Source organism: Molossus molossus, unplaced genomic scaffold (genome assembly GCF_014108415.1).
Source record: "Molossus molossus isolate mMolMol1 unplaced genomic scaffold, mMolMol1.p scaffold_m16_p_4, whole genome shotgun sequence".
Taxonomy (NCBI): domain Eukaryota; kingdom Metazoa; phylum Chordata; class Mammalia; order Chiroptera; family Molossidae; genus Molossus; species Molossus molossus.
In genome coordinates this window covers 40,335,381-40,479,559 of record NW_023425377.1, presented here as the reverse complement: position 1 = coordinate 40,479,559, position 144,179 = coordinate 40,335,381, and the positions used below count along the sequence as shown (strand labels likewise).

At 45.4% G+C, this 144,179-nt stretch overlaps 2 protein-coding genes and 2 pseudogenes across 3 annotated transcripts; 2 read left to right on the top strand and 2 right to left on the bottom strand.

Moving 5' to 3' along the window:
• Nucleotides 1-9,168: 9,168 nt before the first annotated feature.
• LOC118643744 lies at nucleotides 9,169-10,111 on the top strand (annotated as a pseudogene).
• A 14,849-nt stretch (nucleotides 10,112-24,960) lies between these two features.
• CUNH5orf15 (chromosome unknown C5orf15 homolog) lies at nucleotides 24,961-39,930 on the bottom strand. The gene is made up of 3 exons (XM_036241419.1): nucleotides 39,780-39,930; nucleotides 27,290-27,819; nucleotides 24,961-26,583 (listed from the first exon to the last, which is right to left on the bottom strand). The coding sequence occupies exons 1-3, from the start codon at nucleotides 39,904-39,906 to the stop codon at nucleotides 26,452-26,454; spliced, it is 789 nt and encodes a 262-aa protein (XP_036097312.1). The 5' UTR covers nucleotides 39,907-39,930; the 3' UTR covers nucleotides 24,961-26,451.
• A 3,035-nt stretch (nucleotides 39,931-42,965) lies between these two features.
• VDAC1 (voltage dependent anion channel 1) lies at nucleotides 42,966-130,775 on the bottom strand. Of its 2 annotated transcripts, none has more exons than XM_036240281.1 (9): nucleotides 130,380-130,775; nucleotides 57,688-57,760; nucleotides 57,142-57,191; nucleotides 56,320-56,472; nucleotides 56,174-56,226; nucleotides 49,760-49,987; nucleotides 46,909-47,059; nucleotides 44,831-44,888; nucleotides 42,966-43,936 (listed from the first exon to the last, which is right to left on the bottom strand). In XM_036240281.1, exons 2-9 carry the CDS (start codon nucleotides 57,752-57,754, stop codon nucleotides 43,845-43,847), a joined length of 852 nt encoding a protein of 283 aa, XP_036096174.1. In that variant the 5' UTR covers nucleotides 57,755-57,760; nucleotides 130,380-130,775; the 3' UTR covers nucleotides 42,966-43,844. The 2 variants fall into 2 exon arrangements, with proteins under 2 accessions (XP_036096174.1, XP_036096175.1); XM_036240282.1 differs by lacking the exon at nucleotides 130,380-130,775 and adding an exon at nucleotides 68,782-68,865.
• Nucleotides 119,361-119,457, top strand: LOC118615376 (annotated as a pseudogene).
• Nucleotides 130,776-144,179: the final 13,404 nt, after the last annotated feature.

Here is a 144,179-nt window from a genome sequence, read left to right as displayed (position 1 = left end):
TTTAGAGAGGGGGGGAGAGCAAGAGAGAGAGTGAGAGGGGTAGAGAGAGAGAAAAACACTGATTTGTTGTTCCCCTTCTCATGCAAGCATGGGTTGATTCTTGTATGTACCCTGACCAGGGATTGAACCTGCAACCTTGGCATATCGGGACAATGCTCTAACAAACTGAGTTACCCGACCAGGACATGTTAATATTTCTTTTCATGTTTTAAATGACAACCAAAATGGATTTGGGGCAGTTGTAGATTTCTTCCTTAAGAGGGCTAAGAACTCTCTTCACTCGCATGGTTTCAACTGCCTACCAGACTGTGACTCTCCACTATGGGGACTAAAGGTGGCCACTGTATCTAGTTCTTCCTGTTATGTACCAAGTGTTATATCAGTCTGCTGTCCGTCTACTGCATCCCTCAGGCAGCTATGATGAAGTAGTGATCATCCAAATACTCTGATTACCGCACCGAATACATGGGCAGGAGGAGAGAGAAGGAAGAGGACAGGAAAACAGTATTTGACCGTCACCGGTGGCATCTGACTTGGCATGCTCTGCTCATAAGTGGTTTTCTCTAGACTTAACCTTCCTCTCATGAGTACCTTTTGGATTCTTTAGAGACCCCAACTTTGGAGCATGTGGTTGCATTTTCCTCTGGATGGTTAGTGATTTCCTATCTTCCACACTCTCTGGGAATTTGGGGGATCTGTCTTTAGGGTTGCCTCCCTCTTCTGGGCTAGACTAGTCCTCTGACCTTTGTGGTCCATATCTTGTCTACAAGAACATTTATGTGTCAGTGGCCTTGCTTTTGGCAAAAGCACAGTTGGTTCCAAATGCCTATCTTCTCTCCCCTCCCCTCCTCTCCCCTCCCCTCCCCTCCACTCCCCTCCCCTCCCCTCCCCTCCCCTCCCCTCCCCTCCCCTCCCCTCCCCTCTCCTCTCCTCTCCTCTCCTCTTCCATCCACCCCACTGTATCTCATACTTAGACTCTTCAGGTATATATCTGGCACCATGCCCCCAACTCCAGAGGCCACAAAGAACCTATCCAAGCCATCTTCCTGACACTCCTCTTGCTAGACTTGCATTTAGGGACCTCAGATGAAACTTAGGTAGAGAGCCCTGTTTCAACAATGTGTCACATTTGCACATACAATTTTCTATGCATGAACTGTCTCTGGAAGGATACACAGAACAGTGATTGTATCGGGGAGAGAAAGTGGCATGGAGACTTGGTTTTTACCTTTACCATTTTGTACTATTTGAATTAATTTCTCATGCATATGCTTTAGCAATTCAAAAAGTACCAATTAGCCTAGCTGCTGTGGTCAGTGGTTGAGCAGCAACCTATGCACCAAGAGGTCCTGGTTGGATTCCCAGTCAGGGCACATGCCCAGGTTGTGGGCTAGATCCCCAGTAGGGGGCCTGCAGGAGGCAGCTGATTGATGTTGATGTTTCTCTCTCATTCATGTTTCTCTCTCTCTTCCTTCCTCTCTCTCTAAAAACATTTTTTAAGTACAAACTAATTCACATTTTAAGTTAGATATTTTTTGTAAAGTGACCTCCTTGCTTCTGACATCACTGAACTGTTTCCTCAGATATGTTCAGAGTCCCAGCTCAGAGGCTGTGTGGTCTTACAGAAGGTGCTAGTGAGCCAGACTAGACACTATTGACTAGTTGTGAGACCCTGAGCAGATCCCTACACTTCCTGCCCTCAGTTTCCCCATCTGCTACACATATGCCCTGCCTTCCTCCTGGAATTCCAAGGAGTCAGTCTATCTGTCAGATCATGGCATGGGAGAAGTTTGCTCAAGCCCGAAGGAGAAAGCTGTTCCTTCTTGTTCCTAAGACTGTGTGGGGTGGGTCATGCTGTAATTACCAAGCCCCACGCCCCTCCAAATCAGGTGGGTGTCAGAGCTGGGCAGCAGGGATCAGAAACTGTCTCCGGCTTTTCAACTAGCCTCCTCTGTGCTCCTTCCCCAAGTTTCTGGCTCAACATCTTCCTCCCTAAAGACCTTCAATTTAACCTCTCCACACTTCAGGTTCCCCTTTACATAATGGGGCATTATATATAGTACATATAGTATATAATATTATATTATATACAGCAGTTACATCATAGGGTTCTTGTGGAAATTAAATGGGACAATCCATGTGGAGAAACTAGCTAGTGTTAAAGTACTCAAAACTGCCAGTTTTTTGTTGATGGTGTTTTGTCTTGTTTTAATGTTTTTATTGCTTTCTGGAGAAAAAGGAAGGATGAGGGATAGATAGTAAAATATCAATGAGAGAGAAACATTGATGGGCTGCCTTCTGGGTGATCCCCTACTAGGGATCGAGCCTGCAACCCAGGCATGTGCCCTGCCCAGAAATCGAACCGGCGACCTCTTGGTGCATGGGCTGATGCTCAACCACTGAGCCACACCGGGCAGGCTACTGTTGTTTTTAGTTGATTTTTTTTTTTTTATCCTCACCCAAGGCCATTTTTTGCATTTATCTTCAGATAGAGCGGGAGGGAGATAAGGGGGGAAGAGAGAGAGAGAAACATTGACATGAGAGAAACACATCGACTGGTTGCCACCCACACGACCCCAACGGGGGCCGGGAACAAACTGCAACTGAGGTACATGCCCTTAGCAGGAACCAAACCCGGGACTCTCTGGTCCGCGGGCCGACGCTCTAACCGCTGAGCCAAACCGGCCAGGACTGTTGTTGTTTTTTAACCAGAGAACAAAATGGCCCCAAATGACCATTGGTGTCTGGCCCCATCCCTGATACCAGGTCAGACTCGGGGAACATGGCCTCCTCGGCTGCAGCTCAGGCACTGAAAGGCAGGCAAATCTGTCTAAATGGGTTGGGGGTGAGCATGCACACACGCGCACAGCTTCCTTGAACTTAAGAACTTTGTACAGCAGTGAGGATTCAGGGTGAGGTGTGGTGGGGAGCAAGAGGCCTTGAACGTGGACATTGCCTGAACGTGCAGACTTGTACAGTGTGCGCTCTTCCTGATGGCCCCCGTCCCGCTGGCTGCAGTGGGGGTGGGTGGGGGTGGCGAATTAGCAGTCGGCAATAGATCAGCAATTTCTTTTCACAGGGGCCTAAAGAAGGGGGAGGACTTTGAAGAAACTCCAAAGATAACTCGGGACTGCTTTGAACATCCAAACTGAAAGCACTTCTGAAGCCGAGGGATTGGGCAGCACCATCGACCTTTCAGTTCATCGGAACTTGAGCCTCCCATGTAGGCTGAGCTGAGGACCCAGGCGCTGAGCTCCTCACGGGAGTTAGTGTGATCTCTCAGCCTCTCCTTCTGGGGCCCAGTCACCAAAAGTCCCTCCTAAAGGAAAAAATCTGCCTTCAGGGTCCTGAGCAGGCCCTGGTTTGGGAATCATCTGTGTATCTCAAAGGAAACAAGGTGCCAAGTTTCTGCCGTGGAATCAGCATTGTCATCTGCTGCCAAAGCTGTTGCTGCAAATCGTTCCATGGGTCAGTGGAGCTGGGGACTGAACACGGAGTGACGTGAGGTTGGGACTGATGGACCCCAAGTGCCCAAGGCTGTGAAGAGGAGGGTGACAGTTGCGCCTCCTTTCACCCTCACTGTCTGTGGGAGCCTTGAACCCACTGTCCAAGCCAGAAGCATTCTACTAGGATCGGCAGAAACTCCAAAGCTTCACTTTTCCTGAGAACTCTGCTGAAGGAGGGTGCCCTTTGTGGTGTAGTCACACTACCCCCTGCTGGCCAGAAGGCAGCATGACTGTGAGGCTGGCTGCGGCCAGCATTGGTGAACATTTGCCCAGAGCCTGATATGGGCAAGGCACCAGGTATACAGTAAGCACCCAATACACGCTAGTTTTTGTTAGTGTTTAGGTGGTGGTGTTGTTGCCAGTGTTGTCATGCATGAGCACCACAGGAGGTCAGGGTAGGTGGAGAGGGGTCAGGGAAGAAGGGAATCAGAAAAAGCACAAGGGGGATGATGAGCCGGAGCAGAGCTGGGACATGAGAGGTAGAGGGACACACTCCACGTCCTGACTCTGCCTGGGGCTGTCTCTTCCCCAGGAAAAATAGCTTCTCAGAGTGTGAGCCCTGAGCACAGGGCCCTTCTTCAAGGTCAGGGGGAAGAAGCCACACGCAGCCCACCTCCCTCTTCCTCAGAGGCCTGGCCCCATCTGCCCCAGAAAAAGCCTCTGTGGGTGCCAAGGTCTCTCAAACCCAGATCCACTAACAGACGCTCTGCCAATCTGCCCCTTCCCCATACTGCACACATTTGCTGAGCTGATCCAGCTTAGTCTAAGCCGTGGCCGACCAAAACCTGAAGTGAGCTAACGTGACCTTGCTGTTTTCATTTTCATCAGGATAAGAAAATACCAAGATAAGTAACTGTCAGAGTTAATAATTTAAAAGTGCAATAGGCCTTGTAATTAAAAATAAGCTGTAATGCCTGGCCGGTGTGGCTCACTGGATTGGATGTTGTCCCATGGACTGAGAGGTCCCGGTTCGATTCTTAGACAGGGCACATGCCTGCGTTGCGGGCATAATCCCCAGTGGGGGACGTGCAGGAGGCAGCCGATCAATGTCTCTCTCACATCGATGTTTCTATCTCTCTCTTTCTTCCTCTCTCTCTGAAAAATCAATAAAAACTTAAAAAAAAAAAAAAAGCCTGTAAGATGGCCACAAAGTGATTGAAATAATGTTTCAGGGGCCAATTATAGAAAAGCTCCTCTCGCTGTGCCAGGAGAACGGGAAGGAAGGAATCAAACTCATTAGGGCTTAGAGAAGTTCATGCATCAGGAGAAGCTTTCTTCAAAGTCTGGTCTATCAGAAAGCTTTGGATACATTTGGCCTACATGGTTCACATCTTTATATATTTTCCCTCTTTATCTGTTTGGGGGAGTTTGTTTTCCTTGATTCAGAAGAAACTGCAAAACCCCCTCCCCCTCCTCTATTCCTCTGCTACCTCCCTGGAGAGTGCAAAGCACCATTTCCAAGCCTTGGTCCCCTTACCCCCTGGTGAGCCTTGGTTAGCACTAACACATGGTTTTCTGGTTTTGTACCACAGAGCAGTTCCCAGAAGTTTCCCCTTCCTTGACCAGCATTCGCACCTATCCTCCTGAGGAGAGAGAAGGCAGGCGTTCCTTCAGCTGGGACTGTCCGGCCGACTTCTGCCGACCACCAGCGGTGGTGGAGACTAGGCCTCCCTCTGCCGACGGGGCCGGCTGCAGCCTCCTGATGCCACAATCCCATTCCCGCCACAGAACGCAGCACACCATGTAGTCCACACACTTCCGTTTAGAGAATTTCTTCCACCATCTTTCCCAGACCTAACTGGGTGTTTTCTTTTTCTTTTAAATTTAAATAAATGTTCTTTGATGTTTAAATCAACAAATTCGGATAATCTAATCATATAGACTTTGCCTCCCTTAAACTAAAAATCTTTTCCCACAAAAATCTAGGTCTATCCATGGAAGGACGCTGTCATGTGAACATGGTCCCAGCAAGCCAGGGACCAAGGATAAAAGGTAGAAAGTGCTATGCGACCTGGTGGCGGGGCATAGAGTGGGGATGGGGAAACCAGGACAGGAATGTGTTCACATCCATGGGCCTAGGCAGCACCTGACCCCAAACTGGAGGCTTTATCCACCAATGCGACAGAGACAAAGAGGACCCCAACACTACACCCAAAAGGAAACAGCCCAGCCTGCCTGCCTTATTCTATGACTCCAGGGCCCTAAGCCAGAGGGCTCACAAGACCATGACTGAGAAAAGAAGTCAGAGGCGTATTTGTAAAACTAACAAAAAGGAAACCAGACATCATCTTTGGAAACCTAGAAAGTCTCTGAAGTCTTAGGACCATTAGGCCCTGCAGAGACCTCCCTTCAACAGAAACTGAATTTTAAGAGAAAAGCCCAAGATTTTGAAGGTGGTAGATTCACTTATCCAAAGAATACACAGACCCTCAAACGTCCACTCAGCCATCAGTCTCCCTGCTCCAGAGTCCACTGCACCCCAAACAGAAACATTCCCCTTTGTACCGACCAGCCTACAGGTGCCAGGAGGACAAGAAGGAGTATCCAGTCCTGGGGTAACTCGAGCCTGGAGTCCAAAGGCCCACACTAATCCTGCAGTGTGGGGCAGGCCACCTCGAGCTCAGACATCCATGTCTTGGAGAAGGGAGGAGAAAGAAACCCAGGAACCTCACCCCTGCAGAGAGGCCAGAGCCCATTCACATCTTCAGCTCTGGAGACACAACTAGGTAAGGGCTCTCAGAGCGCCTATTCCAAGCGTGTGTGGGTGGGTTAGACAAGGCCCACGGCTCCTCTTAAAACAGTGCCCCAGCCTCCAAAATGAAATCTGGGTCCCTTTCCAGAAATAAATCAGTTTTTAGGTTTTTATATTCTAATAAAAGTATGGGAAAGATGAGCTCATTGAAATTTTTGTCCTCAGTTTTCTTTGGAACCAAGATCTGACCCTAAGATCCAACTCAAACATCATGTCCTTGATGAATCTCCCCTCACCCTGTATCCCCAGAACCCAACACAGGGCCTGGTTCAGTATAGGTAATCATTAAATACCTACTGAATGAATGAGTTGCTGTGGACCTCTGAAACAGGGCGAGAATGCCAAGCTTCATATTCCTTTATAGGCAGCGTAGCATGTCTCAGAGTAACTTCTCTGTTTTAGTGTTTGGCTTAGTTGTGCTTTCTTCCTAATGGGGTGAAAGATAAAGACATCCATTGTGTGTCCTCCTCTGTAGAACATGGTTTACTAGATGGCTTTTTGCCTGCAGGCCCAACGCCAGGAGTCTGGTCCATGTGCTAATGACTTACATCAGCAAAGAACCCAGATAGACCTTTGAAAGTGTTATGTTCCCATCACCATGAACCAGGTAACAGGGCAACTTCTTTTTTTTTAATCCTCACCTGAGGATATTTTTCCATTTATTTTCAGATAGAGGGGGAGGGGGAGGGAGAAGAGGGGAGAGAGAGAGATAGAAATACCAATGTGAGAGAGACACATCGATTGGTAGCCTCCTGCATGACCCTGACCAGGGCCGGTGACCAAACCACAACCAAGGTCCATGCCCTTGACCGGAATCAAACCCGAGACTCTTTGGTCTGTGGGCCAACACTCCAACCGCTGAGCCAAACCGGCCAGGAAAACAGGGTACCTTTTTAACTTCCTTGATGAAAAGGGCAGGCTAAAACAGACAAAACTCTGTTTTTAATGGGAAATGAACATACTCTTTATTTGTTGGCAATAATAAGGTGAATGACTTCCATGATTCAAGAGAATGTTGCCATCGGTGCTCAGGGGAGGAGGATGGAGCTGCATAAGCACAGAGTTTTAAAATAAACTGTTATAAATTTAGGGCGTTAAATGTAACCACCGTGGCAATCACAAAGAAAATATCTACAGAAAAATACAGAAGGACATGAGAATGGATTAAAGATGGTTCACTACCAAAAAAAAATCAACTGAACACAAAAGATGGCAGTAATGGAGGAATGAGGGACAAAGAAAGTTTAAGACATACGGAAAACAAACAATAAAACGGTAGAAGTCCTTACTTTAAATGTAAATGGATTAAACTCTCCAAGTAAGTGAAAAGGCAGAAACTAGCAGAATTAATTTTAAAAAGCATGATCTAACTACAGTTGACCCTTGAGTAACATGGGTTTGAACTTTATAGGTCCACTTATACACAGATTTTTTTCAATAAATTCTGTAAATGTGTTTTGTCTTCCTTATGATTTTCTTAATTCACATTTTCTTTTTCTAGCTTACTTTATTTTAAGAATACAGTATGTAATAATATGACAAACAAGTACAGAGATTGAATCAGTAATCATAACTTCCCAACAAAAAAAAAAGTTCAGAACCAGATGACTTTACTGGTGAATTCTACCAAACAATTAAAGACTAATTAACATCAGTCCTTCTCAAACTCTTCCAAAAATAGAAGAGGTGATTCAGAAGTACATGAGAAATTAGTCATTAGGGAAATGCAAATAGAAAACACAGTCAAGATACCATTCACAGCTATTAGGATATAAATGAATGAAAATAAGTGTTAGCAAAGATGTGGAATTAGAACCCTCTTACATTGTTGGTGGGAATGTAAAAATGATGCAGCTACTTTGGTAGTTTGACGATTCCTCAAAAGGTTAAACAGCATTACCATGACAACAATTTCATTCAATTGAAAATAAAAACCGGAGCAGATATTTGTATGCCAATGTTAATTGCAGCAATATTTACAATAGCCAAAAAGGAAACAACCTAAGTGACCATAATGAATGGATAAACAAAATGTAGTATATACATACAATGGAATATTACTCATCCATAAAAATGGAGTTCTGATATATGCTTCAATATGAAAATAGTATGCTAAATGAAATAAACAAGACACAAAACAACAAATATTAGCTGATTCTATTTATGAGAAAAATTTAAAGTAGGCAAATTCATAGAGACAAAAAGATTAGAGGTTACACAGTGTGGCAGAGGAGGTCATTGCTTAATGATTGCAGTTTCTGTGTGAATGATGAAAAGTTTTGGAAACAGTTAGTGGTGATAGTTGCACAACAGTGTGAATGTAATTAATGCCCCTGAAGCATACACTTAAAATGGCTAAAATGATCATTTTTATGTTATACTTTACCACAATAAAAAGATCTTTTTAAAAACAACAGTAGAAAAGCAAACATGCCAATTACAACATAGGCAAAAGACATGAAAAGACAATTCACCAAAGAGGATATACAGAAGACAAGCTTATGAAAAAGATGGTTGTCATAATTATGTATCAGGGAAATACAATTTAAAACCATAATAAGCCATCACGATACACCTAACAGAATGGTTAAAGTAAAAAAATAATGACACCAAATGTTAGCTAGGATGCAGAGAAAGTGGACTACTCATATGTTGCTGGTAGGAATGTAAAATAGTACAGTCATTCTAGAAAACACGTTAGCACTTTCTTAAAAACTAAATATCCAACTACCGTATAATCCAGCAACTGCACTCCTGGACATTTGTCCCACAGAAAGGAAGATGTTCATATAAAAATCTGTACACAAATGTTTATAGTCGCATTGTTCATAATAGTTAAAAACTGGAAACAACCAGACATCCTTGAAGAGGTGGGTGGTTAAAGAAAACGGGGTGTGTCGAGGCCGCGGAATGGCGGCGGCCGGGGGAGCCGGGGCGGCCGTTGCGGGGCGCACTCTCGAGCGGCCCAGGGCCCAGGGTGTCGGGTCGGTGTCCGTATGGATACAGGACAGAAGCGGCGGTCGCGGTGGCGGCGAGGGAGCCTGTGTGAGCTGGGGCCGGGCCGAGGCGCTCTCCGCCCACAGAAATGACCTCCGGACGGCAACAGCATGACCCACGGGCACCGCCAAGTGCACGCCGTCCCGGAGGGTGCCCGGGCACCACCGCGTCCAACAATGACTTGGCCAGTCTCTCTGAGTGTCCCGTCTGCTTTGACTACGTGCTACTACCCATTCTTCAGGGTCAGAGTGGCCATCTCATCTGCAGCAACTGTCGCCCGAAGCTCACATGCTGCCCAACCTGCCGCGACCCCTTGGGGTCCATCCGCAACTTGGCGACGGAGAAAGTGGCCAGTGCAGTGCTTTTCCCGGGTGAATATGCCTCTTCCGGGGGGAAATAACCCCACAGAAACGGCAGACCACGGAGAGCTCCAGTTTCGGCCTTACTCCTCCGTGCCCCGGTGTCCCTGCCAAGTGGCAGGCTCCTGGACGCGCCCTGCCTCGCCTGGTGCATCAGCACAAGTCCATCACCACCCTGCGGGGAGAGGACACGGCTGCCTTGCCACAGACATCCACCTCCCCGGGCTGCGGACTGGGCGAGGATGCAGTCCTGCTTCGGCCTCGCTTCTCGCTGGCCTTGGGGAAGCAGCCTTGCGGCCAGCCGGCAGGAACGCGCGAGCAGGCTGGAGCCAGAGGGTCGCAGTGGCGATTGACGCGGGAAGCCACTCCTCGTTCTGTTCGCGAGGGAACCCAGCAGCCATTACGAATGGCGACTGTCTAGTCTTCCGCACCAGCATTGCACAGCTTTTTGCAGAAATGGCAATTTAGGCATCAATGTGACTATTTCCATGTGTTGAAACGGCAATCAAACCTTTTCTGGCCAGTGTTTGAAATCATTGCGTTCGATTTCACAGAGAACAGGCACCCTTTTGCCTGCCAACCTGAAACTTTTGGTAGGTGGAGCCAATCACATGAAGGTAGATACAAGGAAAGGCTGTTAAATACAGGAAACAGTTGCATGTAGTAACACTAATACATTTAAAATAAGTCAACAGTGCCCTGGCTGGTTTGGCTCAGCGGTTAGAGCGCCGGCCTGCGGTCCCGAGAGACCCGGGGTCGTTCCCGCTAAGGGCGCGTACCTCGGTTGCGGTTTGTCCCCGGCCCAGGTTGGGTCGTTCGGGTGGCAGAAGCTTGATGTGTCCCTTTCACGTGGATATTTCTCTCTCTCTTCCTCTCTCTCCCTTCCACTCTATCCGAACAAAATATCGAAAAATGTCCTCGAGTGAGGATAAAAAGAAAAAATAAATAAATAAGTCAGTAAACCACTGGAAAAAAATGTATATATACATCCAAAAATATATATATATCCATCCAAGATGGGCATCCTTTGTATTAAGGAAGCATTGTAAAATAATTCTGAATTTGTGTTTGTTGCAGATTGAGTGTACTGTTGAAAAATACTGGGTTGTTTTTGCGTGTGTATATGTATGTGTGCGTGCGTGCATGCATGTTTGGGTTTTTTTCCTTTAACTGACAAGCCATGTTGAGTGGTCTTGGGCCACAGCTTTCCCCTTTGAGTCAATACATAGTGCTGTTGTGTGTGTACATTGTTGTGTGTGTATTTGCTAATTTTTATTAATTCTAGATTTTCATTAAATAAATTTGACTTTCTTTTCTGTAATTCAGGCTTTTCCCATCTTTTTTTGTACCTTTTTAAAGTTAGTGTTTTTTTGATATGCTTAATTGTTTTATGGTAAAGTTTATACATGTGTGTTCCATACATATTTTTTCCTCCCCATTAATCGGTTCATTAGAAATACTTTAAATTCAGCTATTTTGTGAAGATAAGAATTCCAGAAAGTAAAGGTAACATCAGAAAAATTATCAGAAGCTATATCGTGGTCGGTTAGTTGGTCTGTCTCTCTGTTTCTGTGTCTCTCTCTCTCTCTTTTTTTTTTTTTTTTTTTGTGCAGCTGTGTCATACCTTCAAACTTATTCTTTGAAAGGTTAGAATATACTGATTTTTCAAAATACCTAAAAAATGAAAGATCAGGCTTTTTTCCCCCTACAGATATCTTGGACAAATCACATATGTTTAAAATTTGTTCTCATATTTATTGTTTTTGCAAAAGAAGGCACTGTCTTGCACAGTATTTGTAATTAAAAGCAAATCATTTGTTTTAAAAAAAGGCAATTTGCAAAAAAATGTTTTTGGTCTTTTATAATTCTCATTAAAAGGATATCTGGTAAATTTTTTTAAAAAGGATATGTGGTATGTCCATACCTTGGAATACTACTCAGCAACAAAAAGGAAGAAACTACTGATACTTGCAACGACCTGTATGAAAAACTGATTGAACTCCAGAGGAATATGCTAAATGAAAAAAAAAAAAAAACTCAAAAGGTTATATGCTATATGATTTCATTCATATAAGATTCTTGAAATGACCAAATAATACAAATGGAGAACAAATTAATGGTTACCAAGGATTTAAGGAGGGACTGAGGGTGGGAGGGAAGTGAGATCCTTGTGGTGATGGAAATGCTCTCCTGGTTATTATATTGTACTATAGTTTTGTAAAATGTTATCAAGAGAAATTAGGTAAAAGATACACAAGATCTTTATATTATTTCTTATAGCTGCATATTAATCTATAATTATCTTAAAATTAGAAGTTTAATATAGACTTAATATATTACTTATAAAATAGTATTGCATAATTATAATGTATAATTACTATATTTAATATGTGTAATAGACATTAAATTCATATATATATGCATATATCAAGAAACAATATAAATGTCCATCAATAGAATGAAGAAATTGTGGTCTATTAGTTCAATGACTATTACTAAGCAATAAAAAGTAACAAACTGCTGATAATGCAACAATATAAATTAATCTAAAAACAAAAATAAAACCATGTGTTGATCAAAAGAAGTCAGGCACAAGAGAATGCATACTTTTTTTTTTAATTTCTCACCCGAGTATATCTTTCCACTTATTATCAGATAGAGTGGGAGGGAGGGAGAGAGAGACAGAGAGAAACATCGATGTGATAGAGCCACATTGATTGGTTGCCTCTCACATGACCCAACTAGGGCCGGGGATGAACTGCAACCAAGGTACATGCCCTTGACCGGAATCAAACCTGTGACTCATTGGTCCACAGGCCAATGCTCTAACCACTGAGTAAAACCAGCCAGGGCAAGAATGCATACTTTTAATTCCATCGATATGAATTTCTAGAACAGGCAAACTAATCTATGGTGATGGAAATCAGAAAGTGGTTACCTCTGGAAGGTGGGTAAAGAAGTGCCTGGAAAGAGGCACTAGGAAACTTTCTGGGGTGATGGAAATATTGTATATGTTGTTCAGGATGGTGGTTACACAGATATATACAATTGTCGAAACTGATTGAACTGAACACTTAAAACCTGTGAATTTGTCTGTATAAAGTATACCTCAATAAAGAGAGCTCTAATTACCTCAAAAAAAATTAAGAACTTTTGTTCATCAAAAGACACCATTAAGAGTGCCAAGGCAAGCCAGACAGAGTAAGACAAGTGATTTGTCACATATATAACCAACCAAGGGCTTATATCCAGAATAGAGAACTCCTACAAAACAGTAAGAAAAGGACAGACATTCCAATAGAAAAATAAGCAAGAGACTTGAACAAGCACTTCACAAAAATGGCTATTTAAATGTTCAATAAGGAGATTCCAAAATGGCAGCAGAGTAAATGGAAGCTACACAGACCATCTCCCAGGACCAAACTGGAATTAAAACAAAAATAAAGACAAATCATCAGGAAAAAGACAACAGAAAAGCAGCTTGGAGGATCACATAGCCAGGGACACTGACTCAATCCTGGTAGGCTTGCAGAGACGCGAGAGGGGGACTGGGAGCCCATGGTCAGCAGCGGCCTTAGCTGGGAGCAGGATAAACTCCCAAGCAACTCCGCAGCGCAGAGCCGGGACAGACGCTAAAATAGCCACAGCCACTCACCTTGGGCTCCGGCAGAGGGAGGGCAAACTGGACTAGAACTGTGTGGGGACACTCAGGATTTGGAGGGCACACAGAGCTTTTGCTGAGTTGCGGCCACGTAGGACGGTGGTCATTTTACTCCTTCCCACGGCTCTGGGGAGAGGCAGTGGCCCCCTCCCTCGGAGATTCAACCCCACTCAGTGGCCACTGAAATGCAAATTGAGGCCCATTAACAACCAGTATATGCCCCACCCTCAGGAAATCCCCTTACTCTGAGCACCTGAGGGAGTTTTTGTTTGTTTGTTTTTGTTTTTTTGTGTTTTTTTTTTATCCTCACCCGAGGACATTTTTTCCATTTTTTGTTCAGGTAGAGTGGGAGGGAGAGAGAGGAACAGATCGAGAGAGAGAAACATCAATATGAAAGGGACACATCGAGTGGCTGCCACCCACACAGCCAACCAGAGCCGGGGACAAACTGCAACCGAGGTATGTGCCCTTAGCGGGAACCGAACCCGGGTCTCTCTGGACCGCAGGCCGACGCTCTAACCGCTGAGCCAAACTGGCCAGGGCAGGGAGTTTTTTATTTAATTGAGAAGCCAAGGTTCGGGTAACCATGACTGATGGCCTCCAGGCAAAAAGCTAGAGGATAACTGTACCATTCCCTGGGCTAGTGACTTTAACCAGGAAAGTAAGACTTGACAGTGGTGTTGAACATGGGTCCTCCCTGGCTCATCCAAACCCAGGAGAGGGAGCCACAAACAGCAGAACACCAACACCCACAGGGAAAATTTGGCAGTCTCCAAAGCCCATTGTGATAGCCAACATGGTGAAACACAGAAAGAAAAAAAAAAAGCCAAATGAAAGAACAAGAGAACTCTACTGAAGATTAGATAAATGAGGTGCAGTTAAGCAAGTTAACAGAACTAGAGTTCAGAGCCATGATATTGAGGAAGCTCAGCAGCATGTGTAAGGACATGAGCACCATGAGTAAAGACATAGAAACGTTTAAAATCAACCAGTTGGAAATTAAAAACCACCAAGAAGAAATGAAGAATGACATATCAGAAATAAAGAACACATTGGAAGGTCGAAATAGCAGAGTAGAGGAAGCTGAGGACCAGATCAGTAAATTAGAAGACAGGGTAGAAAAAAATCAACCAATCAGAAAACCAAAAGGAAAAAACGATTTAAAAAACAGGAAGACAGCTTAAGAGAACTGTGGGACAACTGGAAACATAATAACATTCGCATCATAGGAGTCCCCAAAAAAGAAGAAAATGAGCAAGGGTTAGAGAATATATTTGAAGAAATAGTGACAGAAAACTCCCCTAATTTGGTGAAGAAAAAAAGCATTCAAGTTCAAGAAGCACAGAGAGCCCCAAGTAAGAAGAACCCAAACAGGCCCACAACAAGACACACATTTTGAGTAATCAAAATCCCAAAAATTAAAGACAAAGAATCCTAAAAGCAGCAAGAGACAAGCAACAGGTTACCTACAAAGAAAACCCCATAAGGCTCTCAGCTGACTTCTCAACAGAAACACTTCAGGCCAGAAAAGAATGGCATGAGGTAATCAAGGTCATGAAAAACAAGGATCTGAATCCAAGACTACTCTACCCAGCAAGGCTATCATTCAAAATAGAAGATCAAATAAAAAGCTTCGCCCTGGCCGGTCTGGCTCAGCGGTTAGAGCGTCGGCCTGCGGTCTGGAGAGACCCGGGTTCGGTTCCCGCTAAGGGCACGTACCTTGGTTGCAGTTTGTCCCCGGCCCTGGTTGGTCGTGCGGGTGGCAGCCACTCGATGTGTCCCTTTCACGTCGATGTTTCTCTCTCTCTCTCCCTCCCACTCTATCTGTACAAAAATTGGAAAAATGTCCTCGGATGAGGATAAAAAAAAATAAAAATTAAAAAAAAAAAAGCTTCACAGAAAAAAAAAAAAAAAAAGCTAAAGGAATACATTAGCACTAAACCAGCACTGCAAGTAATGTTAAAAGGACTGCTGTAATTAGCAGGAGAAATAGGAAGAAAAATATAACCACATTAAACAAAAATGGCAATAAATAAATACATATCAATAATCACCTTAAATGTAAATGCATGGAATGCTCTAATGAAAAGACACAGAGTAGCTGATTGGATAAGAAAGCATGACTCATCTATATGTTGTTAACAAGAGACCCACCTCACAACAAAAGACTCACATAAGTTGAAAGTGAAGAGATGGAAAAAAATATTCCAAGCAAACGGAAAGGAAAAAAAGGTGGGGTAGCAATACTTATATCTGATAAAATAGAAGAATCTATCCAACAGGAAGATATAACCTTGATAAACATATATACACCCAATTTAGGAGCACGGAAATATATTAAAAATCTTCTGGAAGACTTTAAAAAAAAAAAAAAAAATTTACCCTGGCCGGTTTGGCTCAGCGGTTAGAGCATCGGCCTGCGGTCCGGAGAGACCCGGGTTCGGTTCCCGCTAAGGGCATGTATTTCGGTTGCAGTTTGTCCCCGGCCCTGGTTGGTCGTGCAGGTGGCAGCCACTCGATGTGTCCCTTCACGTCGATATTTCTCTCTCTCTCCCCCTTCCTCTCTCTCCCTCCCACTCTATCTGTACAAAAAATGGAAAAATATCCTCGGGTGAGGATAAAAAAATAATAATAATAATAAAATAAAATAAAAAAGAAATTGATAGCAATACAATCATAGCAGGGGACTTCAACACCCTGCTGACATCACTGGATAGATCCCCTAGACAAAAAATTAGCAAGGAAACAGAGACTCTAAATGAAGCACTAGACCAAATGGATTTAATAGATATCTACAGAGAATTACACCCCAAAACTATAGAATTCACATTCTTCTCAAGTGCACATGGGACATTCTCAAAGATAGACCACATGTTAGGACACAAACTAAGTCTCTACAAGTTCAAGAAGATTGAAATGATATCAAGCATCTTCTCAGATCACAATGGCATGAAACAAGAAATCAATTGCAACAAGAATATGCAAAGACATTTGAACACATGGAAGCTAAATAGCATGTTATTAAATAATGAATGGGTCACTGAGGAGATCAAGGAAGAAATTAAAAACTTCCTTGAAACCAATGAAAATGAACACACAACAACACAAAACCTATAGGATACAGCGAAAGCAGTTCTGAGAGGGAAGTTCATAGCACTATAAGCCTACCTCAAGAAGCAAGAAAAATCTCTAATGGACTACCTAACCTCACAACTTAAAGAACTAGAAAGCAAACAAAAAGAAAACCCCAGAGCAAGTAGAAGGAAGGAAATAGTAAAGATCAGAGCAGAAATAAATGACATAGAGACCAAAAAAACAATTCAAAGGATCAATGAAACAAAGAGCTTGTTTTTCAAAAAGATAAACAAGACTGATGGACCCATAGCTAGAATCACCAAGAAACAAAGGGAGAGAACCCAAATACACAAAATCAGAAATGAAAGAGGAGAAGTAACAACTCACACCACAGAAACATAGAAGATCATTAACAACTACTATAAACAATTATATGGCAACAAATTCGACAATCTAAGCGAAATGGACACATTTCTAGAAACACATAGTCTCCCAAAACTGGACCAGGAAGAGAGAGAAAACTTGAACAGACCAATAACAACAAAAGAAATTGAAGATGTAATCAAGACTCTCCCAGCAAACAAAAGCCCAGGCCCAGATGGTTTCACGGTGGAGTTTTACCGAACATTCAAAGAAGAACTAACACCCATTCTCCTCAAACTATTTCAAAAAATTCAAGAAGGAAGACTTCCAAACACGTTCTATGAGGCCAGCATAATTCTAATTCCAAAACCAGAAAATGACATTACAAAGAAAGAAAACTACAGGCCAATATCCCTGATGAACATAGACGCCAAAATCCTGAACAAAATACTAGCAAATCGGATCCAGCAATACATAAAAAAAATTATTCACCATGACCAAGTGGGATTCATCCCAGGGATGCAAGACTGGTACAATATTCGCAAATCAATAAATGTGATACATCACATAAACAAAATGAAGAATAAAAACCACATGATCATATCATTAGATGCCGAAAAAGATTTGACAAAATCCAGCATCCATTTCTGATAAAAACGCTCAGCTTTATGGTAATAGAGGGATCATATCTAGACATAATAAAGGCCATATATGAAAGACCCACAGCCAACATCATACTGAATGGGCAAAAACTAAAAGCATTTCCCTTAAGAACAGGAACAAGACAAGGATGCCCACTTTCACCACTCTTATTTAATAGAGTACTAGAAGTCTTAGCCACAGCAATCAGACAGGAAAAAAATAAAATAAAAGGGATCCAAATTGGAAAGGAGAAAGTGAAACTGTCATTATTCACAGATGACATGATACTATACGTAGAAAACCCCAAAGACTCCATCAAAAATTTACTAGACTTAAATGAATTTGGCAAAGTAGCAGGATACAAAATTAACGTCAAGAAATTGATGGCATTCTTATACACCAATGATGAACTCACAGAAAGAGAAATTAAGAAAACAACCCCAGCCCTGGCCGGTTTGGCTCAGCGGTTAGAGCGTCGGCCTGCGGTACAGAGAGACCCAGGTTCGGTTCCCGCTAAGGGCACATAGCTCGGTTGCAGCTTGTCCCCGGCCCTGGTTGGTCGTGCAGGTGGTGGCCACTCGATGTGTCCCTTCATGTCGATGTTTCTCTCTCTCTCTCTCTCCCTTCCTCTCTCTCCCTCCCACTCTATCTGTACAAAAAATGGAAAAATATCCTCGGGTGAGGATAAAAAAAAAGAAAAGAAAACAACCCCATTTACCATTGCAGCAAAAAAGTAAGATACCTAGGAATAAACTTAACCAAAGAAATAAAGGACCTATTCACAGAAAACTACAAGTCATTGAAAAAAGAAATAGAGGAAAATATAAAAAGTGGAAACACATACCTTGTTCATGGATTGGAAGAATTAACATCATTAAAATGTCCATACTACCCAAAGCAATCTATAGATTCAATGCAATCCCCATCAAAATACCAATGGCATACTTCACAGAATTAGAGCAAGTACTTCAAAAGTTCAAATGGAACCAAAAAAGACCTCAAATAGCCACAGCAATTTTGAAAAAGAAGAACAAAGTTGGAGGGATAACATTACCAGATTTCAGGTTATATTACAAAGCCACTGTAATCAAAACAGCCTGGTACTGGCGCAAGAACAGGCATATAGACCAGTGGAACAGAACAGAGAACCCAGAAATGGACCCAAGGCAATATGCTCAATAAATATTTGACAAAGGTGGCAAGAGCATATTGTTGAGTAAAGACAGCCTCTTTAATAAATGGTGTTGGGAAAATTGGACTGCTATATGCAAAAAAATGAAACTAGACCATCAACTTACACCATACACAAGAATAAACTCAAAATGGATAAAAGACTTAAATGTGACTCATGAATCCATACAAATCCTAGAAGAAACTGTAGGCAACAAATTTCAGACATCATACACAGCAGAATTTTCACTGATACATCACCTAAGGCAACAGAAACAAAGTAAAAAATGAACACATGGGACTACATCAAACTCAAAAGCTTCTGCACAGCAAAAGATACAGTGGAAAGGCAACCCACTGTGTGGGAGAGCATAATTGCCAATGATATATCAGATAAGGGGTTAATTTCCAATATATATAGAGTGCTCATACAACTCAACAAAAGGAAGACAAAGAACCCAATTAAAAAATGGGCAGAGGAACTAAATAGACACCTCTCCAAACAGGACATACAATGGCTAAGAGACATATGAAGAAATACTCAACATCACTAATCATCAGAGAGATGCAAATTAAAACAACAATGAGTTATCACCTCACACCTGCCAGAATGGCCGCCATCAACAAATCATCAAACAACAAGTGTTAGCGAGAGTGTGGAGAAAAGGGGACTCTAGTACACTGCTGGTGGGAATGCAGACTGGTGCAGCCACTATGGAAAACAATATGGTTTTACCTCAAAAAGTTAAAAATTAAACTGCCATTTGACCCAGTGATACCACTTCTAGGAATATACCCTAAGAAGCCTGAAACACCAATCAGAAAGAATATGTGTACCCCTGTGTTCACAGCAACACTATTTACAATAGCTAAGATCTGGAAACAGCACAAATGTCCATCAGCAGACACATGGATAAAAAAGCAGTGGTACATATACACAATGGAGTACTATGCAGCTGTAGGAAAGAAAGATCTCTTATCCTTTGAGACGACATGGAGGGACCTGGAAAGTGTTATCCTAAGTGATACAAGCCAAACAGAGAAAGACAAGTATCATATGATCTCACTTATTTGTGGATAATAATGAACATAACAGTCTGAGGAATGGAGTAGTCCCAGAGACATGGAAGTGGGGTACAGACTGACAATCCCCAGATAAGGTGGTGGTGGGGGAGAGATAAACCACAGAACTTATATGCATGTGTGCATGAACAATGGACATGGACAACAAAACTGGGGAGAGGGCGGGGAGGCGGGGACGGGGAATCAGTGGGGGCGGGGAGAAATATCTGTAACAAAAATAAATTAATTAATTAAATGTAAAAAAATAATAATAAAAATAAATGTTCAATAAGCATATGAAAATTGATCAATATGATTAATCATCAGGGTAATGCAAAGTCCAACCACAATGAGATACACTACATATTCAATATCCACCAGATGAGCTAAAATTAAGAACACTGACAATGCCAAGTGTTAGCAAGGATGTGGAGCAACAGGAACTCTCATCTCTGATCTACTACTAGAGAGTATAAATTGGTTCAATCACTTGAGAAGCTTGTTTGGCATTAGCTATTCAAGTATGCATCTAGCCAGTCAACTCCTAGGCATATACCCACCAGAAATGCAAACTCTCCTACAAGCAACAAAAGACATGTATCTGTATAAAAATGTTTCTAATAGTATGATCCATAATAGTTTGAAAACAGAACTAACTAAAAAATCCATCAATAGTAGACTAGATAAATATAACACAGTATATTTTGTAATGGAATACCATAGGGCAATGAAAATGAATGAGCTACAGCTACACACCAAACTACCATGATGAATCTCACTATCACAATGTAGAGTGAAAGAAACCAGTCACAAAAGAATATATTCAATGCACACTATGATTTAATTTTTATAGAAGTCCAAAACTTACTAATTTATAGTGTTAGGGATATATACTTTGGTGGTAAGCCTAAAATGAAAAGTGAGGTAGTGATTACCATAAAGGTGAAAATAACAGTTCCCTAGAGAGGGAGGGAGGGAGGGGTAGTGGTTAAGAAGGAGAGTTTGGAGTGCCTGCAGTTTGATTTCTCTGCCTGGGCAATAGCTACACAGTATTTGCTTTGGAATAATTTGTTAAGCTGTACATTTGTTTGGTGCATTTTCATATAGTGTGTTATGTTATATTCATAATAAAAGTAGCTTTAAAAGGAAGAAAAAGAGGATACAACTCAATATTTAGGGTCTAAGGGAAGAAAACTTTGGATAATTTTTCTTCTTACTTTTCTGTAGCTGCCTCATAAAGAACAGGAAGTCTGGAGTCAGAGGAGTCAGACCTTACCTTAATTCAAATCCCAGCTCTCTCTTATCAGCTGTATGACCTCAGGCTAGTTGTTTAACTATAGACTTCAGTTTCCTTACCTGAGAAATGGGGTAATATAGATCCTCCTCAACTTATGATGGCATTGCATCCCAATAAACCCATCATAAGTTTAAAATGTGATAAGTGGAAAATGCATTTAGTACACTTGACCTACTAAACACCATAGCTTAGCCTCACCTACCTTAAACATGCTCAGAACACTTACATTAGTCCACAGTTGGGCAAAATCATCTCACACAATGAATACACTTTAGGTTATTGTTGTTTACCCTGGTGATCACGTATCTGACTGGGAGCAGCTACTCACTGCCCCTAGCCTGGGAAAAGATCATAATTCAAAATTCAAAGTATGTTTTCCACTTAATTTGTATCACTTTCACACCATCGTAAAGTCAGAAAATCGTAAGTCAAAGCATCTTAAGTCAGGGACCATCTGTGTTGGGCTGGTGGGCACAGAGAACAGGAAGTGCCCATCCATCCTAAGCCCTCACTAAGTGTTGGCTGCTATTGCCACAAGTCTAAACTACCTTTACTGTAAAGAAACAAAAGTGAAATCCAGTTTTTGGCATATAAACATTCATCACACTTCACTATGATTATTGTTTTCTTCTCTGCCTAACAGTGGGCACCATGGGGACAGAGACAGTGTAGTGTCTGTCTTGACCTACTGCCATCCCCAGCTCATAGCACAGGGCCTGAGTGAAAGGAGCCCAGATGTTTTGCTTTTAATGCAATGCGGCAGTAATGGCCGAATGTGGACACCTGAAAGGGAACCGCAGAGCCCAAGCCCTGTCTCTGATCCGTCCTTGCTCCCCCAGCGGAGCAAGCCCTATTAGCTCAGGCATGCTAAGTAGCCTAAAAGTAGCTCTCTCTGGGGTCCTGAGTCCCACTGCCTCTAGGCAAAGGTTCTTGGAAACAGCCCCGGGCATGAGGGGAAGGACCCTCTCAGGGAAAGGATGAGGACAGGGAACAGAGGATGGGGTTGGAAGGCTCCAAGGAAGCCCCATCTGTCACCTAGCAGGCTGTACATGCCTGATGATTCAGGGTACACCCAGCACCGACAAGCAGTGTGTGTCAAGGGAGCCCTGGGGGAGCCTGGAAGGCAGTTCCAGGACTGGGGGCATCTCCTAAGCAGCTCCTTCAGGCTCTCACTCCTTGGTGGGCCTGAGGCTCAATCTGGCTCTTCTGTGGTCAGTGACATGCTAGAAACTCCTCCCCATACCCAAAGTCCTTTCACAAACATAAATCCATGTTCTCTTCCTGACACACCTGTGAGCTATCAAACTGCCCCTTTTACAAGGTAGGAGACTGATAGGAACACAAAGCTCAGACCAAGGTCATTGGGCCTTGACCTCAGCCCACACTCCTCCTTCCCCTCCATTTCTCCCCAGGTCTCTCTTCCTAAACAACAGGTAGGTGCAACATGGGCCAGGACATCCTCAGCCCTAGCCCTAGGACATTCCAGTTAGCTTTCAAGACCCCCGACTTCATCCCTCCCAAGGGGACCAGGAAATACATTTGGCCTCTCCCTGGAGTCTGCAAAACACTGTGGGGAGGACTCTGAGCCTGGAGGTCAGGCCCAGAGTGGGAATCCAACCCAGACCTTCTGATTCCAGGGCCCGCCGTAGCTCTAACCCACTGCAAGTCTCTCAGATGGGAGAGCTGTCCAACCCGCATGCAAAGGGGTGGCCTGGGAGGCAGGCACAAAGGGCCCTATGAAATGGGCGTGCAGAAAGTACGGATTCCCAGAACACAGCATCTCTGGGTTTCTCAGCAGAGAAAAGAGGCAGTTGGGGGTTATAGGAGAAAGCAGCATAGGGTTTCACATACTAGGGTGCTAGGTTGAGAAAGACTTCCTAAGGAGCAAGGCTTTAAAATCTAGAGCCTCCTCATAGTAGCAGAAAGCTCTGGGACTCCTTAGGAGGCAGCTGGAAGACAGGTTGGTTTGGGGCTTATGAGGTAGGAGCTGCTACTTACTGGTCCAAAAATCAGGCTCCCTTGAGTCACTTCAATAGGCTAGACAACAGGTCACCACTACACAGAGCTACTGAGATGACAGTCAGAAATGGCTCCAGCTCCATTTCCAGAATCTGCCCCTGCAACTTCCCCTCCTCATGTAAAAGTAAAAATACAGGTGAACACAATCCAGCTACAGACTGACCTCAAATCACAGGACAGTCTCCTCTGCCACTTGGGCAGCAGCTGCTCTGATGGGAAGCTGGGATTTGGGGTGAGGGTGAGATCTCACACAATTAATGTGGGCTTAAGCTTCATGTGGGAAAGTGGACGTTCAGATAAAGCAGACTCACCACATCCTGCCTGCAGTTCTAGGTCCCAGACATTAGTAGAATTAGACTATGCCGACTACATGAGCTGGTGCACAACCTGATTTGTCCTGGTTTTCTCTTCATCTAACTTCACACACATGTCACTGAATCATTTTAAGGGGCTAGTGGGTGCCCAGCAGTGCTGTATAAGGGGCTAGAGATGGGTTAGAGCCAGTCTCTGTTCTCAGACTCACACTCTACAGGACATACATGGAGAGGACCTCCTACACGCTACAAAAGTACTTGCACTCACCCTCCTGAGTTCACATCTAAAATCAAAACTCCACTCAAGACATGCCTGTCTTGACACATTTTGAATGTCTGTTTCTGTCTGCCTTGGAAGTTTCAACATAGTCCTTTTTGAATAAGATACAGAAAGGGGAGTTACAGGGCAATCTATTATACCATTAGCACCAACATTTGGTGCAGAGCTCCTGGCCCATGCAGAAAGTGACACAGGAGAAGGGGGCAGACACCACATGTGAGGGGATACAGACTCTAAGACTCAAATGTGTCTTATTTGTGCCATTCAGTCCTATTTATGCCTCCTTTGCCTCATGGAATCCAACAGACTAATTCCAGAACAAAAATGTTCACACAATATTATTGCTGAACCAAAAAGTGGAAACCACCTAAACAGTCAACAGGAAAATAGCTAAATAAATCAGATAGCTATTAAATGTTTTTAAAGAATCTTAAAGATATGGAAAACACTCATGTTTGTCAAGTAAAAAGCAAGACACAAAACTGTATATGACCTTTCAGCTGGAAATGCCATCTTCCAGTAATTCGCCAAAATGACTAACACAAAGAGAAAGAGGAGAGGCACCTGCTATAGGTTCTCTAGGTCTTTTAGAAAACATGGGTTGTTCATTTGGCCACATATACATGCAAATCTACAAGAAAGATGATATTGTAGACATCGAGGAAATGGGCACTGTTCCAAAAGAAATGCCCCACAGATATTACCATGGCAAAACTAGAAGAGTCTACAATGTCACCCAGCATGCAGTGGGCATTGCTGTAAACAAGTTAAGGGCAAGATTCTTGCCAAGAGACTTCATGTACATATTGAGCATACTAAGCACTCTAAGAGCCAAGATAGCTTCCTGAAACATGAAGGAAATTATCAGAAAAAGAAGGAAGTCAAAGAAAAAGGTACCTGAGTTCAACTGAAGCACCAGCCTGCTCTGCCCAGAGATGCACACTTTATGAGAACCAATGGGAAGAAGCCTAAGCTGTTGGAAGCCATTCTGTATGAATTCATGGCATGATAAGTGTAAAAAAATAAAAGACCTTTGTACTGCTAAAAACAAAATCTCTATGAGATCAAATTCATTTAAAAATTATATATATATATATATATATATATATATATATATATATATCTGTAATTTATTTATAAACCAATAGCTCAAGTGCCTCTGCAAGACTCTGGGGGCATTTTTAATCCATGTGCAACCTGATTTCTAAAAGTCAGAGGTTACTTGATTTCAGCACTGGGACTTGAGTAGCAAAGATTGTGCCATCAGGAAGAACCCAAGAACCCTAGATCCACTAAGGGGGATGATGATCCCCCAGGATGGATAGGGAGACAACGAAGAAGCAAGCATGATAGAAAGCACACATTGATTTAGTTGCTTTACTTTTCTTTGCAATCCTACTTTGCTATAGTTCCAACTTCAGTACTTAGCAGTAAATTGGACCTAAAGTAGGATTTTGAAGTTAAGTGGAATTCATAGAGGCAGAGTTCTATTGCTAAAAGAAAAAAAAGCAAGCTAGTCAGTTTAGCTTCCCCCCCAGACATAGCACTAACCCTTTGTGACCACCCAAATGAAGGACCCTATGCCATCATTAAAATGAAACACACTTATAAAACCATGGATTGATATCTTTGCCATTTATTTTTTAAAATCTTATTCAAAATATTAAATAATACAATTTCAGATATGAAAAAAATTACTGCAATAAAACAGTTTGGGTGTATTTCCATTATGCTTCCCTTCCTTATGAGGACAGTAAATTGCCCACCGAGAGAATAGACAGACTGCTCAGACCCTTCCATCGTGACACAAAGCACATGCCCACTTGCTCACACAGGCTTTGTGAGTGGGTGTTTGACATACGTTAGGGGTTATGTTTTCTCAAAAGTTGTAGTGACACTTGTAAGTCAACCATGGTTCAAATCAAATATTTACACACTGATCAATTATTTATGATAGGTAGGCTAAATAAAATACGGTAATAATTTCCAGTTGCCACTAAAAAATGGGAGAAAACATCAGTGTACACATATATTCTTTATGTATACAACTTCATTCAGGTTTAATTTTAATTTGAAAGATGTAGGCATAATATTACTTAAATGATAATGGCCACTAAAATTTATTCAAACTTACTATAAAATAATAAACAAAGTAAAAAAATCTGATATAATTTTAAACTCTGCCCCCTGCTTGAAAGCTTGGAGGAACCCGTGCTATAATCAATTGCTAACTAAAAGCAATTGTACATGTATTTAATATTTTACCATGATTTCTACCTCTAAATTTAATTCAATAATTTGAACCAAAACGTGGTATCTCTATAACATTTCACCTATGTCCACTGCAAACTTCAGAGTCTCTATTGCCAGAATTTCTAGAAACATTTATTAATTGACCTAAAATTGTGGTCAGGTTGAATAATATTATTATCTTAAATTATGCTTAAATTATCAAAAAATATCCAAAGTAATTTTCCTGGAAAAGAAAAATGTTACTTATATGCAAAGTATTATTACATACCTTCTTACAGATTACAGTTTGGGAGCACAAAAAAATGTGTCCTTAAAAAAAGTATTTGGATGGCAAAAAGAGAATCTGAGTCAGCAGTACCAGATATGTTAGAATTTAGTTACAAGTTTGGGATCTTTTAAAAGTAGCATCACTTATTAGTACAATATTTCAGAAGTACAATAAAGAAATCTAAAACAATGGAAACTAACAGGTAATGCTTAGCCCCACATTTTGGACACCTGATTGAATTCACCTCTGAGAGTGTAGATAAAAAATTATATACTCCTTGTTGGTGACATTTAATTTCCAAAGCACCAAGGCAAAATAAAGAGAGACCCACCTCTCATTTAATACCAAATGCCTATGGGGAAAATCTGCATGACATCATATAAAAAGTCAAGCAAATAAAATTATGCAATAAGCAAACTCAAAACACACTGCTTTAAAAAATATAATCATTGGTAATCTTCAGAGAAGGCATTGCCTCATTAACATTCTGGTCTAGACGATGATATTCCACTGTTTTGGAACAAAGACCATCACGCCATTTTCTGCTTTGGACCAGAAGGAAAATCTGGAATAAGACAAAATAAATTAGACATGCAAAAGAAAAAATTGAGGAGATCCTAAAAGTTTTTATAAAAAATGAAATACTTCTTTCTTAGGTTCCCAAATATAAAAAGTAAAATATCAACAATAGCAAAACGTCATTTGTTTTCCATCTTGTAAACAAAACCAGACAGTGCTTCTTGGATTTTAATGTACATAGAGTACTTGTTAAAGACTGATTAGGCTCTCTCTTCAGAGATGAGTCAGTTAGTAGATCGTGGTGGAGTCCAGGAACCTACCTATTTAACAAGTCCCTTAGGCATTTATAGCAGAAATGGCCCAACATTAAACACTGGGATACAACATCTCTGGCATTCAAATTTTTGTCCACCTACAAATATTTACAAAGCTAATGATGGATCACTAAACCACAAATAACCAAAAGGATTTTAGAATCACTGACTCTCAAAGCTGGAAGGCATTCTGAAATTATCTGGTCCAGTTTTGTCATTTCTCAAGTGAGAAAATCAATTTCCTTTCTTAGAAACACATGTAGTAAAGCACTGTGACTATAATTTGTTTATAAATCAGATTTATAAACTGATTAGGCATCTTGATATTTTATCATTTTGAACTTGACTAGAGAAGAAACCCTGAATCATCAAGAGCATGAATAAGAAATATGACTCAGATATTAAAGGGCAACTAGAGGGGCTGAAAAATCCACTTACCTTCCTTTTGTTGTGATATGTAATGTAAACAACAGCAATGCAAAAAGCAAAAATAATAAGATGAAAAAAGAAATGACTATCTTCCTCTTCTATATTTGAGGATGGGGTCTTAAAAGATCTCACTGACTGTTCAATTTCCACGTAGCCCCTGTTTTCTTCCACCGTCTCACTGGACTCATCGTCCCTAGGGTTGGTGGTCCAGTCATAGTCTGGTTCTCCATAATCTCCATTGTCCAGGCTGTCTTTGGCGGTGGACGGAGAACTATTCAGTGTGAGAAGATCCTCCTCTTCTATGCTAGGATCTTCATTATTATCAGCTTCCTCTTGGGACAGAGAAGTAGTAGGTGAGGGATGAGGGGAGACAGATGCCCTTCCACTTTTCTCTGTACTAGTTGTGGGAGGGAGAGTCGTGTTGATTTGGGAAACAGACGGTTTGATTTGTATTTCTTCTGTTAAAACAGCACTCATATTTGGAATAGAAACATCTTCCGTGAGTTCAGTCTGGCTCAGTGAATCAGTCAGTGATACAGCTAAAATAAGTGAATAAAGAACATTAAACTGAAATCTCTGACTTTATATCCATTAAGCTAGAAGCATATTAACCTAAATTTTTCACTAAGCATTCATCTTTGCTAAATTCCTATATCTTGCTCTTGAGATTTAGTTTAATAAGTCTCGATAGGCAGCAGTTTTCTTCTTAAGTCATTTATTCATCAGATAAAAACAGTAACAACTTAAGCAGCAAGGAAGACCTAGCCTGCCAATAAAAGAAAAAAAGAAAGAATAAAGAGGAGTTTGACTTTAAGTCACAATGACAGTCCACACACAGCTCTCACCCATCCCCTGTTTTCTTTTCACGAAGGGGTTGGACTTCAGTAATCTTTGCCCAGCCAGACTCCACCCTATGCCCAGAGCAGAAAAACAGTGGTTGATCCTAGTTCAAGTAGGTCACAAACTAGATATGAAATCTGAACTCAAGTACTTTCAAAACAATACAACAAATCCAAGAGAAGCTAATGCAGACAGCATTTCTAAGTGCTACCAGAACTAGAAGACCACCCCTGCCCCAAATTAAATATATAGATATAGTCTTAGGAAGAAGAAAGGGAAAACTCCTAAAGGAAAAGAATTGGAAACTGGAGCTTAAAAACACAGTGTGAACTAGACTATTTTAAAGATTAAGAAAGGCAATCTTGGTGGGAATAATATTAAATGCATACAAGCTCTTATTTCCCTATGCTCCTACCCACTCATCATGATTTACTATAGTAAAAGTTAAATTATTTACAGAAGTAACTCTATATTCCAAAAGTTTAGAGGCATACCTGCTAAAATTGAAGTGTTTCTAATTTACAATCTAATGTAGTATCTGTTCAACAACTTCAAGAATATCCATTATATTGTCCGGCCAGGTGACTAAGTGGTTGAGTGTCAACCCAGGCACCAAGAGATCACCGGTTCAATTCCTGGCCAGAGTACATGCCCAGGTTACACGCCAGTGGGGAACATGCAGGAGGTGGTCAATCAGTGTTCTCTCTCATCGATGTTTCTATCTTTCACTCCCTCTCCCTTCCTCTCTCTCTAAAATCAATAAAGAAAAAAAATTTTTTAAAGAAACATTGATGTGAGAGACATCGATTGGTTGCCTCCCACTTGACCCCAACCAGGACCAGGACCAAACCACAACCAAGGTACATGCCCTTGACCAAAATCGAACCCTCGACTCTTTCATCCATGAGCCAATGCTCTAACTGTTGAGCCTAACTGGCAAGGTCCCATTATACTTTTTTAAAATGTCAAGGGAGATTTAAAAATACTCACATAGCCTGACCAGTGTGGCTCAGTGATTGAGCGTCAACCCACACACCAAGAGGTTGCTGGTTCAATTCCCAGTCAGGGCACATGTCCAGGTTGTGGGCCTGATCCCCAGTGGGGTGCATGCAGGAGGCGGCCAATTGATGTTCTCTTTCATCGATGTCTCTCTCTCTCTCTCTCTCTCTCTCTCTCCCTCTCCCTTCCTCTCTCTCTAACATCAATAAAAAAAAAATTTTAATACATAATATTTTTAAGTCTATCAAAGTAAAGAAAAATATTTTACAGGCTAAAATTAAACCAAATCATTCCTGAGCTTTCAAAAATAGGTCTGCATGCACACAAATAAACAACCTATCAGACAACTCTTTGTCTATGTGAATACACTTTGGTTTGTGTATCATAGTTGACATCCATTACATATAGAAAAAATAAATAGCTAATCTCAATTGGACTGAATAGAGTATCAAAAAAATAATTTAGTAAATCAGTAAATTAACAAAACTCTCCTAAAAAGTTGCAACAGTTGGTTCCTTGAAATTTTTCACTAGAAGAAAAGAAATAAACAGGGACTACAACTGAGTACATTATTCAGAAAACCATTAACAGGAATTTCTTAAAAGAATTTTGACATTTATCACCTCAACTTAGTTATGATTCAGGTATTTACAAACTGATATTTCTATGATATATTTAATTTTTCTGACAAAGTGTGGAAAAACATGTTTTAAAATAAAATTTTAAAGCTGGCAGCCAAACTAAACTTAAAACCTTATTTTTGTATGCTTGACCTTTTGAACAGTCATGTACATTTAAAGGACATAAGCTGAAAGGAGTGGGAATGATGGTAACTCACCCTCCATCTCCCACCCCTGTCCATGTCCACAAACCCCTCCACTCGGCACTCTAGAATTCAGTCACTCACCAGCAAACCCCATCTTTCATCTTTCACTTTCTTGTTATAACTGAAACCCGAATCTCCCCTAAGGACGTGTCCCTGCAGCCCTTTCAATTAATAGCTCTTTTTTCTCCGATCCTTGTATGCTGAGTTTGGAGGAGGGGAACTATTCTAACCCGTTCTCCCATTCCCCTCCCTAAATGCCCCAGCCTTGATTCTCCTGTCTTCAGCTATCACCCACTAACTTTTGTCCACAAACTCCCCATTAGGACCCCTAATTCTCAATGATTTTAGCTTCTAACTTGAGTTTACTCGACCCAAATACTCCTGTCTTGATTTCAAAATCCTTGATCTCTTCTTCTCTTCTGATGAGCCAACACTTTCCCTTACCTTAACTTCTCACTCCCATAGTATCTCTCATCACAACTCTTCCAGAATCTTAATTTCATGCATCCCACTCGCTGACATGACCTTTTATCCTTCGAATTCATTCTGGTAGTCTGAATCCATCAGGACCACAATTCTCTGATCCTGTCACCTTTTAGTCCCTCACCCAATACACTCTCATCCCTCTTTACCCAGATTCAAGTCTGTGTCAGCTGGTATCCCTCTCAGACACCGTCAATCCCCTTCTCCTTCGCTCACTTTGTCCCACTTACTTGGTGAGGCTACATCCCAAGTTAAATCAAACTCGCTGACTAGTCCCCACCTGCAGCAAGCAACTGAGCATGGCTGAAAATAAAAATACAACCATGCCCCTGTTTTTATTTCATTTTAAATTCAATGCCAAAAACTCAGGTGTACATGTAATGCTGTTGGCAATTACACCGTATTTTCCTAGTCCGTCCACCCTCCTGCTCCCTTAGGAGACCACTCACATTTTCCTCTGTCCTCAAATTTTCCAACACCTTCTCTGTTGTCCTCGCTTTCAACTGATGACATCATTTCCTAACTTCTCTGAGAAAAACGAAGTGGTCAGAAGAGAACTTCCATGAACTACCAGAACTCTAGACTCATAAATCAAAAGCCTACTTGAAATCTCCTCTTAGATGTCTGACCTTCAAATTAACATGTTCATAATGAATTTTGATACTGGCCTCCAGGAAGATGGAGTAAACATACTTTCCCCTATTCCTCCCACTAAACACAACTAAAATCCTGCATAATATATATAACATAACACAAGAAGACTCTGAACGGTGGAGAGAATAGCCAAAGCAGTTAGAGACCTACGGACCTGAGAAATGACCCAGTGGTGAGTTCCTTGGATTTTCTTCTTACCTCAGGTATTACAGACTTGGAGCTGAAGAAGGCAGCAACCTGGAAACACCAAGGGGTATAGATAAAAAGAGCCCCACAAAAAACCGGCTCTCTGTAGCCAGATCAGGGGAAAGGCAGTCTAGCAAGAAGGAAAACTTTTATACAACGACTGCTCTGCTCTGCTCTAGGCAAAAACCACTCAATCCGCACCAGCAAAAGCCATGTGGGGAGCCTAGATTTCCACCTTCCCCAGCCTGTATCAAGGTGCCCCTGCCCCTTCACAATGGGATGGTATCAGATGAGGCCTAGTGAAGAGTCAAGACCTGAACCATCGCCCAGCAGTAACAAGGCCACCCTCACCATTATGTCAGTGGAGACTGTGAGGGGAGCCAGAACACCCACCCTTGCTGGGAAGTAACAAGTGGAGATTTCCACCTCTATCTGGCAGAAATGTGCAACAACACTCCCCTCCTCTGCCAGGGCCATGTCATAAAAGGCCAAGTAAAAGAGAAAATTTAAATAAACAAGAGTCTTAAAAACACAAACTATTGCCCTAGTGGGTTTGGCTCAGCTGTTAGAGCATCAGCCCTCAGAATGAAGGGTCACAGGTTTGATTCCTGGTCAAGGGCACGTACCTGGGTTGCAGGTTTGATCCCCAACCCCTGTTGGGGTCATGTAGGAGGCAACTAGTCGATGTGTCTTTCACATATCAATGTTTCTCTTTCTTTTTTTCTTTCTTTCTCTTTCTTTCTCTCCTTCTCCCTCTCTCTCTCTCTCTCTCACTCAGTCCCTCCCTCCCTCCCTCCCTTCTACTCTGTCTAAAAATCAATGGAAAAATATCCTCAAGTGAGGATTAAAAATAAATAAAACAAAATAAAAAATCACAAACTACCACAGTTCACTCATAATGAATTACATTATTTGAACAGCCCTATAATTATTAAGGAAATTAAATTCCTAATTTTAAAACTCCCCAAAAATAAATCTCTTGGCCCAGATGGCTCACTAGAGACTTCTACCAAAGGTTTAAAGATGAATTAACACCAGTTCTACACAATCTCTTCCAGAGAACAGAAAAGGAGAGAACATTTCTCAATTCATTTTATGAAGCTTACATTATTAACTTGATACCAAAACCAAAGATACTACAAAAAAAGAAAACTAAACATCTTCTGTGAACATGGATGTAAAAATCCTTAACAAAATATTAGCAAATAGAAATCAGCAATCTATCCCTGGCTGGTGTGGCTAAGTTGTTGAGTGTTATCCCATACACCAAAAGGTTGCTGATTCAGTTCTCCATCAGGGCACATGCCCAAGGTTGTGGGCTCAATCCCCAGTAGGGGGCATGCAGGAGGCAGCCAATCAATGTTTCACTCTCACATCAATGTTTCTCTCTCTCCCGGAAGGAAGGAAGGAAGGAAGGAAGGAAGGAAGGAAGGAAGGAAGGAAGGAAGGAAGGAAGGAAGGAAAGAAGGAAGGAAGGAAAGAAGGAAGGAAAGAAGGAAGGAAAGAGGGGGGAGGGGAGGTTAGGGGAGGGGAGGAAGGAAGGAAGCCCACCAGTGTGGCTCAGTGGTTGAGCATCGACCCATGCACCAAGAGGTCGCCAGTTCAATTCCTGGTCAGGGCACATGCCCAGGTTGTGGGCCAAACCCCCAGTAGGGGCATGCAGGAGGCAGCTAATCGATGTTTCTATCGTTCTCTCTCCCTCTCCCTTCCTATCTCTCTGAAGTCAATAAAGGAAAAAAATTTTTTTAAAGAAAACAGCAATATATAAAAAGAATGATATCCCATGAACAGTGAGGTTTATTCCAGGAATGCAAGACTTGGTTCAGTATTCAAAATCAATCCGTGTAATCAACCACATGAACAAGCTAAGTGAACCTTGACCAAAGTTTCACAACTATATAAATATTAACTAAAACTATATCACAAACTTAAATGTAAAACTATAAAGATTTTAGAAAAAGACGTAAGAGAAAATCTTTGGAATCTAGGACTAGGAAACAAATTCTTAGTCCTGACACCAAAGACAAAATACATAAGAGAAAAAATTCATAAGCTGGATTCTATAGATATTAAAAACTTTTGCTCCATGAAAGACCTTCCTATGAGGATGAAAAGACAAGCTACAGAGAGAAATAGCAGTAAGCCCCATACCCAACAAAGGACTAGTATCTAGAATACATAAAGAACCCTGAAAACTCAAAAATGAAAAACAATCCAATTAGAACATGGGCAAAAGATTCAAAGAGGCCTGGCCAACTCACTCAGTTGGTTGAAGCTTCGTCCCGTACACCAAAAGACTGTGGGTTCAATCCCCAGTCAAGGCACATATGGGAAGCAACCAACCCATGTCTCTCTCTCACATGAATGTTTCTCTTTCACTTCCTCTCTCCCCACCCAACCCCCATCACCTTCATCTTTCTCTAAAACATCAATAGAGCCCTGGTCAGTGTGGCTTGGCTGGGTGTCCTCCCACGCAACAAAAGGTCGCTGGTTCAGTGCTCGGTCAAGGCACATGCCCAGGCTGTGGGCTCAATCCCCAGTAGAGGGTGTGCAGAAGGCAGCAGATGGAGGTATTTCAATGTTTCTCTCACACTGATGTTTCTCTCTCTCTCCCTTTTCCTTCCTCTCTCTCACAAATCAATAAAAGCATATTTTAAAATAAATATATTAATAAAAATAATCAATAAAAACATATTCTTAGGTGAGGATTAAAACAAAAAAGACTTGAAGAGACATTTCACCAAAGAGAATTTAGTAAATCCTCATTTAACAATTAACTACAGGTTTTGCAACTTTAAGCAAAACAATGCATAACTAAATGATATACATTGATATAAACAAGAGTTAAGTTCCTACAATGTTACAACAATAAATGAAACCTTATTCCAGGACCTGCTGTATACAGATGGCAAATAAGCACATAAAAAAGCCATTAGTGCCCTGGCCAGTTTGGCTCAACAGTTGGAACGTTGGCCTGTGGACCAGAGTGTCCTGGCTTCGGCTCCCGCTCCCTAGCATGTACCAAAAAAATAAATGAAAAGGCCATTAGGGAAATACAAAATAAAACCACAATAATGAGATATCATTGCACAATATCAGAATGACTAACATAAAAAATGACAAGCCCTGGCCATGTGGCTCAGTTGGCTGGGCATCATCCCGTGTACCGAAAGGTCACCAGTTCAATACCCGGTCAGTGCACAAGCCCAGGTTCAGTCCCTAGTCAGGTTGCATACGGGAGGCAACTGATTGATTTTTCTCCCTCACATCAATGTTTCTCCCTATTTCTCCTTCTCCTTTCTCTCTCTAAAATCAATAAAAACATTAAAAAAAAAAACTGTGAGCCCTTTTTAAAAAAAAATAACAATACCAAATAAATGTTGGCAAAGATGCAAAGAAACTAGATCACTCATATACTGCTAGTGGTAATGCTGATTTTTCTCTCTCACACTGATGTTTCTCTCTATTTCTCCTTCTCCTTTCTCTCTCTAAAATCAATAAAAAACATTTTTTTTTTAATTGTGAGCCCTTTTTTAAAAAAAATGACAATACCAAATAAATGTTGGCAAAGATGCAAAGAAACTAGAGCACTCATATACTGCTAGTGGTAATGTGAAATAGGACAACTATGCCAGAAAACAGTTTAGCGATTTCTTAAAAAACTAAATGTGAAACTACCATATAACCCAGCAATTGCACTCCTGGGCATTTATCCCAGAGAAATCAAAACCTATGTTCACACAAAAATCTGAATGTTTATAGCAGCTTTATTCATAATAGCCAAACTGGAAACAACACATATGTCCCTCATCAGATGAATGGTTAAACAAAGTATAGTACACATCCATACCATATTATTATTCAGCAATAAAAACGAACAAACTATTGACATGTAAAACAACTTGGATGAATCTCCAGAGAATTATGCTAGGTGAAAAAGCCAATTCTGAAAATTTATATACCATCTGATTCCATTTATATCACATTTTCAAAATGACAAAATTATCAATCTAAAAAACAGATCAGTGGTTGCCAGGATTTCAGAAGGAAGTGTGGATAGAAGGGAAGTAGGGGGTGACTGTAAAGGGCAATACAAGAGGTCCTTATGGTGATGTAAATGCTCTGTACCTTGACTATATCAATATTGGTATGCTGAGTGTGATATTATACTACAGTTTTGCAATATGTTATCACTGGGGAAAACTGGGGAAATAGTACACAGGATCTCTGTATTACTTCTTGTAATTGGAAGTGAATCTACAATTATTTAAAAATAAAAAGTTTAATTTAAAAATGCATTTTTTGCCCAGCCAGTGTGGCTCAGTGGTTGAGCATCGACCCATGCACCAAGAGGTCACCAGTTCGATTCCTGGTCAGGGCACATGCCCAGGTTGTGGACCAAATCCCCAGTGGGGAGCATGCAGGAGGCGGCCAGTTGATGTTCTCTCTCATCAATGTTTCTATTTCTCTCTCCCTCTCTCTTCTTCTATCTAAGAAATTAAAAAAAAAAAAAAATTTAAATAAATAAAATAAAATAAAAATGCATTTTTACTTCCCACTCCAAAAAGAAACAAAAAACTTGTTCCATCTAGTCTCCCTCCTGCTTAATGGCAACTCCATTTTTCTAGTCACTCGAGCCAAAAACCTGGGAGTCATCATTTTCTTAATACCCCACATCCGATCTGTTACTCTACCTTCAAAATATGTGAAGACTTTTCACCCCTCCACTGCTACTGCCTAGTCCAAGCCACCATCATCTCACCTGGATTACTACAGCAACCTTCTAAATGATCTGCCTGCTTCTACCCTAACCCCAACTGTCCACTCTCCACTACAGCCAGAGACATCATGTAAAAACTTAAGCAGGATGATATTACTCCTCTGCTTAAACCCCTCTGGGAGCTCTCCAAGTACAACACAGAGTATAGTCAATAATATTGTAATAGCTATGTATGGTGCCAGATGGGTACTGGAAATATCAGGAAAACACTTTGTAAAGTATATGCTTTACACTATACTGTACAACTGTAACTAACACAAAATAATACTGAATGTAAACAGTATTTGAAAAAAAAAAAATTTAACCCTCTGAGAGCTCTCCATTTCTCTCAAAAATGAAATTCCAAGTCTTTATAGTAGCTTACAAGCTCCCACATGATCTGGCCCCCATTATTTCAATCTCATTATCTCTTACTAATCTCCCTAACTACTCTGTCTCCACTGCCTACATAACAGATAGCAGGCATCAAATATTTAGTGACCATGATCTTTACCCAACTCTCATCACACCACTTCCCAAGTTGCATCTTTGTACCTACTGCACCCTCTGAAAAGCCTTTCCCAGAGTTCTCAGTCTGGCAAAACATCACTCACTCTTCTAAGCATATCTCCATCATCACCCTATTTGTTGTTGTAACTCCAATACCTAGCACCAAGGACGAGAAGAATTAATAAGTACTATTCAAGGACTAAAAACTTGAAAATAATGCTCAAGAAGACAAACTAAGGATTCATCTAAAACATTTTATGCAAATCAGATCAACCTCCTGGACCTCTACTCCTTCAAAACAGAGAATTTGATCCAGTCAGATAAGAGTATTCAGAACAAAGTGATAATTCTGACTTTATGGATTTAATTGCTGAGCTTCTACAAACATATATATTACTTTAGACTTCTAAATGTTCTATTTCTACCCTTTCCTATTTGATATTACCTCTCTAGTTAAAATTTAACATTTTTAAAATGAAACTTCCTGCTCTGGCCAGTGTGGCTCTATTAGTCGAGCATTGTCCCATGCACTGAAAGGTCACCGGTTTGATTCCCGGTCAGGTCACATGCCCAGGTTCAGGGCTTGATCCCCAGTAGGGGGTAGGTAGAAGACAGCCAGTTCATGTTTCTCTCTCACACCGATGATTCTCTCTCTCTCAAATAAATTTTTAAAAATAAATAAAATAAAAATAAAACTTCCATTTATTTTCAGATAGAGTGGGAGGGAGAGAGAGAAAAACATCAATGTGAGAGGGACACATCGACTGGTTGCCTCCAGCACAACCCCAGTCAGGGCCAGGGATGAACGGCAACCAAGGTATGTGCCCTTGACCGGAATTGAAACTGTGACTCTTTGGTCTGCAGGCTGACCGTCTAACCGCTGAGCCAAACCAGCCAGGGCCATTCTATCTAGACTTTAATTTTCTTATTACAAGAGTAAAACTTTGAAATCACTGTACCACAAGGCACACTTATAAAAACACTAACATTAGCTAAAGCTTTATAAATGCTACACTGTACTGCAATCGAGCTGATTCCCTATTAAGAGCATATATGTTAGTTTTCATTTAAGTTATTTTCATATATATATATAATCTCTAAGCTATCCCACAATAGTTGGAGTAGTACTTCTGGGGTTCTAATAAATAAAAGCATACACAAAGGACACCTTAATACTCTACACTCCCCCTCACTTACCCACCCCCTCAACCCAATCACAAGATTTTCAACTATCTCTGAGGGGTGAACATTGTTTCTGGAACTACAGTTATTAGCCATATATCCTCCAAACCATATATCTTAAGCATCCCAGCAAGAAATGTAAATGTTTAAATGTCTTTTTTTTTCTTAGATGATTAAATAACCAAAACAATCATGCTACTTAAGTGTTTTAGGAACACAACTATCTGCATCAGCAGGGAAATCCTCATTATATTTTACTAATGATGAAAGGGTCTTTGGAAAATGGACCACAGTCCATCCCCACAGACTTACAAACATTTCTGGGGGGTGTGGTGTCCACTCACCCTACCCTCAGTGCTGCTGGGAAACCTCAGTAACCACAGCACTTCAGTAGGAAAATGTATGGCTAGACAGCCCTGATGGCAAATAAGAGAACACTGTCCCTTTCACACTGTTCTTCATCTGAAAATCCAAAAATGATTTAAGAAGAAAAGCAGGACTGTATCTTGGCCTGAAAGAAAAAAAGAAACTACTACAAAAAAAAATACTGTTTAATCATTATAAGTTCTTATTAGTGGATTTGTTCCCCCTAAGCCTTAGGCCCTGGTTTACAGATTTCCTCATTTTTCAATGAAGCCTTCAGTATTCTGATTCACAATGTAACATTTCTAAGAAAATAAATACTTAATCATGCAGTATTATTTACAACAAACAGTCAAGATATAGAAACGACCTAAGTGCCCATCAATGGAATAAGGATGTTAGATATATAAACATGGACTATCACTCAGCCATAAAAAATAATAATAAAAATAAATTTAAAAGAATGGAACCTTACCATTAAGGACAACATGTATGGACAATGAGGGCATTATACAGAGAAAGATAAATAACATATGATTTCATTTATATATGGAATCTTAAAAAAGAAAAAAACTAATCGAAACAAGACAAATGAAAAAGGCCAAGCTCACAGACACCAAGAATAGATTGAGGGTTTGTGGAGGAGGGTGGGGGGGAGGACTGGCAAAGGGAGTCAAAAGGTACAAACTTCCAGGTATAAAATAAGTCATAGGGATGTAATGTACAGCATGGTGACTATAGTTAACACTGTACTGCATATTTCAAACTTGTTAAGTGAGTAAATCTTTAAAGTTCTCATTACAAGAAAAAAAAATTTGTAACTATGTATGAGAACTTGGTAACTAGACTTACTGTGGTGATCAGTTTGCAGTGTATACAAATACCAAATTATTGTACACCTGAAACTAATATAATGTTATATGTCAATTATACCTCAATAAAAAGTAATTTAAACATTTTAATGAAATATTTAAGTCCTATGAGTCCATTAAAATAAAGCAGAATTGTCCTGCTAACCCAGGACACAGGGAAAGGGCGCCCGTTTACAAAGACTCTCCCTTGTCCCAGAACTCCTCTCCTCTTCGCAAGCCGCTGCTCCTTACCAAACGTTACCAAACGCCCGAACCTGACCTCACAGACACCAGCACCGGAAGATAGCTCTCTCCCCTTCACTTCTGCTCTCCGAAATATTCCATCAACTCAGTCCTGTCACTGCTTCTGCCCACCTCGGTCCTGCTAGACCCCTGAGTGCCCCCCTTCTTGGGACCCTGTGCAGACACCACACCTCCTAACCTCGGCCATCTCCTCAGCACCTGTCTCCTGGGCCTCTTCATCTATACCCTCTTAACGACCCCCTCCAAGAAGTTCTGGGGAACCCCGCCCCCCGCCATCCCCTGTGGCAACGCACTCTTCAAGGCTCTGGACCCCCCACCACTCCTCCCTCCCCGCTCATCCACACACGCGGCCCCTGCTCCCCGGGTCCTCTCACCCCTTCTCAGGCCTCGCAGGGAGCCCGCTTCCGTAGGCCCCTTCAGACAGACAGCCCCTCTCCCTCCTCGGGCCAGCAGAGCCCCTGCCCATCTAGACCTCGCCTCCTGCTCCGGACACTCGGAAGCGCCCTGGCTCTGCCGGTCTCCCGACCCGCGCCCGGGTCCCCCGGTCTCCCCGCAACCGCCCCGCCGCCGCGCCCCTTTTACCGGCGGACGCAAGCAGGAGCGTCAGGACCAACGGCCGCTCCAAACCTCCAGGGACCTGGATGCCCGGCCCGGGCCGCAGCTTCGTTTGCACGGCTCCCCTCATCCTCCTCTGGGAGACAGCGGCCATAACGGACTCTGCCGGGAACCTGCGCTGTTGGTAAGCTCTACGTCGTGACGTCAGATGCTGCGTAAGGCATCACGGCCCTACGCCCAACGTCCCAGCGTGATGACGTTGCAGCCTGGAGCGGGGCCCTGGAAAGGGAAATAAGAAGGACGGATAGTAGGAGTTGGGGCAAAGGGGAGCTTCCAAGCTGGGCTGCGAGTTAAGGAGGTAATGTGTAGGGTGTGAAGGGGGCCTGATGGGATACCATACACCTAAGACGTTTTTGAAAGGAAGAGCCGACTGGGTAACAGACTGATCCCTAAAGGAAAGGAACTGCCCATTCCCTCCCAAAGGCCAAGGAAACAACTGTTAACAGTGGCAGTGGCTGGGTGGTGGAATTATAGGTGAATGTTTTACTTTTTATCTTTATCCGTAATTATTTATCACTTCAAAAATATGTAGCACCTCTCCATCTTTCAGTATACAGCAGTGAAAAAAGCAAACCCCTACTTTTGTGTTTATTGAGTTTTATTTTCTCGTGAGGTAGACTACAGTGTAAAATATATACGGTATACAATAGAAAAGGTATTATGGAGGAAAAGCCGGGAAGCAGGCTAGGAAATAGAGGTGCAAAGAGCTTCCTCATTACCTGCAATAAGCTTCTATTAACTTTTAAATTTTGTAACCTAAAATTCCCAGTATATGAAAACGCAAGTTCAGAAACTCCCAGGGAGTTCCCTTGGGGCTCTGGCACAGTGCTTTGATCTGTATGCTCTGTGAATGTTTCCTTAATAAACATCTATAGTCTTTGAATAATAAAAGTTCCATTGGATCATTTTACAGTAAAATCAGTATGTCACGAAGTAAGACATTTATTGTACCCACAGCTTCACCACTCACTGTGGTCTCTGTCGTTCCCTCAGAAGATTGCTGTTATCCCCCCAGATACAGCTGAGCTGCCTCCGAAGAGAAGGGCCTGTGTTCTCCTGAATCTGGTTTCCCTTAACATTTATCTGGCCCTGGTGACAGCTCTGAAACACACAAACTATGTGGTTAAGAAAACTGAGAAGTCATTCATCCGTTCATTTCCCTAAGCCCACCACAAACCCACATAGACTGAATGGTGCCCTTATTGTAAAGCTTCCAGAGTAGCCAGGGTACAAGTCTTCCCAAGTTACCCTGAAGCTCTCCCTTCTATGAGTACAGAAACCACTGCTCAGTTTAATGAATAAGCTTCTCAATTCTAACTTCTGTTTATTGGAGGATTCAGATTTAAACAGGCCCTTTTCTGTACTAAACACACCTTCAATCCTCTCCTTTGTCCACTTTGTCTCTTCTTCCCCAGATTATTTCAATTCTTACTGGTGAGCTATTGTGAGCGCAAAAGCATTTTACATAACATTCTGTCATGCTGCATACAACAGGCAGATACTTAATTGAAAATGGGGAGGAAAATATTCCCTCATACTCAGAGGGCCCTTTGTACATTTCAAAATATCAATACCAGCCCTGGCTGGTTTGGCTCAGCAGTTAAGAGTGTCAGCCTGCAGCCATGGCCAGTTTGGCTCAGCGGTTAGAGCGTCGGCCTGCGGTCCGGAGAGACCCGGGTTCGGTTCCCGCTAAGGGCACGTACTTCGGTTGCAGTTTGTCCCTGGCCCTGGTTGGTCGTGCGGGTGGCAGCCACTCGATGTCCCTTCACGTCGATGTTTCTCTCTCTCTCTCCCTTCCTCTCTCTCCCTCCCACTCTATCTGTACAAAAAATGGAAAAATATCCTCGGGTGAGGATAAAAAAAAAAAAAAGAGTGTCAGCCTGCAGACCAGAGTCGTGGGTTCGATTCCAGTCAAGGGCACATAACTTGGTTGCGGTTCGGTCCCCAGCATGCCAGGGTCGTGCAGGAAGCAAACCAGTCGATGTGTCTCTCACATCGATGTTTCACTCTTTCTCTCTCTCTCTCCCCTCTCCCTCCTACTCTACTGATAAATGAAAAATATATATATAGGTGTGTGTGTGTGTGTGTGTGTGTGTGTGTATACACATATACATATATACATATATATATCCGTATCCTCAGGTGAGAATTTAAAAAAAAAAGGGTTGGAGCAGTTATAAATAAGTTATGGGGAAGTAATATACAACATGGTGACTATAATTAATGATGATACTGTGTTGTATATTTGAATGTTGCTAAGAGAATAGACCTTAAAAGTTTGGGTTTTTTTATCCTCACCTGAGGACATTTCTCCATTTTTTGTTCAGATAGAGTGGGAGGGAGAGAGAGAGAAACATCGACGTGAAAGGGACACATCAAGTGGCTGCTACTCGCACGACCAACCAGGGCCGGGGACAAACTGCAACCAAAGTACATGCCCTTAGCGGGAACCGAACCCAGGGTCTCTCTGGACCGCAGGCCAACGCTCTAACTGCTGAGCCAAACCAGCCAGGGTGATCTTAAAAGTTCTTATCAAAAGAAGAAAAAATTGTGACTATGTATGGTGATAGATGTGAACTAGACTTATTGTGATGATTTTGCAATATATACAAATATTGAATCATTATATTGTACACATGAAACTAATATAATGTATGTCAATTATATCTCAATAAAAATAAAAATACATTTTAAAGGGGGTTGGGGCTATTCCTGGAGATTTGAAGTGTGAGAGGGATTTGACAGTTTCTCTGTTCCAGCTTTGAAGATGGAGGGGAACACATGGCAAGGCGTGTGGGTGGCCTCCACTTGCTGAGAGTGGCCCCTCACTGATGCCAGCAAGGAAACAAGGACCACTATCCTACAACCAAAAGGAAATGAATTCTGACACAACCATGTGAGCCTGGAAGAGGACCCTACGCTCCAGGTGAAAACACAGTCTGGCTGACATCCCAATGTCAGCATTGTGAGAACCTTCCCAGAGAGCCCCGCCACACCGTGCTTGGATTTCTGACCTTTAGAACTTTGAAATAAATAAATGAGTGTTGTGTTAGCCACTAAATTTGTGATTTGTTATGCAGCAACAGAGAACTAAAAATATCACACACATACACACACACAGAAAAGGAGCCAAAAAACAAGACCAAATGCCCTGTTTATTTACACTTTTATTAATAAAGACAACAGAAGGATGAGGTTTCAATATTTTATTCAAGTTTTATTTTAAGTGATGTTAATTACAGCATTTGAAAGGGATGATCTAATTCCACACAATGGAAGACTCTAAAATGTACCCATTAAACTGCTAAAAAATAAACCGAGTGGCGAAAATACAACAGAAGTCTAATTTAGGTTCCGAGCGTTGTCACCATGTGATTACAGTCACAGACTCTTCCCAGCTTGCAGCTGGAGTTCTTAGAAGCTATTTCATACTCTGATGCAAGGGCAAAAAAACCACAACATGAGAGGGAATTAAGTCCTGAATTATTGGCTTCATCACATCCACCTTCTCCACCCCAAAATGGCACAAAAGAAACAACTACCACACCCTGCAGACTACTTTTGGTGCAAAAGAGGGTGGAAATAGGTTGTGAAGATGTCTAAAAAAAGTCCTGTTAGATGAGTTTGTAAACACCATCAAACAGTGAGCCTCTCTCAGTTAGGGTAGGAAATCAAAGTTCAGTTCTCAGGAAGTCACAATTTCATACATTTAAGCAATACAAATTTACAAAGTGCTTACAAGTCATCAGCTTCCACTTGCAGCCATTTCTAGATAAAAAAGAAACCTAACATCTCTAGAGGGGCTGCCAAGTTCCCCAAAGTCTACAGCTGAAAGGACCTGTTCTGGAATTGGGTTTCTTTTGTACCTCTGAAAGGGTAACACTTTAAAGCTGAATCATCTTTAACCTGGAGGTCTAATGTGATATTTAGCAATACTTGCATCCCAGACATACAACATTAAAAGGTACACTAAATTCTGAAGGTAGCTATGCTGCAAAATAGTTTAAAATTAAACGATTGTACAGTCTTCATTTATGCTTGAAATTCCAGTCCTAGACCAAGCTTGTGGCCACCAGCATTGACATTCTTGCCATCCAACAGAGCTGACAGTGTCAATTTGATACCTGCAGGTGGAAAAATCAGGGAGAGAAAAGGGAGAGAGGTGAAGAGAAGAAAGTTAAGACACTCTGGAGCATCCTGGCAAAACCAAACAAAATTCAAAACCTGTTCCATCCATGTGATCTGGGGCAAAACCACATGGCCCTTCAATCCCTGTTACTTAATGCTATCTGAATAATTAATAGGCAGCCTAGAATGAGCTTATACAATAATCAGTATTATTCCACAGCCTGCCCAAATCCACTCTAGGGATTCCACTTCCTTTTTCCTTTCATCATCTTCTGCTACCATTTGCCACGCGTTAAGCTTCTTCAGCAATAGCCCCTTGAAATGAAACCCCAATCATGAATCAGACACTGAGGTCTTACACTCACATTCACAGCATGTGGGTGTGCGCACACACACACACACAACTGATATTTTCCCTAGAATAGCTTGATTCCGACATCATGTAATCTTAGATTTCTAGGGTTCAAAGGCCCAACTTATCCAAACTAACCCCAAGGTGGTATTAGCTTCAGGGACTGGCCTGGCCAACTGTGCAGAGGAAACCTGCAAACCGGTTTTACCATGAGGATGACTTATGGGCTAGTTTGAAGAATCTAATGGAAATTAGTGTCAAGCATTGTATACACTGGCAGAAAAAAAGGATGGAAGAAAAAAAATAAAATGTAATATGTTAGCTTTGCTCTTCTTCTCTTCTACTTACCACTTCTCCTATTCTCCAAATTATATTATGACTCTGCATACTTTTATAAACATTTCATTATAAAACTTTACAGACATTTACAATGTACAATACGATACAGGCATTTTATAAGCAACAACATAAAGCAGCAAACAAGAACCACAATTTTTTTTAACACAAAGAACTAATTTCACATACAACCAACACATACCTGGCTTTAGTGTCTGAGTGTATCCTAACCCTATCAGGCTGGAGTTGTTCACTTTAGCCTAGTAAAGGGAAACAGAAACACAATGAAAATGTTTAGTTCTTCATGCTTCCTTCCATCTCCAAAATAAATAAGAGCTTTTTAATCAACCAGCTCTGAACTTAAGAATCAAATTCTCTTTTTTCATGACTACTTTGTTTATAGGATTCATTAAATTCACTATGAAATATATCCAATTTGGGATACTGGTCTCAGAAGGAAAACGCAAATAGTCAACACGATTTTCAATTAAAAGGAAGTCATTATTTACATCTGATTCCTGAAGGTGTGAATGCCCAATTTCATCTACACTGAGTAGGTCTGTATTCAAGTTATAACATAAGTACACTTTCATTTATGGGCAGAGAGGAAAAAGGCTCTCTTTATGGAAGATTCTTCAAGATTTACTTGTTGGGATGAGGAAAAACAGCAAATGTGAATTGGGGTTTTGAGGCTTTTTGTGGGGTTGTGTTTTTTTTTAAGAAAACACTATTAGAATTTTTCTCAAAAAAAAGAATTTTCTCTTCATTAAAAAGAGAAGCAAAAAATCACACTGACAGCCCCTGGCCAGTTTGGCTCAAGTGGTTAGAGCATCAGCCTGCAGACCAAAAAGTCTCGGGTTCGATTCTGGTCAAGGGCAATGTACTTCGGTTGTGGTTCGGTCCCTGCCCCTGGTCGAGGTCGTGCGGAAGGCAGCCAGTCTATGTGTCTCTCTCACATTGATGTTTCCGTTTCTCTCTCTCTCTCTCCCCCTCCCACTCTATCTGGGAGAAAAGAAAAAAAAAAATCACACTGACATGAATAAAGTTGAGCACTGACAAGCCTGTGTTTAAAATGGATATTGGAGCAAGAGAATGACCTAGCCACTCACTTCAATTTCAGCAGCCACTTCACATTCAACTTAGTGAATGTTGATTAATAATTAAGTTCATTAAAGCAGTTGAGTCCATAATAATTTTGCCCTCATTCTTCTGCCTGATTTGTGAAGAAATCTGGCTCCCTGACCCCTTTCTGGTGAAATAAAGAGAGGTCATGCGCAGAGCAGGCTCAAGCCACGAGAACACCGAGTCCTGGTAGAAGCTGGGCTGCCAATGTGCATGTTTTCCTGCTTGAATTCTATTTTCAGACCTGACATCTCCCATCAGAACAAGCAGAACAGGGGAAAGGAAGGCCTCCTGGAGTCAGTGCCCTGTCTAGCTGTTCCTTTTTGCTCATCACCCAAAGAACAAGGCCCCTTTCCTTTGTTTTTACATGCCTACCACAAAGGGAGCAAAATGCAGTTCCTATTACAAGAGACTTAAAATGGGTTGTCTGTAAATTACACAAACCAGCCCAGAAAACATTCAGCAACATGAGATTTCCTCATTCTACCCCAAAAGGGGTGCAGCCGCAGTGCCCTATGATGACAGAGACTGAGCTGGACAGGATTTAATGTGAAAACCTGGCAGCAACCCAGGAGCCCACGAGCAATGCTACAGGGTCTGCAAGGTAAGATGCCAACTGCCAGCACCGGGGCCTGTCTTCATAATATGCAATACAGTGCTGGGCAGGAGAATGAGGGGGGAATAAACGCTTAAAACCTTACCAGTCAAGGGAACCCGCTCTGCAGTCTGCAGCATGGAACAGGAACTGGTTGGTGAGAGGAGGAGGCACCCTAGCAAGACAGCCTGGGTCAAATCCAGGCCCTGGCACTTACCCAATGTCTGCCTTGGGCAAGTTACTCAACTTCTCACTTGATCTTAGCCAAAAGGCAATTACTTACTCAACTTCTCTAAGCCTCTGGTTCCTCATTTGTGATAACAGGGATGGAATAATTTTTTTTAAAAGGCACCCACTTCAAATAGGTTGTGTAAGAATACAGTAATCCATATATAAAGGGCTCCGCACAGCACCTGGTACCCACTATTAGCAGTTTCCTTATTTCTAACTCTTTTCACAGTGAGAAAATCTCTAGCCAAAGCATGGAACTCCAGCAGTCCAGAATGACTCTAACCTAAGGGTCAGGTGGGGCCTAGGTGATGCATGACTCCACAGGTACCCACCGAGAAGCACGCATCAGGGTCGATCTGATACTTGGCTGCTATTCCGAAGCGAGTGTTACTGTTTCCTGCTGTCCAGGCTAGATTAACAGCAGTCTCCAACTTTTTATTCACCTTCTGATAAATGGAGCCACCAAACTCTGTCCCGTCGTTTCTGCAAACAAGCACAGCACAGATGCCAAAACTGCCCAGGAAAACAGGTTAGAGCAGGGGCAGAGCTGCCCAAGTCAAACAGAGGGCAGGGATGCTGTAAAAGGACTCACCTGATCACAAAACAGGTACCAAATTACAGGAAGCCTGATTGGAATGGAACAGACACCAAAGTTGGGAGGTTCAGAGGAAGGAACAGCACCCAAAGGCAGCTCAGTCAGCTCCTCAGGCTACACTGAACATGACATTTGCTTCCAAAATATTCTTTAAAAATAGATGCAGCAACTAGGGCATTAGGATTCTGGATTCTGAGTGATGTCTTTCTTCTGCTGCTAATGTTATTACTTTTATAAATGCTTCTATCATAAAATGGTAAGAAAGGGGAAGCAAATGAGACGAGAACACAGGCAGAAATGGCAAGCAAGGCTGGGCCAGTGTTCCTCAGGAGTCAGCCTATAACCTTTAGCACCACCAGCTACAGCCACTGCTTGGGGGGCCACAGCCAGAACTGACCAGCTCCTTGGATGAGAAGTGATTACAAGAATGCTTAACCTACATTCAGACTGGACCACCTGTGCATACTGTGGGTCCATGCAGCAACATCTACGATTCTGGTGGGATTTGAAAAAGAGCTACTTGCTACTCACAAAATGTTTCTGGTCTTTCAAAATGGAAATGAAACCCCGCTGGCCAGACTCCTTTCTCTCTTCTAAACACACCATTCTGACTACAGCCTCTGGGAATAAGCCCTTCCCCTCCCTGACATTTTCAACATAAACAACACTGTCTAAGTTCTGCCTCATCATTTTGGGTGTTTCCAGTGGAAATGGCATTGGAAACTGTTCAGGAAGAGCTCACGTGCTTTGGAATCCAGGGCTCAGAACTCACTAACCCAAGAACAAACTGTTGCTCTTTCATTGCAAACTCTGCTTCTCACCAATACGCTCTACCTAAAGCAGGTGCTCATTAAATACATTCTAAATTCTTATGTTTTGCCCTAAAATTCAGCCAGACAGACTTCCAGAAACTACAGGCACTACCTGACTCACAGGGAATCCTGACTTCTTCAGGAAGTCCAAGCATACTATAAAACAGCAGCTTGTTAAAAGTAATAGATTTGAGTGGCTTTCGTATAGCTCAAATGGGGATATTTTCTTGGGCTTAAATGTGTTTTCAAGAAAACGTCAGATTTTTCAATATATTCTAAAACTGGCAACACAGCCTTCCCTTACTGCGCTCTCAAAACCATAAGGAAGGGAACTCATTCAAATTCATCTCTATGAAGCACAAAGAGCATCTGTTACACATCTGGGCCTCTCTTTAGGCACAGGGCAACCTAGATTAGCTGTGTCAGCTGATTAAATGCCAGGTCCCAAAATAAACCATGTCCACTTAAAAATCTTGAAGCTCAGATACATGGGGAAAACAGAAAACAACCATTGTTCTTCCTAAGCTGGTGCCAATCCCCAATTCCAAACCAAAAAAAAAACCCTTTCCATTTCAGTCAGAACTCTAAATTAAAAACACTTCTATGCCCGTGATATTCTCCTATGACTTTTATATGTTACCTTTTTAAAATTTCCATAACCTTTTTGCCCCTTCATTGGTTTACATGAGTCTCACCACATGTACAGACTCGTGTGACCACCACCACCACCAGGATACAGAACAGTCCCACCACCCCTTCGTAGTCCCAACCTTCCCCACCCCCCCAAACCTCTGGACTTCCATCCCTACAGATTTCCTGTGACTTTTTAGTTTTAAAGACTCAAAATGTATTCATATTTATTTATTATGTTATTTTTCTTAATTATAGAAATTTCCTCAAAAAAAAAAATTATTAATGGAAATGGGATTCATTTAGACACTAATACCATTTACTTGTCTTTAAGTTTAAGAAGTCTCTTCTTGCCCTGGCCGGTTTGGCTCAGCAGTTGGAGCATCAGCCTGTGGACCAGAGAGTCCTGGGTTTGGTTCCTGCTAAGGGCATGTACCAAAAATAAAAAGTCTCTTCTTTAGTGACCTCTAGTGGAAAGAAAGAAACTGGTCAAGCTGCACCCTGCTTGTGCCACCGATTAGTTCATGTCCACCAGGACTTCACAGATGACATTTTTGCTTCCCTTAACCTAAATCAGCACTTCAACTCTCAAGCTGGACAACACAGGGGCTCTCTCTAACCTAACCTATAATTTTCTCCTCCCTTCACTAGAATGTCCAGAAGTTAATAAAGTTTTAAATGCCCCACTGTGCAAAGAGGACACTCTGTATTTAATTGAGAAAACCATCTCCTCATTCGTCTCCTGTGTCTAGGTTCCATTAAGCACAGCAAACGAATCCTCACAGGCAACACAGAGAAAAAGAGAGAGAGCTACACCTTTCCCCCAAAAGGACCTAAAACCAAAAGGACCTCCAGTGTCCAGAAAGCTGCAGGGAAGGGACACTCCTCTGAACTGATAGCATGTCCTTGCTGTCACTGATCAGTCCTTCTGTGTGTACCAGGGACATTTACTGTTCATAGAATACAAAGAACCTAAGCCACTTCAGGAAACAGGTAGGCGGGAAACAAAAAAGTGGCAGCAGTCCATATGGCTCATCTGATTCCAACAAACTCACTTTATAGTGATTATAAACTGAGCTTAGGAACAATTACGAAGAACAACCCCCCTACTGCACACACTCGCGTGCCCACCTCACACACACTTACACATTAGTGTGAAGCTGGAATTCATCAGTCTTGTAGCCAACCGCAAAGTTGCTCTGGGTCACTCGAGACTTCGCCGTCTCAAAATTCATCTGGTAGCCAGCCAGCCAGCCCTCAAAACCCAGCACCAGGGCGCCCCGGATCGAAGGCCCGGCGATGTCGAAATCCACGTCGCAGCCCAGGTTGATGTGCTCCCGCTTATACCCTGTCTTGATTTTAGCATTTTTTTTCCTAAAGGAAAAGAAATTGTATTAAAATCAGAAGCTAACTCACCTTGAGACAATCATGCCAAAAAAATTTGTTAAACCCCAGTTTCATTCGGGGGGCGGGCACAGTCAGGGCCCCAAATCTCCCGTAAGCATAAGCAGCTGCTGTGCCATAATAGGCAGAACACAACCCGCTTCCACCATCCAGTATGCAGAAACACCCCAATAACCATGTGAGCACACGAGCTTGAAAATAAGCACGAAGTCATTTTCTTTCACTGTCCTCTCCCTGCGTTTCACATGGCGGCCAACACAGGCATTTGTTAGGTGAAGACCCCCCTGTAATTATGAAACAGGAGCATCTGAATTATCTTCCAAGACTGGGGTCAAGATATACATGTCATGAAAGCACTATCTAAATAGCAGCTCTTAAAGAGACAGTCATTTTCTAACTTTGTGGCTCACTTAGATAAAAAAGAAACAAATACTAGATCTTGTCTAAGTAAATACAATGATTAGACATTTCAGAGAACTTGGTACTGGTATGGAATCTAGGGCACTGCAGTCACAGGGGCCAGGAAGCCCCCAGGTCTAGTCTGCTGATCTCGAATTTGTGTGTGTGGCCAGATCAGTGCCTCCCTTGCCCGTGATTCAAGACCCAGCATTCCTCAGGAAGGGCAGGTGAGTTGTGTCACCTCCAAATATATTATCGCCATGCCTTTTACAGGAAGTCAACATTGGAGACAAGATCACTCTATCAAATAATATTTAGACTATTTGCACCTGATTGTTTCTGTCATTCATCTACACAATGAACATCTCACGGACAGCAACCTGCATTCTCAGCAGAGACCATGGGAGAAAGATCTGCTCAGAGGCCCCAGGACTGCAGAGCCCTGTCCAGCCCAGCTGCATTCACACTGAGATGAAACTTCCCCAGCACCCAGCCTGTGGGTCCTAAATATCAGTCCCTCCTACAAGGACCCGGTGCTCCTCAGAGAAATAGTTGGTTACAGGTCAGGGCAGGAAACGTGCAAGGTGAGCTTGAGGCATCTATCAAATCTTCAAGACTACATATTGGGGCTGAGGCAAAAGGCCTTGAGAGCTAACCTGAAGAGACCCCCAAGGGCTTCAAACATGGGGCAATGTGAGCATTATTAAAAACATAAGCAATGGATTGAAATATATCAAATATGTTTAAATCAATGAACTCATAACAACAAAACACACTCATTAGCTTCAGAGGCTAGAGAACCAATTTGTAACTTTGAAAAGAATAAATAAAAAAGGAATCAAACATTTATTCCACTCTCCCTATACTAACTATATCTCAAGGTAACTAAATAGCTGAGAATTTCTCTTTACTGAAATACTCCAGCTAACAAATAAGAAAGAATCATGACCAATTTGAAACCTTTAATGAATGAATCATAAATAGCACTAAAATGCAAAGAGAAAACCAGACCTTCTTTGTGCATCCCAATGGACACGTACAAAACCATATATTTTAGCAGCCCCTCCCCCAGGAATATAATAAACAGGATGAAGCCTCTAGACTTACCAAGTCACGGGAAATATGGGGGACAGGGGAACAAGTTAATGACACCACAGAGATGAAAACAACAAAATTTATATGTAGTTCTATAGGACAAATGATCTAGTTTCAACAAAAAAATAGCAAGGGGAAAAATAACAGAGAAGAGAACCCAAAAACTAGAACGAGATTTAGGCCCTGGCCGGTTTTGCTCAGTGGTTAGAGTGTCAGCCCGTGGACCAGAGAACCCAGCGTTCGATTCCCACTAAGGTCATGTACCTCAGTTGCAGTTTGTCCCCGGCCCCCGTTGGGGTCCTGTGGGTGGCAACCACTGAATGTGTCTCTCACATCAATGTTTCTCTCTCTATCTTCCTTCCTCTCTCCTTCCTGCTCTATCTAAAGATCAATGCAAAAATGTCCTCAGGTGAGGATTAAAAAACATAAAATAAAACAAGATTTAGGAGCCATAAGAACCAATTTTTGCAATGTTGCATGGACAGTTTTTGATTCTATAAAAATATTTTCATGAAATTATGCAATTTGAACAGATTATAGATTTTACAATTTTAAGGAATTGTGATTTTTTACAATGTAGTGATATGGTTATGCTTTTGCAAAAAGGAATCTTATCATTTAAAATGCACATTAAAATATTTGCAAATGAAATTATGTGATATGTTATTTACCTCAAAATAATCTGTAGGTGGCAGGGGTTAATTATGGATGTATAAATAAAACATGATTGACCATGAGTTGATAATTATTAAGGCTGGATGACAGGAACATGAGAAGGGTTCAATATACTTTTCTGCATTCTTTTGTATGTTTGAATTTTTTCATAATAAAAAATGTGAAGGTTAAAATCCCAAGTGCTCAGTGAGACAAGAATTCCAGAGGTCATAGTTGAAATAATGCCAATACCTTCCCAAGTGACAATGAACCTTGCAACTTTTGTTCAAGTTGCTTCTGCACATTTTCCCAAGCTCTGAAGGAAAACCAATCATCTCTCGATAAGAAAAACTCAAACCTATTTTGGTCTGCCTGCTCTTTGTGGGAAGCAGCCTGAATTTGGCGAAACTTCTAATTGGCACCAGGCTGGGTAGGATGATTGATGAAAGCACAGCTGCTCAGAGGCTGACATTTAGAAAGAGGGAGACCAAGAAATATAAAAAGTGGGCATCTTGTAACAAATAGGTAAAAAGCTGCTGCTGACCATCAAGTGTGACGCCTGTGGCAGGGCCGCTCACCACTGGGGTGCACCAGCTGCCATGGACACTGTACACAGCACCTCCACACAGTGTCTCACTGGGCTCTGGCCAAGGACACAAGGTCCCCAGAGACTGGGCAGTGCTGGGGCAGTGATTCAAGTTTCTCTCCAGGTCTCTGATCTAATGTAGCATTCCACTCCTCACTATTTAAACAGTGGTGCTAATTTGACAAGCACCTGAGAAAGGCATGACTCTGATTTGTGGTTAACAAGCTGGCTTTATCTGTGTTAGGTACTCAGTGTGGGTGCTGGTCCCCATATGAAGTCTGCAACCTCATCCAGATGTGGTCTGTACTCAGCTCCTATGGAAGCCAGGATGCTTTCCCAGATTACACCCTGCAGTAGCTTTGGAAAGCCAGCTTTCATTTCCAATCTTCATCAAGTCATCAAAACTTTCCTCAGATACCCAGTAGAATGTGTACACCTTACACCCACAATCTTGGTTTCAAAACACCTTGTTCAATAAAAGAAACCAAGGCTTTTGGAGAAATGGCTGATAGCAGAACCAGGGAAAAGCAAGAAGCTGAGCCTGGAACATCTTCTGAAAAAGTGCTAAAAAAAAAAGATAGAGGCTTGTCCAAAATACATAGGATGTCAACTTGAAGGTACTCCCAATGGCCATATCTAGGGGCGATATGAGTAAGAAAATAAATTATAGTAACGGATTATAACCCATAGAATAAATGTGTACAAACCCATACTGATATAAATAAATAATTGGTAAAATAAATGGAAAAGAAAAGCTCTTCCTCATAGTTGAATCCCAATTAATAAATGTAGAAGAAATTATGGGAACAGGAAATCACCATTTGCCAATCATAACTGTTACAGGCAAGCATAAACAAAGGATACTAATATTTGTGAGTCAAAGTATAAACAGAATATTTGCAGTCTCAAAGTATCTCCCCACAAGATACTTATTATTTACAAAGAGAAAAAAATAGTGGCTTTATAGAGAAATCTGGCTAACACTACTTTAATCAAGTGATGAAAGTCAATGTCACCAGTAGTGAGGCTTATTGACATACATACACCTGCTGATATCATGCACCACAATGGACACAACACAACAGCACTTCCATGGTTGCCAAAACTGCATAACCTGAGTTTAACCATGAGGAAACATCAGACAAATACAAGTTGAAGAATTCTACAAAATAACTGGCTAGTCCTCTTTAAAAGTGTCAAGGTCACGAAAGACAAAGAAAGATTGTTCCAGATTAGAGGAGACAAGGGAGAGTTGACAACTAAATGCAATGTTGTAGTTCCCTAAACTGGATCACAGACCACACATGCGGCACCAGGTAGGACAACAGACTAGTTAGCAGTCTAACAGCAGCATAGTTTCCTGGTTCTGATCGTTATATCTTTACAAGATATTAACATTAGAAGAAACTCTACACACTATTTGTGCAACATTTTTGTATATGTTAAGCACAAAATATTTCAAAATAAAAAGTTAAATTAAATAAAAACCTTTTCTTTTATGTGTATTAGTGCGCAATCCAGAAATTTCTCTGCACATCTCCCAAAGGTAGTGGAAAATCCCTAATGAACTCCAAAGTGTGCCACCTAGGGCAGCAAGCAACGTCCTAGCCAGCAAAGTCAAGCATGTGGGCATATCCAGCAGCCCCGCGTCCTAGCAGAGGCTCTCTCTGGTAACTTCTCCCATCACAACAGGGTGCTAGGCAAGAAATGGACAAGCAGGAAACTCCAGCAAAGATAAGAACAAGAGTCAATTCAGCTCCTGGTCAATGGTCTTCAGATCATCCATAACCAAGTTATAAAAAGACTAAAACCACCCTGGCCAGTTTGGCTCAACAGCTAGAAGGTCAGCCTGCAGACCAAAGGGTCTCACGTTCGATTCTGGTCAAGGGCACGTACCTGGGTTCCAGGTTTGATCCCCATCCCAGGTCAGAGTCGTGCATTAGGCAACATTCAATCAATGTTTCTCTCTCATATAGATGTTTCTCTCTCTCTCTCTCTCTCTCTCTCTCTCTCTCTCTCTCAGACAGCTCTCTCTCTCTCCTCTTCCCTCCCTTCCACTCTCTCTTTTTCTTTTTTTATTATTCTCTGTCTTTTTTTTTATCCTCACCTAAGGACATTTTTTCATATTTTTGTTCAGATAATATGGGAGGGAGACAGAGGAAGACAGAGAGAGAGAAACATCGACGTGAAAGGGACACATTGAGTGGCTGCCACCCACATGACCCAACCAGGGCTGGGGACAAACTGCAACCAAGGTACATGCCCTTAGCAGGATCCGAACCCAGGTCTCTCTGGACCGCAGGCCGACACTCTAACTGCTGAGCCAAACCAGCCAGGGCTCTCTTAAAAAATCGATAAAAAAAAACCCTCAGGTAAGGATTAATTAAACAAAAATTAAAATTAAAAAAAATAAGAATATAACCTCCAGAGGCAGGGGCCCTGTCTCCCCAGCCCCTTGAAGTCACCCTGTACCCAGTACAGAGTCTGAACTCAGAAGATCCTCCCTTTAATAAACACCTGTCAGGGGTTGTGCAGTAGTAAAGGGTAAAAGGGGCCAAATATATGGTGATGGAAGATGATTTGACTTGGGGTGGTGGGCACACAGTGCAATATACAGATCACATGCCATAGAAATATACACTTAAAACCTATATAATCTTACTAACCAATGTCACTCCAATAAATATCTGTATCTATATATATTTAAAAAAAAAAAATGTCAGAAGGGTAAAAAGAAAGAAGAAAGGGGAAAACAAGATAGAATGGCAAAAAATAAAATTCATAATGCTACTGGACTGTATACTTAAAAATGACTGAGATGGTAAATTGTATAGGTGTATTTTACCACAACTTTTAAAAATTAAAATATGAAATTCAGTACATGCCCTTGAGCCTGTCATCACCATGCAAAATAGCCTTCCCCTGGTCTGGGAGACCCGCTACTCTGAGCAGGACAAAGAGAATGTGTTCTAGAAGAGAAGGATTCCTTCTAGCCACCGTGAAAAGTGCCCAGCAGAGAAGGCAGACCAGCACCCACCTTGCCTCCTGATGTGCCCAGTAACCACCGGGCCTAACCTGTTTGCGGCTGGAGAGCCTGGAGCAAATAGTGTAGCCTCAGGAGCCACCTCACAGTTAAGCCCATATACTCTCAGTGTCCCTAGGAAGCTGGGAGAGGGCTCTCCACATCTGAAAAATGGGGCTGGTACCAGAGACCAGTTAGCCCCTGCTTCCAAACACTGCCCGCTGGCCTACAGCCTCGGCCACTTACGTTACCAATAGCCTCACTCCCATGAAACAGAGCGGAACTGGACCAGAGATCCTACAGCCTCCATTGCTGAGGCTAGAACAATAACAGGCAGCATAGAATATTACCATAAAACATCGCTAAATACCCTTGCAGAGAAAACAGATGAGATTCTTACCCAGTATTTGGTGAGAAGGATGAATCAAAGGTCAGCTTCAATCCACGTGCAAGCTAAACAGAAAGGAAATTTGCCAGTATGTTTAGTCATAAGGCAGGCCAGCAGAAGTCAATTAATAAAACTGTCTTTTTGCAGGTGACCATTACCTGATCTTCCACAGTGATCTCCGTGCCTAGTGTATTGTCCGTGTTCCATTTCTCCGTAAACGTCAGACCGTATTCAGTCCACCGGTACTTGGTTTCCAGACTGCCCGTCACTTTGGTGGTCTCAGTGTTGGCTGAACCTGAGCTTGTAAATTCCTTTAAAGGAGAGAGTCATGGCCTGCATACCAGCACTGCGCTTCGCATCATCCCGCCCTTACACAGACCGTACTTCCCTTTATGCAAGAGGTGACACCCTGAACGTGTGGAGCAAAAGTTAATTCTATAATTCATTTAGATATTTAATGAATGGGGAGGGGTCTGCTAATTAAAAGAATTCCTGGGGGATTCCCTATCAGGAGACAGCACCCTTCCTCCCTGTAACTTTATTCTGTACAGGAAAGCACTGCTCCTTCCAACCTGCCTCCAGCCCAGTACAGAGGAAAAGCACTGAGCTGAAGTTGACACTGCAGTAATTCAACCCCCAAATTTCTTCCAACAATTACCACATGCACAATCTAAATCAGACTACTAAGATTTTTCAAAATAATTATGGAGCAGTGAATACAGATCAATTATGAAATAAGAAACACAAGGACAAATAAAACTGACACCAGCCCTCTATACCTGTATTAACAGCTGCTAAACTGAGGACCTATTCATGTGGTTCGCCAAGGCCACCCATCCCACAGAGGATGCAATAAATGTGACAACTACAAACTGCCACAAACAAAAAAGTCGCTTCATTTGACTCTGTCACTCAGGACATGGCAGTTATTTATTGATCTACAATAAATACCCATGCTCCATGAGGACCAGACAACTTACCAGTCCATTCTCAGATTTTGTTTTCAAATCAAGTTTTATTAAGCCAAACCCTAAAGAAAGAAGATGACAACTGTTAATAGGTTAAGTAATTCGAGAGCAGCATCTCTGCCTCCCTTGTGCTATTTCAAAACGCAGAAGGCATCTGTCTGCGCTGCTGCCTGCGTGTGTGCGGAGCTCAGCTGCCACGGCACAGCAGCAGAAGAACAGGTGCGGGCCCCACCTGGCCTCCACCTGCGCTGCCAGCAGTCTGAGAAAAAGGTGCATGACAGCATGGGCACGTGCCTGAGGATGGGTTAAATTTAGAACTGGCACGCCACTGAGGCAGCATCCAGGGCTGCTCCCCACCTGGGAGAGAAAACAAGAATGTCCACTTGCCCTACTGGGTGCACAACCAAAACTGCTTTCCAAGCCACAGCCAGCTTATCTTTCTTCCCTGATGTGAAGGTTCTGAGAATTGACTGACCCACATCTCTTAACCTATGATGGGCAAAATCCCAAACATGCCAACCCAGTCTGAGCTGAAAGGCCACTCCATGCAATACTCACCGTAGCCCTTGGTGAAGACGTCCCTGGCAGATTTGCCAAGGTCAATATACGTGGGAGGCACAGCCATCTTCTGCTACAATAGAAGAACCACCAGAATAAACACATTGGTAATTATGGAAATTAGTTTTCCATCAATAAAAATTGTTAGGTATAATTAACAACTAATAAAACACATCAACACTGAATTCCAGGGACCTTGTTCTCTCGGTGTAGACAGAGAAGCCTGTGCTACCTCATGTTCTTTTTGTGGCCAGAGCTTGAGACACCCGGTAAGTTTTTGTTGACAGCAGATCAGCCTGACTTTAGACCTCTTCTCCTCAGGACTGAGCACAGGCCCAGCACATAGAAGGAGTCGGTACATATTTGCTGAATGAATTAATTGTCAAAGACACATTTCCATGAACCAGCTACTTTACTGAATTGCAGAACTCTTGCCAATTAAATATAACATCTTACAAAATTTCGACTGCTAGGGTATTAAATGCACTGAATAGAAATCAGAGCTTTTCATGGCAACCTATTTTCCATATGGGTTTGATTTCATTAATTCGACAAATATTAATGGTGTACTTAATATGTGCCAGAATGGACCCAACTTTTCACAGAATTTTTGCATTTTAGGAGAACCTACTTTTAGAGTATGTTACTCACAGGGGACAGAGTAAACCTAACTGATCAGGTAACTCTTCACATGAAAGGCAATGAAAGCACATCTTCCCCCCAATTTTTTTTTTTTTTTTTATCCTCACCCGAGGACATTTTTCCATTTTTTGTTCAGATAGAGCGGGAGAGAGAGAAAGAGGAAGAGAGAGAGAGAGAAACATCGATGTGAAGGAACACATCGAGTGGCTGCCACCCGCACAACCAACCAGGGCCAGGGACAAACTGCAACCGAGGTACGTGCCCTTAGCGGGAACCGAACCCGGGTCTCTCTGGACCGCAAGCCGACACTCCAACCGCTGATCCAAACCGGCCAGGGCTTCCCCCAAATTTTAATTCAAGCAAACATTTATTGAGCTCCAATGTGACTTTACTTTTTTAAAACCAACTATCAAAGTACTACTTGGGATTGCTGCATATCACTAAGTCAGTCAACAAGCATTTATAAAGTACCTCGGTATTCAAGGAAGGCGAGCAATTCAAACAGTCCTTCCCTCACAGACCACAGTAGTCCCTAGGAGGCTCTACTTGGACACATTTTGTACACAGAATTAAAAACCTAAAGCCACATAGCATCATCTTCTGCATCTTCTCCGTCTCCAGTCTTCAGCCATAAATTCAATTAACCAGAGGATGGTTCCATTATTTTGTAAAACACAGCATACCTAAATCACCAACCTGACTCTGCTGACACCCCACTTGAAGTCACATATACTCACACAAATAAACACTTACATGGCATGTTCCTGGTAAGGGGGAATCCACTGAAAAGTGGCACAAGGATCCCAGGGGAACAATATCACAACTGAAGTCCCATTCCTGGCCAAAGCCAACTTCAAAGACATTGCAGGGGCACTTTGTAAAAGAAACAAGTATAAACTTCTACAAGTTTACATTATAAAACTGTGGTCCAGCCCTGGCCAGTTTGGCTCAGCGGTTAGAGCATCAGCCTGCGGTCCAAAAAACTGTGGTCCAGGTCCTATTTTACTCTTTTCAGAGGTTTTGCTAATTCTGCCCCGACCCACTTTTGTGTCAGAGCAGAGAGGAGCAGCCCAGTGAGCTGTTTACGCTATCCTATTTTTGTTGCTGTTATTTCTTACACATGATTAGTCTGGAACCATGGGCAGCTCAGTCCACATTAGGGTCAGGGCACAAAGAACATAGGAGAAGATTCATTTAAGGCTACCCCTACGGGCTCTTTTAAGTCTGCAAACTCCCCTTCCACCCCAAACAAATTCCATAGGCATACCCACCCCAGTGACAGACCAGAAAACCATCCACCTGGTCCTCCAAAATATCCCCAGCCTAAGGCATATGCCCCAGCATGGCCCCTTCTCAGAAGAAGCAATGAAACAACCCTGGATACATCTCAGCAAGCCTCCTAGAACATTCTCCACCCCACCAGCACTAGCAGGTATCAGTGGACTGAGCATCCCTCTTCAGTGCTGCCTCCTCCCCAGCTGGGCCCCAAACTCAACCCCGGAGTGAGGGGGAGAGCAGTCCAGTGGTATTATCTCTGGATCAGCTAAAAACCTCCCTGCACCCACAGGCCAGGGCCTTCCCTAGTACCCTCCCCTGGTTCCAGGACCAGCCTCACCAGACACAGCAGCTTTCACATCTGGATAGGTCCACCCCCACCCCCAGGGAAAAGGCAGAACACTCATCATTAATGTTCCCCCAAATGCCCTCACATCACTAATCCCCAAAACCGAATAGGCAAAGCCACCTGTCAAAAAGCAATCCACACACAGCAAACATCACCCTGAGTGCAAGGCTACTAAGGAGATTAACCTCCAAAGACAAGGGCGTTGGGACAGCAGAGGTAGCCAGGCCCTCCTTGTGGCTCCAACTCAGCACCAAACCCACTCCTGGACCAGAGGTACCACCCACCAAGAGGGCAGGAGGACGACTCCCCTTCACTAAGGCCCCCCAAGTGCCGTGAGCTGTAGCTTCCCCTTCTTTCTGCGCAGTCCTCCTCCTTCCCCACCCTGTCCCCCGCTGCACTTATTTCAGGAAAGGCCTGAGGCCGCTTTGCCTTTCTGAGCAGCTCAGCTTTTTTACAACTGCAAACATCAGCCAGAAAATGCCCCTTTTACACAGTTCTCAGCACACACTTCAGGAACAATTTTATTGTAGAAATAATGTTTCCATTCATGTTTTTCAGGCCAGCACTAGAGGGAGGAGAATTCAGCATTCTACTTTCTCATTTAATTCCCCGCCTGCGCTAACTTGGAGGCTGAACCCTGGCCCTGGGCCCTCCCTCCGCCCTGCTCAGCTCTCCATCTGTCCCTACAGCATCCCAGAGGCTGAGCATGAAGCAGGGCACTCTGACATGGGCAAAGCAGCCAGCCCTGAACAGGTGGAAATCAGAATGCTGTCTGGGGAAGACAGGACCCCAGGTCTGTGCCTGAGTGATGGCTTCAAGCCTTAGGAGCACAGCTCCCAAGGATAACTGGGAAGTGAGAGATGGGCAGGGCCAGCTGAGCAGACCTGGCTGCAGTCACCAATGACTTTGAGAAGGACCAATAAATTACACTAGGAGACTGGAGTCTCTGGTTCCCCTCCACTGCCTGCCAGCCTACCTACCCAACTATTCTCTGGCTGACCTTGAACAATTATGCAAGCTCCACTCCAGCTCAGGAATGAAAATCCAGCCCATACTAGAAGCTCAGAGGGGAGAGATAGTATATCACCCGGCATGGTCTGCATAATACTTACATAACCTTCATCTTGGGGGGACATATCCTCCTTGACTTGGCAGCTGCATGGCAGTGTCAGCTGCTCTGCTCCCAGTCCCCCTATTACCCCCACAAATGCACACCTACCCCCAAATCACACCCTTGAACTCAAAGAATCCCAGAGCCTGCCATGCATAAATTTACCAAAACATCGAAAAAGCTATGTGTACAAAGATGCCAAGGCCTGGCACATAGTAAGTATTCAATAATGAATAAATGTGCAAGGAGCATCAAAGTGTTTTTATAGTAGGAAAAAAGCAGAAACCAAGTATCTGACAATGGGAACTAAGTAGATGACAGTGTAACCAGGAAGCAGGAGCTCCCACTCCAACACCACCAGGTATAGGGATGAGGAAACCCACAACAAGCACCCCTACCCCCACCTTGGCCTGCGGAGATCTGAACTCAGGATGAAGAGACCAGGTGCCTTGCGAAGTGAGCACTGCTGCTATGACCTCAGAACCAAGCATGGATTTTATTCTAAGGGCCTTGGGGAGCCACTTCAGAGTGACTGACATGCCTGTGTTTGGGAAGCTCACTCAACCAACAGATTAGCAAACATAAGTGACAATATCAACTACTGGTGTGGAAAATGGTCACTCCCATTCATGCCAAGTGGGAATTCTGGGTACAGTACAGCCTTTTTGAAGGCAACTGCTGGCAGTACCTAAGTGGGCATGCATTAACCATGGGGGCAATTCTACTGCTAGGGACCCACCCACTATAGTCTCCATGGCAACCAAAGATGGGTACACGAGGATGCTCACTGCAGTGTTATTTCTAACACAAAACTCAGAAGCAACCTAATGTCCATCAATAGGCAAATGAATGAATAAAAATTAGGCACTTGCAAACTAAGGAGCATCATGTGGTAAGCAAAACGAATAAAATGAATTTATGCATGGTGGCACAGAAAGCTATCTATGATATTGCCAAATGAAAAAAAGCAAGTCAAAAAAGAAAATTTGTAGTTCCATGGAATTAGAGGAAAACCTTTTCACACACACATCTTTACATGTTCACGCATTTGTGAATGAATCTGAGCCAATCTGCAAATGTGGCTGCCTCAGAGCTGCTTCTGGAAAGGAAAGGGGGTTTAAGGAAGGAGTGAAGTTAAAATAGGATTTTCACGCAGCCGGTGTGGCTCAGTGGCTGAGTGTTGACCCATGCACCAAGAGGTCACCGGTTTGATTCCTGGTCAGGGCACATGCCCTGGTTGAGGGTCCAATCCCCAGTGAGGGGCAGGAGGAAGCCAATCGATGTTCTCTCTCATTGATGTTTCTATCTCTCTCTCCCTCTCCCTTCCTCTGTCTCTAAAATCAATAAAGAAAAAAAATTTTTTTAAATAGGATTTTCACTTTTTATTCTACCCCAATATTTAAGTTGTTTGTATATGTTGATTTTTTTCAAAGACAGAAAATTTAAAAATCCAACCAATGTGTCTGAAATTGAGCCACACTGCCTTTGCAACGCCACAAGTCACATTCTAAAAGGCTGTTGCAGCAGAAGAGCCAGAAGGAAAAACTACCTAAAAGATGTCAACACTAGTTCCAAGATCCAAACCACACTGAGATGGCAGGGTTAACAGGCAAGGCCAGTAAGTGGCACATTCTACTCCCAGGTGACCACCCGTGGCTTTGGCCACCCTACCCAGAGGTAGGAGTAGGGCAGAGCTCCATGACTTGAATGTTCATGAGAATTACCTGAGGCACTTGTTCAAAAGCCTCCTTCCCTCCCTCTAAGCCCTTGCAGCCTAACAAACAGACAGGGCAGCCTGCAGGTGCCACTGAGAAGAGTGGACTCACTCCCTGCACCGAGCACCCCCAGAACCCCCACTTCAAGTATGCTCTTTTCTCTGCAAATGCTCCCTCAGCAGGATCCAGGCAGCAAGAGCCTTGGTGCCCTCAGAGAGCCAACAACCATTGCCATGGCTGACACAGCGAGCAGGGTGGCCATGGTCCCCAAAGCTCAATTGGGAAGAGCTGGGAGGGAAAGTCTGAACACAGGTAACACCCAATGGGTCGAAAGACAGCATCTTCAAGAGCAAAGGTGTCCCAGGACTAGGACTAAACACTAGGAGCCACTCTGCCACGGCATTTACCAGCCCATCAGGGTGCCCAGGCAGCAAGACACAGTGACCTGGAGTGGTAGGAGCCTGCAGAAGTTTTGACCAGCACCAGCCTTTCCTCACTGTGTCATCGTGAACAAGTCACTTATAACTTATATTCCCAGTGTCTCATTTTGCTCATCTATAAAATGGGGCTAACAATAGTGTCTGTCTTTCTACCAGAGTTGCTGCAAGGACCGAGTTAATCGGTAAGCACGCAGGAATGTCCAGCACACAGTGTGCACTCAATAAATGGTAGTGGTGACCACAATCCATTATTCTGGATGGTCTCTGCATACCCCAACAGATCCACTTTCCTCCTCCATCTTGCTCTACGCCCCAAGACCTGGTCATTATGAACTGTTATCAATGGGCTATGGTTGCGTTTGGCCAACAGGAAGCATCAACAGAAGATGGGAGTGAAGTTGGGGCACTCATCATCCCCAGGCTCCCTCCCTGCTGGACCTCAGGTGCACAGTGACTTTTCACTGCCCAAGCCCACAGCTCTTGCCAAGAGGCTCCTCCCAGTTGCAAAGGACCTGTGGGGCCACACCCTTTGTCTGGTTCCCCAACTTCTACCCACACCTTTGCAAATGATCCCTTCATTATGCTGTTTTTTATTATTATTACCCTGTGGTAGTATGTATCTGATTCCTGCAAGGACCTCAACCAACAAGGCAATCATCACCATCACCATCACCATCCTAGATTTCCCTTGGGAAGGGAAAATTGTAGGAAAGCCTTTAGCTCTGCTGTTGCTCTAACACTATTATCCCAGGTGGTTTGTCAGGGCAGAACTGTGTCAGCCTATAGGAGGAACATCAGACCAACCAGGATTAGTGCAAAAGCACCTCCTCCTAATTCTGGGGACCAGGAAAAGCAACTTCCCCATCAGGAGGCTAGGCCAGCTCTGAAAGCCAATCTGTAGGGCCAACGCCATCAGGAGCCTCCCCACATACTCCACCTACACTCTCACCAGGAAGAGGCAGCCCAGGAGAACAACCCGGATTGGGCCTCCAGGATGTTGGCAAAGCCCATGTCCCCTGCTCTGGTCGCAGGTCTGTGTTCTCCGTGCAGCTGTCTTCCCCTCCCCCTTCCACATCAATCTCAGGAGGAGCAGCAAAGCTGTTGCTTCTATTTTAAAACATGCTGGGAGCTGGGCCGCCACCAGCACAGCCTTCCACAAGCCTGAAGAGAATGTAGCTGACTTGGGGGCAGCCTGTCCACCCACCCACCCATCAAGAGAAGGCCCGGGCTGGCAGGTAGCATCCCAAGGTCTGGGTCCCAGGTGTATCCAGGGCTCCTGCCTGATCTCAGGCACGTCAAGTTCCTTGGAGCCTCACACTAGTCTTGACCCACCAAGGTTAAAATAGATAGTGCTTGGGCAGGTGGTCTTGGGAGTCAAGCAGCCCTGAGTTCCAATCCCATTCTACTGCTTTCTAGATATGTGACCACAAGCAAGTCACAACCTATCTGCACCTCCCTGCCTGACCGGTGCTGGCTGGCTCAAGGGCCAGAGGGTGCTGCCATAGAAGGTCACCTAGACCTGCACCTCCATTTTTCTTCGGCTCTAATGTAGGGAATGAGTACCCGACTCAGCAACACTGTGAGGGCTTAATTAGATTTATATGAAGCACTTAGTACAGTGCCTGGTACCTGAGAGGTATGCAACAAACATAGGTATTTTGTTACAGGCTTTCATTTTATATATTTCTTATTATAATTAGGACTGCTGTGCAGGTTGCCGAAAGGTCACCCTGAACCACAGACAGGGTCCAGAGTCCTCCCTGACCATAATGAAGTATTGTTTAGCTGAATATTGTCCAGCCAGGTCCTGGAAGAATGCCTCCCACCTCATCCCAGGAAAACAAACCCTTCTGATAGATACTCAGTGCCACTGACCTTGCAACAAATAGGGGTGAGTCCACTGATCGCTGTCCACTGATAGCTAGTCTACATGCAATTATGGACATGCTCACTCTGGTCAGTGTAAAATAACTTCCCCCGCCCTGGCCAGTTTGCTCAGTGGTTAGAGCATTGGCCTGCGGTCCAGAGAGACCTGGGTTCAGTTCCCACTAAGGGCAAGTACCTCGGTTGCAGTTTGTCCCTGGTCCTGGTTGGGTCGTGCAGGTGGCAGCCACTCGATGTTTCTCTCTCCCTCTCTCTTCCTCTCTCTCCCTCCCACTGTATCTGAACAAAAAAAATGGAAAAATGTCCTCAGGTGAGGGGGAAAAAAAAAGAATAACTTCCCCTCTGAACAGCAAATTCTACTTTTCAAAGGTGTTCACATCAATTAGTTCCTCACAATGGCACCCTGGAATGAACTGTGGTGTGAAAACACCGGCAGGAGAGGGAGCCAGACCAGGCCCTGAATCCAGCTCCATACCTACTGAGCTGTGTGATCTTGGATGGTTACCTCACTTCTCTGTGCTCAAGCATCCTGACCTATGAAATGAAAACAACAGTATCTCTCCTCCAGGGCTGATAAGATGGTGGATTCAATGTCACACAACCTAAGTCAAGCCCCCAGGGCTCTGCTTGGCAAGCCCTCAATAAACAATGACTGTGATGATGAGGATCACACTTTTACAATGGAGAAACTAAGGAAGAGAAAAAGTGACTTGACCTGTATTAGACCCTATGACTTCATGTCAGAGCTGTGTTGTCAGCTCAATCTGCTCTCCAGAACTCTCCAGCAGTTCTGGTTAAAGGGCTTAGATTCCCATTCATCCTCAGCCCTGAGAGGAAGCAGGAAAATGGAGCACTGTGCTCAGGTCCAGCTGAAGATCCTACTGCTCACCTTTTTTCAGTGGCTACCAGAGCAGTCTGGGGGAAGCCCAAGGCCACAGACCCTCTGAGCACTAGGGACTGTCTTCAGGCTTGGCTTGGCAGATACACATATGCCTCTCTGTCACTATCACCAAAGATGTCACATTGTGAGAAATGCCACCAAGGGCAAAGTGGACTTCAGTGTCTCAGGAGCATTTTACCAGTAAAGGTGAAGATGAATGTAGCCCATTACCGCCAGCTTGGAGGTCACTGTCCACACCTGCCTAGTGTCTAGCAAGACCAGAGGCCCACCAGCTACTCCTTACCATTTGGTCCCCCTGAGGCTCTGTTTATGCCTATGGAATAGCAGAAATAAAACAAAGTACAGTAATCAACTGAGAGCAGCCCCCCTCCCCAGGGTCAAGCTCCTTATTCAGGTCAAGTCCAGCAGAAGCCATCAGAGAGGGAAAAGGCACCAGGCCCGAGACCTTTAGGAGAATTCCCATTCACCCATGTTATCCTCCCCTGCTAGCCCAGAAACACCAGTTCAACAAGTTTCCCACATGACTTGGGAAGTCACAGAATGAAGATAATATGTTTATTTTTTTTTATCCTCACCCGAGGACATTTTTGCATTTATCTTCAGACAGAGCAGGAAGGAGAGGGAGGAAGAGAGAGAAACATCAACGTGAGAGACACACATCAAGTGGCTGCCACCCACACGACCCCAACCAGGGCCGGGGACAAACTGTAACCGAGGTACATGTCCTTAGCGGGAACCGAACCCAGGACTCTCCAGTCCACAGGCCGATGCTCTAAGCGCTGAACCAAATCGGCCAGGGTGAAGATAATAGATTTAAAGCAGTTATTTCAAATAAACAATTTTACCTCTCACTGCTCTAGGGCTGTACATACTGTTGCAGCTCTGCTGTATGTGTGGCTCTGCCAGGAAAGGTTATTTTCTGGAAGTGAGATGTGTCCTTCAAAAAGGATATCCAGGATCAAGAAACTATGGTCTGGGCCTGCAGCCACTAGATACCCCATTCAATAATTCCACAAATACTTAATTAGCACCTACTGTAAACCACAAGCTGGAACAGCAAAAACTATCCTGTCAACAAGGGTGAGTCAATTAGATAAAAAGCAAGTATATTTACCCCCACAGACCATTCTCAAGTGCCTACTGTGTGCCAGGTGGCACCACCCCAGGCACTGAAAACAAAGTTGCATAGGGCTTAAGCCTGCCGGTGTAGAACTTATTCCAGAGCTGGGGTGAACAGAAAGAAGACAGGCCCTGGGCAGTCTGCCCTGGCCTTGCCAACAGCATATTAAGGAAATAAGCCCATTTCCCTATCTCCTCTCAAGAGAATGGGGATAGGGCCTCTGATGGAACAGGCCTATGCTTAGCCCCACACTCAACTTCCTGCTCCAGCCTGACCTGGCCTATCTGTAAACTTAAAGGATTCTTCATGAATATCCTGAGAATTACTCAATACCTGGCACACAAATGCTTAATAATACCTAATGTTTAAAATAACAAGGGCTATTTTTGTTGTTGGTTTTTAATGTTTTTTTAATTGATTTTTTTTAGAGAGAGGAAGGGAGAGAGAAACATCCATCGCTTGCCTCCAGCACACACGCTGACCAGGACTGAGATCAGACCACAACCTGGATATGTACCCTAACCAGGAATCCAACTGGCAAATGGGTGCACAGGGCAACCTCAACAACTGAGCCCCAAGAGCCAGGGCAAAAAGGGGCCATGTTTATTGAACCCTATCCAGAACACCACGTGGAGCAAACCAGTCTACTCAGAATGGGCCAGATACTCCCAAAAAGCCTCTAGGCTAGGGTAAGTGTTATGGCTTCTAAGGAGGCCCTCTCGGTTGCCAAGCACTGTTCTGAGGGCTTCACCCTCACCAGTACATTTTATTCTTCCCAAAAACCCAACCAAGGAGAGACGCAATTATTTCCATTATACATATGGGAAAACTGAGATGTGGTATCCTCCCAACTGTGTGACCTTGGACAAGTCACTAGGGGCTGCAGGCCTCAAATCCAAAGTGCTCTGAGCCAATTTTGTAAATGCACCGCCACATTTGGTTAATGAATGAGGGACCGAAACAGGAATCATTCCTAAGGACAGAGAGGCCACATCACTCTGAGAGGGCCTCCTTTTCCTGGGCCTAACCTCCTGCCCAGGCCCCAGTCCCGGGCCCCGGCACCGGCCCTGGCCCGGGCCCCTGCGGCCTAAGTCGATTCTCAGCCTCTTGTTCCGCCCGATGGCGCTGGCACGCGCGGTCGGTGCAAGGGGCCAGCTTCTCTAGGCGTGGATCGGACAGAGAGTGAGGGGCTGGGGGCACCGGGCCATGATCGTCACATCAGCTCACCCCTGTGGAAACAACGTGGCCCGCACCGGTCCGTGGGCTCTGTCCAGTGAGCGTGGGTGGCGGGCGGGTGCCTGCCCAACCCGCGCGGTCTGGATCGAGGGCCAGAGGGCACCGCCGGAGGTCACCTAGACCTGCAGCCGACCAGGCCTCCAAGCGACCGCCCGTGCCCCTCCGCCAGCATGTCCTCGAGGGCTCTGGCCCCAGCCGTAGGCACCTCCGGATGTCCGGCCTCCCTCTACCCCACCCGGGCCTGCTCGCCACCCGCCCGCGAGGCCTGCTCTGCCGGCCGCTGACCCGGCAGGCCCACGCGGGCCGCTCCGGCTCCCTCCTTGGCCCTGGCCTGTACTTCCCCCATCTCCTCCCCCTCAGCTCCCCAGGGCGCAGGGCCCGGGGCGCAGGTAGAGCCCGGGCCCCTCTCCACTGCGCCTACCTCAGAGGCGGTGGTGGTGGCGGGCTGAGCGGCGGTACGGAGGGGCTGCAGCGCAAGGAACCCAGCGAGCGGCGGGACCGAGGGCGGGGCGGCGCGGACAGCGGCGGCGTGGACCCGCCCCGACCCTGCGTGCCCGGCCAGCGAGCTCCGCCCCAGGGCCCGCCCCGGACACCGCCCAGGCCGAGGGGCCTGGGTCCAGTTCCTCTCCTTAGCCGAGCTGTGTGTGCGGGCCCGTGTGAGTACCTGCGTGCGCCCGGGTACGGGTTGGCGAGACTGGTGTGCGCAAGGGGTGTGCGTGCACAGGGACACGGGAGCGAGCCGCCCGCGCCAGGCAGTCTGTGCTGGAAATACCACGGGGCTGAAGCATCCGGCCTGGGAGTGTTCTGGTTAACTGAGCGGTGGCCGGGGGATGCCCTGCGGTAAGGAAGCCTGCAAGGTCCTGGTCCGTCTGCTTGGCCTCCTGACTGGGACAACCCCTCTCCCCCGGGAGTTGATGTGGCAGTGGGCCGTGGAGACCCACCCTGAAAAGTGGATGAGGTGACCCCTGGCTCCTCCCAGCATAGCCTGCGGGGCATTAAGTAGGGCTCCCAGACCCGCAGAGGGCATGGCACCCAGGCTGCACGGATACAGAGTAGCGGCCAAGAAGTTGCTTCTGTGTTCTTGAAACCATGTTTCCTACGTTGCCGACCCTTCCTCACGCCGCTCGCGGCTCTCAGAGCCCAGGTTGAAACGCCCAGAAAACTCCTCTGTGCGCGAGTTTGCACTCCGGATTAGCAGTTTTCCTCGGTTACGAAGCGGCTAGCAGCCATTTTCAGAGCATTTAAGAAGTGAAAAAATTGCATTCTGCAAGAGCATCTAATGGGTGTCACCGCGCACCGAAGTACAGCCGGTTCCTGCCAGCCAGGCGGGGGGTCCCGGGGGAACCTGGCCCTAACTCTCCACATAGCTCAGAGAGTCTGGAGTCACCCCGCTAGGCCCATACCGGTGATCTCGATCACCACTGAGTACCCAAGCTGATTTTTCCAAGCCAATTTCAAGAAGTAATGAATTCGTGGCTGGATAAAGATTCTCCTTCAGCCAACGTTTTCCAAGGCGTGAGGTGTCTAGGACCCGGTCGGTATAGGAAGCCTGGAGCTACAGAAACAGACACAAGACAAGAGCTCACAACCAGCTGTGGCACAAATTAAAGGAGTAGGAAACAAGGGCATGTTGAAGAGGTGATCAGGGCTGGCTGCTGGGAAGAGGAGGCAGCTTAAATGGGAAAGTGGCAACTGGAGTTCCATGTTCCAGTAGGGGACAGGGTGTTGAGGAAGAAGGGAGTTTGGCGGGGAGGAGGGGTGCAGACAACATGGATTTGTTGTTCCACTTATTTATGCATTCATTGGTTGATTCTTATATGTGCCCTGACCAGGGATCAAATCCACAACTTTGGCATATTAGGATGACATTCTAACCAACTGAACTACTCAGCTAGGACTCCAGTGATTTCTTAGTGTTGTCTTTGCCAAGTAACCAGTGCTTGAAGATAAGGTCTATGAAAGTAAAAATGGAAGATGTAATTTATATAAATTAATTTTTAAAAAGAAATATATTCTACTTGTAACCAGCACCATTTGAATTGGAATATAAAACTGAACTGTCATAAAACCTAACCTTTCTAACCATTTTCCAGACTAGAGTCTAGGTAGGAGGAATCAGGATTGAGAATTTGTAGTCAAGAATCTCAGGCCATACTTTCCACACTGTGCCCTGACACTCATCATCCAGGGAAGGACCTGGCCAGGCCTCCAGACTCTGACACCGAGAGCAGTAATCAGTTGAGACAACAGGATTATCTGATAACAAATTTTCTCCTGCAAACCCCAAAACATGAGGTGTCTTAGATCTAAAAGAGTTCCATGAAGTTCCAACATCACATCCATGGTTTTTTTTGGGGGGGGGGGGTTTTATCCTCACCCGAGGATATTTTTCCTTTTTTTTTTTTTTTGTACAGATAGAGTGGGAGGGAGAGAGAGGAAGGGAGAGAGAGAGAAACATCGACGTGAAGGGACACATCGAGTGGCTGCCACCCGCACGACCAACCAGGGCCGGGGACAAACTGCAACCGAAGTACGTGCCCTTAGCGGGAACCGAACCCGGGTCTCTCCAGACCGCAGGCCGATGCTCTAACCGCTGAGCCAAACTGGCCAGGGCACATCCATGGTTTTTTAAAATTATATATACCACACACAGAAACATTAGAAAGAAATGCATTGTTGAAAAAGTATTGATGAAAGTTGTGTTTCAATTTATGGGACTATAAGTGATTTTTTTTTTTTTGCCTTTGTCTCTTTCTATATGTCCCAAATATTCTTTAATAAGGATATAATATCTCTGCTATAAAAGATAACTTTTTTTTTTTTTTTGAAGGAAGCCAAATGGCCCTGGCTGGTTTGGCTCAGTGGTTAGAGCGTCAGCCCGCGGACCAGAGAGTCCCGGGTTAGGTTCCCGCTAAGGGCACATACCTCGGTTGCAGTTTGTCCAGGGCCCTGGTTGGGGTTGTGTGGGTGGCAAGCACTCAATGTATCTTTCTCACATCCATGTTTCTCTCTCTCTTCCTCTCTTCTTCCTGCTCTATCTGAAGATAAATGCAAAAATGTACTCAGGTAAGGATAAAAAAAATTTTTTTTTTTAAAAAGGAAGCCAAATGAGATTGATCAGGAGATGTGTAAACTGGACAGTCCTGGACAGCGATGAGGCAATGTGTTTGACCTGTTCCTGAAAACCTACACCTAGGAAGTAATCCCAAGTATGGGGAATGCTCAGTTCAGACAGGTACAGCAGCCCAGAGTGGAACCAGCCTGTTTCCAGCTTGAGCAAAACGAAGCACGTTCCCTTTGTAGATTCATAGCCTTGAGGAAAGACTTCCTATGGGGAAATATTTCTGTTATGATGCTAATTGAGGGCAATCATATATAGTATTAATGCTTCCACACCATTAAAACTAGAGAGACAAACCATGGTAGACAGAATAATGACCGTCATAGATGCCTACGTCCTAATCACCCGAACCTGTAAGTGTGTTACCTTACATATCAAAAGCATCATAACAGATGTGGTTAAGAATCTTGAGATGGAGAGATTAAGCTGGTTTGTCCAGGTGGGCCCAGTGTAATTACAACAAGGGTTTTTATAAGAGAAAGACAGTCAGAGGAGAGAGGCTGTCTCTCCTGCCGGCTTTGATGACAGAGGAAGGGCTGTGAACCACGCAGGTGGTCTCTAGAAAATGGAAAAGGATTCTCCCCTCGGAATCTCTAGAAGGAACCAGCCCTGCTAACACCTTAATTTTAGCCCAGTAAGACTGACTTTGGTTGGACTTCTGACCTCCAGAACAGTAAAATAATAAATTTGTCTTAAACCATTAAATCCGTGGTAGTTTGTCATAACAGCAATAGGAAAATAATACCTTGGCAGGCAATACTGTGAATGATTTGTTAGAATGGTGTCAGCTCAGGCTGCTATAACAATACAACAGACACTTATTTCTCACAGTTGAGGCTGGACGTCTGAGTGGGTCAAGTTCTTGGTGGGAACCCTCTTCCTGGTTAGGTCCTCACGTGGTCTTTCTTGGCTTGTGCATGCAGAGGGCACAGCTGGAGTGGGCTGGGATTATTGCATCTGTCTGTGTAGTAAAATATTTAACCGCACCCAAATGAGGTACGGCCTTTACCCTTGGCTTCTGGAACATAATCTCTAAGCCTTTGCAGTGTCACGTCAGATAGGAGTGTCTTTATTTAGGGTGAGGACTGGCCACACAGGGTAAACTAACAATATGATTTTATGTGGGGACTGACTCTACTGGATAAACTAACAGCGTGATTTCGGGTGGGGGTTTTGAGTCACACAGTAACCCCTAGACCTCCAGAGGGACTGGAGGCTGATGAAAGTTGGCTACAGAGCCCCCACCAGTCTCTGGACACCAAGGCTCAGGGAAGGTCCCCTGCTGACAGTGTTCCAGGTGTAATGTCGCATCACTGCTGGAGCTCACGAGGCGATTCCCCTGGACGGGACTGCTGGAGCTCTGCGTTCGGAACCCTCTTGTCCTCTGCTCCATGCATCTCTTCTCTTGGCTGAGTTTCTTCTGTTCTCTTTCCCTGTGATCATCCGTAACTATGAGTATAACAGCCCTCAGTGAGTTCTGCAAGTCCTGTTAGTGAACTATCAAATAAGGGTGGTCATGGAGACCCCCAAACTTGCAGTTAGTGTCAGCAGTCAGGGGTGGTCTTGAGGACTACACGCCCTCTAATGTCGCACTGCCTGGAAGACACACACACACACACACACACACACACACACACACAGTCTTGTACGAGGAGGACTGTCTCCTGACTGACCAAGATCTGCTGTCAGACTAGGCATCAGCCCTGGCTGAGCTCACACTTCGTACTAGATCTTATTCTTATTCCCCAAAAGCCCCTTCCAGGAGCTGGAGAGCAGTTGCTCCTCACTGGCCCCACCCCTAGTGCCTCCTCTGTCCTGCTGGCAGGAAGGACTTTCCTTCTGATGGGGGCAGTGACAGGCAGACAGACAACAAATCAGCAGCTAGCTACTGAGCCCGTGTCCCTGCCATTGTCCCCACCTCAGCCTCTCATGCATCTGCCATGCCCTACTCTGATTTTTTTTAAGATTTTTTATTGATTTTGAGAGAGAGGAAGGGAGAGAGAGAAACATCAATGTGAGAGAGCTAAATATCAATAGACTGCCTTCTGCACACCCCCTACTGGGGAATGTGTCCTGACTGGGAATCGACCTGGCAAACTTCAGGTGCACAGGACAAGGCCCAATAACAGCCACACCAACCAGTGCTACTCTGATCTTGGATGGAGGAAAGACTGGGGGAGGAAGAGCTGACCACCAGGGTTCTCTCTGGAAATGACGTAGCTCTCCTAAAACTTGTTAGGTCCCTTCCTCTTACACCCTCCAGCTCCCCCAACTGCCCAGGTGGAGACTGTAGAGCCACAGACACAGCCCTTCCTGTCACCGTCAGCATGGCCCAAGGCAGTAGCTGCCTCAGATGCCTCTCGAAGTTCAGAAGTTTCAGGTTAAAATCTAAACTTAGCAGCCCTGTTGCCTGGGATTTCAAAACAAGTTCTTCGGTGACTCTTATGTAAGAAGATTTGGCCCTTTATCCCTCCTTCCCCCCTCCACAGTTACCTCTCACCCTGGGGAAATGCTGGTTTCCCCTTAACTGTGCTAAAGGCTCCCCCATATCAGGGACCCCCACCTCTTCTCTCCCTAAGCCCCAAACACAAACCTCAGAATTCCACACATAGTCAATCTGAAGGAGAAAACCCAGTTTTGCTTCTCCCTGCTGAGTTTTTAAGCATTATCCTGCCCAAGCACAGAGGGTCAGACCATTGGACCTCTCCATGACCCTGAACATCAGGCTTCCCAAAAGATAAGGAAACACACCTTATTTCCCAGGCATTATGGAACAGGTTGCTTGTTTACAAAGCTTTCTGAAGGAAATAAATAACTAAAGCTACCAAGATCTTAAGAGACGCAAGGTAATCTGAAGGAAAACTAGCCCAAGAAAATCCAAACTTAGAACCCAGAAATGGCAAATCGATGTTTCTCAAAATGTGGTGCACACCAGAATCACCTGGAGGCTGGCGGGACCATGCTCTTCAAGCTTCTCCATTAATATTTCTGGGGTGGGGCCAGCACCTACATGTTTCACAAGCAGCAGGCTCAGGCAAATGCTGTGACCTTACACAACCTCACAGAATGAAATTCAGGGTGTGGTTGCTCAGAACACCAGCTCCCTGGGGCGGGGGTGGGGAGTATAAAGAAAATCAGTTCAGCCCTGGCAGGTTTGGCTCAGCAGTTGGAGCATCGGCCTGAGGACCAAAGAGTTACGGATTCAATTCTGCTCAAGGGCACATACCTCAGTTGCAGTTCATCCCTGGCCTTGGTCAGGGTCGTGTGGCAGGCAGCCAGTTGATGTCTCTCTCTCACATTGATGATCCCTCCCTCCCTCCCTCCCTCCCTTCTACACTATCGAAAAAATCAATGGAAAAATATCCTCGGGTAAGGATTAACAAAAAGAAAAAATAATGACATAAAACTTCCCTAACCTGGTGAAGGAAATAGAGGAGAAATAAATGATGTGAATAAAGTGAGCAAGTAGATATGTAACGGAGGGCCCGACCTTAGGAGGTGAGTGTGGTGGGTTGTCCTCAAAGATGGTGGCCAATTCCTCCCAAGCACTCCTCTCACCAAGAGGTGGAGTCGCCTTCACTGGTGTTAGACTAGGCTGGCCTGGGGCTTGCTCTGACCAACATACTGGTGGAAGGGACACTGTGCCATTCTGGGCCTCGACCTTAGAGGCCAGGCTCCCCCACTCTCACCCCTACCCCCAGCTAGCTGAGGTACTGGATGTATGAGTGTAGCCATCTAGAACATTCCAACCCTGGCCAAGCTCCCAGCCACAAGTGTGAGCCCCAGCAACACAACATGAAACAGAAGAACCATCTAGCTGAGCCACTGCACTGGCCCCGGCCTGGGGGAGGGTGGCTCAGACTATGGAGGTAGGGAGAGTGGATGAAGCCAACGGAGTGAGGAAGTACAACCTGCAGGACTCAGTGGTGGCGAAATGTTTCTGGCTGCATAACTCGGGGCGGGCATTGTCCCTACTGAGCAGGGAGCACTGAAAAGGGAAAGTTGTCATGAGATGGTGAATTTGGATTTGGCCATTGGAGGTGCCAACCTTCTGCCTTTTCCCCCAAGCCCAGCCTGGGGAAGAGGGTTGCTTCTGGAATCACCACCAGCTGGCCAAGGGGAGTGGTTGAGAAGCCAGAACCTGGGCATCACTCTAACTCACAGGGTCCCTGTCCTAACGCAAACCCTCGAAGGTCAAACCCCAAATCAGAGGGGGTCTGAAAAAGAAAGATCATGGTATCTGTAAGAAAAGGGAAGAGGGCCTGGCCGGTGTGGCTCAGTGGATTGACTGTCATCCCACGGACTGAGAGGTCCCAGTTCAATTCCCAGTCAGGGCACATGCCGGGGTTGTGGGCTCAATCCCCAGTAGGGGGCGTGCAGGAGGCAGCCGATCTATGTTTCTATCTCTCTAAAAAAAAAAAAAAAGTCAATAAAAATATTTAAAAAAAAAAAAAGAAAGAAAGAAAGGGGAAGAGGGAAATAAATTAAGTTGGCCTAATTTTTTTTTTTTTTTTAGATAGAGTGGAAGGGAGGGAGGGGGAGAGAGAGAGAGAGAGGGAAACATCCATGTGAGAGGGAGACATCAATTTGTTGCCTCCCGTAGGACCCCGACCAGGGCCAGGGATCTAACCTGCAACCCAAGTACAGTACCCTTGGCTGAGAATTGAACCTGCCACCTTCAGTCCACAGGCTGATGCTCTAACTGCTGAGCCAAACCAACCAGGACAGGCCTGATTTTTTTTATAACAAGTACATCATTAAACATTTGACCTAAATGATAGGAAAATGTCCCGTCCTCACTAACTCTCCTGGTTGCTGCACACCCTGGCTGGCCTTATTTGGGAATTACTTGGCCCAGTCTTAGGGAGAGGCCCTTACTGCCGCCACCCCCCCCCCCCCCCCAGCTGCAGCCAACCAGCCAAGCAAGTTGCTTCATTGTGGCCCTGGGCTGGTGGGGCCATGGGTGCGCTCCCATCTTTTACCAATAGGTGGCAGCACACTGTGCCTGTTACCCAGAGGCTCTGAAAAATAAATCTTTAGAGCTTTTCATGGAGTGTGAGATAGGAATTAGGGCCCATCATTTACATCCTAGCTCATGTTCATACAAGGATTTCAGGCCCACTAAGGTGCCGGACTGGTATTCTAATCCAGCTCCAAGGGCAACACTCACAAGGCATTTGGCAACATATGGAGATATTTTTAATTGTCACAGCAAATAGGAATGTGCTTCTGGCAAATACTGGAGAGAGGCCTGGGATGCTGCTAAACATCTTACACAGGACAGCCCACACAGCAAAGAATTTTCTAGCCCAAAAGATTTACAGTGCTAAGGTTGAGAAACACTGATTTAATTATATAATCAAATCCACCAACCAGGCACCTATGAAGTCTTAAACATCCCCAGGTCAGGGGCCACTGGACTAAGCTGATCCCTGGACTCCCCTCCCCCCACCACCAGTAATGAGTGCCTCCCACTGTCCCTTTCACCTGCTTTATCTTTTTCCTCCTCCCCTCAGGCCTCACCTCATTCATGCCTCAGTTAACAGTTCCTGGGCAGAGGTATGTCCAAGGCACTGTGCTAGTCCTGGAGAGACCATGGGGTATAGACGTAGACCGAGCCCCTACCTTTCTTCACGAAACTCATAGGCTGGAGGCAGAAACAACATATCTGCAAATGTGACAAATACTATGTGTGAACGCATCAGGTGCCACAATATCAAGCAATACAGAGGGGACCAACTTGAACCAAGAAAGTTGGGAAAACCTCTGAAGTAACAGTTGAGCTAAGTTCTGAAGAAAGAATGACCCTCTTTTATTGAGAAGATGATATAAAAATACTAACATGCATTTCTTTAAATTACTCACAGTCCTCTCCCCACCCACCTACCATTATTGCATATCTGTTTTGTTTGTTTCTTTGTGTAATAAATTTATCTCCAGACCATGTGGCTGTATTGCTATAGCATTTTAACCATCCCTCAAGTACATGGATTGAATCACAAATTTTTCTCCCATGTTGCTATATTGTTTGGTGATGATCATTTGTAACACTGTTCAGTGTTCAGCATGGAGAGAATTCAATGTTTCAGTGTGGTGAGGATTACCTAAATGGTTCCCTGATTATTGTTCAATTCTACATGAGAAGGGACATCCATGTAATATAACAGAGCTCCAGGATCATGCTCAACTCACCACTTCTCTAGCCTGGAGTTGCCCTGCGCTCTTCCCTCCTGTGAGTTTCTACTGAGGTAGGTGGGATGACCACCATCTCATGGTAGGGAGGGGCTCTGAGGCCAGGCAACCCAGTTGTGGGCAAACCTGACAGCATATAAGGGTCATTAGGGAACCTCAATAAAGTACTGATTGTGGGGCCCAATCAGGATCTCAGGTGTCAGCAAGTGTTTAAAATATGTCCACTAGGGGATTCCAAAATGGTGGTGCAGTGAATGGAAGCTACATAGACCATGTCCCAAGACCAAACTGGAATTACAACTAAAATAAGGACAATCATTAGGAAAAACCAATAGAAAAGCAGCTGAAGAGGACCCACATGACCACGAGCTTGGTAAGAACTGCAGAGGCACAAAAGGGCAGGCTAGGAGCCCATGGACAAGACCAGGACAGAGCACTGAATTAGCTACAGCCACTCACCTTGGGCTCCAGCAGAGGGAGGGCAGACTAGACTGGAACTGTGTGGAGAGATTCGGGATTTGGAGGGCACAGGGAGTTTTGTACTGAATCACTCCTTCATAGAACAGTAGCCATATTACTCAAAGAGCCCCTTCCCAGAGCCTCTCCTTCAGGAATTTAACACCACCAAGCCAGGCCAGAGAAATGCGAATTGAAGCTCATTAACAGCCAGCAAGCATCTGCCCCACCAACTGGAAATCCTCTTACCCTGAACAGCTGAGGGATTTTTTTCACTCAGCTGAGGGCTACAACCCGAGGCTCATCAAGTAACTGAGACTTATAGCCTCCAGGCAAAAAGCTGGAGGATAACTGAACATTCCCTGGGCTTGCAGATCTACCCAGAAAAGCAAGACTTGACAGTGGCATTTAACGTGGGTCCTCTCACACTCACCCAAACCCAGTAGAGGGAGCCACAACCAACAGAACACCAACAGCCACTGGGAAAATTTGGCAGGCTTCAAAACCCACTGAAACAGCCAAAATGGTGAAACAAAGAAACAAATCCCAAATGAAAGAACAAGATAATTTGACATAAGATGAAATAAATGATAGGGAATTGAGCAAGATATCACAGGGAGAGTTTAGAGTAATAATCATGAGGAAGCTCAACAGCATGAGTAAAGATATAGAAGCATTGAAAACCAACCAACTGGAAATGAAGGATGACATAGCAGAAATAAAGAACACATTTGAAGGGAAAAAAAAAAAACAGCAAAATAGAGGAAGCTGAGGACTGGATCAGTGAATTAGAAGACAGGGTAGAAAAAATTCACCCAATCAGAAAACCAAAATTAAAAAACAAGAAGACACCTGAAGAGAACTGTGGGACAACTGGAAACGTAACAACATTGGAATCATAGGAGTTCCAGAAGAAGAAGAAAATGAACAAGGGTTAGAGAATATATTTGAAGAAATAGTGACAGAAAACTTCCCTAACTTGGGGGGGGGGGGGCATACAAGTTCAAGAAACAGAGAGAGCCCCAAGTAAGAAGAACCCACATAGGCCCACTCCAAGATACATAATAATTAAAATGCCAAAAATTAAAGACGAAGAGAGAATCCTAAAGGCAGCAAGAGATAAGCAACGGGTTACTTACCAAGGAACTCCCATAAGGCTATCAGCTGACTTCTCAACAGAAACACTACAAGCCACAAGGGAATGGCATGAAGTAATCAAGATAATGAAAAACAAAGGATTGAATCCAAGACTACTCTATCAAGGAAGGATATCATTCAAAATAGAAGGAGAAATAAAGAGCTTCTCAAACAAAACAAGACTAAGGGAATATATTAGCACCAAATCAGCACTGCAAGAAATGTTAAAAGGACTGCTACAATTAATAGAAGAAATAGGAAGAAAAATATACCCACAATAAATAAAAATGGCAATAAATAAGTACTTATCAATAATAACCTAAAATGTAAATGGATTGAACACTCCAATCAGAAGACACAGAGTAGCTGATTAGATAAAAAAAGCATCACTCATATATATGTTGTTTACAAGAGACCCACCTCACAACAAAAGACTCACGTAGGTTGAAAGTGAAGGGATGGAAAAAAGTCTTCTAAACAAATGGAAAGGAAAAAAGATGAGGTAGCAATACTCATATCAGATAAAATAGACTTCAAAATGAAGGCCATAACTAGAGACATTCAAAATGAAAGCCGTAACTAGAGACAAAGAAGGCCACTACATAATATTGAAAGGATCTATCCAACAGGAAGATATAACCTTGGTAAACATATATGCACCCACTATAGGAGCACCGAAATGTATTTTAAAACTTCTGGAGGACTACAAAGGACAAATCGACAGCAGGGGACCTCAACACCCTGCTGACATCACTGGATAGATCCTCTAGACAAGAAATTAACAAGGAAATAGACTCTAAGTGAAGCACTAGATCAAATGGATTTAATAGATATCTACAGAGAATTACACCCCAAAACTGCAGAACTTACATTCTTTTCAAGTGCACATGGGACATTCTCCAAGATAGACCACATGTTAGGACACAAGCTAAGTCTCTACAAGTTCAAGAAAATTGAAATCATATCAAGCATCTTCTCAGATCACAGTGGCATGAAACTAGAAACCAATTACCACAAAAACATTTAAGCACATGGAGGCTAATAGCATGTTATTAAACAACGAATGGGTTACCAAGGAGATAAAGGAAAAAATTTAAAACTTCCTGGAAACCAATGAAAATGAACACACAACAACAAAAACTATATGGGATGCAGCGAAAGCAGTCCTGAGAGGGAAGTTCATAGCACTATAAGCCTACCTCAGGAAATAAGAAAAATTTCTAATTGACTAACCTCACAACTTAAAGAACTAGAAAGCAAACAAAAAGAAAAACCCAAAGCAAGTAGAAGGAAAGAAATAGTAAAGATCGGAGCAGAAATAAACGACATTGAGACTGAAAAAAAAAAACAATTCAAAAAATTAGTGAAACAAAGAGCTCATTCTTTGAAAAGGTAAACAAGATTGATGAACCCTTAGCTAGAATCACCAAGAAACAAAGGAAGAGGACCCAAATAAACAAAATCAGAAATGAAAGAGGCGAAGTAATAACTGACACCACGGAAATACAAAGGATTATTAACAAATACTATGAACAATTTATACGCCAACAAATTAGACAATCTAGGCCAAATGGACAAATTTCTAGAAACACATAGCCTCCCAAAACTGAATCAGGAAGTGACAGAAAACTTGAACAGACTAATAACAACTAACGAAATTGAAGGTGTAATCAAGAACCTCCCAGCAAACAAAGGCCCGGGCCCTAACGGCTTCACAGAGGAGTTTTACCAAACATTCAAAGCAGAACTAACACCCATTCTCCTCAAACTATTCCAAAAAATTCAAGAAGAAGGAGGACTTCCAAACTCGTTTTATGAGGCAAGCATAATTCTAATTCCAAAACCAGATAAAGACATTACAAAGAAAAAAAACTACAGGCCAATATCCCTGATGAACATAGATGCCAAAATCCTGAACAAAATACTAGCAAATCGGATCCAGCGATACGTTAAAAAAAATTATTCATTATGACGAAGTGGGATTCATCTCAGGGATGCAGCAAGGCTGGTACAATATTTGAAAATCAATAAATGTGATATACCACATAAACAAAATGAGAGACAAAAACCATATGATTATATCAATAGACGCTGAAAAAGCATTCAACAAAATCCAGCACCCATTTCTGATTAAAAACACTCAGCAATGTGGGAAATAGAGGGATCATATCTCGATATAATAAAGGCCATATATGAAAAACTTGGATGAGAAACAGCCAACATCATACTCAATGGGCAAAAACTAAAAGCATTTCCCTTAAGAACAGGAACAAGACAGGGATGCCCACTTTCACCACTCTTATTTAACATAGTACTGGAAGTCTTAACCACAGCAATTAGACATAAAGGAAAAATAAAAGGGATCCAAATTGGAAAGGAGGAAGTGAAAATGTCATTGTTTGCAGATGACATGATATTGTACATAGAAAACCCTAAAGACTCCAATAAAAATCTACTAGATTCGATAAACAAATTTGGCAAAGTAGCAGGATACAAAATTAACACCAAAAAATCAATGGCATTCTTATACATCAATAATGAACTCACAGAAAGAGAAACTAAAAAAACAATCCCATTTACCATTGTGGCAAAAATATTAAGATACCTAGGAATAAACTTAAGCAAAGAAGTAAAGGACTTATTCACAGAAAACTAAAGGACATTGAAAAAAGAAATTGAGGAAGATACAAAAAAATGGAAACATATACCTTGTTCATGGATTGGAAAAATTAACATCATTAAAATGTCCATACTACCCAAAGCAATCTATAGATTCAATGCAATCCCCATTAAAATACCAACAGCATATTTCACAGAACTAGAACAAATACTTCAAAAGTTCACATGGAACCAAAAAACACCCCGAATAGCCACAGCAATCTTGAAAAAGAAGAACAAAGTAAGAGGGATCACAATACTGGATATCAGGTTATACTACAAAGCTATTGTAATCTAAACAGCCTGGTACTGGCACAAGAACATATAGATTGCCATGGCCGGTTTTCTCAGTGATTAGAGCGTCAGCCCACAGTCTGAAGAGACCTGGGCTTAGTTCCCGCTAAGGGCATGTACCTTGGTTGCAGTTTGTCCCCCGCCCCGGTTGGGGTTGTGTAGATGGCAGCCAGTCAATGTGTCTCTCTCATATCAATGTTTCTTCTCTCTCTTCCTCCCTCTCTCCCTCTGGCTCTATGAATGCAAAAAGTGTCCTCAGGTGAGAATTTTAAAAAAAGAAGAAGAACATATAGATCAGTGAAACAGAACAGAGAACCCAGAAATTGACCCAAGACATTATGCTCCATTAATATTTGACAAAGGTGGCAAGAGCATACAATGGAATAAAGACCGTGTCTTCAAAAAATGGTGTTGGACCCTGGCCAGTTTGGCTCAGCGGTTAGAGCGTCGGCCTGCGGTCCTGAGAGACCCGGGTTCGGTTCCCACTAAGGGCATGTACCTCAGTTGCAGTTTGTCCCCGGCCCTGGTCGGTTGTGCGGGTGGCAGCCACTCGATGTGTCCCTTTCACGTCGATGTTTCTCTCTCTCTTTCTGTTCCTCTCTCTCCCTCCCACTCTACCTGAACAAAAAATGGAAAAATGTCCTCGGGTGAGGATAAAAAAATAAAAAAAAAAATGGTGTTGGAAAAATTGGACAGCTACATGCAAAAATAAATAAAAGAAATTAAACCATCAACTTACACCATACATAAGAATAAACTCAAAATGGATAAAACACTTAAATGTGACTGGTGAATCCATAGAAATCCTAGAAGAAAATGTAGGCAACAAAATTTCAGACATCACACACAGCAAGATTTTCACTGATACAACACCTGAGGTAAGAAAAACAAAGGAAAAAATTAATACATGGGACTACATCAAACTAAAAAGCTTCTGCACAGCAAAAGAAACAACCATCAAAATGGAAAGGGAACCCACTATATGGGAGAGCATAATTGCTCAGATAAGGGGTAATACATCAGATAAGGGGTTAATTTCCAAAATATATAGAGTACTCATACAACTCAACACAAGGAAGACAAAGAACCCAATTTAAAAATTAGCTGAGGCCCTGGTCGGTTTGGCTCAGTGGTTAGAGTGTTGGCCCACGGATCAGAGTCCCAGGTTCAGTTCCCTCTAAGGGCACATACCTCAGTTGCAGTTTGTCCCCGGCCCTGGTTGGGGTCATGTGGGTGGTGGGCACTTCATGTGTCTCTCTCACGTCAATGTTTCTCTCTCTCTCTTCCTCCCTCTTTCCCTAACCCTCTATCCGAATATAAATGAAAAAAAAAAAAAAAAGTCCTCAGGTGAGGATTAAAAAAAAAAAAAAAATGGGCCTAGGACCTAAATAAACACCTCTCCAAAGAGGACATACAAATGGCCAAGAGACATATGAAAAAATGCTCAGCGTCACTAATCATCAGAGAGATGCAAATTAAAATGACTGTGAGGTATCACCTCACACCTGTCAGAATGGCTGCCATCAACCAATCATCAAACAACAAGTGCTGGTGAGAGTGTGGAGAAAAGGGGACTCTGGTACACTGCTGGTGGGAATGCAGACTTTGCAGCCACTATGGAAAACAGAATGGTGTTTCCTCAAAAAATTAAAAATTGAACTGCCATTTGACCCAGTGATTCCACTTCTAGGAATATACCCTAAGAAGCCTGAAACACCAATCAGAAAGAATATATGCACCCCCATGTTCATAGCAGCATTATTTACAATAGCTAATATCTGGAAACAGCCCAAGTGTCGATCAATAAATGAGTAGATAAAAAAGCTGTGGTACATGTACACAGTGGAATACTATGCAGCTGTAAGAAAGGAAGATCTTGTATCCTTTGAGACGACATGGAAGGACCTGGAAAGTATTATGCTAAGCGAAATAAGCCAATCAGAAAAAGACAAATATCACATGATCTCTCGTATTTGTGGAATATAATGAACAAAAGAAGCTGATGAACAAAATAAACCCAGAAACATAGAAAGAAGTACGGTTCGGACTGACAAACTTCAGAGGAAGGGGGGCAACATTATAGGAATGTTTATGTAACCAATGGAGCAGGATATCTGGAGGGGGAGAAACATCTGTGACAAAAATTAAATAAATAAATAAGTAAATAATAATAATAATAAAATTGATAAATTAATAAAATATGCCCATTAATTTTTCCTGATCCTCCTTTTGAAAGGTGGATCCCAATTTCCCTCTCCTTGACTGTGGACCAGAGGATTTAATGAAAACACGCAGCAGAAGTGATGCCGTGTGACTTCCAAGGCAGGTCAGAAGCAGTGGGGCTCCTGCCCTCTCTCTGGATCACTCACTCCGGAGAAGCCAGTGGCCGTGTCACAAGGCACTCACTCCAGCAGGCCTGGAGGAGGCCCATGCTGGGAGGAACCCAGTCCTCCTGCTCCCTTTGTCCCGGACAGTCCCGGTTTTCACAGTGGAAGTGCCACATTCCAGGAAACCTCTTACTCCTGGGCAAATGGAGACAAGTGGTCACCCTAACAGGCAGCACCAACTTTCCAGCCATGTAAATGAGCCACTGGCAGCCAGTCCTCCAGCCTAGCCAAGTCTTCAGATGACCACAGTCCCAAGCGACATTTTACTGCAGCTTCACAAGAGGTCCTGAGCCTAATAACACAGCTGAGTTACTTGTCACTTTTTTTTTAAGTGATTTTAGAGAGAGAGGAAGAGGGAAAGAGAGAGAGAGAAACATCAACTTGTTGTTCCACTTATATATGCATTTATTGGTTGCTTCTTGTATGTGCCCTGACCAGAGATCAAACCTGCAAACGTGGCATATCAGGGTGAAACTCTAACCAACTGAGATACCCAGCCAGGGCCAGCTGAGTCACTCTTGAACTCCTGGCCTACAGAAAGTATGTGAGATGATAAAGGTTGTTTTAAGCCACTACATTTAGGGATAACTTATTATGCAGCAGTAGATAAGTAATATACTCAGAACCCTATATTTCATCGCACTCCTCAGTGACTAGTCTATGAATCAGCATTTGTCAGTCATGGATCCGATCTTATTCCCTACAGCAGCACTTTCCGTAGAACTCTCTGCAGCAAGGGAGCAGTCCTGTGCCCGTTCCTCTCAGTGCGATAGTCAGGAGCCTAAACACTACTGAGCGTTAGAAATGTGGCTGGTACTACTGAGGAGCTGAGTTGATCTTATTTCATTCAATGGATTAAACTTCAAATTTAAATAGCACACATGTATGATTCAATCTATGTAACATTCTCAAAATGACAAAATTATGGAGATGGAAAAGAGATTAGTGGTTACTAGGGGTTAGGGCGAGAGTGGAGAAAAGAGTTGTGTGTGGAATAATAAAAAGGTAGCATGTGAGAGCTCTTTGTGGTGAGGGAACAGTTCTGTATCCTTTTTGTTGTTTTGTTTGTTTGTTTGTTTGTTTGTTTGGCTAATCCTCACCCAAGAGTATTTTTCCATTGATTTTCAGAGAGTAGAGTGAGGGAGAGGGAGAGAGAGAGAAAGAGAAATATTGATATGAGAGAGACACATCAATTGGTTGCCTCCCCCACAGCCCCTGTCAGAACCTGGTATCAAACCTGCAACCCAGGTACGTACTCTTGATCCATCAACCCACTTCTAGGAATTTACTCTGAGAATATACCTCCAACAATACAAAATATACACACACAAAGTTATTCGTTGCAGAATTGTCATTGCAAAATACTAGAAAACACCTAAACATCCACATATAAGAGAGTGCTTGAATAGACAATGGCATGCCACATAATGGAGTAGTATGCAACTGTAAATAAAAATGAGGAAATTGATAGAAATTTATTCCCAAAAGATATTAAGTGAAAAAAGAAAAATGCAAAAGAGTACCTACTTTTCATGTAAAAAAAGAAGAAGGAGGAGGAGGAGGAGGAGGAGATTTAAGAAAATACACATGGGCCCTGGCTGGGTATCTCAGTTGGTTGGAGGGCAACATCCTGATACACTAAGGAAGGTTGGGGATTCGGTCCCCAGTTGGGCAGGAGTCAACTAGTCAGTGATGGGTCAATGTTTTTTTCTCTCTCTCTCTCTCCTTTCCTTTTGAAAAAAAGCAATTGAAAAGCTTTTTTAAAAAATAAAATAGCCCTGGCCAGTTTGGCTCAGCAGTTGAGTGTCGGCCTGCAGACCAGAGAGTCCCGGGTTCGGTTCCCACTAGGGACACGTACCACAAAAATAATATACACACACACACACACACACATATGTGTGTGTATATATATGTATATATACATATATATCTATACACACACGTATCTGCTCATTATACAAAAAGAAATTGAGGAAGGAGGAACTATTAATTAATGAGATAGGTTATCTAAGGGGGAGGTGAGGGATGGGGTGGTAGGAAGAGGGGAGAGGACCAGGTGGGCATAAAAATGATGTGCCATGCCTGACCAGTGTGGCTCAGTGGTTTGAGCCACAAGCACCAAGAGGTCACTGGTTTGATTCCCAGTCAGGGCACATGCCCAGGTTGTGGGCCAGATCTCCAGTGAGGGGCATGCAGGAGGCGGCCAATCGATCTTCTCTCTCATTGATGTTTCCATCTCTCTCTCCCTCTCCCTTTCTCTCTGTCTCTAAAAGAAAAAAATGAGGTGCTACTTCTCTGAGTGTAACTTTTTTAATAGTTCTGAGTCTTAAAACCAAGGTAATATTTTACATACTTAAAAAATTTAGCCCTGGCTGGTTTGACTCAGCGCTTGGGGCGTCAGATTGCGGACCAGAGAGTCCCGGGTTCGGTTCCCGCTAGGGGCACGTACCAAAAAAGTAATTAATTAGCTTAGCTAGCTGGTGTGGCTCAGTGGAATGAGCGTCATTCCATGGACTGAGAGGTCCTGGTTTGATTCCCAGTCAGGGCACATGCCCGGGGGTGTGAGCTCAATCCCCAGAGTGGGGCGTGCAGGAGGCAGCCAATCAGAGTTTCTCACATTGATGTTTCTGTCTCTCTCTCCTTTCTTCTCTCTCTAAAAAAATAAATAAAAACATGTTTTTAAAAACTGTACTTAAACTCAACCAGGATGTGAGAGACCCCCAAATGGAATAAAAATAGTAATAAGTGACCCTGGCTGGTTTGGCTCAGCGGTTAGAACGTCAGCCCACAGACCAGAGAGTCATGGGTTTGATTCCAGTCAGGGCACCTGCCTCAGTTGCAGTTCGTCCCCAGCCCTGGTTGGGATCATGCAGGAGGCAGCCAATGTGTGTCTCTCTCACATTGGTGTTTCTCTCTCTCTCTCTCTCTCCCCCCCCCCCCTCCGACTCTATCTAAAAATAAAAACAAAAATAGTAATAAGTGACTTTAACTATATTAAAAATAAGTAACAGCCCTGGCCAGTTTGGTTCAGCGGTTAGAGCGTCGGCCTGCGGTCCGGAGAGACCCGGGTTCGGTTCCCACTAAGGGCGCGTACCTCGGTTGCAGTTTGTCCCCGGCCCTGGTGGGTTGTGCGGGTGGCAGCCACTCGATGTGTTTCTTTCACATCGATGTTTCTCTCTCTCTCTCTGTTCCTCTCTCTCCCTCCCACTCTACCTGAACAAAAAATGGAAAAATGTCCTCGGGTAAGGATAAAAAATAAAAAAATAAAAAAATAAGTAACAGAGCCAGCCACACCAAAGAGGTGTGGAAGAAAAGAGCTAATCCAAGTAACTTTGGGAACATTATTTTGATATTCATGGTAAGACCAAAGACAAAAAAAAAAAAAAATCTATACATATATTTTAGTGAGTAAATCTGTTTTTCAGAAGAGATGGGTGAGCAATTTGAAAACTACTTTATGTGTGTATGGATTGAATAGTCTCCTCCAAAAAGATATATCTAAGTCCTAACCCCTGGTACTCACAAATGTGACCTTATTTGGAAGTAGAGTGTTTGTGGGTGTAGTTAATGATCTTGAGATGAGAATGGGCCCTAAATCCAATGCCTTGTGTCCTTCTAAGAGAAAGGAGAGATTTGACACCCAGAGACACACAGGGAAAAGGGGGCAGAGACGGGAGTCAAGCAGATAGGAGCAGAGGAACTCCAAGGGTGACTGGCAGCCACCAGAAGCCAGGAGAGAGGCATGAAACAGATTTTCTCTTGGAGCCCCCGGAAGGAACCAGCCCTGCTGACACCTTGGTTTTGACTACTGGTCTCCAGAACTGTGAAAAGATAAAATGCGATTGTCTGAAGCCACCAGGTTTGTGGTCATTTGTTGTTGTAACCTTAAGAAATAATACAGTGTATATATTGGGATTGAGCAAATAAGTAAATATCTATGGATAATAAGGGCCAGGTTTCTTACTTTTGAAGAAAAAGAGTTAAACTCTGTGGTATTAGATGGGACCAGAGGTATCAGAATAAATTCATGATTTTTTTTTTTTTTTTGGTCCTCATCCAAGGACATTTTTGCATTTATCTTCAGATAGAGCGGGAGGGAGAGAGAGAGAGACACATCAACTGGTTGCCACCCACACGACCCCATCCAGGGCTGGGAACAAACCGCAAGTGAGGCACGTGCCCTTAGCGGGAACCAAACCTGGGTCTCTCTCGTCTGCGGGCCAACACTCCAACTGCTGAGCCAAACCAGCCAGGGCAAAATCATGATTTTTTTTTTTGTTGTTCAGATAGAGTAGGAGGGAGAGAGAGAGAGAGAAACATCGATGTGAAAGGGACACATCGAGTGGCTGCCACCCGCACGACCAACCAGGGCCGGGGACAAACTGCAACCAAGGTACATGCCCTTAGCGGGAACTGAACCCGGGTCTCTCGGGACCGCAGGCCGATGCTCTAACCGCTGAGCCAAACCGGCCAGGGCCAAAATCATGATTTTTTAAGGGATCGCCCTGTGTATGTATTTCTGAGCTCTGTCCACAAGAGGGCACAGAAGCAGTGATGCTGCTGCAATAATGAGCCCATCTAACGCTCAGATCTTGGCTTCTAAGCACCATGTGCCAATAGAAGGAACCAGGGCTCCTTGGAGAACTGGCTGGCCCCAGAGCTGAGACAGGGCAAGTACAAGATGAGCCTGGTTCCAGAAATTACAGAAATTTTCTGGGAGATTGGTAGGAAGACAGGTGCCCACAGGAGCCAACCTGAAGGAAGTCTCAGTTGCCAAACATGGGACAATTTGAGCAACAAAATAAATCATGATATTAAGAGATTATAACTCGGAATAAAATAATGTCCATGACTCCATACTGATATAATTAATCTAAGAAATAAATAAATGGGGAAGAAGGGACAACTCTTCCTTACATTAGAATCCCAACGAGTAAGTGTGGAAATAGAAAAGCACCATTTGCCAAACACAACAGTAATCATTACAGAACAAGAATCATTAATGGACGCTAAAATAAATAAGCCAAACTATGACGAGAAATAGAATGTCTGCATAGCCTCAATCTTTTTCCTCACAAGATTCTTTTTATTACAAAGAGAAAAAATGTATTTATTGTAGCTCTACAGTAGAGAAACCTGGCAGGCAGCCCCTTAACCAAGGACCCGAGTTAAGGTCCCTGGTCTCCTGCTCTGAGAAGAACACAGCATCACTTCTATGGTTTTCTTACCCAAATGTATAGCCTCAGTCTAATCATGAAAAATATCAAACAAACACAAAACGGGGGACATTCACAAAATAACTGGCCAATACCATTCTAAAGTGTCAAGCCCATGAAAGACTCGGGAACTGTCCCAGATCAGAAGACACTAAAGAGACATGACAACTAAATGCAAAGGATGGAATCCCTGGATTACAACTTCAACCAGAAAAAGGAACATTAATGGGGCCACTGAAGTTCTGTTAAGCTCTATAGATTAGTTATTTGTATTGTATCAATGTTAATTCCTTTTTGGATCATTGTACTATGATTATAAATGATATTAACATTAGAGTAAGCAGTGAAAATATATCTGAACTCTTGATAGTATTTTTTACAATTATATCAAAATAAAAGAATTAAAAAAATTTTTTTGTCTTTATTGATTTTATAGAGAGAGGAAGGGAGAGAGAAAGACAGAAACATTGATGAGAGAGAACATTGCATGGCCGTCTCCTGCGTGTCCCCCACTGGGGATTTGGCCCACAACCTGGGCATGTGTCCTGACCAGGAATCAAACCAGTGACCTCTCAGTGCATAGATCGATGCTCAACCACTGAGCCACACTGGCTGGACCAAAATAAAAGAATTTTTCAAAAGAGTATCTATTAAGTCATATCTATGTGCCAGGGACTGTACCAGAGAATGAGGGCATTGTAGTCAGTGCTAGATATGGCCTCTACCCTCAAGGAGCTACAATGGATGGGGTTTGCAAACAATAAACAAGAAAACAAATACTTAAATGATACATTTCAAATAGTGAAAAGTGCAATAGAGAATACGAAAGGGGGCACAGAATTAGGCAAGGGTCCTAGTTTAGTTAGGCTGGTCAGGAAAGGCCCCTCTGACTTTAGAGCTGAGGTCTGAAAGAACTCAAAGAGTAAACCACGTAAATATCGGGGAAGAGTGGTCCAGGCAGAGCAAACAGCAAGTACAAAGGCCCTGAGGTGGGAACAAGCTTGACAATTTTGAGAAGCAGCAAAAAGCTCAGTGTGGCTAGAATAAAGCCAGTGAGGATGGAGTGGTGACAGAGAAGATTGGAAGGAAGGGAGAAGCAGAGACTGCAGGTTTTTGCCTGCCATGGTCAGGAATGGAGACTTTATTTCTCCTCCAAATGGCAAGGACTCCTCCTTGCCCTCCCCCTCTCCAAACATCACTCACAGTGTGAATATGTGTGGGACAGCATGGGGGCAGATGCTATGAATTCAAAATAACTACAGTATTGTTTTCCAAACATGAAAAGGTTTTTGAAAAGATGACTCAATTCTCCCAAGCCCTTTCTTAACTCAAACTGCTATAAAAACCTTTGTTTGTAAAATGTTCTGGAATGTTCTCTGAGCTTTTGCCTGGTTCAAACACATCCTTCACCAATTAAGCCCTTACACCCTTTGCTAATTAATCCATGACAATTAAAGTCATTCTGCTCAGCATCACTAAGTTGCAAAGCTACCTTAGACAGGGAAACCTTGGGAGAGAGAGTCAGTTAGCAGCCCCCCAGGTAATGCAAGGTGTCTATGTTGACTATGTTTTGAATATTATCACTGAGATAAGACAAAATGAGCAAATGCCCATAGAAAACCTGTGGACCCCAAAAGGCCCCATCACAGGCATTTCCCTATTTACAACATTGTCCCTTGTCATGGGCATGGTTCGCTGACCTGCATGCCCCTGGATTTTCGGAGCTTTGGAGCCAGTGGCACAGGGCAGTGAAGCAGGTTGGTCAGAAAGCATCTGGAATTTCTCCTCCCCTCCGCCACCCACCCTCCCCTGCTGGTTGGCAAAGGACCAGGGAACAGCCTATTGGTGCTACAGGGACTATGTTGATATCCTCTGGAGAGATCTAAAAATACTGACTCTGCCCCCGCAAGAGATGATTTTTTTTTTTTTTTAATCCTCACGGAGAATATTTTTCCATTTATCTTTCAGCTAGAGCGGGAGGAAGAGAGAGATAGAGAGAGAAACATCAATGTGAGGAGACACATTGATTAGTTGCCACCCACACCACCCCAACCTAGGCCTGAGACAAACCGCAACCGAGGTACGTGCCCTTGGCTGGAATCAAACCCAGGACTCTTTGGTCCATAAGCCGACGTTCTAAGCGCTGAGCCAAATAGGTCAGGGCAAGAGATGATGATTTATTGGTCAGAGATGACCCCTAGACATCAGTATTTTGAAAAGCTCCCCTTATGATGCCACCCGCGCAGCCAGAGCTAAGAACCTTCTGCCGCCGGAGACCCGGTTGCTATTATAGAAATAGACACTAGGTGGCGATAGAAACTGACCAAAGAAGCGCGATGGGCCCTCAGCTCCCAAACCCGACTGAGTCTCCAGGAGGAGGCAGAGTCCTCGGAATTGGGGAACAGTCACCAGCCTTCGGCCATTAGGAGTTTTGCTCACCCTAAGAACGTGGGATGTCGAACCAGGAACGTTTCCCCCAGATTTCCAGGCTGCTCCCGGTTGGAGCCTCGTGGGCCTCAGTGGGCGGCAGCGGGTCCAGAAGCAGTACCCAGCCCACTCCCCACCTCCACAACACCCGCGGAGCAAATTCCCGGACACCTATTTTCTGGGCAACTCAGAAAACAAAGAGGGCTCCAGCACACCCAGTTTAGGTGCTGGAGTTCTAGAAACGCCAACAGGCGCTCCTCCGAGGCCCCAGGGGTGAGGGGCCTCAGTTCCCTGAGTCCACAAGAACATTGCCTCCCCTTTTGGCAATCGAGAGACAGGCCTCTACGCAGGCAGCACTCACACCTTAAACAACTGGTTCCACATTTCCCCAAAATGCTCTTGGAAGAAAAACCCCATTACCCAATGGTGCTTACTCCCCAAAGAAACAGAGGAATTTCTGCCCTGGCCAGTTTGGCTCAGCGGTTAGAGCGTCGGCCTGCGGTCCGGAGAGACCCGGGTTCGGTTCCCGCTAAGGGCACGTACTTCGGTTGCAGTTTGTCCCCGGCCCTGGTTGGTCGTGCGGGTGGCAGCCACTCGATGTGTCCCTTCACGTCGATGTTTCTCTCTCTCTCTCCCTTCCTCTCTCTCCCTCCCACTCTATCTGTACAAAAAAGAAATGAAAAAAAATATCCTCGGGTGAGGATGAAAAAAAAAAAAAAGAAACAGAAAGTCATTTCTCCCTGAATTACCTTGACTTCCCAAGAGTTTAATATAATGGCTCCGGACACCTTTAATCCGGTGCAAAAGGTGCAAAATTCTGTGTAAATTCTGTGTGTGCATCTTTCCCCCAAGGAAAGTCTATAGCTTTCACTAGAAAGACTAAAAATACAACTGATTAAACACTGTCAAGCCCTGGCCAGTGTGGCTCATTCGGTTGAGTGTTGTCTCATGTACCAAAGGGCTGCCTGTTCGATTCCCAGTCAGGAAACATGCCCAGGTTATGGGTTTGATTTCAGGGTATGTACAGGAGGCGATAGATCTCTCTCTCTCTCTCTCTCTCTCTCTCTCTCTTCTCCCTTACTCTGTCTCTAAAATCAACAAACAACGTATTAAAAAAAAAAAAGAACTGTCAAAACAGATGGACTTGAATACAGAAATGTAAAAGTTTTAGGCTCCAGTTACTGCTTACCCCACTGCCACAGCCCTACTGAAGGGGGAGCACTGCCAGCCCCTTCCCCTGGTGGTTCCAAGACTAGCCCAGGGCCCCTAAATGTCTCTGGTCACCAGCAGGCTCTGGGTATGACGGAGCTCACCTTGCTCAGTCGACTTCTTTCCTTGAAAGGTGTCAGAAAAGAGACCTCTCTACCTGTGGGCTGAAAATTTCTTTTTTTTTTATCCTCACCCAAGGACATTTTTGGATATTTTGTTCAGATAGAGTGGGAGGGAGGGAGGGAGGGGGAGGGAGAGAGAGAGAGAGAGAGAAACATCGATGTGAAAGGGACACATCGAGTAGTTGCCACCCGCACAACCCAACCAGGGCGGGGGACAAACTGCAACTGAGGTACGTGCCCTTAGCGGGAACCGAACCCGGGTCTCTTGGGACCACAGGCCGACGCTCTAACTGCTGAGCCAAACCGGCCAGGACTGAAAATGTCTTGAACTAGTCTTCTCTGCTTCGGGTACATGCGTCATGGACCGCAGGTACTGTGGGAGCCTCTATCTGACCAGAGGGGAGATGAAGGAGGAAATCTGGGGTTTGGGGAGACCAGGCCTGATGGCTAAAGCCCCAGCAAGATATAAAGTGCTTTTCCAAAGGGCCCGGAACCGGCTGTCAGACTGGGCCCTGGAAGTCAGTGCCAGGAGTGTCTCCCCAACCCACTGCCAGCGGGAGAGGCAGAGACAGGGTGGAACAGAGCCCAGTGCCTCATTCCACCAGGGAGGAAACCGAAGCTCAGAGAGGGGTAGGCCTTGCCTAATGTCACACAGCAAGGGGCCTCAGAGCCATGCCTCTGGCTCAGGCCTCCTGCCTTCCGGTGCAGGGCCTTTCCTTGGCCGCATGAGGAGTTCCCAGCTCCAGGCATCTGTGCTGATGATGAGTGAACTCCATGGGAACAGGGCCCACCCAGGGTGGGCTGGTGGCCTGTCCTCCAAGGGAGTGAGGCGCCACCCTGGCCACCACCCATCCCTCCCCAGACATCCTCACACTCCCTGACCAGCCTGGCCACCCTGGAAGCTTCTGAGGTGACCCGTTTCCCTCACTTTCTTCTCAACTACAAAACAAACCAAAATGCAGACCAACATCCTTTGTTTGTTTGGGGGAATCAGAGAAAGGGTAAAGCAGCTCTGTGGGTTTGCACTTAAAAACAAAACTGCTCTGAGCTGCCCGAGCAGAAACCAAACCAAAGGTGAATTCAGAGGCCAGAAACCCTCATGGCAATGCTGTCTCAGAATGACTCAAGGGAGGGTGTGGTGCGCTCGGAAACAAGGCCGCCCACTGGCCCGGCTCATGGCCTGGGGTCAGCCAGCCAGCAGTGGGCTCAGGCCATGGCCACCTCCACTTGCCCGGGGCAGTGTGGACTTGGCAGACTTCCTCTCTCAGCAGGGAGGGGCAGGGAGATGGGGCACAGCAATAAAAACCAAGCCCAGTGCACAGGGTTGTGGGGGAGGCAGCCAATGAACATCTCTCTCTCTCTCCCTTTCTCTCTCCCTCCCTCCCTTTCACTGTCTAAAAATCAATGGAAAAATATCCTCGGGTGAGGATTAACAAAATAAAACAAGCCCAGTAACTCTGGACCACATAGCCCCTACCTATCCTCTGTTTTAGCATCCCTTTAACCATGGGCCCTGGCTGGGTTCCCAGGACAAGGTGAAACAGACCTGGGCCCTACCCCTCTAGAGTTCCTGGCCAGCAGGTGAGACAGAGGGGACCCACTTGGCACTGGTGCTATAAAGGGGTTGCCCAGGCTCTGTCTCACCTGCCTGTTGGACTTATGCTTCGTGATTAAACTTGGTCCCCCGAGGCCTTCGCCTCTGGGAAGGAGCACACAGTAGGGCAGGAACCAGGATGCTCCAGGCATCGGAGGTTCCCCTCTCCACACCCAGGGTATGTGGGCCGTAGGAGACATGCTAGGTGGGGACCCTGCCTAGGCTTTCCTGAGTTTGGACCAGGGAATAACAGCATCTGAAGGTTGAACGCAGAGGCCCAGCTGGTGCTGTTGGATCTGGTCAAAAGCCTCAGTGAACATCTAGGAGCCAGATGTGAGAGATGGCAGAACAGTGGTCAGAGACTCAAGGATAAACAGTGGGTCAGCTGGCCTGCACTGCGATATCATCAGCATCGAACGTCCAGGGATGGCCAGAGAGGCTGCCAGCTAAGGGAGGACCACTCACTTTTCCTCGTAGTCCTAGGTGTCCCCTCTCCAGGCTGGAGAACATGATGCAGCTGGGGTGCAGGTAGGCGAAGCCGGCGGGAGAGGACTTCCCACCTCCTCCTGGTTATTCTGGCCTAGGATGGGTTGAGCAGACTTTGGACTGAGTGCTTCCAGTTTCTTAAGCTACCACTTTTTTGTTTCTTTATTTTGGCAGTGAGCTGAGCACTTGACTCTCATTCTCCCAGCCAGTTCTCCCTCCAGGCCTGACAAGTAGGCGCCTTCACCAGTCCATTGAGAGACGCAGCTGACACTGGTGAACCAGCCGAGGTCATGCAGTTGGAAGTGGCAGAATGACACTCCAACTGAGCCTTTCTGAGAGCCAGAGTCCTTTCTGGCTCAGTACCCTGCACCCTGCCCCTATTTCTACCAGCGGTATTTTTAGCTGACATGTCCGTGTTTCTAGGATAACTGCCCCAAAGTTGGGCCTCCTCCAAGATCCAGGGTGGGTTGTAATTCGGGGCCTAAACGTCAGAGGCTCATTTCCCCTTACGGGGGGCGGACTTAGACATCTATGCTGGCTCCTGTCATGCAGGTGTGCATGCCCACCAACGGCAGCCAGCATCTGGCTGCCACCTCCTATCAGTGGGAGATCTGCCCCATCCTTCCTGCTGGGTCCCCTTCAGCACTGGGCCCCACAGGGAAGCCCCTGATGCCCGTGGATCCATAAAGCCCTCCCAGACCTTGCTACGCTAACTGGCATCTGATCTTTTTTTTTTTATCCTCACCCGAGGTCTTTTTTTTTTTTGCACTTATCTTCAGATAGAGTGGGAGGGAGAGAAGGGGGAAGAGAGAAAAAGAGAAATGTTGATGTGAGAGAGACACATTGACTGGCTGCCACCCACACGACCCCAACCGGGGTCGGGGACAAACTGCAACCGAGGTACATGCCCTTAGTGGGAACCGAACCCGGGACTCTCTGGTTTGCGGGCTGATGCTCTAACTGCTGAGCCAAACTGGCCAGGGCTGCATCCGATCTCTCTGTTTTTTTTTTTTTTGTATCCTCATCCAAGGACATTTTTCCATTTTTTGTTCAGATAGAGTGGGAGGGAGAGAGGAAGAGTAAGAGAGAGAGAAACATTGACATGAAAGGGACACATCGAGTGGCTGCCTCCCTCACGGCCCTGACCCAACCAGGGCCAGGACAAACTGCAACCGAGGTATGTGCCCTTAGTGGGAACCAAACCCGGGTCTCTCTGGACTGCAGGCTGATGCTCTAACTGCTGAGCCAAACAGGCCAGGGCTGCATCTGATCTTTTGATGGGACTGAAGTGTCTTCTCTTCCTCCAGAATAGGGGCTCAGCAGCACATGTATGGGCACAGCTCTGTGTGCCTGTGTGCCCATGCCTCTGTGTGTGTGTGTGTGTGTGTGTGTGTGTGTGCGCGCGTGCGTGTGCGTGCACTTGCAGGCAGATGCCTATCAAAGTTTGAGTCTAGGTATAGAAATGACTGTATGATGTGCTCAGCTGTGTGTCATCAGCATGTGTGTCATTGAATCGTTCATTCATTCAACACACATTTTTTTGAGCACCTGCTCCACGGAAATCACTGGGCCAGTGCTGGGAACACAGAAGAGGATCGGGTCCCATGGAGCTCAGAGTCCTCATGGAGCCCATCGCCACGTGAGGCATCCTCAACCCTGGCCATCCTGGGGAAGGGAGGCCTGGGCAGAGGCTGTAATTCTGCGTGGGAGCCACAAGCAGTTGTGGCCTCTTAGGAGGCTGTTCCCAAGACAAGGCCCAGCACAGGGTCCAGCAACCCCCAACAAGGCCCATCCTGCAAAGCCGTACTCTTTTCCTCCGACCTCATCACAGGCAAAACCCCCACAGCCACAGGAGACAAAGCTACAGCTCCTTCCATGGAGGAGGAAGGACAGTCAGGAGTCAACATTCCCAAAGAAAGTCCACAAACTCAGCCACAGCACCTGGGCCCTGCAGGCCTGGACGTGCAGCGCCTGAGGAGAGAGCGCAGCGCGCAGGTCCTCTGGCCCGCCGCCCACCTGTCCACAGAGGGACAGCTGAAGCCCAGCATGTTCATTTCCTGTTGTAACAAATCACCACCAATCTAGTGACGGAACAACACAATGTACCACCTAGCAGTTCTGGAGGTCAGAAGCCCTAAAGCAAGATGTCAGCAGGGCCGCAGTCCTTCTGGAGGCTCAAGAAGGAATCATTTCTTTGTCTTTTCTAACTTCTAGAAGCTTCCGGCATTCCTTGGCTCATGACTTCATCCTCCCCCCTCAACGCCAGCAGCATAGTATTTTTTTTTTCTTTATTGATTTTAGGGAGAGAGAGGGGGAGGGAGAGAGAGACCGAAACATCAGTGAGAGAGAACATCGACTGGCCGCCCCCTGCATGCCCCCCACTGGGGACAGGGCCCACACCCTGGGCATGTGTCCTGCCAGGGAATCGAACCAGCGACCTCTTGGTGCATGGGTCAACACTCAACCACCAAGCCACACCAGCAGGCAGCAGCAGAGTATTTTCAAATCTCCTTCAGACCTCTGCTTTTGTTGTCATGGTTCTGACTAACTCTCCTGCCTCCTCCTTGAAGGACCCTTATGACTGTGGCCCCACAGGGATAATCTGGAAAACTCGCCCATGTCCAAATCCTTAACTAGCACACCTGTGGCATCTCTTTGGCCATGTAAGGGACCATGCGTGCAGGCTCTGGGGCATAGGATGAGGACATTTTAGGAGAGTGGGGAACATTATTCTGCCTAACACACCCAGAAATGGAAGGACCAACCCAAGGTCTAAAGGAGTTGAGTGAAGGCCATACTCAGGCTTCAAACCCCCCATTTCTGGGTCCCTTTGGGCAGCACTTCAGGATAGAGGAAAAGGAGGCCTCCCCCAAACTTAAGCTGGCCTCCTAAAATACGCTGCATACAGTGTAGTCAATAGCACCTGGCCTGCTTCTCAGCCCAGCTACTACCACCTACTAGTGCGGTGACCTTGGCATGTGGCTTAATGTCCCTGGGCCTCGGTCTTCTCATCTGTGAAGCGGGGGTGATGATGAAGGGCCGCCATGTGCCTGGTTTGAGGATGGAGAGAGGCTGTGTTGTGGCTGCACGCAGGGCTGTGGTGATCTTAGCCCCAACACACCCCACTCGCTTAGAAATGAAAGCAGTGAGGCCCGGAGAGGGGAGGCTGAGCACATGGACCCAGCAGGACTGATAACCGAGAGGGCGCCCCTGACCCTTGGAGACCTCCTGCCCTGGGCGGCTGCTTTCCAAGAAATTCCCCAGGGAGTGAAGCCTTTGATACTTAAATGGGTCCTAGAAATGGCCTGATGGGATGCTTTTTGCCTGCAAAGCCCCCTCCTGCTGCAGGGAAAGCCTGGTTAATAAAGGGTTGTGTTGTGTGACTGTAGACACATAGGTAGGGGGCCCATGGGGTACCTGGGGGCGGGGTGCCCACAGAGAAGCAACAAAGATTCAGTAAATGTCCCCACAGTTTGGAGGGAGGGTGGATGGCAGAGGTATTGCCAAAGCCTCTCCAAACAGGAGGTCGGGATAGAGCCGGGGCATGAGCCAGCTTCCAAGGACCGCTCCTGTGGGAAAGAGAGAAGATGCTCTCTTGTCTGTCTCTAGGCCATGGGGTCTCCATTCATCTCCCACAGGAGGAAACTCGGGGCCAGCAGAGGCTGCAGGGCCCCCAGCGCCTCCACGGAGGCTGACTCCTCGCTGTCATGTGGCCAAGAAGTATTTCACCACTCACAGTGCTGCAGACCCAGCCATCAGCTGCAACCCTTATGGTCTTTCATTTTCAGCTTTCCTACTTTTTGATTCTGTATACCTTTCTGTGCAATGTGGATACACGAGAGGCAACTCAGCACACGACAGTGTTGTTGCCTGTGGCGGTGAGGCTGGCTTGAAGGAGAAGGGGAACCTGTGGGGGTTGGGGGGTTTGAGAAACACACTTGACTACAGTGCCCTGCTTTTCACAACATCCACATCACAGCATGATATGGGGTCATAAAAAGCTAATCAACATGCACCATCATTTTTCTCTGACGTTTTAAATATATAGAAGCTTCATTACTACTCATAAAAGAAGTTCAAACTCATGACAGAAAGTCGGGGCATAAGGACAGACCCCCTAATGGCCTCACTCTCTACCCAGAGACAGTGACAGCTAACATTGTGGTCTATTTCCTTCCAGTCTTTGTTATCCTGGCAGTCTTTTATTTTATTTATTTATTTATTTATTTATTTATTTATTTATTTTTATGACTTTCTATCTTTAACACATCTGTGCTCGGGCTGCATTCAGACCTTCTGTTTTTTTCGCTGAGCATTAACTTATTTAATGCTGGAGCTCTGGTACTTGGCACAAGTAGGAGCTCAGTAAACACTGCCGTGTTAATGAGTGAGCGCACGTAGATCATTCTTCCATGGTATGCAAATTAATAGCCCTCAGAATATGTATGTGACAACTGAGGGATTTGTGCTGAGTATATACATTATCTCATGTGATACAATAACCCTATGAGGTAGGTACTATTATTACCCTCATTTTACAGATGTATGAACTAAGGTTTAGAAAGAAAGTTCCAAGGTTATACAGGTGGCACTAGGTGTCTCAGCCAGGTCTGGCTGACCACAGGCCTATATTGCTAATGTTATACATCACTGCCTCTCAGTAAGCATTTTAGAAACAGCATTTAAAATGACTTCATAATGTTCTTTTAAATGGACTTAGCCATTTCTCAATCACTACAAATTAAGGTTATTTTCTGGGGGTTTTTTTCACTGTCATAAATAATTCTGCAAAGACAACTTTACGGATAATGTAACTCCATGTTCAAGGGCCAGTCATCAGCAAAAACTCCCCAGAAACTGAATTACTGGTTCAAATGGTGCAGGCACTTCTAAAGCTTTTGAGACATGTTTTTATTCAATTGTGTTATGTTTTTATGTATGGAAATATAGATGTATTATACCCACCACCTTCTCTTTTATATATTGTCCACTGTTTCCAGCTTTTAAACACCTTCCCTTCCCAGAGAAGTCAGTGGTTCTGCTTGCCAGTGATTGTACAGTTCGCTTTTAAATTATCCAACCCTTTGGTTCTTCAGTGCACCCTTCAAGGGATACGCTAAAAAGAGGCCCCCATTTGTATTTCCAAGCCCCCCCCCCCTTTCTGTGGGCAGTGGGAGAGATGAAAGAGAATGTAGAATTAGGAGAGTGTAAAATAGGATGCTGGTGTTTCCCTAATTACAGGGCAATGATTGTCTCTTTACTCATGAATGACTCTCTCACGTTCTTCCATTTCGTCTTGGAAGCTTCTAAAATGCACTGGTTGAGCCCTGGCCGGTGTGGGTAAGTGGTTAGAGTGTCAGCCTGTGCACCGAAGGGTCTGTGGTTTGATTCTCGGTGGAGGGCACGTAACAGGGTTGCAGGCTGGATCCCTAGCCCCAGTCGGGGTCCTGTAGGAGGCAACAGATCAATGTGTCTCTCACATCAATGTTTCTCTCTCCCCACCCTGTTTCCTCTCTCTCTCTCTCTCTGAAAGTCAATGGAAAAAAATATCCTCCGGTGAGGACTAAAATAAATGCACTTGTTGACTTGGAGTTAAGACAGAACTGTCTAGCCCTGGCCAGTTTGGCTCAGCGGTTGGAGCGTCTGCCTGCGGTCCGGAGAGGCCCGGGTTCGGTTCCCGCTGAGGGCATGTACCTCGGTTGCAGTTTGTCCCCGGCCCTGGTTAGTCGTGCGGATGGCAGCCACTTGATGTGTCCCTTTCACATCGATGTTTCCCTCTCTCTCTCTTCCTCTCTCTCCCTCCCACTCTGTCTGTGCAAAAAATGGAAAAATGTCCTCAGGTGAGGAAAAAAAAAAAAAAAAAAAAGACAGAACTGTCTAAATGGCTTAAGAAACTCCTTGAAAGATTCAAAGGATGTGAAACTTATTTAAATGAAATATTAGGAATATGTCAAATTGGGAGTGAGGGTGTTGCCAAGCATATAGGTTTTTGGTGACTTGGCTTTGGGCAGTGGGTGGTAGAGTCAGGGTAGGGATGGGTGCCATGACCCCAGTGGATAAAGACCTACCCATTTCCCAGCAAAATAGCCACCAGGACATCTGGCAGATGAGGGCAGGCCTTTGGTTGAAGAGGCCTCTGGGTGGTTCCTAAAGATGTGTGTGACCTTGGCTGCAGCGAGAGTCGGCTATGTGGCATGCATGCCACAGACAGTGAGTGGATTATGCCCTGTACCAGGGCATGTGGTCAAGGGAGCAAGGGAGGCTGAAGTCCAGCCTCTCCTCCCGCTAGGCGGATGGAGCAGTTTCCAGTTTTCTCCAAGGCACTGGGCAGGCCAGTGGCTGCCGGACTGTTGAACAGAGAAGGAGCATTGGACCAGAAACCAGGAAGTGGGCTCTGACTCCAACTCTGCCATGTCTCTCTGGATGGAAACCCAAATTACCCTCCCTGGCCTCAGTTTCCCCTTCTATGTGATAAGGGATTGGCTAGCCAATTCTGATGGTCCTGTCAAGCTCATAGTCTATTCTGAGAATCCATAGCTGCTATTACAGGGCCGAGAAGGCCCCTCCTCTATTCACGTAAATGCAGCACCCACCATGGGCTTGGCGGGGGCCGGAGAGAAGATGCCCTAGGGTGCTCCCACAGGTTAGGGCGACCAGAATAACCAACCCTCTTCCAACAGAAAAACTGTTTCAGAGCAACTTGCATTTTAGTTCAGGATCAGAGGGATCAGAGCCCCTCACAGCCCCTCACTTTCTCTTGTTCATCCAGCTCCATTTTATGTGCTTGCTTATTTTATTTGTCTGTTTGTTTGTGTTATTGATTGTAGAGAGAGGGGGAAGCAAGAGAGAAGGATATTTGTTGTTACACTTATTTATGCATTTATTGATTGCTTCTTATATGTGCCCTGACCAGGGATCGAACTCAAAACCTTGTTGTATTGGAACAACGCTCTAACTCACTGAGTTACCCGGCCAGGGCTGGGGCTTGCTTATTTGTAAGAGCCTTGTAGAGTAAGTCAGCTGGTCTCCCTTGCTTGCCATCTGGATATGACACCATCCATTCCACCTGTCTTTCTCCTTCCTGTGAACCTAGGTGAAGTCATATTAATGATCAACACCGATCGATTTTCTGAGCACAGCCCGAGAGCTGCTCCTGTGCTTGCTGCTTCCGTGCTGACTCATTGAACTCTGACCTCCAAGCCCCAAGGAGGCCACTCTCCCCATTTTGCAAGGTGAAGAAACAGAGGCCCCCAAATCCCACAATACATAACCAAGCAGGATTCGAACTCAGATCACTCAGACTCCAAACCCAGGCCCTCATAACATTTCCACCCCTTCTGTAGGTGAAGAAACTAAACATGGAATGATCATGCCACTTGCCCAGACACCCATTAAGTCAGCAAAAAGATGATTTCCAGTTCTTCAAGAAGGCCGTTACTCTGTCCAGCCAGTGTGACTCAGTGGTTGAGCATTGACCCATCCACCAAGAGGTCACCGGTTCCTGGTCAGGACACATGCCCAGGTTATGGGCCGGATCCCCGTCGGGGGGCATGCAGGAGGCAGCCAATCAATGTTCTCTCTCATCGATGTTTCTATCTCTCTCTCCCTTTCCCTTTCTCTCTCTCGAAAGTAAAAAAAAAAAAAAAATCAGCCCTGGCCGGTTTGGCTCAGCGGTTAGAGCATCAGCCTGCAGTCCAGAGAGACCCGGGTTCAGTTCCCGCTAAGGGCACGTACCTTGGATGCAGTTTGTCCCCGGCCCTGGTTGGGTCATGCGGGTGGTAAACACTCGATGTGTCCCTTTCATGTCGATGTTTCTCTCTCTCTCTCTCTCTCTTCCTCCCACTCTATCTGAACAAAAAAATGGAAAAATGTCCTCAGGTAAGGATAAAAAAATTTTCAAAAAAAGAAGGCGTTACTCTAGTCACAGCCCCTTCAATAACCCACGCCAAGCCTGGAAGATTCTGCCTTTTGTCAGTTTTCTGTGGGTCAATGGACCCATTGCCCATCCGTCTACCATCCCCTAGCCATGTGCTCCAGGGAGAAGGCCTGGCACCCTCCTGTAGGAAGAAGTGCTCAAAGTGGCCTGCACCATGGAGTCAGTCCCAGGGAGCTGGGCTGGAAGGAAGCCAGAGGCTGGGCATGGGGGGAGGGACACAGAGCAGGTTGTAGGCACTCCATCCTGCCTGCCTCTCAGGGCGGGAGCAGTGGCCAGGCCCTCCCACAGTGTATGGCAGGGCCTTCTTTCCAGCCTCCCCTTTGCTGGGTAATTCGGGCAAGTCACTTAGCGTTTCTGTGCTACCCCAGGCCACAGCCCACCCACTGTGATAGATACTCAACCAACAAGGTTGCTCCCTCACTTGGGGGCAACCATAAGTAACCAGTAAGTAACCAGTCAGAAACAGGGCTTCTCCTCAGCCTCGGTCTGTATGGCAGATTCCTTCCAGAGCTGGCGCTGACTCAGGCATTACACGAAGTACAACAGAGAAGTTATGACTTCCTGTGGGCTGTGGAGCCAGGAGGAGGGAACAATTAGGTCCTTTGTTGCAAGGGTTGCTGTTTGTCACTGACAATGGCATTCTTAAGGAATTATGATATTAAAGATTTAATCATCATTTGATATATACAGTAAAACATTTCATTTACAGTGTTTCGGGAAAGTGCTGTCTTCATCTGTTACAGGAATTTACTGAGTGTCTTTTAATTAAGTCTATCCTAAAAGAGATACCTTCACCCCGGTGTGGTAATTTTCTGAATGAAGCTACCCTGAAGTACTAATTAGTTTGTTTTTAATGCTTAATTTACTCTGCCAACATGGTGGTTAGGGTGGGGCTGACCTGCTGAAACTGGACGAGGTCCCGCAGGCTGGTGCCGAGAAATGGGGCCCTTCCATTTCCTCAGCCACGCTTCTAAACTGACGGCGGACTTGAAATGGACCAGGAAGCTGCCTTGTCACTGTCCCTCCTCTGATTGACCCACGGAAGCCACTTGGAGGGTGGACATGGGAAGTTGTTCAGGAACGGGAGCTAGACCCAGCTGCAGCTCCCACTGGGAGATCTGACCCCAGGAAGACTGCGCAGGGGATTTGAGCCCTGGGGGAGGCAGGAGAAATCTTGCCCACATCTCCCATCTCAACGCTGTGCACACAGATGTACACACATGCATTCGGGTTCTCATGACGGGTAAGGACAATGGCTTATTTTGTTTTTAATTTTTCTTCTTTTTTAAATAAAGTAAACACACTTATGAAAGCATCACAGATTATAGGAATAAATAGATTAAAAATGAAGTCTCCCATTATCTCAATTATCAGCCCCCTCCCAGAGAAAATCACCACTAATATCCTCCCAGACCTTTTCCTATGTATGTGTGCACGCGCGAACACACGAACACACACACACACACACACACACACACTGGCTTTGCTTGTTTCACAGGATCATGTTAAATACATCATCCTGTGACTCATTTTTACTCTATGATACATCACAAACATCCTTTCTTTTCTTTCCTTTTCTTTTTTTTTCTTTTCTTTTTTCTTTTCTTTTTTTGTGGTATGTGCCCCTAGCAGGAACTGAACCTGGGACTCTCTGGTCCGCAGGCCGATGCTCAATAGCTGAGCCAAATCGGCCAGGGCTATCACAAACATCCTTTAATGCAGACCTGGTTCTTACAGACCTTCCTCATTCATACACACCTGCTCCCCTGAGACAGAGACAGAGAGAGAGAGAGAGAGAGAGAAACATTGATGTGAGAGAAACATCGATTGGCTGCTTCCTGTACATGCCTTGACCAGAAATCGAACCTGCAACCCAGGTATGTGCTCTGACAGGAAATCAAACCCGCAACCTTTTTGGTGCAAGGGACGACGCTCCAACCAAATAAGACCCCCAGCCAGGCTTACCTCATTCTTTTGAACAGCTGGAAGCACTCACTAGTAGAGTCCGGTTTATGTATCTGTCACCCTACTAATGGACATTAAGGCTGTGGCCATTGTTTTCTACAGCTGCAAACAAAGCTGCCGTAAAAATTCTTGAACATAACTTTTCTGTTATATACATTTATAGAAATACGTAAAATTGCAAAATAATTTTGTATCATTGTGCACATTTTTCTACATAGAATGTTCTCAGAAATGTACTGCTGGGTCAAATAAAAGTATAAAAATGTTATCTGTCTTTTAAATGTTAGTAAATCCTGCTACATAGCCCTTCAGAGACAGGCTGGGCCCTGTGCTCCCTGCCATTTTCATAGGATGGTACCTGCTTCCCTACATTCTCTTCAATACTGGCCAGTACTAGTCCTTCCAATTTCTTGCCTATCTAATGAGCAGGAAAAAATTAAAAGGTGTTCCTCACTGTTTTCGCTTCTTTCCTGGTATGCAGGAAAATAATAGAAGAAGGATGAGTACGTGTCTGGAGGGCCCAGGTCAGCAGCCTGGCTGTCTCTGGGTGACCTGGGACCCTGACTCTGACGACTTCCTGAGAGACCTTGGGCAGTCCACCCGTGGCACCAGCCTTGGTTATGTGAGGTATGTGCCCGTCAGGGCTGGTGGCGAGCAGAGTCCCAGGGAGCAAAGGGACCTGAGCACCACTAGCCTGGGCTCCAGAGGCCTCTCAAACAGCCTCTCCCAGCCGGCCCCAGCTGGCAGGCTCTGTGGCTTGCCCTTGCCCTTCTCCCAGGAGCTGAGGCCAGCTCTGCCCAGTGGTCAGATGTGGGTCTCACCACTGCCCCAGTGCCTACGAGGGGCCGGGCCCCTGGCACTCCCTGGTGACTCAGCACTGCCCATGGTTGGCGAGAGGCCATAAGTCACAAATTACAGACCTTCTGCCCAGCAGGCGGTGCCAGCCTGTGAGGCGGCAGCACTGGCAGGGAGCTAGAGCTCTAGGCTTGAGGCGACGGGAAAGAAAGGCCCGGACAGGAGCAGCAGCCTGGGCACTCCTACAGCGTCCCTCCCTGCCAGCCAGCAGGAGGCTCCAGGCTCCTAGGCCACAGAGCCAAAGAAGAGGAAGGCCTGGACATGCTCTAACCCAGGTCAACCCCGGCTCTAGACCAAGAGGAAACTGGCTGGTGTCAGAGCCTAGTGGAGTTTCAAAGCCTGAATCTTCCAACCGAAACTACGGGAGAGTCTAGTGCCAAACAGTGGGTGCTAAAACCCCAGGAGGTGCACCCCATGAAAATCTCCCCACTAATGGGAGTTCACACCTCAGGCCTTTTGAGCATCAATACATCCCTGAGCCATTTTAGCATCCTTAGCCAAGGCAGCAATGGCTTCCAGAGTTTTCAGAGAACTAGGTGATTCTTTGGTGTTGGAATAATGAAGCCAGATGCTCCTGCATTCCCCACCACATCTTTCTGAGCTTTTCTTAGTTCAAACAGTGTACCTGTAGATTTCCTTGACTTTTTTTATATAGACAATTATGTCATCTGCACCTCAAATTGTAATGTTTTCTTCCATTACAATTTTTATTCTTTTTTAAAAAATTAATTTATATATTTTTGTTACAGATGTTTCTCCTTTTCCCTCCACTGATTCTCCTCCCCCCACCGCCCTGTCCCCAGCTTTGTTGTCCATGTCCATTGTTCATGCACACATGCATATAAGTTCTGTGGTTTCTCTCTCCCCCACCACCCCCTCATCTGGGGATTGTCAGTCCGTACCCCACGTCCATGTCTCTGGGACTACCCCATTCCTCAGAATGTTATGTTCATTGTATTCCACAAATAAGTGAGATCATATGATACTTGTCTTTCTCCGTTTGGCTTGTTTCGCTAAGGATAATACTTTCCAGGTCCCTCCATGTCGTCTCAAAGGATAAGTAATCTTTCTTTCTTACAGCTGCATAGTACTCCATTGTGTATATGTACCACAGCTTTTGTATCCATTCGTCTACTGATGGACACTTGGGCTGTTTCCAGATCTTAGCTATTGTAAATAGTGCTGCTACAAACATGGGGGTACATATATTATTTCTGATTGGTGTTTCAGGTTTCTTAGGGTATATTCCTAGAAGTGGGGTCACTGAGTCAAATGGAAGTTCAATTTTTAATCTTTTGAGGTGACACCATAGGGTTTTCCATAGTGGCTGCACCAGTCTGCATTCCCACCAGCAGTGAACTAGAGTCCCCTTTTCTCCACACCCTCACCAACACATGTTGTTTGATGATTTGTTGATGGTGGCCACTCTGACAGGTGTGAGGTGATACCTCATAGTCATTTTAATTTGCATCTCTCTGATGATTAGTGATGTTGAACATTTCTTCATATGTCTCTTGGCCATTTGTATGTCCTATTTGGAGAGGTGTCTATTCAGCTCCTCTGCCCATTTTTCAATTGGGTTCTTTGTCTTCTTTTTGTTGAGTTGTATGAGCACTCTCTATATATTGGAAATTAACCCCTCATCTGATATATCATTGGCAATTATGCTCTCCCACACAGTGGGTTGCCTTTCCATTTTGATGATTGTATCTTTTGCTGTGCAGAAGCTTTTGAGTTTGATGAATTCTTTTTATTTATTTATTTTTCTTGTTTTACTCTGCTAGTTAAAACATGTAGTACGATGTTAAATGGTATCACCAACAGCAGGTAGATTCTGTCATGTCCGATTTTAAAGGAAATGCCTCAAATATTTCACCACCAAGTATACTAGTTACTGTTCGTGTTTGATAGACATTTTTTTATCAGGTTCAGGAAGTTTCTTTCCATTCTGAGTTGGTCAAGAATTTTTTAATGAGTGATGTTAATTTTTATTTTTAACTGTATCTTTTTTTTTTTTGTACGTGCCCCTAGTGGGAACCAAACCCGGGACTCTCTGGTCCGCAGGCCAGCGCTCCAACTGCTGAGCCAAACCGGCCAGGGTGATGTTAATTTTTTATGAAATACTTTTTCTGTTTACATCTATTGAGATGATTATATGGCTTTTCTCTAATTTGGTAAATTACTTTGAGTATTCTAATTTTACACTGCCCTTGTACTCCTACTGGATGAACTATATATATTTCTTTTCAGTTTGCTAATTTTTCATTTAGAATTTTTGCCTCTTCATAAGTGATACTGGCCTATAATTTTTTCTTCTATTGTCCCTGACCAGCTTGCATATCAAGATTACGTTAACCTCATGAAGTTAATCAGAAGACATTCTTTTTCAATTTTCTGTAACAGTTTTAATAAAAGAAGAATATCTGTTCCTTGAATAATTTGGCAAAAATCACCAATAATACTATCTGGGCCAGTTGTTTTTTAGTATGTTGGTGCTTTTTCAAAAAATAAACTTTAAATTTGGAATAGTTTTGATTTATAGAAAAGCTTTCCAAAGACTGCAAAGAGGGTTCATCTACCTAGTTCCCCCTAATACTTTTATATTAGGTACGTTTGTCAAAATAAGAAACTAAGCCTTGCCACTGTGGCTCAGTGGACTGAGCATCATCCCATGGACTGAGAGGTCCCAGTTCGATTCCCAATCAGGGCACACGCCTGAGTTCAGGCTTGATCCTAGTAGGGGGTGTGCAAGGGGCAGCTGATGGATGTTTCTCTCTCACATTGATGTTTCTATCTCTATCTCTCTCTTCCTCTCTATCTCTCTCTCCTTCTCACTAAAAAAAATTCAATAAAAATACTAACATTGCATTTGTAATAGTGTAAACGATAAAAATAAAGTTTAAAAAAATGGCAGGCTAAAACAAAAAGGAGCCAAAATAGCAAAAAAAGAAAAGGAAAGAAACTAAGATTGGTAGATTACCAGACTTTATATGGATTTCACCAATTTTTCCACAATGTCCTTTTTTAGCACCCAATGTGGAATACCACATTATATTTAGGGAGGGTTGATTTTTATGTTTACTTTACAGTTTTGGTTGATTGTTATAGTAACAGCTGCCCCCGCCTACCCCCACCATGAATGCTTCTCCCTGTATCCTTACCCTGTATAATCCCTCCTACACTGATTCAGTGACTTGCTTGGGCCAAGATTTGTTATTATTTGGCCAATGAGACATTGGAAAACCTGACACAAGCAAAGGCTTGAAAATACTTGTGCACTGGGGCTTGCCCCATTCTGCTGCCTGCTTCTGCTAACATGAGAAGCCCAGAACAACCTGATGGAGACATGTGATTCAGCTGACAGCCAGCGTCAACTGCCAGGCACATGAGGGAGGCCATCCTGGACCATCCAGACGCAGTAGAGCAGCTGATGGCTGCCATTACCTGAGTGACCCCAGGTGAGACCCACAGAAGACCTGTTCTTATGATGATGCCCTGCCAACCTGCTGACGGGCCGAATCATGAGCAAATAAAATGATTGTTGTTTAAGACATTATGTTTTAGGGTGATTTTGTTACTCAGCAATAGATAACTGATACAGGGATAGAAAACATCTGTTTTGATATACATTTCTATATATTTACATGTTTCTAGAAAATTATCCATTTCTTTTGAAATTTCAAATTTATTGGCATAAATCTGCTTGTAGTATTCACTCATAATTTCTACAGTATCTTTTATTACTTTACTTTTTAATTGTTTTAAATCAATTTATTGAACAAATTAATTTACTAAATTCTCTCTCTGTCTCTCTCTGTCTCTCTGTCTCTCTCTTTCTCTTTCAGTTGATCCATCTTGCCAGAGATTTGTCTTGGTTTTTTTAAAGCACTAACTTTTGCTGTTGTTTATCCCTCTTGTTTCTTTGTATTTTATTTTATTTTTACTACTTTCTTCAAGTTATTCTGTTATTCTTTTTTTTTTTCTTTTAGTTGAATATTCAGATTATGAATTTTCAGTTTTTTCTCTTTCTAATGTATTTTTAAAAGATATAAATTTCTGCCCAACTGGTGTGGCTTAGTGGTTGAGCGTCCATTCATGCACCAAGAGGTCACTGGTTCGATTCCTGGTCAGGGCACATGCCCAGGTTGTGGGCCTGATCCCCAGTGGGGGGCATGCAGGAGGCAGCCAATTGATGTTCTCTCACATCGATGTTTCTCTCTCTCTCCCTCTCTTTCTAAAATCAATAAAGAAAAACATTTTAAGATATAAATTTCTCTCTAACCATTGCTCTAGGTAATTCCCACAAATTTTCTTATATGATGTTCCAGTTCCTCCACTTCCAAATATTGTGTAATTTCCTTTATGTTTCTTCTTTTCTCTATGAGTTCTTTAGACATACCTCCAAATGTAATGGGGTTATTTTGGCTATCTCTTCGATTTTGACCTCTTATCTTATTTAATGAAGATTAGAAAATATGGTCAGTATGATAGCTATCCTTTGATATTCGTTAAAATTTGCTTTATAACTTACTTCAGGGGCCATCAGACTTTTTCTGTAAAGAGTCAAGTAGTAATGTTCTTTTACTTGTAGGCCATACCGTGTCTTTGTAGCTATGCAACTCTGCCAGCACACCGTGAATGCAGCTATGGACAGACGATGCATGACAAATGAGTGTGGCTGTGTTTATTCTGGTTTTGGTTTTCTTTTCTTCTAACCTGAAATCATTGTCTTTTAACTCATGAGTCTAATCCATTTACTTTTACTGTTCTAACATTTTTGTTGTTGCTGCTGTTAATCCTCACCTGAGTATATTTTTCCATTAATTTTTAGATAGAATGGAAAAGAGGAAGGGAGGGAAGGAGAGAGGGAGAAACATCCATGTAGAGAGACACATCAACTGGTTGCCTCCCACATGACTCTGACTGGGGCTGGGGATTGAACCTACAACCTGGGTACATGCCCTTGACTGGAATCAAACCTGAGACACTTGGATCCAGGGAGAAATAGAATCATTGATGAGAGACAACATTAATTGGCCCCCTACTGCATGCCCCTCAGTGGGGATCAGGCCCACAATTTGGGCATGTGTCCTGACCCAGAATCCAAACTGGCGACCTCTTGATGCATAGGTCAACGCTCAACCACTGAGCCACACCAGCCAGACTTCTTTATTGATTTTATAGAGAGAGGAAGGGAGAGGGAGAAACATGGATGAGAGAGAACATCGACTGGCTGACTCCTGCATGCCCCCCACTGGGAATTTGGCCCACAACCTGGGCATGTGCCCTGACCAGGAATCGAACTGGTGACCTCTTGGTGCATGGGTCGATGCTCAACCACTGAGCCACATCGGCTGGGCTCTTCCTTTTTTTTTTTCCCTTACCTGAGGATTTTTTTAAAAATTGATTTTGAGAAAGAGAGGAAGGAAGAGAGAGAAACACTGATGTGAGAGAGAAACATTGATCAATTGCCTCCTTTACATGCCCTGAACAGGGATTGAACCCGAAACCTAGGTATGTGCCCTTACCAGGAATCAAATGGGCAACCCTTTGGTGTACGGGATGACGCTCCAACCAACTGAGCCCTACTGGCCAGAGCTCCCTTTCTTTTAATGCAACCCAAAAGCTGCAACACCACTTCTGATCACATACTATTGGTTACATCTATCTGTAAAGAAAGATGAAAGATGTAGATTATAAATCTATTTAGCTAAAAATTCTATTACCATGTTAAGAAAGGGAGAACAGATATGAAGGGTCACGTGAAAATTCTGGCCACATTTGCTGTTCTAGTTTGTGTTTTCTATTTATAACATCTTATCTTTGCTCCCTCCTTCATCTTTTCCTGCTTTTGATTGGTTTGTTCAAATTGTCTTATCTTTATTTTTATTTTTTTCTTTATTGATTTTAGAGATAGAGGAAGGGCGAGGGAAAGCAAGATAGAAACATCAATGAGAGAGAACATTGATTGGCTGCCTCCTGCATGCCCCCACTGGGGATTTGGCCCACAACCTGGGCATGTGCCCTGGCTGGGAATTGAACCGGCGACCTCTTGGTGCATGGGTCGACCCTCAAGAGCTGAGCCACACCGGCTGGGCTGTCTTATCTTTATTTTCCCTACCAAGTTAGAAGTTGCACATTTTGTTTCTCATATTTTTGTAGTCTTTACATTTTTTCTATATACATAACTCTTTTAATAAAATCTAAATATAAAACATTAACCCTACCCCAGAGGCAGATCCAGGTTTTATGGGACCAGAAGCTTACTCAATTTGGGAGTCTTCCTTAAGAAAAAAGACTAGTCCTGCAGCTTACGCTTCCTTAGCTTCCTGATAAATTAATTCACTTTTCTGCTCTACTGTCTTCCAAAACAACAAAAGAATCTTGGAAGGTTTCACTCCAATGATCCTGTTTTATTATCTATTATGATTGCCTAGTACTATTTTCTTTCTTGTTTTTAAACCCTCCACAATTAGTTGCCATCATTATTATTATTATTATTATTATTATTATTATTTTAAAATATGTTTGTATTGATTTTTGTTTTGGAGAGATAGAAACATCGATGTAAGAGAGAAACATTGATTGGCTGATCCTGCAACCCCCTCCCCTCATGGGGAATCGAACCAGGACCTCTCAGTCCATGGGACAATGCTCAATCCACTGAGCCACACCTGCCGGGCAGTTGCCATCATTATTGTTGTTGCTTTTTATATGCAAGGTTTGTTTAGATTTTCCCACACATACACTTCTTTCCTCAGTATTGCTTCATTCGTTCCACTGCTTTCTTCAAGGCTGAATTCCCTTCTTTCTGAGGAATGTCTTTAAGCAGTTCTTTTTTTTTTATTATTGTTGAAAGTATTACAAACGGCCCAGCCAGGTGTGGCTCAGTGTTTGAGCATCAACCCATGACCAAGATGTTCCCAGTCAGGGCACATGCCCAGGTTGTGGGCCTGATCCCCTGTGGGGGGCATGCAGGAGGCGGCCAATCGATGTTCTATCTCATCAATGTTTCTATTTCTCTCTCCCTCTTCCTTCTTCTCTCTCTCTCTCTCTCTCTCTCTCTCTAATATCAATAAAGAGAAAAGAATTAAAAAGAAAACTCCTTTTAAAAAAAAAAGTATTGTAAATGTCCCCCTTTTTTCCCATTGATCCCCCACTTTTCGCTCCCACCCCTCTCCTGCCCTCCCCAGCCTAGTGTCCATGTTGATTGGTTGTGCATATATGCATATAACTTCTTTGGTTTATCTCTTCCCTCCCCTCTCACCCCCATCCCTCTGAGGTTTGTCATTCTGTTCCCTGCTTCCATGATTCTGGACCTCTTTTGGTCAACAACTTATTTTGTTCATTATGTTCCACAAATAAGTGAGACCATGTGGTACTTGTCTTTCTCTAACTGGCTTATTCTGCTTAACATAATACTCTCCAGGTCCCTCCATGTCATCTCAAAGGGTGAGAGAGCCTTCTTTCTTACAGCTGCATAGTACTCCATTGTGTATATGTACCACAGCTTTTTTATCCATTCGTCTACTGATGGACACTTGGGTTGTTTCCAGATCTTAGCTATTGTAAATAGTGCTGCTATGAACATAGGGGTACATATATTCTTTCTGATTGGTGTTTCAGGCTTCTTAGGGTATATTCCAAGAAGTGGGATCACTGGGTCAGATGGCAATTCCATTTTTAATTTTTTGAAGAAAAATTATTGTTTTCCATATTGTTTTCCATAGTGGCTGCACCAGTCTGCATTCCCACCAGCAGTGTGCTAGAGTCCCCTTTTCTCCACACCCCTGACAGTTTAAGCAGTTCTTTCGATGAGGGCATGTAAGTGAAAATCTCTCTCAGTTCTTTTTTGCCCATGTCTATATTTTTGCCCTTATTCTTGAACAACATGTAGTTTAGAGTAGAATTTGAGAATGACAGATCTTTTCTCTCTGCGCTTTGAAGATAGTACTCTCAGCTCCTTTATTGCTGATGAGAAGGCTGTTCAATGATCATTTCTTTGTAGGCAATTTTTTTTTCTGTGGTTTCTTTTAGGATTTTCTCATTGTCTTCAGTGTCATGAAATTTCCCTATAACGCAGCAAAGTAGAAAGTGTTTCATATTTTCTCTGCTCAGAAATCACTATGCCTAAAAATTTAAGTATCCACCAGTTCTAGAAAATTAATAGCCATCAGATATTGCTTCTTTCCCATCCTCTCCATTGTCTTCTTCTGAAATTCATATTAAAGGTGTTTGACCTGCTTATTCTAGCCTGTGTGTCTTGGTCTTCTTTTCTTTTCCTTCCTTCCTTCCTTCCTTCCTTCCTTCCGTCCTTCCTTCCTTCCTTCCTTCCTTCCTTCCTTCCTTCCTTCCTTCCTTCCTTCCTTCTTCTTTCTATGAGTTTATTTGAGCCAAACCAATGACAATTGCTGGGAAGCAAAAACTTAATGGACTGATAAAATGCTTCCTCATTTATTTTCAATCTTTTAAAAATATGTTGATTCTGTGCATTCATCTAAAGTGAATTTAGAAGGGGGGAAAATTTGTCCCTGGGAGGTAATTTTTGTGTGTTTTAGTAAAAGCAAATTTTACTTAGTAGCAGTATCCTCTGGGGGGCCCAGCAAAACTCCCACCCACACAACCACCTCCCCACCCTGAAGGTTTTACTGTGCTTTCAAAAGAAAACAAAGATGTTAAAGAAATCAGAATCATAGAATGACTTAGAGTAATAAAGTGCCAAGTTAGAAGCAAGAACATCAAAAGATCACCAAAGCTAACTAGAGAAACGGGAAATTTTTTTAGTGTTCTCTAAACCATGTGGTAAAGACAGAGGCACCCATTTCAATGACTGTAGCTTTCAACTGAGCTCAAACTCTCTGAATACGTTCCAGTTCCAGACAGCAGAGCTCCCCCAAGGCCTCTCTCTCACCCCCCATGCCCTAATAATTCAGGACTGTTGGCAACCGTGAGGGGCCAGCCATGAATGGATTGGTGGGGAGTGGAGGCAGCATGATGACCACACATGAAGGGACCCTCCCACAGCTAGGTAATCACACCCTCTAGAAAGAATATTTGACAAGTCCAAGTGCTGCAGAAGCTGCCGCCACCACCCCAGGTCTCCTGAGTAGCACCAAAGAGGAAAGCAGGGTGAAAAAAACAGGCCCCAGACCACTGGGAGCCAGACTATGGTGTGAGGGGTCATATTGCTGCTTTTTAACATTTCTGTATCAAGGAAGCCAAGAATACCTGGGGCCTGGCCACACCTGAGGGGGACATGTGGCCTGCAGTGGGCACAGCCCAGGGGAACCTGCACACAGCCCCGGCCCCACTTCCCACTCCCTGGCTACATGCTGCTCTGCAAACTGCGAGGAGCTGTGTGGAGGACAGCGGGGCTGGGCCTGCTCTGCCTCACCTGCGCCATCCATCAGCGCCCAAGGCACCAGCCTCCGCTGCTGTGAAATGGAGATGACAACAATTGCCCAGCCACCCCGCAGGCTGCAGGCTGTTTTGAAAACAAAAGAGAAAAATACTGTATGCTACAGTGTCTTGTAGGATGCCTTTCAAATTCAGACATTGAGACACCTGGAAAATTTCGTTTTGTATTCTTAGAACTTAAGTTTTATAAAACTTACTTTGAAATACATGATTACGGTAAAAAAGCAATAAAAAATTATGGCATACCTTCCAGGCATTTTTCCATACAAGTACATATAGTTATTGCTTTAATTTAATACCAAGAGCATTTTTAGTAGTAAATATTCTTTTATATCATCATCGTTAATGCTTTGAAGTCATGGATTTTTCCAGCGGTATCTAACCCATGGTAAACTAGCTAGTTAGAGAGTATAACCAATCTCTGCTGCTGTGTATTTCCAGTTTCCCAGTTCTAAACAGCTCCAATATGTTGTATGTACAGACATCTCTGCACACTTATGTATGATTATCTTAACAGAAACGGAGTTGCTTGATCAGGGGTCTGCACGGTTTTAACTACTGGTACAAGTATGTTGCCAAAATGGCCCGTTGAATTTTACTTAAAAATTAGTCCCTGCATCCTGAATCCCCCACCCCGGCGCTTAGGTCCCGTCCAACCACTCCAGAGGAACCTTTGGGGACTCTGACAGCCTCGCCCTAAACCCAGAGGTTTGCGGGGCTAACCCTACACTCCCAGGCGCTGTGACGCCAGAGGTGAATTACCCCGGAGCGCCCCGGGCCGGTCTTTCCCAGGGATGAATTTACAAAGAGCGCCCAGCGGGTGCTACCGGGCCCATTCCCATGCAAAGCGCTCGGCCACAGCCAAGATGCGGGCACAGCGGGGTCGGCGCCACGCTGGGGAGGGGGCTGCAATCGCGGCCACTTCAAAGCGCTCGGTCAGGGGAAGGGGCTGGGCTCGGAGGCCCAACAATGGAAGCCTCCTAGGGCTGAGCCCTTTCCCCACCGGTAGGTCGGAAGGGGCGCTTGCCTGGGTCGCGCTGGGTAGGTGGGGACATCCTCTTCCCCTGGCCTGGGGGTGGGGGGCGGGGAGGGGGAGCCCTTCTCTGCGGGCCTGTCTCCGCCGGACCCAGGGGTCCGATGGGCAGATCCTCTGAGCCCCCAGACTGGGACACTTAGGGTCCAGTCCCACCCAGACCAAAAGTAACACCCTTAAGCTTTTCCATCGAGCAGAATTCCCCCAGCCTCGACTTTCGATTTTTGGGTTAGGAGCGAGTGTCTTGAAAGAAATGGGAAGTTGAGTTTTGAGTCTGAAAGGATTAAAATTGTTTCTCCACCTCCCCCCAGTTCCGCTATTACTGCAAAGTGCAGTGCGCGAGCGAAGGCGGGTGGAGGCGTGGGTGATGGGATCCCGGACAGAGCAGAGCCTCAGCCACCAGGCCCTGGGTAGGGCTTCCAGAGCCGCCACAGCCCCTCGCCTTGGGAAGGGAAGCCCTCCTCTCCACATTCCCCTCCCTCCCCTGCTAACCCGTATAGGAGGCAGAGTGCCCTTCACAGCTGAAGTTGTGCAGAGGTTGTCCCTGGTGGTTGGACCCGGCACCCCACTGAGGGAGGCTGTGCAGAAAGGGCCTCAATTCGCTGGACAGCCGGCCCTAGGGTCTAGCTTCCATGTCCAGGGAGGGAGCAGCCGGACCCATGTTGCAGACACCTTCTAAGATATTTATTTGTTCATTTTTCATTTATTCGACAAAGGTCTGTTAGATTCTCCCTATGTGCTAGGTGCTGAAATTACAGCTATGAAAAATCAGGTAAAACATTCAAGACTTTAGCCATAACCCAAAGGCTAAAACAACATTTCTGCACCAGATTGAAGCTGGATTCAAACTTTGAGCTCACTGAAGGAGCGGGGCCTGGAGCAGCTCTCCTGAGCACCAAAGGCACTGCCATCCTCCCAGGGAACTGTGGCCTGGCCACGGAGGCTTTTTCCCTCCTTTCTGATACCTGCAACAAAGCAGCCAGCAGTCCAGAGGAAGCTTCTTTCTAACATCAAGGTTGCTAAGGTTCATGGCCAGCACATTGGGGGTCAAAGGGCAAGGAACCTGGTGAGCTGAAAGGTGTCAAAATTCAACTGTGGGAGGAGGCACTGACCAAATGCCCATAGGAGTCTGATCCTCAGTCTGCCACTAGACCATCTTCAGTGACAGAAGTGTCCCTCTCAAAGCCACCAGGAAGGAGGGATGTTTTTTAGGTCCAGGGGTCCAGGCTCCAGGTTCTTGCACTCCCACCCCAGTGATGCTCTCCCCCAACCCAGTGTGACCTCCTGTAGTCCATTTGGGGATAATGAGTGCCTGAGGGTCCTGAAACCTGAAGACCTTTAGAAGGCCCTCTCTGGGGATGTGTTCTCCTGTTTCTTTTATGAAAACCCCAGAGCACTTCCCAGCCATACCCTGTAAACAGCTCACCACCTGCTCAGAGCCCTTCCTTCGGCTCCACGGGGAAGATTGGAGTTAGGTGCAGGGGCTGGGGCTCGGTACCCAGAAAAGGCTGGTCCTGCAGGCTATGTGTAGAGCCAACAGGTCCCTGGCTTCCAGGCCCAGCTGGAATACATGTCGCATGCCCTTGCTAGCCAGACCTCTGGACCCACCATCAGTGGCCCGTCGGGCCCTACTTCCCAGCAGAATGCCAGAATATCCACTCCTCAGCAGAGGGAGGAGCCCAGGATGAATTCTCCTGAACATTGTCTCCCAAGGGCAAGGTGACCCTTCAAGTAAGTGGAGGCTGAGCGGTGACTCTAACAGTAAGGCCCCTGACCAGCAGCTTCACCTGGGAACTTGTTAGAAATACAGATCCTCAGGCCCACACCAGAACTCCTGAATCAGAAGCTTCAGGCCTCTGTCCCAGCTACCTGTATATTTTTTTAAGATATATTTTTATTTATTTTTTAGAGAGAGAGGGAGAGAAAGATAGAAACATCTATGTGAGAGAAACATTAAACATCGATTGGCTGCCTCCTGCATGCCCCCTAATGTGGATGGAGCCCGCAACCTAGATATGTGCCACGTCTGGGAATCGAACCAGGACCTCTCAATTCATGGGATGATACTCGAGCCACTGAGCCATAGCGGCCAGGTGCAACCTGTAGCTTTAAAAGCTTTCCAGGTGATTCTCACATGCAATAATGTTTAAACATCAGTATTCTGAGGAAGACATTATTTCACCTTTTATTTGAATACCTCCTCTAATATCATTAACCAGAACAGCTATCCTTGAGTTGGACTAGGTTGACAGTCACATAAAAAGATTTGCTTGTAATGTAAAGATATCCTTGGGTGAAGATAAAAAAATAAAAAAGTTGTTTGTGATGTTGACAATCTGGAAACAATGTGAATGAATGTTCATCAGTGAGAGAATGAGTAAATAATCTATGGGAATATATATTTGGGAATATTATGTAATCATTAAGAAGAATAAAGTGGGCTCCTGCCTTGAACTAGTGTGCAGATGGCATTAGAGCTGAGTCAGCTGGTCAGAATGGTTACAGATGTGCAGCTCTCCATCTTCGCCAACATGCTGGGCTTGTCGCTCTTCCTGCTTGTCATTCCTCAACGATCCCAAAAAGCAGGAATGAAAGTGAAGCTTTCTTAGCCCCAGGGTTCCAGGACATAGTCTGAGGCAAGATGGAGGGTGTGAGGGGCCTTCACTTCATCCTTTCTACCCATCACAACATAAAAAGCAACTACACCTAGATTTTTCCAAACAAACTTGATTTCCTCAAAATCTTCCTTAAACCAATGGAACAAGAAGCTGCCACTGAATAGGGCCTGGTATAGGGGCTGCTTCTTTTCTACGCTCTCCTCTCAATATAAAAATATATTTTGTGGTCCCCCCAAAAAAGAATAAGGTGGATTTTCATCTATTGATGTGCAAAGATCTCCAAGATGTGTACCCTTAAGTAAAACAGGAAGTTGCTAAATGATACATAGAACTCAGATTTATGTAAAAAGAAGTAGACATAAAACAAAACTATCTATCCTTGGATCCACATGCATGTAAATTAAAATGCATTGGGAAAAAGACAGGAAGAAGACCCACCCCACCGGTGGGGGACTCATATGAGAGAATTCTAGCTTTAACCTGGCTGTTGGTTTGTGGGGGTTTTTTTCTTTCCAATATCTGTATCATTAAAAGCCCATTTTAAAGAGTGAATAAAAAATTTGAAATTGGCCCTGGCCAGTTTGGCTCAGCGGTTAGAGCGTCAGCCTGCAGTCCAGAGAGACCCAGGTTTGGTTCCCGCTAAGGGCACGTACCTCAGTTACAGTTTGCCCCAGCCCTGGTTGGGTTGTATGGGAGGCAGCCACTCGATGTGTCCCTTTTACATCGATGTTTCTCTCTCTCTCTCTTCCTCTCTCTCCCTCCCACTCTATCTAAACAAAAAATGGAAAAATGTCCTCAGGTGAGGATGAAAAAAAAAAATTGAAATTAAATCTAATTTGAAAAAGGAGCTTAAACTGAGAAGCAAGCATGCTGGGGTGGGGGTGTCGTGAAACCTATGTCAGGCACAGAGCTTGGTAGGAGTCAGGCACCAGGGTTCTGCTCCCAGCTCATGAACACCTGAGAAGAGGAAGAAGCAATACATAGTACACGTGGAAGGCAGGAGGTTTTGTTGCCTGAGGGGCTGCTGGTCAGGTTAGGTCAACCTAACTTACAAGACAGCAATTTTCAACCTTTTTCATCTCATGGCACACACAAACTAAATTACAGTCGTCCCTCGTCACTTCGCGCTTCGACTTTCGCAGCTTCACTCTATCGCGGTTTTTTCAAATATATTCATTAAAAAGTTGATCGAGCCCTGGCCGGTTTGCTAAGTGGTTAAAGCATCGGCCCATGGACCAATGAGTCACGGGTTCGATTCCGGCCAAAGGCACATACCTCAGTTGTGATTCATCCCCAGCCCTGGTTGGGGTCGTGTGGGAGGCAGCCACTCGATGTGTTCCTTTCACATTGATGTTTCTCTCTGTCTCTCTTCCTCTCTCTCCCTCCCACTCTATCTGAACAAAAATGAAAAAAATGTCCTCAGGTGAGGATAAAAAAATAATAAATAAATAAATAAAAGTTGATCAAGACAGTGAAAATGATACAGCACATGCTCGGTTGTCTGAGTGAATTATACACCCCTGTATTACAATTAAAATTAAAATTACTGTACGTATGGACTGTAGGCCTATGTATTCGAGCACCTCCGCAAATCCTTCAACAATCGCTTGACCACTCCTTGTGTGTGGGCAGTAACTTTTTTCAAAAAAATCGGGTGTGGTGAAACCAAGCCAATCAGAGCGTGCTGTTCACTGGTTGACTATCTTGTCCTCTTCCTATCCTGGACACTGATTGGCTCAGCCTCATGCAAGGTCGTTTCTCTCATACACACTTCTACATCGCTACACATTGGAAGCATCTTTACTCTTGTAAGTGTTTGTGATTTCTGAGAACTTTTATCTAAGCCCCACGATGGCTCCTAAACATGCTTCTTCTTCTAAGCCTTCTGACGATGAAACTAAATGCAGGAGGAAGACGCTTACCATCCAGGAGAAGGTGAAACTCTGAGATATGATCAAAGATGGCAAGAAAATCGTGGAGGTTGCCCGCCATTACGACTTAATAAGTCTACCATTCGCTCCATCAGTAGAGATGAAAAGAAAATCCATGCAATGGCTACTGTCTCTCTCAACAAGGAAGCAAAACGCATCGTGACAAGTCGTAACAAGTTCATAGTGAAAACGGAGTCTGCCATAGCTGTTTGGATCAGTGACAGCAGCAAGAAAAACAATCCGTTGGATTTGCTGGTCATCCGGGACAGCTCTATCAGCGCTTTACGGTGGACAAACATCAACCAGGACCCTCTTCTGCCACTTTCATGGATTTCACAGCGAGCAAGGGTTGGTTCAAGAAATTCCAAAAGAGGCATCATCTGAAGAGTGTCGTTCTCCACGGAGAAGCTGCCTCTGCTGACAAGCCTGCAGCAGAGGACTTCGTGAACAGCACATTCCAGAAGACTCTTGAGGAGGGCGAGTATCATCCAGAACACATGAATGAGCTGCTGGAGACACATTTGATCCCTTAACTGACGAGGATCTGGTGGAGATGACCAAGTCTGCAAGTGAGGAGGAGGAAGAGCAGCCAGAGGTTCCTGGGGGTCAGGAGGAGGAGGTTGGCCTTACATTTGAGCGTCTCTCGCAAGTCGTGAGAACTATTAAGGTAGTACAGGACATGATTGGCAAATGAGACCCACAAATGATGCATGCATTGTGGTTCCGGAATGCACTTGATGGAGCGATAGAACCCTACAAAAGCTTCCTCGCGCATATTAAAAGACAGGCCAGCAACTGCCTATCACATGTTCTTCAGCCACGCACCCAGACACCCACTGGCTACTCCTAGTGCTCCTTCAGCGGAAGAAGATGACGATGCACCTGCTGAAGATACTGCACCACCTGAAGACTCTCCTACTGAGGTCATGCCTTCAGAGGAGCAGTAACCTTGCTCTTCTTTGCTGTGCAGTACATCTCTTCATCTTCATCACTTCATCATCAAACAAGTGCATTATTTTCATAGGTTAGTGATTGTGAACTGTGTGTACTTAAATGTATAATAATAATATATTTGTAATGTCTAATATGTCTTATTCTCATATTTTGTCTAATATATTGGGTAATACAAGTTTAATGATGATTAAAGGGTGTTATTTCATGTCTAGAGGGCTCTAATAATGATAAAAAATGTATTTAGAAGTTCGTAAACAGGTTTTCTATGCTCTAACTGTGAAAATATTTGATTTATAAATAAAGAATCCTACTTCGCAGAAATTCATTTATCGCGGTAGAGTCTGGAACTGATTAGCAGCGATAAACGAGGGCCAACTGTACTAAAATTCTGCAGCACTAATCGGACAAAAAAATAGTATGATTTTTATTCATTCACACTGGACAGCTATTGTTGTGTTGGCTGTTGTCATCTTTCTTTCTTTCTTTCTTTCTTTCTTTCTTTCTTTCTTTCTTTCTTTCTTTCTTTCTTTCTTTCTTTCTTTCTTTCTTTCTTTCTTTCTTTCTTTCCTCACCAAGGACATTTTTCCATATTTTGTTCAGATAGAGTAGGAGGGAGAGAGAGAGAGAAAGAGACATCGACATGAAAGGGACACATCGACTGGTTGCCACCCGCATGACCCAACCAGGGCCGGAGACAAACTGCAACCGAGGTACATGCCCTTAGCGGGAACTGAACCTGGGTCTCTCTGGACCGCAGGCCAACATTCTAACCGCTGAGCCAAACTGGCCAGGGTTCTTTCTTTTTTTAAAAAAAATATATTTTTATTGAATTTTTTTAGAGAGAACAGAAGGGAGAGAGAGAGAAACATCCATGTGAGAGAGAAACATCCACCGGCCGTCTCCCGTACACCCCCTACTGGTGATCAAGCCCACAACCCGGGCATGTGCGCTGACCAAGAATCAAACGGGGACCTCTCAGTCCATGGGACAATGCTCAATCCACTGAGCCATGCAGGCCGGGCTGTTGTCATTTCTTTTTTTGTTTTGTTTGTTTGTTTGTTTGTTTGTTTGTTTGTTTGTTTTATCCTCACCCGAGGACATTTTCCCATTTTTTTGTTCAGGTAGAGTGGGAGGGAGAGAGAAGAACAGAGAAAGAGAGAGAAACATCGATGTGAAAGGAACACATCGAGCGGCTGCCACCCGCACGACCGGCCGGGACAAACTGCAACCGAAGTACGCGCCCTTAGTGGGAACTGAACCCGGGTCTCTCAGGACCGCAGGTCGACGCTCTAACCGCTGAGCCAAACCAGCCAGTGCTTGTTTTTTTTTTATATATGTGCCCCTAGCGGGTACTGAACCCACCACTCTCTGGTCCACAGGCCAACGCTCCAAGTGCTGAGCCAAATCAGCCAGGGCTGTTGCCATTTCTTTATTTGACAATCTAATGGTAAAGAGGTCAGTGCCCCTGCCTCAATAGTCAACTATTGCATGTTTTACAAATTCTTGCAGCACACCAGTTGAAAACTGCTGCTACAGGGTATCTGCAGCAGCCTTGCCTCCTCCGGCTTTGCCCCTCCTGGTTCTCCCAAACATAGCACAGTCACTGAGCAGTGGGACGACCCTTTCCCAAGAGCACTTGGAGTTTTAAAAAGAAGGCAGCAATGCTTACCCTACCCTGTAAGGAATCAGGTGCTGATGCTGGGAACTCCCAGAAGGTGAGTGGCGATTGGTATTTGATAGTTCTCATAGATGCTGTGAACATGTGTGTCATGGTGACTGTCCCTGGACCTTGGACCTGTGTCCTTGTCCTCTTCTCCAGTCTACCTGTAACCTTGCAATTGTCTGCTTTTAGCCCAATCTGGGCCTCTATGGGTATCGTACCAGTTCTGGGGGAAGGTTTGACTTATGACCAGATAGTAATTATTACTAATTAGCACTACCCTTGTAAATAAGCACTTGTGGTGTTTCTTCTTTTAATAGATTAAATATTCATCCTTAGGCTTTCTTCCTCTCCCTGTTGCCTAGCAAAGGAGACTTCACTTCAGTGTGGTCCAAAAAATCAAAAACTCTAAGTCCTTTCCACAGATGCCTGCTGAGCACCTACTGTGTGCCAGACACAGCCTCTGCCCTCACAGAGTGGATCCCTCATGAGCGAGGATCTGAGGCTCAGCCCCATGCACACACGGCCTATCCTCCCCACACTGGGGCCTGGACACTTCCCACCACACTGGGATGCTCCTGGACCTTCTGTGTCATCATCACCATCATAATCAAGACTAACATATAGCACTTAACTTTGCTGTTTAAAAACTTCATGCATAGCCACTCATTTAATCCTCACAATAACCTCAGGAAGCAGGTACTCCCCATTGTACAGATGAGAAAACTGAGGCACAAAGAGGGGTAGGCCTCCCTTTTGCCTTCTAAGCACCCATCTAACCCAAGGGGGGCGTTTCTTCGGGAGTCTAGGAATACTTTCCTCAGAGCTCCAGGCAGGTGGGCCTCTGAGTGCTCCAGCCTTGGCCACAGGTCAGCTCTCCAGTTATAGGCAAAGGACATAAACACATCCAATGTCCACAGAAATTCTCCTGGAAAGAGACCCTTCCCCTTTGGCCCTGCCCCCCAATTACCAATTCCACAGGGTGTGTTCCTTCTGAAGCTGCATCAGGGAGTCTGGGGACAGACAGTCGCTGTCACATCCCAGCTGCTTGCAGACCCGAGGCAGATTCTCTGAGATTATGAGAAGTACAGCGCCCTGGCCGGTTTGGCTCAGCGGTTAGAGCGTCGGCCTGCGGTCCTGAGAGACCCGGGTTCGGTTCCTGCTAAGGGCGCGTACCTCGGTTGCAGTTTGTCCCCGGCCCTGGTCGGTTGTGCGGGTGGCAGCCACTCGATATGTTCCTTTCACATCGATGTTTCTCTCTCTCTCTCTGTTCCTCTCTCTCCCTCCCACTCTACCTGAACAAAAAAAAACAAACAACACATTAGCCCTGGCCAGTTTGGCTCAGGGGTTAGAGCGTCGGCCTGCGGTCCGGAGAGACCCGGGTTCGGTTCCCGCTAAGGGCACGTACTTCGGTTGCAGTTTGTCCCCGGCCCTGGTTGGTCGTGCGGGTGGCAGCCACTCGATGTGTCCCTTCACGTCGATGTTTCTCTCTCTCCCTCCCACTCTATCTGTACAAAAAATGGAAAAAATATATCCTCGGGTGAGGATAAAAAAGAGAAGTACAGCATGTCCCGCACATACCTACCAAGGTCCCTGACTGCACAGGGTGGGGCTGGGCTTCAGACAGAACCAAATCGGTTCTCAGCGGTGGAGATGTATGCGTGGGTGACCCATGCAAAGCAAGCTGCACACACAGGCAGGTCAGCTCTGGCTATTTATCAGGGAAAACAAAGGGGAGTGGGGGGAGGGGTAGATTCAGCTAAAGGTTGAGAGTTGTTGCCCTGGGTGGTCCGAGGCCAGGCAAGGGCCTATTGGGAGCATCATGCAAAGCCCAGAAGGCCAGGAAGATGAGGCTTGCTTAGGGAACCCCAAGTGGCTGGGTGTGCTCAGCACACAGAACACTCTGGGAGCAGGGATGAGCTCTGAGAGATGGGAGGCCGCCCTGAGCCTTACGGGCCACAGTAAGGACTTTAGATTTGCCACCAGGCTGTGCAAGGATAGTAAACCAAAAGGTTCATTTGTGATGTGATCCCTCAAGCCTCTGGGAAGGATGGCTCTGGCCGCTGTGCAGTCTAGTGGAATTGGGGCAGGTGACACAGAGGAAAGAGGGACAGCATCATGTGAAGGGGGCCAGCGGTCTCAACTGAGACTATCACAGATAGTATGGGGAGGAAGAAACACTGAGGAAGAAGGATGGACGGACTTAGTGTCCACTTAGGGTGGGGAGTGAGGGAGTAGAAAGGCCAGACAGGGGCCTCCAGTCTGTCTGGCCCAGAGGAGCAGGTGGAGGTGATATTTGCTGAGCAGGAACCTAGGAGAAGCTGCATTTGTTCAGGGATATGTTACATTTCAATCTAGAGCAGTTGAACAAACATGCAGGGAAGGCCTACTATGCACCTGGCCATATACTCCCTTTGCTTTCAGAGCCATAGATGAGCTAGACCATTTCCACTGCCGGCCACACAGAGCAGTCTCCCGGGCCTTCCCACATGACGTGCCAGGGCTCTAGCCAAGGCACCTGCTGGTAAGCCCCAAAGGCCATCACCTGAGACTTTCACCCTGAGAAACCCACTCCGCAAGACAGCCCAGAGGTAGAATAGAAAGAGAGAGATAGGGGCTGTTGTTGACATAAGAGGAAAAACCAGGCTTCCTGTTTGAACTCAGGCAGGTACTGGAAGCTGTGAGTAATGTCTGAATCTTGGCCTGCCCTTCAAGCGGCCTGCGGTGGGGGCTTCTCACACTCGCTGTGAAGAGTGGCTTTGAATCACTCACTTGCAGGGGACATGGGGCCCGGCAGGGGCAGGCTGTGTAGAACATGCATACAGACCACTGGGTGGGTGGTGACAACTCACAGTGCTCCCCGAAGTCAGTCATTCTCGATAAAGACCCAACATCAGATGCTAAGGGATTCTCAAGTCACAGTACCTGGTGGCCTTGAATCCCAACAGCCTGACCATTCCCAGGTCCTTGGAGGCTGGGATTGTTCCCTTTTGTCCTGCTTGGGGTCAGGCCAGTGCAAGATGCCACAGGGCTGGGGACTGAAGACAGAGAATGCTGGCCTGCTCTGCACCAGCTCCCTGGGAGACCTGGGGCAGGGTCCTTAACTTGTCCCAGCCTGTCTGTAAAGGGACCTCATATTGGAATAAAATCTGCAAGCCATCTATAGAGGTGAAACACCAGATACCAGGCTAACGCCTTTTTTTTTTCTTTTTTCTATCCTTACCCGAGGACATTTTTTTTGTATTTATCTTCAGATAGAGTGGGAGGGAGAGATAGAGGAAGAGAGAGAAACATCGATGTGAGAGAGACACATCAACTGGTTGCTGCCCACACAACCAGGGCCGGGGACAAACTGCAACCGAGGTACGTGCCCTTAGCGGGAACCAAACCCGGGTCTCTCTGGTCCGCGGGCCGACGCTCTAACCGCTGAACCAAACGGCCAGAGCTAACGCCTTATTTCATTTAAGCCTCACAACAATATTCCTGGGTCAGAGACAAGGAAACTGTCCTATTCTAAAATGCACATATATTTCAACTTTATTGAGGAATTAAAATATACTAAACTATCCGATATTTAAAGTATACAATTAATAAGTTTGACATGTTTACAACCATGCAACCATTACCACAATCAACATAGCAAACATTCCTGTCACCCCCGAAAGCTTCCTCATGCCTCTTGGTAATCCATCTCCCCCCCCCCCCCCCCGGCCCAGGCAACCTGCTCGCTGTCCATATACATTCTTCTACATTTTCTAGAGTTTTATATGTCAAATCATACAGTATGTACTCTCTTTGGTCGGGATTTTTCTCATTCAACATAACTATTGTGAAATTTATCCATGTTGTTGCAAATAGCAATAGTTCAATCCTTTTACCTGCTCAGTACTATGCCACTGTATGGAATACAGTGTAGTTCACTTTGTTTATCCATTCACTTGTCAGTAGACATTTGGGTTGTTTCCTGTTTGGGGCTATTACAGAAGAAGTTGCTATAAATATTTGTGTACAAGTCATTGTGTGCCTATGTTTTCATTTCTCTTGGGTAAATATCAAGGAGTAGAATGTCTGGGTCATATAATAAGTATTTGCTTAACTTTCCAAGAAGCTGCCAAACTGTTACCCAAAGTGGTTTTACAGTCCCATCAGCAACACAGTTGCTTCACTTCCTCACCAACACAGGGTAAGGTCAGTTTGGCGTGGTTTTTTATTTAGCCATTCTGATGGATATGGTAGTGGTATCTCAATGTGGTTTTAATTTACATTTCCCCGATGACTGATAATGTTGAGCATCTTTTCATGTATTTATCAGCCATTATATATTGTTTTTTGTTAAGTGTCTATGCAAATCTTAATATCTGTGAAATTGAGATACGTCTCACAATTGATGGCTTAGCATAGTTTAACTGGCAGGTTACCTTTCTTGGTGAGACCTCACAAGGGATAGAGTCTTAGATTCACAGAATACGTGAAGTCACTTGCTCTGAGTCACACAGTGGATGGGGGACAAAGTGTCCAACCCTGACCCTGTGCTTTTTAAAAAGTTTTTTATTTATTAATTTGAGAGAGAGAGATGAATTTGTTGTTTGACTTATTTATGCATTCATTGGTTGCTCCTTGTATGTGTCCTGACTGGGTATCGACCCCACAACCTTGGCATATCAGGTCAGTGCTCTAACCAACCGAGCTACCCGGCCAGGGCTCTGACCCTGTGCTTTTAAATTGCACATTACATGGTTAGAAGAGTCAGGACCAAGTTTGTGGTCATTGTGAGGAAAAACAAACTGGGTCATCCCACAGCACTGCTGTGCTCTCAGTGCTAACCCAGAGAGCCCCGGGATGGTCAGTAGCTGGCCCCGGTGGGCCAGCTGGAAGAAGAAGCAGCCCCCAGGCTTGTAAGCCCCAGCTGGCCTTGGCACCCCTCTGCAGAGCAGGCGTCTTCCCTCACTGGGCCTTCAGCTAGCAAGGGCTTTCCGAGACCAGCTACGTGCCAGGCAAGTGTGTGCAGTAGATGGTGCTGACGAGGATGCAGCCTCTGATCTGCAGGACTCAGAGCCCGGGCGGGAGACAAGACGGATCCACAGAATACACTCCTCTGAGGCTGGGAGCTCTCAGAAAAGGATGGGGTGTCCCCAGGTGCTTTATGAATGGGATAAAGAAGTCAGTGCCACCCTGGCCAGTTTGGCTCATCGGTTAGAGCATCGGCCTGCAGTCCGGAGAGACCTGGGTTCAGTTCCCGCTAAGGGCACGTACCTCGGTTGCAGTTTGTCCCCGGCTCTGGTTGGGTCGTGTGGGTGGCAACCACTCGATGTGTCCCTTTCACATCGATGTTTCTCTGTCTCTCTCCCTCCCACTCTATCTGAACAAAATATCGAAAAATGTCCTCAGGTGAGGATAAAAAAAAATAAGAAAAAAAAGAAAAGAAGTCAGTGCCCTGTGGTACATAAGGTCTGGGGCTTCTTAGGTCATAAGGCTGTGTGATCTCAGGCATGTGTCTTAACATTCTGAGCCTCAGTTTCCCCATCTGCAAAATGGGGGATAAATGATATTACAGAGGATATTGCTATTCCCATCTTACAGATAAGGAAACAAAGAGGATAAATACAATGTATGTAGAGCACTTCACTCAAGGGAAAGCTGTTGGGTCTCAGCTTTAAGGATAACTAGGAATTTGATTGGCTGCAGAAATAAGGTGATCCCAGGAAGGGAACCTATGTGATCCAAGGTATGGGGTGTGGATACAAAGGAAAAGGCTGAGGGGGAAAGAGTCTGCTGGGACAGTGATTCCCTGCCTCTACCCCAGAAAGCCCACCTCCTGGAATGCTGCCAGGAGTCCTGTGTGGGTCCTAGAGCCCGACAACTGAAAATGCACATGATAAGGATGCCCAGAGGGCCAGGCACTCCGGACCAAATCCTGATGCTCTGGCTCGCATCTCAGTCCCCTCTAGGATGGCACAGAGGGATCCCTGACCAAATGGGCTGTCTACAAGACACTAGAAATCCCACAGGTCTGCTCGGGTCCTGGCCAGCACCAGCTTGCTGGGGTTCCTATGGCTAGCCACTTCATCTTTTTGCACCTCAATTTCTCCATCTCTCAAATAGGGATATGAAAACATGACATGCCTGCCTGCCCACCCCACAGAGCTGTGGCCAAGATCAAATAAACTGCTGAAAGGTATGTGAAAGTACTTCGAAACCTATACAATGTTATGTTTATGCAAATCCAGGGTAATTCATAGAATCACAAGGTCACAGACTGTCATGTATGGCAGGGATCCTAAAGAACTTTTACTACGACACCTGGATTTTCCTGACGAAGAAACTGAGGCCCGGAGAGGTAAAGTAACTCACCTAAAGTCACACAGCTGGTAAACCAGATTCATGCCTCAGTTCTTCTGATCCAAGCCAGCTCCAGTTACTCTGCCTCACAGGGTGGGGATCTCCAGGGTACTTGAGCACAAGGCAAATCTAAAAATGAAGTCAACAGCCAGATGGTGTCTCCTAAGCCACTTGGAAGCCACCAATCTTGGTCCAAAGCTTCTTAGAGGCCTTTGCAAATGCCTGGTCTATGCAGACTCAATTACGGGACCTTCACTGAAAACCCCTCCCTTGGCCTTGGGGTATTCTTTGCTGTTGTTGCTGTAGACACTCTTCCCTTATCCACAAAATGGACATCATTCACTCCTGAAGTGTGTGCTGGCCGCCAAGCGGGTGCCAGCCTTCTCCACAGTGCTGTGTGAAAGCCAACCAAGTCTTCCGCAACACAAGGGCCTGTTCCTAGTGTGATGTGATGACTCCGGGTGTGACTGATAAGCAATGGGACAGTCTAAACTCAGCCTCGGGCGCGGTGCCCTGCCCATGACTGCAGAGCCCAGGCCTCCCGGGGGCCAACTTCCCCGGCTCTCTGGGCCGCTTGGCATCAGCCTCATGGGGTCTTTCCTTTTTTTTTTTTCCCCTGCAAATTTGTTTTTATTTGGATGTAGGAGATGGGTCAGGAAACGTCACTGTGGGTGGTTATACTTCATTCTAACTCACACACGGAGTCTTTTCAATTAAAGAAAACTGACGGGCATGAATGCACAGATTCTCAGCAACTTCCACTGTGGGGAAAACTGCTCTTTCTAGGACACTGCCCACCATTTTCTCCGCTCACAAAACACCCTTCTGATACCTGCCTGGTGTTTTGTTTTTGTTTTTGTTTTAAATGCAAAATCTGTAATACAGGCAGCCAAGAGGAGAATTGCACACCTCAGCACATTCCTACCCAACTTCTCATAAGTTCGGGGGCCTGATTTTCCCTCGTGACGTGATCTGAATGGTGAGCACGAGGTACAGTGCGTGGTTTTGAAGGCAGTTCCTTATCGTGGAGCGTTATCTGAGCCATCAAAATACACTTTAAGAAAAAAGCAGTTTCAACATCAAACTTGAAGGTTTGACTGTTAAAAGTAAGAGCCGGGACAAAGCGACCACAGCTTTTATCGCACATTTATGAGGGCGGCATGCGGTGGGAATACTATGTATTTTGGGCCTGCTGCTGAGAACACCTCCATGGCCTTTGAACAAAAAACAAACCATGCTATGGAAATTGCCGGTAATTGTCTTTACCTACAGTTTCAGAGGGCGCACACCGGGCCTTGCGGTTGTGGGCACCGTTTCATGCTGGGGTTCGCGTCCCCTGCTCTGCTTGGCACAAAGAACGGAACACATCAGAGCCTTAGATCTGTGTGCACCTGCGGTCGCTGCACGGAGGCAAGGCGGATCGCCATGAGATAAGGCGACAATGGAAAGTTTCTCACCTGAAAGGTCCGTGGATGAGCCAGGAGGCCTGGGCGCCTCAGGGAGCCTCATCTGCCCCAGAAACAGGGAGTGAGGAAGAAACTGGCCCCTCCCACCTAGGAACCCCCCACACCCCACTCTTCATTTTCTCCCACGGTTTCTTCAACATCAACATGGAGGGATTCCTTTTACCCATTAAACGGTGATACCTGCCTTCATCTATCGATATTCTCCTTGAAGAAAATAAAAAGAGCAAACAGAACTTTGAAGATCAGAGATGGTTCTTTCTGTTTTTTGTTTTGTTTCGTTTTTTTAAAAAATCTTCATGTTCTAAAGATAGGCCCTTCATTCACAGTGAAGGTACTCCTGGGCATCCCTCAGAGGGAGCTGACATTGTCAGGCAGGCCTCCAGCCAGAGGCCCGATGGCCACCCAGAGCAGTCCTCTGGCCCATTTACTCAGCCTCAGCCTGCAGGCAATTCCTGCAGGAACCCGGCAGAGGAAGTCCAAGCAGCTTCGAGGCTTCCTGCCCTGACAGGGACAATGTCAAATCTCTCTGAGCCAGGGAACTTGTCCCTGAGGCCCAGTGCTGGGCTTGGCCCAAGTGGGCCAGAGGCCACTGAGGAGAGGGACCCGCAGCCTCCTGAGCTCCCAGGCTCTCTGGGGGTCAGGAAGACCCCTAGCCTGTGACTCCACCAGCACTGAGGAAGGCCTGGGCCTGAGCCAGGCTGGGTGGGACGACTCGGAGAGGGCTGACCACGCGCATGGGTGAGGAGAAGGAGAGTTTCCAGGCACTGTGAGCCATAGTGAGCTGGAGAGAGAGGCAAACTGGGGAGCGCAGTGAGTGCTCGGTCGTTCGATGTTCCTCTGGTGTTGTTTCCTTACCCTTTTCTGGGGAGAAATAACACATTCAGAAAAGTTCATAAAATGTAAATGTATAGCTTTATGAATTACTAGGGTGAACGCTCCTGCAGCCACCTCCAGGATCAAAAACCAGGAAACGGCTTGCCCCCTAGAAGCACCCCATGCCCCCCCATTCCTTCCCGTTCCCTTCTCACTAAAGGTTACCAGTAAGCCAACTTTTAGGGTGATCACACCAAATTCAGTTTTATCCTTTAAGCTTACCTCCCTAGCACCACAGAATAGTTTTTGCCTAGTTTTGAACTTGATGTGAATGGAATCAAACGTTTGTGTTCTTCCACTCGACACCGTGTGCTTCAGATCCAGCCATGTTGTGTCGCTGTAGTTCATTCATCTTCGCTGCAGCCTGCCTCCTGGCTTACTCTGATGCACTGCCTCCAGGTTGGCAAGAATCAGTGCCTGGGAGTGTCCAGAGCTCTGACCCCTGAACCAGCCCGGGGCACCAGGCCTCCCACAGGCTCTTGTTTCCGGATGGCATTGCCCCGTGGGGACAGGCAAAGACAACGAGCAGTGCGCTCCTGACGGCCTCTGAGGGGCTTCGCGTGGGGCGCACTGGAGGCTGGGAGAACACACAGCAGAGGCTTACCCCAGCCTCAGCACAGATGCTGGCAAGGGTGGTGACCTGTGGCTGCCCTGCCATCTCTGAAAACCAGGTGGGCACTGGAAACAAACAATAAACCCAGGCACATCCCAAATGAGAAACAGGTGGCTTCCTGGGACGAGATTCCTTAACATTCCGCCTCTCGGTTTACCCTTCTCCAATGTGGTTCCCATTTGAAGGGGTTGGAGCCTTTGGAGCCTATAACCCATATGAAAAATGATATAAATTATAGCTCACCATCACAGCCTGGCTGTTTGACATCTTGGCATAAACATTAAGGAAGGGCCACCCTGATTATAAGGTAGAGGCACTGGGGAAAGGAGGGGAGGGCTGGGCAGCCCCCTAACATGCCTCTCTCAACTCCTGTCTGGGCGCAGGGAGTAGCCAGTCCACCTCTCCCAGGCACCTTTGAAAATGATGGCCCATAGAAGTTAGTGAGGCAGGCTCTGCTGGGAGCAGAGACAGGTCACCTCCTGCCTTATCAAGCTCCAACCCTGCCACGTCTCCCAGCATTCCCCATGTTCGGGCCCAGCTAGTCCTATGTCCTATGCTGCTGGGCTATCCTCTCACCTACCCAAGATTTCCCAGACCCCAGGAGTGATTCTAATTCTCCACGGACTATTCCCCAGTGGCTGGTTCAGAGACCCACTGATGTCCCGCCGCCAAACGCCTGGCATTTCTCCTCCTCCTCTGAACCACACCAATTAGCCCTGATTACAGAATGCATGCATTGTTCTCTGAGGGTTTCATGTGTGTGAGTCCCAAATCCCCAGATGGAGAATGGGGATGGGTGAGGTGGAGACTGGCCGAGACTCTGCTCCTCTCTGGGCCTCAGTGTTCCCATCTCTGAAAGAAGGAGATGGAGCCAGAGGCCAGGCAGCACCCCCCACACACACCTCTTCCTTGGCCCTGAAGTGATGGCTTAATAGGGGCTCTGGGCATCAGAAAAGAGAAGTGATGACGGACTCTCCCCCCCGGCCTCAGCCTCCTGCCTTGGGCCCTCACTGCCCGGAAACCCACTCCCACCAACCCTCGACAGGAGGTCGCAGCCCTCGGCCTCCACCCCCAGCCCACTGCCTGCCACTGAAAGGCAAGCATTGGGGCAAACATCCTAAACCACCGGGTGCTTCTAAAAATACGGTGTTTTTGTCAGAGAGCAACCTTCCACTTCCTTCAGACTTTGATCTCCACGCAACCCACGGAGGAGAAGATACACTGACAATAACAGTTGAAAGCCTTGATCTTCCTTTGGGGGCTACCTCTTGAGGGCTTTGAATCCCCAGCTGTGGGGTGGTACCCCATGGCCCTTCTGAGCATGCTCAGATCTGTGGGCCACTGGCTCAGGGATGGGAGACTGACACAGCTGCCCCTGGGTGGGTCTGTGGCCGGGGAGAAATGTCCAGGCCAGAGACGCTGCCAGGGCACACACTGGCCACAGAACCCTCTGCAGGTTTATAAGACCCCTTACTGCCTAAAATCTAGAGAGAAACCAATGCTACGGGACCAGGCGGAACCAATACGTGCTCAAGTACAGAAATGGACTGGAGAGGCGAACCTCAGCGTGGTGCTTAGACAGGGTAGGCACTCAGTAAAAATTGTGAACTCTCAATGGACGTTTCTGGCTGTGCGCGGGGCCTTGGAGTGCGGCGGGATGGGTATGGAGACGGAAGGGATTTCCTGGCAAAGGAACAGCATGGGCAAAGGCTTAGCTGCATACTGAACAAGAAATGCACAAATTCACACCATATTTGGCAGAAACAGAGCTATGGAAACTCTCCCGCTAGCTCTGCATATACATGAGCTGTTGCCACCCTGCCGGAAACACAAGTGCAGGCAGAAAGAACAGGGACAGTGATAAAATGATCATCTCTGAGCACCAAATGTATGCCAGACACCATTCTAAGCACTGGTCCTTGCACGGTTGCTGTCATCATCTGTATTGACTTTTCCTTCAGGAAAACAGCCTCAGAGAGGGGAAGTCCTTTAGCTCCAGATCAGTGACAGAGCTGGATTTGAACCCAGGCAGCCCAGTTTCTGATTAATAAGGCTAAGCAGGCCCTGTCTGAAGCCTCTGTTCAGGCTGATTCGGTGCTTGCCAAGCAAGACCCTGGCCTTCCTATTTGATTGGGTGTCCAGGGAACAACCCCAGTGCCCACTTACTCACGCCTTCTAGGGGCCCAGCACTGTCTGTGTGTTACCTCGTTAGTCCCCAGAAATCTCTGAACTGAGTGCTGGTGTTAGTTGCCAAAACCAGATGAGGACATCAAGGCTCAGGGCAGCTAACTCATAGTAAGTGGCAGAGCAGGGATTTAAGCTCAAATCCATCTGACCCCAAATCCTACACCCCTAACTTCCTCAGCAGCCTCTCTGGGTCTCACCCCCTGCCTGGGAATTCCAGACTATGAGTAATTCAAACGTGTCTGAAAAAATCAAAATCACTATAATTTCCTAAAGACTTTAATAGAGGCAGATCTTACTTCAAAACAAAACAAAAAAATCTATCAGCAAAACTGCCGGGGGGCTCTGAGTCACTGTCTTGGGCTTCTCTGTGTTGGAGAGGGAGCTGTGTGTGCGGGGGCTCCTGGACAGGGGCCAGGCAGAAGACCAAAGTCGGGGTCCTGGCTTTGCCCCTCGCGTGTTGTTTAATCCTGGAGTAATGTCAAGACCTTTCTGAATCCATCTCCTCATCCAGAAGATGTGCAGGTTTCTCTGACTTTCGACACCCCATTCACACCAATACCCCAGAGGCTCCCACTGGCCCCACCCCCGAGGCAGGAGGTGCTGTACTTGTAACTCAGACGCACAGTTCAGCGAATCCACTACGGGGGCTCCAGCCTGTCGAAGATTTCCATTCAAGTTGCCTTGCTTGGTCGGAGCCCTTGCCTCCTCTCGGGGACCAGTAGAAATGCTGGAATGTCCTTGTCTGATGGTTCACAGCTTTGACCAGGGTTTGCCAAAGACTCCTACAGCAAAGGCCTCTTTTGGGAAAATGCATATTCAACCTAACAGGGGATCAAGGTGGTTTACGGATTCCTGACCCTGAGTCATAAATCTGCTAGCGGTCTGCAGCTGGGAATGGCCACTGCCCTGGCCCTTGGTAAGCTCAAATGCACCTGTGAGTCCTCAGAGCACAGGTGAACCTCACTTGATAGATCTGGATGTCCTGAAGAGTTCGATGTGAATGGAACCTGTTTCAAATACCCAAGGGGAAGCCATTAGTTTCTTCAGTGAGTGAGATCACTGCCTATTTTGAATCATGTACCGGGAGCACAGAGGCATGGTAACAAGACTAACACACTTGTGTATGTGTATCCCCAGCATGGCCACACGTGTCCCATGTGAGTGGTGGCCTAGACTTTTGCTGCGGTAGCCCTGCATGTATGTGCCGTGTATCCACAGGGACACAGGCCAGGCCTCGGGACTCCAGGCTGGGGCAGGCTGTCCTTCCACGAGGCAGAGCTGAGGATCCCACCTCAGCCCAAGCCCTGCAGACCTGTAACTGCCTAGTTGGCTGTTTCACAGGGCCTGACCAGGCCTCCCAGATGTGACATCGGACTTCCCAGAGTAGAAGAAGGAAGCGTCCCAGATTTCCCATCCATATTCCTCATGCCAGGCTCAAAGCAGCGGGCAGGGAGGAGAGCAGAGGCCTCCATGCAGGGCAGAGACCTGCACCCACAGAATTCTGGGGGGAGTAGAGGTGAAAGCACTCCTTCCTGTTACCCAGGGAGGACTAAGCCTTCCCCAAGGGAGAGACAGTGCTGGGCCACAACCCTCCCAGAGGGGTAGAAGTGCAGCCTCTCTCTGTTGGCCATTCCTTATTTTGGGAGCTCCGAGGCGCCTCTGAAAGTCCCCAGCTGGAACCCGCTGCCGCACCTGAGAGTAACTGTTACTTTCCTCTAACCCACCGTTGCTGCACAGACCTGGGCTGTGATCCGGGACTGCCTGGGCTAGCGGGTGGGCTGCAGCTGCCCCATCCCTTGGCTTAACGCAAAGGTGGACAGGCTGAGTGCGGCCTCATCCCCGCAAGCGCGGAGTGTTTCCAGGTGGAATTCCTGGCTTCTCCCTGCAGGCTGCAAGCCCCAGCTGGCTCTGGGCCTCAACCTCTGAACCGGCTACCTGGGCAGGTGGAAGAAGAACCTGACAAATACCTTCCCTGCCTCTCCTCTCTTCTCAGGGGTCCGGCTCAGACACTGGAGCAAGCATGGAGCCGCGCCCAGTCCAACCTCTGCAGTCAGTCAACGCCGTAGAAGACCGAAAAGACAGGAAAGGGGCAGCTGCACCAAGTGGCCCATGTCCCCAAGTCCTAAGGCCAGTGTCAGAGCAGGGAGGAGCTGTCCCTGGCCTCAAAGCTGCCATGTCCAGGGCAGAGCGCATAGTGCCGGTGTCTCCAAAGGCCACTGCTGGGTTCCTGCCCAAGCCAAGAAGGGCTGGGGCAACGAGCGCCCATGCAGTGGGTGGCTCAGTGGTGGAGAGGGGTCTGGGTGGCTTTGTGTAAGCAGTGCACTAGTGTGAATGTGAGTCGGTCCCCACAGCACGTCCCCTGTGGTGAATGACTACCTGATCCCTGCAGCCAGCCATTTCTGAAGCGCAGGATGTGGTCCTTCCAGCAGCGCTCAGAAAGAGGCCCAGTGGGGTCGATCCGGCAATGAGGGGAAACGTTCACGGTGCCAGTTCTCACAGCATACCGCGCTGTGCCGCCTCGCTTTCAGGAAAAAGCAAAAATATAGGTATGCATGAAAAAAGGTCTGGAAAGAAGTATACCAAAAGCTTAACAGGGGTTACTCTAGATCCTGGAATTATGGATTATTTTTATCTTATTTTCTACAATGTCCCCAAGATGACATTTGGCAACATCTGGAGACACTGGAGTTCCAGCAGGGGAGGGGGAGCTACTGACATCTAGTGGGTAGAGGTCAGTGATGTTGCTGGACACCTAAGCGCGCAGGACCACCTTGTAACAGGATGACCCAGCTGACATGTCAATAGCGCCAAGACTGAGAAACGCTGAGAAAATCATCAGAACTTATTCTAATGGGCAGAGGGCTGGGAGGCATGAGGCACCCTGAGTTAGTCTGTCCCTTGGCCTAAACAACAACCCCTTCTCGCCCATCTCACCATGTTTAGATAGACATTTGCGGGCTCACCAGCAGGCAAATTGAGGTCTGGCCAAGGGGCATGCAGCCCCCTGTCAGGTAGCTGTGAATTTCCTGGGACCCAGCCCGTAACTGAGATTCATGACTCCCAGAACACATCCCACCAGCATGTCTGATTTCAACTCTTCCAAAGCACATCCCTGTCTAACAAAAAAAATCAACACAGATTAGTGCTGACTGTCGGGTTAACATAGCGCAACCAATGAGACCTCCAAGTTCTCAAACATCTTGCTTCCAACATTTTGACGATGGCACCCTGTTTTCCTTTGGAAGGAAACACAGGTTGGATTGATTAACAAATACAATCATTATTTAATCTCAGAACTTGGTTTCAAAATTAATTTACAATAAGAGAAACAATCTATGCTAAATAATCTAATTATATGTTCAGGGCTCAGAATGGAAAACATTCAGGAACACAAAAGGTCCGACCAAGCTCATTAGCTCTGTTTTGCCTCTCAAGCATCTCTATGGCAACTCACTGAGGGTCCAGGGCGGGGAAAGGCTTTAAAAATCAGATCAAGAACTTCACCCAGAATAGCCACAACACAAAACTCTTTTAAATAAGCCTTCAGGTGATGAAAGGGTGAGCTGGGTGTGTGTTTCCAGTCACAGCCGGGCTCAGGCACAGGGAAGCCACCTCTTCCTGGAAGCCCCCAGCCCCCTAGGTTGTGCCATTGGCTGAACATGTGTGGTCCTGCCACTGTACACACCATATCGACCGTGGAGGGGCTGCAGTGACTGGGCCTCAGGTGCTCCTGGGCTGGGATGGGGTGGGGGACAGGAGCAGAAGTCTGTGCTTGTGCAGAATGAGGCTGATGCCATAGGGGTTAATAGTCTCATTTTCCTGCCAACCGTGGGTCCCTTTCCTGGCTGCCTCCCACTGGGACCCTCACAGGACAGGTCTTACATACACGAGGATTTCTTTCTCTTGAACCAATCAGCTGGCAGCCTCTGACACTGCCCCCCTCTTTACGCTCCAACTTTCTGGGCTTGGACAGGTGGTGGTGCCCTGTGTGGCCCTAAGTACAAGCTCCATCTTTGTCACATGGAGATCCTTGGCCCTGGGCTCCTGAGGTTTCATGAATGAGCTTGTCCTGATGGTGTCCTTGGAACCATTGTAGCCTGCTCAAGTACGGAGGTTAAGGTCATGGTGACAGGGCCAGCCCAGCACCTGCTCTCATCCCTGGACTAAAGCAAAGGGGTGGGAGTGAAGTCCAAAGGGACCAAGTTTAAGTCCATGAGGGACAGGAAAACAATCCACCTGGACTGCACTGCAGTCCAAGTTGTGTCTGGAGGCCTGTGATTCAGTAGCAGTGGGTAAGCCAGCCTGGCCTCCAGGTTTAGATCCTGCGGCATGATGAGCCAGTGGGGTAGGGGCGCTCAGGGCCTGGGAAACTTTCCCTTTACCTGTTTCATTCTTCTGACTGGTCTAATAATTCAAAGGACATACAGCAGATTAACAGGAGAAAAGAAAATTTTAATACATGTGCACGAGGAATTCACACAAGCATGGGAATTCCAAATACAGTGAGGCATGGTTGGGTGTATGTGTCATTTACAAAGGAGACAAGTAGTAAAGGGGAGCTTAGATCTTACAAGTGGAAATGGGCAATCTGCAGATAGCTGGGTGAGTGGCAAACAAATTTCTACAGGCCACTCAGAAACAATGGGACACGGGAGCCCAGCGGAGAGGCCGCTGCCTGGACCCTGCTTGTGGAATGCTAGGCCAATGCTGAAGGAGACTATGCTAAGGTTCTCTTCCTGAAGCAAGTTTTTCTATCTCTGTCTTTTTAAGAGAATAGGGGGTTATAATTGATTTAAGTTAGAAATATTCTGCACACCAGGGTGGCACATTCTGGGGATACTGGTTCCCAACCCCTAAAGGGGTCCAACGGAGCCTGGGGAGGAGAAGATGGGGGAGGGGAGGGAGGAGGAGCGGAAGGCAGGCAGGAAAGACAGAACTCACTGAAACCTGGTGTGCTTCGGGTGAGCCCAGACTCTTAGACCAAGAGCTTTTCAGGGGACTATAATTTGGGTCACCAGAAAAAGCCAGCCTCTGGCTGGGCCGGGCTTGGAATGGTTCTGGCCTGCTTTCTCGTCACCACAGAATTGCCCCTCGATGGGCCCGGCCCTTTAACTTCTCAGGGGTTCAGCCCTCCCACTGCTCAGGGATATGGCGAGGAGGCTGGGGCCCATGAGGTCCCTCTCACATCCTTTCTTTCCACGGTTGGCTCATCTTCTCATCCGAAAGCCTGGCACAGCCTGGGCATCATGTCTGGGGAGTCTCTAGGGGCTCTGCCAAGTGTGAAACAGCCCCCACGCTCCCTCCATAGCGTCGGCTATTCCCAGTCACCTTCCTGGTCTCCCTGGAATCTGTATCCAGGCCCAGGGTTGACATGGAGTGGGAAGGAGATGCTTGTATCTCCCAGGCTCTGCTGGTACCCACAGCCTGGCCCCGTGGCTGACCCTGGGTCCATCCAGCAGGCCCTGTGTGCCCAGCCCCATGCGGAGGCCGCAAGTGGGGAAAACAGAAGTGTCTGAACGCTTTTTATTTGTTAATTTAGACTTTGTGCCCCACGCATTTGTGAAGGATTGTTTGAGGTCCTCGGGGAGTAGGGAGCAGCAGGTGCCCAGGGCACGGACCCTAGCAGTGCCCAGCCGGTTCCCAGGAGGAGAAAACGATCCGCCTGAGGCCGAGGCTCTCCCTGGAGGTGAGCTGAGTTGAGCATTTTCTGGAAGGCACGGAGCCAGTTCCCTGCACATCTTACCCATCTGCTGGGCTTTGAGGGCACCCCCTTATTTGCATTCTATTTGGTATGATGGAAAATCACCCCCAACACTGGGCCCCAAACTACAGTGCCTAGCCTTGCTCCATAGCTGTAGCACCCGCTGCAGAGAGGAGGTCCTGCCAGCGGCCTGGGACTCCTGCCTCGAAATGGCAGCTGCTGTGAAGGTGGTGGCGGCAGCAGACACAGGCCTCACAAACAAGACTTTCACGTGTGACTCACACACCGAGGGCCAGAAGCAAAATTACAGTGTGAAAACCAGAGCTGGCTGAGTCTTCTCTGGGGAACCCCCTTCAGCTCCCTCTCCACTTCACCTCTTTGAGAAGTCCTGGCATGGCCAAGCGCTCTGGAACCCTCCAAAAAAGTGCCATGCTCCCCTAGCTGTGGTGGGCAGGGGTATGCCACCCAGGCTGGGTCCCTTGATGCTGTCTCCCAGGGTTCTAGGTCTGGGAAAGTCTGTCTAAGTGGAGAAATAGGCAGAAGAGGATTCATCTCAGGGGAAGCCCAGCTGGGACCTCTAAGCAGTTGCTGCCTTCCAGGCCCCAGGGTTGCTTCACACTCACCATTTCCCAGCCTGGTTCCCTCCTTCCAATCCATTCTGTGAGCCAATACATATTCTTCCAATAAACTCCTCTTCCGCCCAAGACCACCAAAGCTGATTTCTGTTGCTTGCAAGTAGTAATTCCAACGGCACATCCTTGTGATGACAGGATGGCCTGGAGCCCTTAGCAAAGGCTACCTTCAGCTCCAGACACAGCCCAGGGTTTTCTGCCACCCCTAAGACAGCAGCCTGGCTCCAAGCCCTGCTCCTGTTGGCTACCCATGTCCTGGCTCTCAGGAGGCACAGCTGGGATTCTCTTTAAAATATGTAACTAAAAAGAGAGAGAATGTCGCCCTGGCCGGTTTTGCTCAGTGGTTAGAGCGTTGGCCTGCGGTCCAGAGAGACCTGGGTTCGGTTCCCGCTAAGGGTGCGTACCTCGGTTGCAGTTTGTCCCCGGCCCTGGTTGGTTGTGCGGGTGGCAGCCACTCGATGTGTCCCTTCACATCGATGTTTCTCTCTCTCTCTTCCTCTCCCTCCCTCCCACTCTATCTGAACAAAAAATGAAGAAAAAAAAAATGTCCTCGGGTGAGGATTAAAAAAAAAAAGAGAGAGAATGTCAATTGAAAAATGAAAAAGGTAGAGGAAGAAAGAGAGAAGGGAGGGAAGGGCAAATGAAACAATTATGACACAATCCTGACAACTGTAAAATTGGGATAATACGATCTATGTGGGTTCACGTGCCATTCTCTCTACCTGTTTGAGATCTCCCATTAAAATGTTTTTCGAGCCCTGGCTGGTTTGGCTCAGTGGTTGGAGCATCGGCCCGCGGACCAGAGAGTCCTGGGTTTGGTTCCCGCTAAGGGCACATACCTCAGTTGCAGTTTGTCCCTGCCCCGGTTGGGGTTGTGTGGGTGGCAACCAGTAGATGTGTCTCTCTCACATCGATATTATTCTCTCTCTTTACCCCTCTCTCCCTCCCGCTCTATCTGAAGATAAATGGGAAAAAAAAAGTCCTCGGATGAGGATGAAAAAATAAAAATAAAATGTTTTTCGAAGACCCTTGTCTCATAGCACTATCTTGAGGCTCTGCCCACAGGAGGCCCTCCGTCAGCGTGAGCCAGCCTCATCACTGCTATCATCGGGGCTTTTCCATCTTTATTGTTGTAATTATTACAAATGCCATTATTGGGTTTGTATTATCCTTCCAATTGAGCACCAGGGTAGAGCCTGGATTCCTGAGCCCCGAGTCGCTCTCAGGGACCTTGCACTGCCCCTCACGGGGCCTCACCAGCTGTGTCACAGCTCTATCGCTGACACTGAAGGCGGGCTCAGGCATGAAGCTCTGGAACCACTGGAAGTTGCCAGGCTCTCATGAAGCCTGTCACCCTCTTTAGGACCCCTGTGAGTGACTCTTCTATTCTAAAAGATCCTCTTCTGAGTTGTAGTTGAACCCACACATCTGGCCACCAGGCTTGCTTCAGAGCCCAGGTGAGAACCCTGTCACAACTCCATGATGATTGAGGGAGATGAATTCGGCCAGTGACATCCAGTGCTACCATCTAGTATGCAATGGTAGCAGCTGTAGGGGGGGGATAGGGACCCAGCGTCCAAGCATTACCCTTCTTTCCTCCCATCTCTGCACTTCAGACACAGCCTTTTCCAGAGCCAGCCACCAGGGGGTGCCTGTACACAGCCCCTGACGCTCTGGCTCAGAATCAGATCCTCCCCAGGACTGAGCCCAGAGGAAGCTTTGCAAGGAGCCACCTGGTTATCCTGGGCCAGGACAGAGAGTGAATGAATGGCTTGTAACAGAGCCATCTCTCAAGCCCCAACCGGCCGCCAAAGTTTTTATTTCCACCTGCATTTTAAAAATAACATTAAATGGTTTAATTTTTTTTTATTACAACAGCAATTCATGCTTAATACATTAAATGGGCACTTTGGAATTTTGTCTGTTTTATTTTGCTGCATGTTTCAAAATTTCCTGAGCTTAGGGCAGATGGCTGTTAAATTCTTTGGGCTATGGCGTAGAGGAAGGAGCTCACATAGCCTGAGACCCAGGCAGGTCTCTGCCTCTCTGAGCCTCAGTTTCCCCTGTCTGCATGTTTGGGGGCCCTGGCAATTTCCTCATCTCCTAAGTCTGAGCTCTAGCAGTTGGGTTTTCCTCAGGGCTGGTCAGAGAAGGTGGGGCAGGGATCACCCTTGACCTTTCTCCACAAGACCCCCCCCAACTCCGTGGCTCCCATCTCATTTGTGCTTTTTTTTTATCCTCACCCTTGGACATTTTTGCATTGATCTTCAGAGAGAGCGGGAGGGAGAGAGGGGTAGGAGAGAGAGAAACATTGATGCAAGAGAGACACATCAACTGGTT

Coding starts and splice junctions, on each gene's coding strand:
- CUNH5orf15 (XM_036241419.1), bottom strand. CDS start 39,906: ATGGCCGCTGTCTCCCAGAGGAGGATGAGGGGAGCCGTGCAAACGAAG. Junction 27,820..39,779: donor GCTCCTGCTTGCGTCCGCCG/GTAAAAGGGGCG, acceptor CACTTATTTTAG/CTGTATCACTGACTGATTCA. Junction 26,584..27,289: donor CATATCACAACAAAAGGAAG/GTAAGTGGATTT, acceptor GTCTTATTCCAG/ATTTTCCTTCTGGTCCAAAG.
- VDAC1 (XM_036240281.1), bottom strand. CDS start 57,754: ATGGCTGTGCCTCCCACGTATATTGACCTTGGCAAATCTGCCAGGGAC. Junction 56,227..56,319: donor AGATCACTGTGGAAGATCAG/GTAATGGTCACC, acceptor CTTTCTGTTTAG/CTTGCACGTGGATTGAAGCT. Junction 44,889..46,908: donor ACCCTGATGCGTGCTTCTCG/GTGGGTACCTGT, acceptor TCCCTTTACTAG/GCTAAAGTGAACAACTCCAG.